The 141527-nt window shown below is 40.2% G+C and overlaps 10 protein-coding genes across 19 annotated transcripts in view; 4 read left to right on the forward strand and 6 right to left on the reverse strand.

Moving 5' to 3' along the window:
* The first annotated feature begins 4872 nt into the window (after nucleotides 1–4872).
* On the forward strand, nucleotides 4873–27324 carry fn1b (fibronectin 1b). 3 transcript variants are annotated; one of them, XM_069697841.1, is made up of 46 exons: nucleotides 4873–5193; nucleotides 5435–5560; nucleotides 5774–5911; nucleotides 6228–6359; nucleotides 6747–6884; nucleotides 7077–7223; nucleotides 7372–7554; nucleotides 7698–7880; nucleotides 8079–8255; nucleotides 9117–9272; nucleotides 9379–9507; nucleotides 9640–9783; nucleotides 11250–11371; nucleotides 12052–12220; nucleotides 12309–12485; nucleotides 12898–13026; nucleotides 13129–13218; nucleotides 13407–13601; nucleotides 14630–14908; nucleotides 14994–15257; nucleotides 15352–15446; nucleotides 15787–15955; nucleotides 16103–16189; nucleotides 16396–16587; nucleotides 17700–17978; nucleotides 18206–18397; nucleotides 18525–18614; nucleotides 19037–19303; nucleotides 19451–19567; nucleotides 19661–19822; nucleotides 19924–20079; nucleotides 20195–20311; nucleotides 20712–20981; nucleotides 21073–21260; nucleotides 21367–21454; nucleotides 21547–21726; nucleotides 21826–21915; nucleotides 22526–22714; nucleotides 22903–22992; nucleotides 23423–23886; nucleotides 23986–24124; nucleotides 24866–25027; nucleotides 25113–25238; nucleotides 25335–25441; nucleotides 25575–25667; nucleotides 26583–27324. In XM_069697841.1, the coding sequence occupies exons 1-46, from the start codon at nucleotides 5052–5054 to the stop codon at nucleotides 26658–26660; spliced, it is 7407 nt and encodes a 2468-aa protein (XP_069553942.1). In that variant the 5' UTR covers nucleotides 4873–5051; the 3' UTR covers nucleotides 26661–27324. The 3 variants fall into 3 exon arrangements, with proteins under 3 accessions (XP_069553942.1, XP_069553944.1, XP_069553943.1); XM_069697843.1 differs by lacking the exon at nucleotides 17700–17978; XM_069697842.1 differs by lacking the exon at nucleotides 5435–5560.
* Nucleotides 27325–27951: 627 nt separating this feature from the next.
* On the reverse strand, nucleotides 27952–35691 carry atic (5-aminoimidazole-4-carboxamide ribonucleotide formyltransferase/IMP cyclohydrolase). Its single transcript, XM_069697823.1, has 15 exons — nucleotides 35523–35691; nucleotides 35196–35322; nucleotides 34970–35113; nucleotides 33537–33625; nucleotides 33197–33348; nucleotides 31866–32022; nucleotides 30808–30933; nucleotides 30579–30686; nucleotides 30405–30490; nucleotides 30230–30319; nucleotides 29645–29770; nucleotides 29434–29526; nucleotides 29167–29349; nucleotides 28508–28663; nucleotides 27952–28336 (listed from the first exon to the last, which is right to left on the reverse strand). The coding sequence occupies exons 1-15, from the start codon at nucleotides 35539–35541 to the stop codon at nucleotides 28217–28219; spliced, it is 1776 nt and encodes a 591-aa protein (XP_069553924.1). The 5' UTR covers nucleotides 35542–35691; the 3' UTR covers nucleotides 27952–28216.
* A 6738-nt stretch (nucleotides 35692–42429) lies between these two features.
* LOC138620411 (motor neuron and pancreas homeobox protein 1-like) lies at nucleotides 42430–45867 on the reverse strand. Of its 2 annotated transcripts, none has more exons than XM_069697585.1 (3): nucleotides 45435–45867; nucleotides 43951–44111; nucleotides 42430–42864 (listed from the first exon to the last, which is right to left on the reverse strand). In XM_069697585.1, the coding sequence occupies exons 1-3, from the start codon at nucleotides 45865–45867 to the stop codon at nucleotides 42430–42432; spliced, it is 1029 nt and encodes a 342-aa protein (XP_069553686.1). The 2 variants fall into 2 exon arrangements, with proteins under 2 accessions (XP_069553686.1, XP_069553685.1); XM_069697584.1 differs by having other exon boundaries at nucleotides 45393–45867.
* Nucleotides 45868–69333: 23466 nt separating this feature from the next.
* On the reverse strand, nucleotides 69334–75266 carry stk16 (serine/threonine kinase 16). Of its 2 annotated transcripts, none has more exons than XM_069697825.1 (8): nucleotides 75195–75266; nucleotides 74688–74800; nucleotides 73879–74098; nucleotides 73661–73794; nucleotides 72903–72990; nucleotides 71092–71220; nucleotides 70844–70965; nucleotides 69334–70041 (listed from the first exon to the last, which is right to left on the reverse strand). In XM_069697825.1, exons 2-8 carry the CDS (start codon nucleotides 74771–74773, stop codon nucleotides 69903–69905), a joined length of 918 nt encoding a protein of 305 aa, XP_069553926.1. In that variant the 5' UTR covers nucleotides 74774–74800; nucleotides 75195–75266; the 3' UTR covers nucleotides 69334–69902. The 2 variants fall into 2 exon arrangements, with proteins under 2 accessions (XP_069553926.1, XP_069553925.1); XM_069697824.1 differs by having other exon boundaries at nucleotides 75148–75246.
* Nucleotides 75267–75887: 621 nt separating this feature from the next.
* On the forward strand, nucleotides 75888–79004 carry LOC138620559 (PEST proteolytic signal-containing nuclear protein-like). The gene is made up of 5 exons (XM_069697880.1): nucleotides 75888–75969; nucleotides 76551–76777; nucleotides 77143–77217; nucleotides 77302–77357; nucleotides 77530–79004. The coding sequence occupies exons 1-5, from the start codon at nucleotides 75924–75926 to the stop codon at nucleotides 77639–77641; spliced, it is 516 nt and encodes a 171-aa protein (XP_069553981.1). The 5' UTR covers nucleotides 75888–75923; the 3' UTR covers nucleotides 77642–79004.
* Nucleotides 78152–87060, reverse strand: LOC138620553 (interleukin-18 receptor accessory protein-like). Of its 4 annotated transcripts, none has more exons than XM_069697867.1 (12): nucleotides 86951–87060; nucleotides 86598–86796; nucleotides 85825–85981; nucleotides 85578–85743; nucleotides 84200–84268; nucleotides 83538–83667; nucleotides 82859–83013; nucleotides 81498–81635; nucleotides 81036–81152; nucleotides 80806–80949; nucleotides 80610–80725; nucleotides 78152–79634 (listed from the first exon to the last, which is right to left on the reverse strand). In XM_069697867.1, exons 1-12 carry the CDS (start codon nucleotides 87030–87032, stop codon nucleotides 79389–79391), a joined length of 1719 nt encoding a protein of 572 aa, XP_069553968.1. In that variant the 5' UTR covers nucleotides 87033–87060; the 3' UTR covers nucleotides 78152–79388. The 4 variants fall into 4 exon arrangements, with proteins under 4 accessions (XP_069553968.1, XP_069553969.1, XP_069553970.1 ...); XM_069697868.1 differs by having other exon boundaries at nucleotides 86598–86814; nucleotides 86951–87000; XM_069697869.1 differs by having other exon boundaries at nucleotides 79516–79634; nucleotides 80610–80693.
* Nucleotides 87061–88443: 1383 nt separating this feature from the next.
* LOC138620540 (interleukin-1 receptor-like 1) lies at nucleotides 88444–98573 on the reverse strand. Its single transcript, XM_069697826.1, has 16 exons — nucleotides 98516–98573; nucleotides 97102–97348; nucleotides 96804–96978; nucleotides 96520–96661; nucleotides 96365–96430; nucleotides 96154–96277; nucleotides 95873–96012; nucleotides 91916–92162; nucleotides 91618–91792; nucleotides 91334–91475; nucleotides 91179–91244; nucleotides 90968–91091; nucleotides 90687–90826; nucleotides 89478–89621; nucleotides 89204–89356; nucleotides 88444–89116 (listed from the first exon to the last, which is right to left on the reverse strand). Exons 1-16 carry the CDS (start codon nucleotides 98562–98564, stop codon nucleotides 88806–88808), a joined length of 2445 nt encoding a protein of 814 aa, XP_069553927.1. The 5' UTR covers nucleotides 98565–98573; the 3' UTR covers nucleotides 88444–88805.
* A 3729-nt stretch (nucleotides 98574–102302) lies between these two features.
* On the reverse strand, nucleotides 102303–106373 carry LOC138620394 (interleukin-18 receptor 1-like). The gene is made up of 9 exons (XM_069697566.1): nucleotides 106141–106373; nucleotides 104396–104582; nucleotides 104147–104291; nucleotides 103995–104057; nucleotides 103780–103903; nucleotides 103360–103505; nucleotides 103121–103255; nucleotides 102816–102968; nucleotides 102303–102725 (listed from the first exon to the last, which is right to left on the reverse strand). Exons 1-9 carry the CDS (start codon nucleotides 106371–106373, stop codon nucleotides 102367–102369), a joined length of 1545 nt encoding a protein of 514 aa, XP_069553667.1. The 3' UTR covers nucleotides 102303–102366.
* Nucleotides 106374–110469: 4096 nt separating this feature from the next.
* LOC138620541 (coiled-coil domain-containing protein 81-like) lies at nucleotides 110470–119757 on the forward strand. 3 transcript variants are annotated; one of them, XM_069697827.1, is made up of 16 exons: nucleotides 110470–110692; nucleotides 110853–110914; nucleotides 111016–111169; nucleotides 111590–111774; nucleotides 111868–111942; nucleotides 112034–112205; nucleotides 113200–113314; nucleotides 114283–114376; nucleotides 114826–114972; nucleotides 116377–116475; nucleotides 116624–116793; nucleotides 116878–116956; nucleotides 117863–117973; nucleotides 118156–118265; nucleotides 118368–118493; nucleotides 118803–119757. In XM_069697827.1, the coding sequence occupies exons 1-16, from the start codon at nucleotides 110617–110619 to the stop codon at nucleotides 118939–118941; spliced, it is 1914 nt and encodes a 637-aa protein (XP_069553928.1). In that variant the 5' UTR covers nucleotides 110470–110616; the 3' UTR covers nucleotides 118942–119757. The 3 variants fall into 3 exon arrangements, with proteins under 3 accessions (XP_069553928.1, XP_069553929.1, XP_069553931.1); XM_069697828.1 differs by having other exon boundaries at nucleotides 113203–113314; XM_069697830.1 differs by lacking the exons at nucleotides 118368–118493; nucleotides 118803–119757 and having other exon boundaries at nucleotides 117863–118064; nucleotides 118156–118258.
* A 19103-nt stretch (nucleotides 119758–138860) lies between these two features.
* LOC138620543 (serine protease 23-like) overlaps nucleotides 138861–141527 on the forward strand; it is a 3082-nt gene continuing 415 nt past the window's right edge. The window contains exons 1-2 of the mRNA XM_069697832.1: nucleotides 138861–139009; nucleotides 139918–141527. The exon at nucleotides 139918–141527 is cut by the window's right edge and continues 415 nt beyond it. Of these exons, the coding sequence (XP_069553933.1) occupies nucleotides 138984–139009; nucleotides 139918–141103 (1212 nt within the window). The 5' untranslated portion in view covers nucleotides 138861–138983 and the 3' untranslated portion in view covers nucleotides 141104–141527. The remainder of the gene's footprint in view (nucleotides 139010–139917) is intronic.

The raw sequence follows: 141527 nt of genomic DNA on the forward strand, positions 1-141527 counted from the left end.
AAAGTGGGTGCAGAGCAAAGCTCATCCTTGAGGTGTTGTACTCACACGATGCCGCAAAGTCCTAAGAAAGGACACAAAGCCCACACTGAACTTTTCATTCTTTTTCTTTCTTTCTTTCTTTCTTATTTTTTTTTTTCATTTTTTGTTTGTGGATTGTTCTATTGTAGAAGTGAAAGGCAATTTTTGTATAGGGAATTTTGAAAATGTTACAGCAACACTGCGACCTTGAGGGGATACTATCTACATCCAGAAAAGTAGCTTTTACATTACATTACATTTCAGCTTATATCAAAAGCCAGTAGAGTCAAGTAGAGTAGAGTACCATCAGAGGAGGTGCAGCTTTAAAAGCTAAAGACAGACATTTCTGTCAGTAAATGACAAGGACAGAAATGGAGCTAAAAGTTGAGTGAATAATTGCCTTCAAATCAGTCAGATGTATAATTAGGCAACTGTTTGCTCATTATTCACAAAGTCAGTCACAAATTTAAGACTTGACCAGAGACTTGAAAGCAAAAACATTCAAAATCCTTTATGTTTTCATCTTGAACAGTACAAACAATGTAGTAAAAAAAACAAAAAACAGATGCAGATGTTCATTCACAAAAATACCACTGCCAGAAGAAAAGATGTACAAATATTATTTTAGCATTCACTTTTGCTAATGACCGGACTTGTGACTTGACCTGTAAAATATCTCGTCTGGTTTGTTTGCTCCTCTGGACGCCCGGCGCTGAGCTTAGCTCATCTCAGGGGTGTGTGAGTGTCTTGTGTGACTCAACATATAATTTCAGTCGATGAAGCACCGCCATTAGAACCCCTCGGTTTGTCAAGTCAAACATTCGTTGTCGCTCTATAAGTGGCCCCACCCAATCTGGTTTCCACGGTAACTTTGTATTGTAGCACTGTGTTGTGGAATATTTGGCAAGTGCTTTGTCAGAGTGTCCGTCTTCGCGAGGGCCGCCCACCCTTAGCGACCTCTAACACTTGTCGCCAGCAGATGCTCTTCACATCCTGCGAAGAAAATTCAGACTGATTCAGACTTGAGCAATGACGAGGACCAGTGAGAATACTGACAACCTCAAGTCATGTTGCTCAACTGTTTCAATAGTCACCCAGTGGCTGTCTGGCGCATTAGCTTCTGCATAACTATATTTTTTTTATCTTCTGCGTAAACGGTGCATTTTACTGTCCCTACTGCATAGCAACAGATTCACAAAGAGCCGGAGGCGAACAGCCCGGAGAACAGCCGTAGATGGGTGTGACGGACAGCCACGGTTGCTTGGCTGTGCTCATCTCTCCCTCCACCCTTCTAGTACACAAACCAGTCACCTTACCCTCCAACTTTCTACCCCTCTCCAAATCCCTCTCAACTCCCTTTCCAACGTCATTTCACACATCCCTGTATCCCTCCCCCAATGATTCCATGCAGCTGTGGCCATCTGGGTCTCGTTCTCCCAACTGCTAATCCACAGTTTGGTAAAGCACATTAAAAACAAGCGCTTCTGAGGCTCTGCATCTGTTAAAGCTTGGCAAGCATTACAAAAGGTTATTAAGAATATTAAATGATCGTATTCCATAAAAACAGCTCACAAACTGAACAGATTATGATAATGAGAAACCCTGGAGAGGATAGCAGTGTTTTGTCAAATCTTTACTCTTTACTTCGCTTATTTGTTTTCTTGCTGGAAATTTATACCACTCTTGTCTGTTCAACATAAAGCCGGCAGCTGGTTAGATTAGCAACAAATATTCCTGAGTAACCTCCCACGAAACCACAACTTGTTGTTTCTGTGGTTTTCGTACGTAAAGTATTAAAGAATACAGACCTTGACTGTCTGTAAACACTGGTGCAGGAGTTACAGCTCACTTTACACAACTAAATCTCTGACCTACCTGTCAACGGCCGTATTGCATTGTGGATACTGTAAGCGGCACACTTTGACAAGGAAAAACAAATGCATGTAATGAAAATAATGCATACTGTAGTTTTTTTTTTTTTTTTTACAGTGCAGAGAGTAAATCAATGCAGAAATGTGCAGGTAATCTCAATCTGCAGACTTTTATTTGTGTCAAAGATACAGGTAGGGTGCACATACATTCCTATGCAAATGTAATACAACTTTGGTAACATTAAACACAGATGTTACTAAGGAACTATAGAAATTTCCAATGTTGTTTTCATATTAATGCAAAAATACTGCCTGCCTGAAAAGTAATAAAACCTAAGACACTCCATCATGCTGTAGAATACTCTCTGCCAGTTTCAGTTCTCAGAGAATATAAAATCAGCTACCCACTCCACTAAACCAAAAAACAAATCACCCGGGGTCAACAAAAAAAAAACTCACTGCGAAAACAACCAGAGGAGAGATACATCTTTGTTGAAACATGGACGTTATGTATGGAAAACAGAAACAGGGAGAGAAGAAGAGATGACGTGAATCACCTTGATATAAACCAGGCTGCCTTCCAGAGGCTTTGACAGAGACAGCCCATAAATCTGATAGGGAGACCTAACAGACCAGGAAATTAAGTCATACCCAAAATACACCATCTTCATAGGAACTCAGTGTTTCTTTTGTTCAAATATTCATATGATCTTTTACACCATTTCCCCCTCCCTATACTGCATGATTGCACATTCAGGAACCTGTTGTACAACATCAGTAAAAAATATGGAAGTTACAGTTAATACTTGAGGAGTTGAGCCTTGAAACTGCTTAGTGTTCTGATCCTCCACACTTTGGCGCTGTTTCACAAGTGGAAAGTATGTGGAGGCTTTTTCCACACAGGAGAGGCTGGTGACTCAGTTGAGCTCACTTTTTAAAAAAAGAAGTGTTTTTGCTGTTTTCTTCCTCTGTTTCCCCAAAACCGCCTTCTCACTGTTTCATACTTCAACCTTCAGGCACAACCTGTTCCATAAGCCCTATGACAGGAATTGTTAGTCCACAGTCTCACGCACAGTAGCTTCTCCAAACCAGACCCATGAGTAAGTTTACCGGAACCAGGCGCTTCGGCTGCCCAAGACATCATGCTGTGGCCGGATTTACTAGTTTTTCCTCCTTCTGCACATGATTTTTGAAAGTATTAATTTCTTGGCAGACATATAAACTTACCACAAATCAACCCCTCAGACCCTTAGTGGTCACATCATTATGTAATCGGGTTGAGTAAAAGAATAAACTACAGATTTAAAAAACAACCTTAGCCAAAGTTGAAAAAAAAAACAACCAATATGTTGGATTTAAGTAGCAAAAAAGCTAAAGTTAATGAAAAGGTGCATTTAATGTGAAGTTGCAGCTATAAAAATACATCTTGAATGTGCATATTTCATTTATCAAAAGTGTTGAAACACTGGAACAATTTATTATTCATGTTATCAGTGTTTGCAAATTACTAGCTTTGAGGTCACATAAGATTTGGGACAAAGTTGGAAAAATTTGGGTTCAAGTGTTTCATTAGATCCCCAAATGTGTTTTCTTTTTCCATTATGAAACCTAATGTGCATTTACAGTGATGATGAAAGAATACCTGCTACTTCACATTTAGGAGAACTTCATCCAAAACACATTTATTGTGATTGTTTATGCTAATTAATTAAAAGTAACAGCGTATTTCTTTTTTTCAATTTATGGCCGTTTTTAAATGAAAGTGTCCAACAGAAGATTTCGTTTTTGTCTTTATTCTTTTACACTCTGGGCTAATCCAGACAGGTGGTAAACAAAGAGAAAAAACAGGATGATGAATGTGGGGCAGGTTGAGATGAAGGAGGCAGTTGCAGAGAAACTGTGTCTGTGCGTGTGCTGTATTGGAGATGTAGAGGCGAAATGAGATGAGATTGAACGAGGTGTGAAGGCACGCGTTCACTTCAACTTTTGCAGAGGACCTTGTCAACATAGTATCAAAACACTTGTCTTTAAATAAATGTTTAACTGCTGATAAGCAAAGACTCAACAGACATACTGAAGGAAAAAAAAAATGCTGATTGTGTTTGATTTCTCAACATGGATAGAAATATATATTGGTGAACTGCTGGCTTGACAGAACAGAGAGTCTGAGGAAGTTGGAAAGTTTGACTCTTTCTTATTCATCATTAAGGTGTTGCATTGAGCTTTTGGAAGCTTTTTTTTTTTTCTGAATAAGAATGTAGAAAAATACAAATACTGCAATAACAAGAGCACATAAAGCTGAAAACTGTTCATTTGTTACATTTTTAACATTATTTACTGTCAATATGTATATGATCCCTGATCCTAACTTCCCAAATAGTATCATGAATCCCAATCCCAGACCTGAAAAATTAAGCCATGAATTATTTTTTTTTATCTGGGATCATTAAAACATTTTTTTTGAGGTGCTTTATCACATTTTTCTATATGCTTTTTATTCTTTTAATATTTTCATATTCAATGGGAATAACAAACAAAAACCAGGCTTTAAATTCATCAGTAATCATCAGTTATTGGGGATTTAGTTTGACCGGTCCTTAACTTTTTATGATGTACTGTATTATATTATGTTTGCAGTGACATCCTGTAAGATATGTATTGATTTATTACAGGTTTATAGTCATTCCCTGACCCTCTGCATGGCCCCTGTTCATGTATGATTTTGAGTCGGGTTTTTTTTAACATCTCTAGGATGAACAGATTTCAGAAACTCATCTTTCCAACTTGATGTTGTTGTTGTTTTTTTTCGTCTGCGGCTTCTTTTGTTTCTTGAAAGTGAAGTGAGGAGTGCAAGTATTGCACACACTCGGGCGGGTCATCCAAGCTCCAGTAAAATCCCTCCCCTCCATCAGACTGCAGCGGTGTGTCCCGGTATAAAACAGTGCGCTCCCCTCGCCTCAGTCTGATGCACGAGCTGCGAGGCGGGAGACTGAACCGCCTGGAAGAGCAGCGGCGCATAGCTGAGAATAAGGGACAGGAACCAGAACTCTCCAAGCTTTAGTTCAGCACTCAGTTCGTCTTCTTTCTTTTTTTTTTTTTTTTTTAACTTTGCTTTGTTAACCTGCTGTTTCTTTTTTATTGAAATCCTTAGTCTTCCACAAAATGACTAGTAGCCCACTTACAGGGTTGCTGGTTGCGCTGTGCGTAAGCAGCGCAGTCCACGCTTTGCCAAAGAAGAGCAAAAGACAAACTGGTCAGTATCAGATTTATCCTGAGCTCCATGACGCAGCGGCTGCTTCTCCAGGTTGGTACACGGGCTTCCAAACCTACTTTAAAACGCCCCTTAATGTGAGACTTTATGCAGAAGGTGGTGTTTTGTTCAAATAAATGAGTTCACAGTATCTTGTTTCTTACCTAATGATTCAATTTTGCAGTCATTTGGAGTTTAATTTCTTTAGAGATGAGCCAAATCAGGCAAAACTTTTTGGACAATTTTCCTGTCAAATGTCGAATGGTCTTGATGTGACTATTTATATGATTTGTAGTGGGCTGTGAGGAACACGGTCGGTCATACAGACTGAGGGAGCAGTGGGAGAAGCCCTACCTTGGTAGCACACTGGTGTGTACCTGCAATGGAGCAGCAGGCATCAAGTGTAAAACTAAGCCTGAAGGTCAGTGAGAGACCGACCGGTGCCTCTCCTCACTGCAGTATCACTTGTTTCAGAACTGTTGTGTGACTAACAAGTGAAGTTAAAAGCAGTAAATCACGCCATGAGTTTAACAACAGTCCTGAGCCACTCTAAACAAACAGATTGTTCAGCAGGGAGAAGTCTCCACAATAACAGCCTTTTAACCTTTTGGTGTTCCCTCTGTTTTTCTTTCAGTGGAGGAGTCTTGTTATGATAAGTACAATGACCGGACATACCGGGTCGGTGAAACCTATGAGAGACCAAAAGACGGGATGATGTGGGACTGCACCTGTATTGGTTCCAGTCGAGGCAAGATCAGCTGTACCATCGCAAGTAAGTTACCAGAACACTGAACTGCCTGCAGCATTAAACATTTGATAAAACGGACCTAAAATGAACCATATTGAGCCATTCATAATTTTCCACATTGTTATTTCAGTGTATTATTTATTTGTGTTGTTATTTTTGGCTTTACATTTTAGTTGAGTCCTCTGCACTTTTAATGCTCTGGAAACAAATAGGATAGCCATTGTGTGTGTGTTTTGTTTGATCAGTAAACTTAGGTTATTGAATATAAAACTTGAATGCATATGTGTCTGAGTGTATATTAAGGGCACGTTTTTAAACCAATGCAATTCTCATTTCCCAGATCGTTGCCATGAAGGTGGGATGTCTTACAAAATTGGGGACACCTGGCAGAGGCCTCATGACACTGCTGACTACATGCTGGAGTGTGTGTGTCTTGGAAATGGCAAAGGAGAGTGGACGTGCAAACCCGTGGGTGAGTGGTTTTACAGCATGAATTTAAACCTGCAGGGTAGCCAGGATGTCAAAACTTTCCATATGAACTCTGGAATGCAGATAAATGTGGAATCTCAACCTAAACATTCGAGCTTGCAGGCACACACTTATAGACAGGGTGATATTTTAGAACCATGACTGTTTGATACCACTGTAAATATTTAACATCGGTCTAGACAAACAAGACAAGTGAGCAAAAGAGCATGTCTCTTTGATTTGCCCATCTTACAACACAGCTATGGATTTTCAACTTTTTTTTTTTTTTTTTTTCCTGTGAACGTTCAATGTCAGTTCTGTGTTTTTAGGTAAAATTTTGTCACAAACCGCAGTTATAATATTTTAAGATTCTACTTTATTTTCTCTGCAGCTGAGCGTTGCTACGACAACACCGCTGCATTATCGTATGTCGTGGGGGAGACCTGGGAGAAACCATACCAAGGCTGGATGATGCTGGACTGTACCTGTCTGGGGGAGGGAAATGGACGCATCACGTGCACCTCAAGGAGTGAGCAGATTATATACTCTCACACACACACACACACACACACACACACACACACACACACACACACACACACACACACACACACACACACACACACACACACACACACACACACACACACACACACACACACACACACACACTTTGAAATACTTCCAGAGCAGCTGCTGACTACGTTTGTTCTCCAACCAGACCGCTGTAATGACCAGGACACCAAGAGGTCCTACCGTATTGGAGACACATGGACGAAGACTGACACAAGTGGACACAACGTGCAGTGTCTGTGCTTAGGAAACGGCCGTGGAGAATGGAAGTGTGAAAGACACAACACAGGCCGAAGTGAGACTCAAAATCTAAACCGATGCTTAGATGTAGTTTCGCTACAAATGTTCACCAAATATCAAAAACGTATTTTCTCTGCTCTTCTTAGTGTTTACAGCCCTCACATTCATTAATCTTTCAATCTAATTGGTGTTATACGCCGCAGGTGCCGCCGCCTCGACCCCCACACGCACAGAGCTTCGGCAGCAGCCCGAGCTTCCTGCAGAGGGAACCTGCCGCACAGACTCTGGAGCCTCCTACTACGATGGGCAGCGCTGGATCAGAAGTCAGGGCAGCAAGCAGATGCTCTGTACCTGTCTGGGCAATGGAGTCAGCTGTCAGGAGGGGGGTAAGTAGGAGGGAGAGAAGAAAAGAGTTATTGAATTATTTTAGAGAACATTTTTGGTGTGTTTCTAATTTGGTTTCCTTCACATTGTATAAGTCTGAGAGTCCCCGAGTCATGTCTCAAAACTCAAATAATCATTCGTGCAGAGACCAGGAACCAGGTGTATGGTGGTAACTCCAACGGCCAGCCGTGTGCGTTCCCCTTCGTCTTCATGGGGAAGACCTTCTACTCTTGCACCTCAGATGGACGCACAGACGGGCAGCTGTGGTGCTCCACCACCTCAGACTATGAGAGCGATCAGCAGTACTCTTTCTGTACTGAAAAGAACGGTGAGACACAGGAAAGGGATGTAAACTGTGGCTTGATCATTTTATTGTTTTTTTATGTAATAAGCCACAATAACTATTGCCCAGTCATAACTGTCTTTGATATAATAAGGATTATAATTAAGGACATGGCATGGCAGTAGTCTATTGTAAGTAATCAGAGCTGTGCAGTAATTACGGTCTGTCTCATCTTAATTCCAGTTATTGTGGCGACACGAGGTGGAAACTCCAACGGCGCTCTCTGCCACTTCCCCTTCCTCTACAGTGGCCGTAACTACACCGACTGCACCTCTGACGGACGCCGTGATGCCATGAGGTGGTGTGGCACCACCCACGACTACGACGGAGAGCAGCGCTTTGGATTTTGCCCCATGGCTGGTGAGTGTGTGCGTAACTGCTTTGTTGGTCATGTCAAATCAGAGGTTCCCAAACATTTCAGACCAAAAAGCGCCACAGCTCAATTGCCAACTCCATCTCCTCCTCACCATTGAACAGTCTGACCTGTCAGGTGTTGTCACCTGTCTCTCAACTGTTTTTTTTGTTGTTTTTTTTAGCCTGGTAGCCATTTAAAAATGCTACTTATTCTGTTTGCTAAATAACTGTGGAGTCCAAATCTGACTGAATCAAGCTTGTGAGTACGCTTGCGTACCACCAGGTGGAGCTTCAAGTCCCACCAGTTTGGGAATCACTTAGTATTTTTTTCTCCTAGATAAAGTTTACATCAATGAATTTGAAATTGTTCCAAATAGTTATGTACACAACATAAAATATAAAGTCATATTTTTATTAAAATATTAATGAATGCTTACAAGAAAAGTTTGACATTTTAAGAAATGTTTATTTTCTTGGTAAAACTACTCATGTACACTGAATATGAAGCCACAGGTGAGAAATGGTAAACTTAGCCATTTGAAGGGTATAAAGTTAAACTAAATGTTCTTATCTTTATCTCATCTTGTTCTCACAGATTATAATGGGTAGTTGGTTCCAGGAGTCACTTGTAGACAATTGGAGAGTAAATAATTGGAGCTTAGAGTGGCCATGGGAGAGTACGAGGCTGTTACATAACAGTTATATTACATACACATTCGTAATTCTGGGTTGAACTGGACGAAGGAAAATTCTTTGTCTGAACACACACCTCAGCATGAGAATAGAGATGTATCAAAAAACACACACTGCAAGCATGCAGAGCACTGACTGTTTTTTTTATTGTTTTTTTTTATCTCCTATGATTAGCCCATGAAGAAGTATGCACCACCAATGATGGAGTGATGCACCGTATAGGCGACAAGTGGGACAAACGCCATGATGTCATGGGTCACATGATGCAGTGCACATGCCTGGGCAGTGGCCGTGGGGAGTGGAGCTGCGTTGCTCACTCGCAGCTGCGAGGTCAGAGAGCTAACTCAGACTTGAAACAAAACCTTTTAGAAGTCATGCCCTGTAATGTGATATTAGAAAATACAATGTGTGTTTTTTATTGCCTGTACACGTGCAGATCAGTGTATTGTTGATAGCCAGACCTATGAAGTGGGCCAGGAATTCTCCAAGCGCCACAATGAAGGCTACATGATGAACTGCACCTGCTACGGACAGGGACGTGGACGCTGGAAGTGTGACGCTATCGGTGCGTTTATGTGTTATTAGCTCGGGTGTCGGAGGATTTGATAGTCTGAACTGTTGCAGCTGAGAATTGCAACCCCACCCTTCTCTGTCCCACCTTCTTTACTCTGTTGGTTGCTCATGTTTCTCACAACAGATCAGTGTCAGGAGCCACAAACCAGGACGTTCTATCAGATTGGAGAGACATGGGATAAAGCCATCCATAGCATTCAATACCGCTGTTATTGCTATGGCAACGGGAATGGAGAAATGAGATGTGAACCCCAGCAGACCTACCAAGGTAAAAAACAAACTTCCCAACACAGTTTTTAGCACTCCACTTGAGTTGGGTTACAGCTCTGTTTCTGCAGAGACCACATCGTCTGTGTTTCAATATTGATGATATAATGACACATGGACGACTTAAGCACGGTTGACTGGTTGTTCAAGTGTTTTTTAGACATTAGCGAACAACAAAAGTAATGCAGAAATGAAACAAAAAACTTCAGTTGGAGCCCTCAATTTGTGTCAAAAGTCACACTGATTCTCTGACAAATCTGTAGACACAACATGATACTTATATTTTTAGTTCAGCATGACTGACACCTATAAATCATCGTCACTTCTTCATAATCTTCACACTTTGATTGTTTTTTTCAGAATTATACTAAGTCACTGATTTCCATTGTACAAATGTACCAAAGTTAAACAAATAAAGGCAAAATGTTTGGCCTGAGCTTAAACTTCAAGATCCTTCAGTTGTAAGAATCTATCTGAGGCTCAATGACAGTGTGAGACATTCAAAATTCAAGACCTCAGCACAAGATAACATGTGCTGTCTGTCTGTGGTGAGCCATTCGTACAATTATGAAAATCATGGCTAAATAAGAAGTATTAATCAATTGGTAAGTGTATTCTAGACTGTTTGTTAATTTTTCTGTAATACTTCTTATTCCTTTCCTTTGATTTATACACTGCTAGTGTTTAATTCATGTTAGCTTTACTTATTGACCTCTTTTTTTCTCATCACCTAACCTCCCATCACACATTTCTGAAGAGAAAGTTCACTTGCCAGGTCGACGGAGGAAACAAGGGGTTCAGGTTTTTTCTCAACTTTGAAGTCTGACAAATGGAGAAGTGTCGGCCAATCAAATCACACCTGTCCTTCCTTTGGTCTTTGTCGTTTTTTTTTTTATTTTTTTTTTTTTACATCCCCCGCCCGGGGTTGAATGATGTTTTGCTGACATGCTGAGGGGAAAACGATGCATTGGGTGAGAGTGGGGGGGCATTGGAATCCGCCACTCTGTTTGGGTAAAAGTTGCTTCATGTGACACTTTGTACTGCATCGCTTTGTGAGTCCTGAATGGAACATTTGACCTAAAAAGTTACAGTTGCAACATCGATCTCACCCTCATCAGTGGGAGAGGGAAGTGTGTCTGTGCAGAGTGTGTGAAGCTGTAGGAGTATGTGTTCTTGATGGAACAGAGGCTCGATAAACTGTGATGAATATAGGACTCCGGTGTTATGTCGGACTGTAAGATGTCGGTGGGTGTTTGAGCTGGTTTAGCACCGTCTGGTTGTTTGGTTCTGTCCCAAAACGATGAATCCTTTTGACAGAGCTCACCAGAACGTAGCCAACTCTCACCCACACTCCTTACAGGTAACACTGTTATATTATGTGCAAGTCTTATAGCAGCTTTTCTTTCCTGCTCTCTCCTGGTGTCTCCTAAATCTTTTCGAACACCTGCTGTTGCTCTGATTCCTCAGACGGCCACAGACCTGTCCAGGTGATCATCACAGAGGCAGGAAAACAGCCAGACTCACACCCCATTCAGTGGAACCCGCCTTCATCTGTTCACATTACCCAGTACGTCCTCAAGTGGAGAATTGTGAGTTACACTTTTGGTTCTTAACACATCTTGACAAGTGCCTTTGGTGCCAAGGTGATGAAAGGGTGTATGAACTGCCCTTTACAGTCTGTACACACAAACACAATTTTTAATAGACTCCAAGATAAATATCCTCCTCCATGTGATTATTTTCTCACACGTCTTTTTCACTTTGAAGACTTCAAAGACTGTCAAACTGGTAGAGTTGTTGAATTGAAGTCAAACAGATTTCCTGTGAAGCTGGTTTTACTGTATATTTTGGACGGCAAAGTCATTCAAAGCCGTCATCTGGCCAACCTGCTCAGAAAGTTTGTAGTTTTCCGACCAGTCTAGATACTTCTAATGCAGGATGTGGCAGTAAATAGTTGTAAGCCAGTGTCCAGACCATAATATACAGGTAACCATATGATTCCTGTAAATGTTCTCTTTCATTAATAAGATAATAAAATAATCCAATGCCAAATAAGATTATCCAGTTTAGGAAACTATGTCACCATAAGGTCCATTCAGTGGCTCAAATCAGTTCAATCTAATAATAATGTATTTATAGATGTTTAAATTTACATTTTTTTCCCCGAAAACTTTAAAGCATTCTTTTTGGAAAATGTCTTGGTCATGTTAACTCAAAAAAATGTGGCTTAAAACCCATTCATCTTTTATCCTTTTACCCCTTCTTGTAGAAAAACACTCGCTCTCCCTGGAGGGAGGTCAACATCCCCGGCCACCTGAACTCCTACACCATCAGTGGGCTGCGTCCAGGCATCACCTACGAGGGTCAGCTGATCAGCATTCTGCGCTACGGACGCCGTGAGGTCACACGCTTCGATTTCACGACCACCCGCGGCTCTTGTGAGTAAACTAGAGCAGCAACAGTCTGTTAATGCCACAAATCGAATGAAAATATTCACTAGAACATCACATCCCTTTTTGTCTGAAGTGGAAACATCGGAGGGAGAGACGAGCCAGCTTCCTGCAGTGGTGGACACTTCTGAGTCAGTGACAGAAATCACCTCTAACAGCTTTGTCGTGTCCTGGACATCGGCTTCTTCTACCATCTCTGGCTTCAGGGTGGAGTATGAGCTCAGCGAGGAGGGGGCCAAGACACAAGTCCTGGGTAAGAGCCTCTGACCATCACCGAAACCTCCATATCGCCTTCATAATGTCTAGTGAATAGTTTCTATGTTAAGTTTCTTACTGATGTATTTCAGGTTAAATGTGATAGAAATTCTTCACCATAGTGTATATAGTTTTATATTGGGTTATTGATGAATATAAGCCAATTAAATACCTGTCAAATCACAGTAATCCATTCAATTGATGCAAGTATTCTATTGAAGTCCAATACTGCCATGAAGCAGCCCTCCTCATCGATTTGCAACTAAATGGCCTGAGTCTCTGAGAAATATTAAGACATAGTTGCGGTGGTACCATGGTGTAAACTAAACAGCAAATTAGCACCAAAAATACTGTATGAAATATAAATACCATTTTATGTGTATTCACTAACTTTTTGTTTGCTTCTCCAGATGTTCCCCACACAGCCACCTCCCTCACCATCAATGATCTCCTGCCAGGACGCAGATACAACATCAGTGTCTACGAGCTCCCACATCAGGGACAGCCCAACCTCATCCTCACTACCTCCCAGACTACGGGTAGGAGAAGCACTCTCCTCCTCTTTGTCGAGACATTAAAGTCAAGGTGTGCATTTTTCACACATTTTCTCATGAAGGATCTCCACTCTTTTCCTTCTTAAGCTCCTGACACACCTTCTCAGCACACTGTCGACGAGGTGGGAGAGACCTCGATCCGAGTCAGCTGGTCCAGACCTCAGGCTCCTATTACTGGTAAGAAAATACCTCCGCTGTATGTGTTAATTTAAAAAATTTCCCCCCCAGGATTAATAAAGTAAATACCTACCTACCTACCTACCTACCTTAATCTCTTCCTCTTCTGTAATTTTTGCCAGTCGGCATTCAGCTTTGTTGTGCTCATAAATCCATTTTAATCTGAATTTGTCTGCTTGTGCCGGCAGGTTACCGTGTTGTGTACACGCCATCAGAGGAAGGCAGCAGCACCGAGCTGAACCTGCGTGACACCGAGACCTCGGTGACCCTGGTCGACCTTCTCCCCGGTCTGCTCTACAACATCAGCATCTACGCTGTGGAGGAGGACCAGGAGAGCGAGCCTGTTTTTGTACAGGTCAACACTGCTGGATCACCTCAACAGGGTACACATTTTTAAACAAATACTTTATCTTTCAGGTAATACAGCTAGAGTCAATGAAAGCAGCTGCATAAATTATATAATTTAGTCCATGTCAGGTCTTTTGTTTCATTAAAACGTTCACAGTATATTATTTCTTCTTTAGATGGTACATTATTCTTGTTGGCTCATTCTTTGCCTTTTTCTGTCAGTGACCAGATTGAGTCTATACTTGCAGCTGAAGATTCCTTATAGGGCCACAAAGTTTCACAAAGGGCTTTTCAGTGCTCAGTGAAGACTGAGCTTGTCAAAACATTGCTTTGTCAAAATAAGCTTCTATATAGCTACAGCTATACCATCTTGATATTTTTTCCTTCTTGTCTCCATCTTCATATACTGTGACCCCTGAATGACCTCTTTAGATCCAAAGTGTGCTGAGAAACAGACACCTTTTCAGATGTAGTTAAAACACTTTGGAAGACAAGTATGCATGTGCAGCCAACACCCTCAACACCCACACTTTGTAAATCCTCAGTATATGTTAAATTGGGTTTCTATTTATGATTTTACTCCTTCATTTCATTACACTCGAAAAACAAAACCAGATGCTGCAGTGGAGGACTTTTTCCTTTTTTAACTTTTATATGGGATTTCTTTTATATTTTTTGTTTTATGAGCCAAGATGTGTAAATATCTCAATCTGGAAATTATTAAAGCTTTTTATTGAACTATTTTTTAAGTAAACATTTGTAAAAAGCTGCCACTATAAAGACAAGCAGATTTTTATGTAGTTTAGCTTTAGTTTGCATATTAAATTTGGCCTTGTATTTTTTTTTACACATCTCAGTTAACGGAGTTCTTGTGCACACGGTTCTGTTTAGTTTTAGTTCTTCTCCCCAAACCGCATTGTGAGCATCTTTTAGGCCTAAAAAAACATGTTATATGCATGTTGATACTCATTTAACAGCTATATTTTGTAGCATTTCCAGTGGTCAAAAACTCTTAAGTGTGATTCTGACCCTTGTCAATCAATCTTCCACTTCCTGTCCACAGAGGAGGTCCTCGCCCCCACAGACCTGCAGTTCTACGAGGTTTCAGATGTGAAGATCTCCATCACCTGGACCGGTCCACCCAGTGAAGTGACTGGCTACAGGGTGACCTTCTCCCCTGTTGGCTCTGACGGCTCTGACCTGAGGCTCCTGCAGCTGCCCATCTCACCCAACGCATACGCTGACATCACCCACCTGCAGCCCGGCACGCTCTACCGCTTCAACATCTACGCCATCAGTGGTGGAGTGGAGAGTAAGCCGCTTGTGGGAGAGAAATCTACCAGTAAGTCTATGCACATTTAAAGAGAGATTACAGCAAAATATAAAACATTTTCTGCATTACATGTGTTATATTTTCTCACCTCCAGAACCTGATTCACCCACAAACGTGCACTTCACTGACATCGGACACGACAACGCACTGGTCACCTGGGAGGCCCCCCGCGCCATCGTTACCGGCTTCCGTCTCTTCCTGAGCATCGAGGGCTCAAGCCCCATCGAGAAGAGGATCCCCGGCGGGGTCACCCAGTACCCGCTGAGGAATTTACGTCCAGACACGCAGTATATCGCCACCCTGCACTCTGAGCTGGACAACGTGCTCAGCGAGGGCGTCACTACACCTTTCACCACCGGTCGGTATTAAGGGACACAAAACATCTACAAAGCCTAGAATAATTAGTTGTAGTGAATTTGGTAATATTAATCCCCATTCTGTTTTCCTCGCAGCTCCCCAGATGGGAAATGCTCCTGCTTTTAGCACCGAGGTCGCTGATACCTCTATTGTGGTCACCTGGATACCCGTCCGCAGGTTCAGCTACAAGGTAGACACCTGCATCCTCTCATCACTTAAAATAATCAGTTCAACACATAGAGAAACAACTAGTCAAACAAAAATATATGCTTCTGTAATTGATATTCATTCAACTATCAATGAGTAAAATCACTATTTTTAATATAAGAAGGGTCCCTCGTTATGACAGAGAAATTTTGTCCACAAGATGTGTAAATAGGTAACTGCTAAAATGTCAGCGTGGTGTTCACAGCTTGTTGTACTGCCCCCAGCTGTAAAATAATAAAGGAGATTTTAGTTTTTTTCTGCTGTATATTTTAAGTGTATTTTCTAAGTTTCTTAATCTCCGCACGTCTGCTCTTTCTCCCCAGCTGTCTGTGCTCCCCAGCCAGGAAGGCGAGTCTCCCAAAGAAGAGACCTCAGACTCTGGACGCATTTATATCACCGATCTAATTCCTGGAACTCAGTACACTTACAGCGTTCAGCCCATTTTCAATGGACGCCACCGTGGAAACCCCATCATCCGCAACGTCGTTACTAGTGTGTATCTATTTTCACTTTTACAAAAAAAAAAACAACTTTAAAAGAAAGCCACTATAAAATCAGTTGTATAACTCATGACCAGATTAACACAGCACTGTTCAAACCATTTTTCATGAGTCATGGTCTGCTTCTCTCTCCCTGCAGCCTTGTCTCCTCCCACTGACCTCAGTGTGGAGTCCAACCCCAACACAGGAGATCTCACAGTCCACTGGGTCGCCTCCAAAACAGCAGGTAAATATTGACTGTGCTCTCCATGCACTGCCAGCCCACTGGATCATGCCAAGTCTAGACCTTGGCCTTTGAATGGTGTTCTTTTCCACGCCTGTTCCCGGTATCTTCTTTTCATTCTCTAAGTGACGAATAAATAAAAAAAAACCCCTCTTGACATAATGTACTATCTCCTCCATATTTGTCTTTTTCTGCTCCACTCTCTGCAGGCATCACAGGCTACAAGGTGACAAGCACGCCAACCAACGGCCAGAGAGGAAATTCCGTGGAAGAGTCAGTCGATGCTGATCAGACCTCATGCCTGTTAGAGAACCTGAATCTGGGTGTGGAGTACAACGTCAGTGTGTTCACGAACAAGGGCAATATGGAAAGTGTGCCTGTGTCCACTATTGTCACACCAGGTAGGAGCCAGCAGAAAGGCATTTACACATGTTTACAGGCTGCAAACACACAGCTGTGTCTACAGAAAACACCTGTGTCTGGTTGGGAGGGCGCCATGAAAGAGATGAATTTGCCATTAAAGGCTGGGTTTGAGTCAAGCCGGAGCCAACTCTAATATTTTCACCTCCTTTCAATAACATTTTCATGATTCCCACCCTTACAATGCTTGGCATAGTTTCAAAAGAAACTAAAGCTGCATTAGTTGATTTTTGGCCAATAGGGAGAAGAATAAGTCCATATTGAACCAACGGACGCTGAAATATTGTCTTTATGAAGTTGTTATTGTTTGTAAGCTACCAGGAAATTGCCTTCTTGCTTTTTTAGCACGCTCAGAACAATATTATCATCCATCTGGAGTTGTGTTTCTACCAACCTGACTAAAATAAGTCTAATACTAAATGTCCTTTTAGCTCTGTCATGGTCTCCACCAACTCCTCAGATTCCTGAGCCTCTAGATTATCAACATTAAAAAATTATTAAAGCTAAAAGTTATCAAAAGGCTTTCAGCTACATTTGATCTATTTGCTATTTTCTACAGGGCAGGTAGTGTCTGGAAGGTTTATCAAAGCTTGTTTGTTCAAAATGATGATAATAAGAGCAACAAGATCTAACTAAGCAGTAAAAGAGGGTAATAAGTTAGTACAATGCACAATTCTCTGTGGTGTTATCACTGTAGGTCACTTTTACATATTGGGTAAATATAAAATACAAAAAAATTCTAATGCAGCATCTATTATTTATAAACCACTAAAATATTATCATGGGCTAACTGATCATTTGCATGAAGTTTATGTTTATTACTGGGGAAGGTGTTTTTAATTTTTTTTTATTTAGCATGGCCAACAGTAGTACTAATCATTGCTTGGGATTTACCTTTAATTAAAGGGCTTATTCTGAATATCTCTCAACCCAGTACTGTGTAATTATCTAACATGGCTGTGGTTAATTTGAGGTTTTCTGAATGCTTTACGGGAAATGAAATTAATGTTCTTGATATGACCAATGTTAATTATTATGGCTTTTCTGTCTTTCTAATTCTGCCTGCGCTTTGCAACTGGCCTAACCCTTTCAGAAATCCCCACACCAAGTCATATTGACTTTGTCGACATTACTGACACCACCATTGGCCTGCGCTGGATCCCTCAGACCTATACTACCATTACTGGTTACCGGATAACGGTAGTAACGTCAGGCGAGAGCTTGCCAATTATTCAAGATATGGTGGAGACATCTGCTGGTTATTACACCATTCATGGTTTGGAGCCGGGCGTGGACTATGACATCAGTATCTTCACTGTTACTGAGGATGGGGAGAGCGAGCCGACCACATACACAAAGCAAACGCACGCTGGTGATTTAATTCTTTCACTCCATCAGTGGGGAGGGCTTGGGTTTTGATCTGAGAAAATGAATGAAGGCACATTTACAGTCCTTTTATTAATGTATCACATACTACAGTAAATTTCTGAATTTGATCACATCAATGATATTTATTTTGTGCTGCTATAAATCTAGTTTTATTTGATTAACCGCTTTTCCTGTCCTGGTTATATAAATTATGACCCCTCCTTCTTTTAGCCATTCCGGTTCCCACCAACCTGCAGTTTGGTGGGGTGGGTCCTGACCACATTAGGGTGACATGGACTGTCCCCAATGTTGCCACTCCAAGCGAAATTTCTCGGTTTGTCATCCGTTACCACCCTGTAGCCACAGATGATGACATCAAGGAGGTTAATGTTGGCGGAGCCACAAACACCTTCCTGCTGCAAAGTAAGAAAACATAAACACAGTGTCTGTTTAAAAGTGTCTCACGGTGCTTTAAAAGTCAAAAGTATTTGTTTTGCTTTGCTCCACGTCAAACCATTCTAACCGTACATATCTCACCCTGTCCATGAAGACCTGCTTCCCAACACCGACTACCGCATCAGTGTTGTGTGTGTGTATGGAGAACGAGAAAGTGAACCAGCCACAGGCACTCAGAAGACAAGTGAGTATGACAGTGGTCTCCATAGTGGGTGCCTGAAGGACTTATTCTTGCAAGACTTTTTTTTACTCTAGATTTTTTATGTTTTACATTAAAATAACATAAAAAAACCAACAACACTTTAATCAAACACAGCAAAACAAAAGACAGAGGCAATAAACATCAAAATCAGCAAATCACCATAGCAATCAAAAAGTCAGAGGCTGCTCCTGTTGCAGCCCTTGTTGTTGTCCCTCGAATATTATGCCACATTCAACTTATTTGTTTTGTTGAATAGAAAAAAATATTATTCTCATGGTGTTCATGTTTTGTGGGTTGGAGAGAGTGTTGCTTTTTTGGGGTTACTTGCAATTTTTTCTTTGTTCTTTTACATTATCTCTGCATATAACTTCATTTGCTTCTATCTCCAAAACCTTCTCTTTCAGCTCTGGACTCCCCGACTGGCTTGGACTTCTCAGACATTCACACCAACTCCTTCACCGTTCATTGGCTGGCTCCAACTGCCGTCATCACCGGATACCGAATCCACTATCAGAAGACAAGTGGTGGGCGGGCCAAGGAAGAGAGGCTTCCCCCAACCAGGAACCACTACACTTTGACCGGACTGACGCCCGAGACAGAGTACCTGATATATGTGTATGCTGTCAGCCAGAACCAGGAGAGTCAGCCTCTGACTGGCACACAGGCCACCAGTGAGTTTTTATACTGTTTTCAATTATCACCTCTTCTTCTCTTCTTTTAGTGACATTCTTCAGATCATGATCATAGTTATTTGTCTTTATTGTATTTTTACTATAATTAACCTCCTTTCTTTCTTCTTCTGTCCTCTCTGTCCTCAGTTTCTGATGCACCCACTGACCTCGCGGTAACATCATCCACCCCCACCAGCATCACCATTCGCTGGGACGCCCCCTCTGTCACAGTGAGGAACTACAGGATCACCTATGAAGACACCAGTATGTTTACCTATCTTAATTCATAGTTTCCTCTAAACCTCAGCCATGTCCAGAGTAACACTCGACCCGTCTTTACTCTCTCTTCTTTACTAGATGGTGAGACTCCTCAAGAGTTTACAATCCCAGGCACTCAGACCACCGCCACCATCACCAACCTGAAGCCCGGTACTGACTACACCATCACGGTTTATGCTGTTTCCGGACGAGGAGACAGCCCCGCCTCCAACACCAATGTCCAGTTAACACACAGAACTGGTACAGCAATGAGAAAAACAAATATCCCTGGAAAAAATTATTGTAATTGCTGAAGGGTTTCAGTAAATCTCATACTTGTCATGCACCCATTTCTCCTTTAGATACTGAGCAGCCCACTGACATGAGGCTGACTGATGTGAGTGACAATGCAATCACTGTGCGCTGGTCTCCTGCTCAGGGACCAGTCAGAGGCTACAGAATCACAAGTGTCCCCAAGAATGGCTTGGGGCCCTCCTACTCTGAGGTGGTGGCCCCTGGTAAGAAACAAAACAGCTGTTCAGAATCAGATCTTTATTTTATATACATAAAGTACACAAAAAATTAATACACTATCTTCCTCTCACTGGCTCCTGTTCTGCTCATCTATTACAGATAAGACAGAGATGACGTTCACGGGTCTGATGCCCACCGTTGAGTATGTTGTGAGTGTTTATGCGCTGGGCAATGATGGACAACCGTCTTCCCCCGTGATGGAGAATGCAATCACTGGTTAGTTTGACACACTTCAGTTAAAACTTATCTAAGAAAGGTTCAACTAGGGAACACAATTATGGATTACATGCACTTAAATCATTTGGTTACAGCCGTTTTACAGCCTTAACCATATTTCTTTTGTTTTTTGTGATCAGAGCATGTTAGCAAACATCTGACAAAATGAACAGATCAGCTAACAAATATATTTCAAGCCACAACAAACATGTTTTCTGCTGTTCATAAAACAAACTGGCTGCTAACTGGCAGGTCTCTAACCATCAGTCCTGCCATCGAAGTTTATCCTTCAATGTGGCTACCAGAGTGACAATAAAATAAATATTAGGTGTTGCTTTAAATCTCTCTTTAGCCTTTTTGAATTAGAGCTGAAATCAGTATTCCTCCTCCTCCCCTGCAGCCATGGACCGTCCCAAAGAGCTGACCTTCTCTGAGATCGACTCCACCTTCATGCGCATCACTTGGGACAGTCCAGAGGGCACGGTCACATCCTACCGTGTCTTATACTCCAGCCCAGAGGAGGGTGAGCAAGAGCTGCGTCCCGCTCCCAGAAGGGACCAGGACAGTGTGGTGTTGAGAGGCCTTCGCCCCGGGACCGAATACACTGTCAAAGTCATCGCCCTCAACGGACGCACACCCAGCACACCGTTAGTGGGAACCCAGGCCACAGGTAGAAATAGACAGAAAATATCACATTCACGACTCGCTTTAATGACAATGTATTCAATCTTTCTGCTCACACTTGTGTCTCTCTGTCTCAGTAATCCCCGCTCCGACCAACCTGGTGATCTCAGAGGTTGGTCCTTCCGTCTTCACCGTGTCATGGCGATCTCCGAGTGCACGCCTGACAGGATATCGTGTGGTTGTCAACCCCAAGAACATCAACAGCCCCCGCAAGGAAATGAATGTAGCTCCGGACACCACACGTGTTGTCGTACCAGGGCTCATGGTAAACAGAGTTTTTGTCTCATTATTTATATGAATTCATAATCAGCCAGTTAGTAAATATCAGCTGTATGTGTGTGTGTGTGTGTGTGTGTGTGTGTGTACTGTAGGTAGCAACCACATACCAGATACAAGTGTACGCTCTGAAGAACTCAGTCACCAGCAGACCACTGGAAGGAGAGGCAACCACACTGGAAGGTAACTGGCTGCTTCATAAATGGACTCATCTCCAGCCATCAACAGTTATCTTCTGTTCTGTTTAATGTCTGTTTCTTTCCTCCTCGTTTCAGATGTCAGTCCTCCTCGCCGTGTCCGTATCTCTGATGTGAAGGATACTTCTTTCACCCTGACCTGGCGCTCCAAGGTGGAGACTATCACCGGTTTCCTCATCGAAGCCACGCCCCTCAGCGGCTCTTATCCCACCATCAGCAGGACCATCCCAGGAGACGCCCTCACCTACACTCTCCCAGGTATGCCACGGCTTCCTGCTAAACACAGCGTTACATTTTTTTTCTTCATATTTTGGTTTGTCAGTCTTGCTTCACAGTGTGTGTGTGTTCTTCTTGAAGGTCTGCAGCCTGGCATCATGTACTCTGTTAAGCTGTACACACTGAACGGCAACATGAAGAGCGCCCCGGTTACTCTCACGATTCAAACAGGTACGACGCAAACCTGCATCTGATCCGTCTGTTTCATGGTGAACGAGAACTCAAGTTCAAATGTCATTATTCCATATTGAGAAATATTGATTTATATGTAGTTACAGGTGTTTTATCTCTATCATTACAAACATTACACAACATACATACAGTGCAATGTGAAGGGAAACAGATGAAAGAAGTAAGGCACACATTGGTTCAAGTAAATGCGCCTTTTGTCCAAATATAGACAGTGTAGAGCAGTATTTTTCCATCCAAAAGGGGATTCTATACATCACAGTTCACTTACAAGTTATGTTTACATGTTTGAAAAGTTATGAAAAGTGGGCTTATATGACATCTGTAGCTCGCCTCTCATCTCTGTTTGAGGCTGACAGCTTGAGGTTTCCTCAGCTGCAGCGAGAATCTCTGAACTTTCACTTGTTGATTTGCATTGTGGGTAATGTAGGCACCAGGTTTTATAAGGAATAATAAAAAAAGATGGTATCTCTGGTTCTGTTGCATTGAGTTGGATTTTTTTTTTAAAATTCTGATGTTAATGTCAATGCCTTTCAGTGCACTCAGACAAAACAAGCAATTGAATGATCTGACACAATATTTTTCTTTCCAGCTGCACCAGTGGTCCAGGCTCCCACCAACTTCCAGTTCACATCTCTGACCCCCACCTCCATCTCCTTCACCTGGCAGCCGCCTGCCACACAAATCACAGGATACTACGTTACCTACGAGGAGTCAGGAAGAGCCCCACAGGACCTCATCCCACGACCCCACGGCGGACAAAACTACGCCACCATATCTGGTATGCACTTGGCAATCTCACTATCAACAATATTTCCACTGAAGATATTGAACTTGGCATTTATCACTGAAATAATACTTGTACATGTTTTACTTATAGTTTCATTTAGATTGAAAAATTAGTTCAATCTAGACCAGGATCCCCCCCGGTATATCATTTTCATATATGATAATTCCTTCTCTGCTCAGGCCTGAGACCATCCACAGAGTACATCATCAAGATCATCGCCATCCAGAACACAGAGAGGAGCACACCTCTGGTGGGCCGGATCAGGACTCGTGAGTATTTTGAGACTTCTGCTCTGTACTGTGACAATTGTGATGATAAATGAGACAGTAAATTCATGTGAGGTAGAGGTAAATGTCACGTAAAATGTGTAGGTTTGAATGGCAGCTTTTATCTGCTCAGCTGCATTACATGTTTTGCTGTAACAGCTCAGCAGCATTGAGATAAACTGTGTGGTTAATCAGTATTTTAGGCTCCTAAAACTATAATACCCCTTTTTATTTTGAATGCTCTCACAAATGTCATTCAAAATATCTCGTGTGTTTGTAATTTTGCATTATGGCACACTTTGCCATGAGGTAGCGGCCTACCAATGCTCCATATCTGTTGCCTCCTGTTGGCTGTGATATGTTGTTGCAGCTCTTGCTTCACCTCCCCCTCGTCTAACCTGCTTGCTTCCCTAACCCCGTCTCTCCTGCCCAGAACCAGACTCCCTGCTTCCCCTGCCTCTGCCTCAGCCCCACCGCCCTGGAGGCAACCTGGATGTGCCTGAAACTGACCTGGACAACAGAGTCCAGGTAGTGGGCACCAATAACCAGGATGGGTTTGGTGATCAGAGCCAGCATGTGGAGTACACAGAGTACAACAACAACAACAACGGAGACGACGACGACAACAACAGATATAGTGGGAACGGTGGCAACCCGCAGTCTCCCTATGGGCAAGTTCATGAGCCCTTGGTCTTTGTGTCCCTTCCTGATGCAGAGGGCCGCAGAAAGCCCGTTGTGAGGCTGAACCTGCCCATTGGATTCACATTCGATAATGAGACCAGAGGGCCCCAGGAGGCCCAGACCAAGACCACCGTCTCCTGGAAGCCTTACGGGCAGAGCAACGCCTACCTGGTGTCCTGCAATCCTCTCACAGACGTAAATGAGAAGATGTTCCAGGTAAGAGAAGATGGTCATTGTTTTTAGATCAGTTCATCATGCTGCCTGAACCTTATTTATCAGAAAAAAGACAACTCTTTCCTCTCTCTACTGCTTTAGGTCCGCCTGCCAGGCTCAGCCACCACTGCTACCCTGATAGGACTCACCCCCGGAGCAAACTACAACGTGATAGTGGAGGCGCTGCTGGGGGCGCTCAAACACAAGATTCTGGAGCAGGTCGTCACCACTGGAAACACAAGTAAGCATCCTGCAGCAGCTGTTGTGTCTGAACTAAGTAGAAAAAGGTCAAAATTCAGTGCAAGCAGCTCCTACCGATGGCACATCTGAAGCAGACGTGAACCCTCACAGTTTTTAGGCACTCCTATTCTTTTTTTTATTCAGCTGGTGACTCTTATGACTGTCTAAAACCGGACCATACGGTTCGGTTTAATTACCTGAAAAGCCTCAATTATTAATTATTTTTATCCAAATCTAAAGGTTTCTTTTACACCTCTTCGAGCAACCTCAATGTTCTCCACATTTACATGTAGTATTAACTAGTTCAGTATAAAGTACATTTATAAACACAAATTTTAGAAGTTCAACAAGACTCATGTCACCATACTGCACTGACTTTCTCTTGTCTAACAGAAATATTGTTTTTATTCACTAAATATTTCTAGTTGTGCCGATCAAGCCCCTGAACAATATTTGAAATTCTACCATTACTTTTAAATGCATCTGTCTTTGTTATAGAACCTCAGTGAAAAGGATCCAGAGAAGCACAAGATGTACCATGATTGCATCATCGTCACCACACTTTTGTTCTTCAATTAAAATTTAAATGTTAATTTATCCTCTTAAATATACAGTATGATACCAATGAAAAACATAATTTTTACAGAAATTAAAACCAATATGTCAAAAAAGAAGTTTATTTTAAAGTACTAGTGGCTTACGCAAATTCTTTTCCCATATTTCCCCCTCCGTCTTCCTTCAGTCCCAGAGGGCACTGCCTCCTCTAAGGACTCGTGTTATGATGCCTTCACTGCGACCTACCATGACGTCGGTGGTGAATGGGAGCGGATGTCTGAGACAGGCTTCAAGCTGTGGTGCCGGTGTCTGGGTCTGGGCAGCGGCCACTTCAGATGTGATTCATCCAGTAAGTGTTTGGGATATTTTTTCTTGAGGATATAAACATGGGAATTTGAGTGTGTTTGACTTTTTCTCTTATTTATTTTCCTTAGAGTGGTGCCACGACAACGGCAACAACTATCGCATTGGAGAGAAGTGGGACCGTCGCGGAGAGAATGGACACCTATTGAGCTGCACTTGCTTGGGAAATGGCAAAGGAGAGTTCAAGTGTGAACCACGTAAGGCCTCTTTAATACCCGAAGAAACGTGCTATGACTGTCTCGCACAGTTGGGGAGCTGCATGTGAATCTTAACGTGTACGTCTGCCCACACAGACGACTCAACGTGCTACGATGATGGCAAAACCTACCAGGTGGGCAACCAGTGGCAGAAGGAGTACCTGGGTGCAATCTGCACCTGCACATGCTTTGGAGGACAACAGGTAAGACACGCCAGCCTCCCTGCATTCAAATCTCATGTTCAGTGTGTTTCAGTTCAGCTTAGTTTAGTTTGTGGTCACTCAGAGTCAAAAGAAGATGATTAAACGTATGTTTGTGTACGTGTTGTCTCATCAGGGCTGGCGATGCGAGAACTGCCGCAAACCAGGCGCCGACATCGACGCCGGTCTGCTGCAGCCTCTTAGATACGGAGACAACATACTCCGTAAAGTAAGTGATGTTTTTTACATCTCGTATTTTAAACAAGATGCATTTGAGTGAATCTTATTCGCACCAAATGAATTAACAGATCTGTTATTTGAATGTATATTTAAATTTAATCAAACATTAATCCAATCAAAAAGTTCGGTGACTGTTGCTGTTGAATGCAGATGGAGCGCAGCACCGTGATCTACACGGAGCAGGGCAAAGCTGTAACGTTTGTGAACGGGTATCCCAAGTTACATTGCTTGATCAACATCATTACCTGAGTTACACACGTCTCTGTGAGCACTGGTACGTGCGCATCTGGGATTTCACCACGAACCTGAAACTTGAGCAGAGAGTGCACTTAAAAATGTACGTCAAATTTTTGGGGGAAGGAAAGTAGTCGCGGTGAGCCAAATCCAGTAAGTAGGGGTGTTGTAGAGCTATGATTGTGTTGTTTTTAAATGCACTGTGAGCGGGCATATTGTCGAGGCTTGTACTACGATGCAGGATTTGCAGTTATCGAGGTAACTTCAGGTTTACCGCCGGGTTTTCAGTCATTTCCATCATTCAGCCGCTGCACCGTTGCTGCTTTCAGGCTGGATTATGAGTTTCACTTATTTATATTTGACCTAATATTTGATGCGTGCTCGATGCTCAAGTCCATGGGGGAAATCGCAAGTGCACATGTACCAGTGGTCACAAAAGCAAGTGTAACACAGGTGCTGATGTTGATCAAGCGACATAACTTGGAATACTTCATTATAAAAGATGTTGCTTCCCTCTTTTCCGTGCACATCACGCTCCTGCGCAACAGCAGTTTTCTCAACTTAATTTTATTTTTTATTTTTTTTAAATCACCTGTCAAACTAATTATTGTAATCTATTGCAGCATTGTGAGCACATCTTAACCTCATTTTATCACTACTCTTCCTACAGAATATTCATTGCCCCATTGAGTGCCTCCGACCTGAACTGCTGGCAGACGTACCCGCTCCTCAAAACCCAGCGGAATAAATGATCGCAGCTCATCTGACATCTGCTTTGCTCGCCCACCGTCCAGTTGCTGCACTGTCTCACCTTGTAGAAGCCACGCTGTCTGTGACTCAAATGAACTGACGGCCTTATCACTTTTCTGACATGTTTAGATGTTACACTGCCCTGCTGCCTGATCAACCACGATCATTTTCTTAAGCCCGTCTTTTCACTGTTGACTGCTAAATTTGTGACCCATTTGAAAACTTGTGCCAAACATTTTCTTCCACATACGGACGTGTGAGCGTCAGTGGAAGTTTCTATACATGTCAAATCAGTTTCCATTTAAATATTTACAAGTATTTCTTAATCAGAAAGCAGAAACCGTCAGAGAATAAGTGCTGCGTTAAAGAATGTCAATGTAGTTATTAACAATGTTGTTTCAACTGTCCATGAAAATGTGCTTTTCTTTTCTGTAGCCCTTCTTTTATTACCGAGGGGTCGCACTGTGTGTGATTGACACAATCTGAACTCTGTTTTATTACTAATTTAATCCCTTCAATTTCAACGTGTGAATGTGTGAACTAGGATGCGAGAATGTGAACTGTTCTATTTTTGTACTTTGTTGTCGGTGTCAAAGTTGTTTCTACCTTTGACAAGAAAAAGTCCCTTATTTTAATAAAGCTGGAGAGATCCTGAAACCTAACCGCAGTATTGTGTCCATTTTTTCTTAAACAATCCGATTGAGGTTGGGCTCCAATTTGGCTGCATGCACGCTGGGGGTTGAGGGACCAACCGTGAACTGCAACATCTGACTCGTCTGATTGACCTTCGTTTCCTGTCGCACTACATTTTTCTGCTCTGTCCTCTAAAATAAAAGCACAACTTAAAACCTACATAACCCCAAAAAACAACAAATGGTTTAAAAATGTTTTTTTTTTAAATATTTAGTAAATGCAATGAATAAATGTTTGCAGTCAAAGCTGAAGCCATTTGAAGTTATAAAATCCTTTGTTTAAAAGTAAAATTTATACCATTTAAAAAGGGAGAAATTACTGGTTTTCAACTGATGTAAATTTTACATTAAATTGCCTTATTTCACTTTTTTTGCCACCAACCTGTCTGACTTGTGCTGCATTGATGATGCTGGAGGCTCCACTGTGCTGCCAGCTAGCTAATGTCTACCAACAGCCTGTATCTGAGATGTTGAGGGACCTTTAATATATTCTAGCAACAGAAAAAGATTTGTGTTGTAATGAACTTTTGTTTTGCTTTTCCGAAATGGATTTGAAAAAAATTGATATATATATATATATATAAAACAACAACGCACTCCAGGACTCAAGAACAGTTTATTTCACACTAATGAGTTGCTGAACTAGAAGGAACATTAACAGTTACTGTATCATCTCTCTAAATGTTAGAATCACAAGTTGGGAATGTAATTAATGTCACAAACATTTGTAATATCTACACTTGATGAGGGAAGTTCACGTTTGAGTGTCAGCTATGTTAGAAAACAAATTTTTTTTTGACTTCGTAATAATGCAAATCCGTGAATGGAAAGTGTTTAAAGAAAACACCTGGGAAAGTGTTGCTCAGTGGTGGAAGAGTCGCAGGTTGGTGTGCACCAGAGTGATGCCCTGCTCATTACAGGCATTGATCACAACCTCGTCCGCAGCGGAGCCCGCTGGAGCTGCGACGTACTCAACACCACTCTGCAGACAGACACACAGAGGGAAGAAACGAGAGGAAAGAGGGTTAGAAAGCTGTAGTGACACTCCAGCATGCAGAAGATTACAACACGGGTTAGCTGGCCATTCGCACGTAGTTTCTTGACGACGTACATGCAAGCGTATTCGCCGTGTGTGGACGTGTGCGAGATTTACCCGTTTGGCACGATCTATGTTATCTCTGAAGGGGAAGAAGGCGTCAGAGCTGACCGCCACGGCCTGCATGGAGCTGATCCAGTTCTTCTTTTCAGTGTTGGACAGAAGCTCCGGCACCTCCTCATACATCGACTTCCAAACTGCCAAGTCTGGGCCCTGGCAACACAAAACACACACAATACAGGGCTCATTTATTTTCAGTGTCTCAAACGTGGCACGTTTTGGTGATAAGACGTGACACCGAACATCAGAGATGTTGAACAGACTGATGTGGACCGTGGACACATACGGTCAAAGTAAGGAACAAAAGGAAACCGACACGTAGCTTTAGCCAACTAATGGTAGCAATAACCAGCCACAGACATGCATAACATTACACTACTTGATTACTTCTTTAAATAAAATACTCCACAAATCTGTTTGTCTAATAACTCAAATCTGCAGCGTTTCCTGCACTGTGCCGACATGGTATTGTGTTCGTGTCCTATTTGTACATTTTGATCAAAGAAAAAGATTTTTCTGCTCAAAATCTACAAAACAAAGCCTAAATGGCCATTCTTTAAAAATGTCGGCGAGTAAAAATACAACGAGATATTTTCATCATGAAAAGGATGCAGCTACAGCAACCAAGTCCACGTTGGTCGCCGTCACCCACTCACCTCTCCAATGGTGTCGCTGACATACTGGTCGATGGCGTTGGCCATCTCTGCTCGCTTCACACCGCTGCGAAACTTCATGTTCAGGACACGAGGGTGGTGTCTCAGCTGCCAGTTATCAGCTTTGTCACCCGCCAGCCGCATGCAGTGAATACGAGATTGCTGACCCGCTCCAATACCGATAACCTGTCAAACAGAGACGAGAGAACGCATTAGAGAAAACTTGTGGCTCATTCGGATTGTTTCCTCCTTACATCTGCCTGTTCATACCTGTCCGTCTTTAGCATAGCACACAGAGTTGGACTGGGTGTATTTGACAGCGATGGTGGCCACAGTGAGGTCACGCACAGCTTCCTCAGAGAGCTTGGAGGTCACAAACAAACACACAAAAAATAAAAAAATAAATAAAAGAAGGGGTGAACACCTGTCATTTAGGTTGAATTGTGTCAGTAATGGCAGTAAATACACAACAGAGACTCACGGAGCCTTTGGACACGACGTTGCTGAAGAATTTCTTATCAATGAGCCCTCCGTTCCTCTTTTGTTTGAGATGGAGCCCAAACAGCACTCTCACTTCAGCGTCATCCGGCTCATAGTCTGGATCCATCTGGAGCAAACACACACGAGGCCAACAACAGTAAATCAAACTGTTTTTTTTTCCTATTCAATTATTTCAATATAAAAATTACCAGATTTAGCTGCAACTTTTTAGGGGTTAATTTCTCTTTATTTGGGCAGGTACATTTTTTTTTTTTTCCCAGGTTATTATAATTTTAGCTAGTTTTTGTTCTGTTAGGATGGCTTCCAGTTATGAAAAGCAATACCCCAGATGTTTACAGGGAAGGAATGGAGGGAGATTATTTACAGAACAGTGTGTAGGATTTTAACGACATCTGGTGGTGAGGTGGCAGATTGCAACCAACCAAATACCTCTCTCCTGACCCCTGAAGAAGAATCTATAGTGGTGTTCAGGGAACTAAAAAACCAAAAGGTCCTCTCTGGAGTGAGTTTTTGGTTTCTCCTCTCTGGTCACTGATTCAGTCAAACCTGGCGAAGCCACTCTCACCTGAAGCACACAGTAGTTGCCATTCTTCTTTTTGGAGAGGATTTTCAGCGCCTCTTCATCATAACCAGGAGCAATGATACCATCAGACACCTGAGAACAAATGGATTCACGGTTATGTAAAACAATTTCACTTAAAAGAACCCCTCATTTGTTTTCATCTTTATTTGTTCCTTACCTCTCTTGATATTATCTTGGCGGTGGGAACGTCACACACGTCTGAAACGGCAATGAAATCTCCAAAAGAAGACATTCTGTCTGAACCTGGAGATGTAGAAAGAGGTGATATATCGATAAAGTTCAAAACACAGAATCCTTCAGATTATCTGCAGCACGTTTCTGTGTTTCTCACCTCTTGCCCTGGCGTAGGCCGTGGCCAGCGGGGTGAGATCCTTCAGCATGTCATGCACCATGCACACTTTGGCTTCCTCCTCAGTCAGAGGAACTCCGACAGCAGCTCCTTTAGGAGAAAGAGAGAAGGAAAAAAAAAGGCATTTTCCGATTATAAATATAGATCACACTTACACTGTAAGAGGTACCTGAGAGGTAAGACTGTGTGTCTGAAAGTCTCTTTGTCTTACCAGCAGGGCTGACATGTTTGAAGGAAGTGGCAGCAGCCATGCCGAGGGCACTCTTAAGCTCTCTGACTAGCTGCCAAGCGTTCAGAGCGTCACACAGGTTGATAAAGCCGGGGGAACCGTTGACCACTAAGAGGGGCGGTGGAAGGAAGACAAGTAACAATCAAGTTTCAGGGTTTCCCTACAATTATAACACCACAATCACGTGTTGTTTTTTTCAAATCACCCTTAAAATCATATGAACATAAAAATATATTTAAAAATTAATATTACCAAAGGTGCTGCCCATGGAAGGATGAGGAAATTGTAGTTTAAATTCACTATTAGCCCCGTCTTACCAATGTTTTGTGATTATTGTTATTTTTAATGGAAGTGTGTTTGCAAAATGTTTTTAATAAGCCCCCTGACAAACACTGAGCACCCAAGCCCTCCAGTAACCTAGGAAAAACCCTGAGGAGGGATGTAATGAATATTTAATAATAATCTATGCAAAATATCTACCTCCTGTCTGATTTATCTTCCACTCGCTTCACAAATTTCTTTCAAAAGAACCCTTTTTCTTAAATGATATATATATACACACACACACACACACACATACTACAAATAAAATAACATAGAATTACATATAATTGTATTACTTCATTACTATAGCTGTTATAGTAGCTGTTCTAACATGTTCATTTTAGGAACAAAAAGATACTGAATGAGCACTACTGCCGAAACCCCCGCTGTTTTATTTGTCGCCTAAACTTTGGTAACGTTTTCTTTTGTTGCACTCATTGCTAGTTGGTCTGGATGAGATCATCATTAAAATCATAAAAGTAGACCATATGTTTGTACCTAAATAGATGTTCAAGCAAAACTGAGCCATTTTGGCAAAATGCCCGGAAACAAGAGGAAATAATGAGATGTAATGTCTCCAAAGGCAACAAAATCTGCCCACCTGCCCCTCAAACTTTCCCAAAACTATTGTTTTGAAGACAAATTCCTCAAGAATTGCTAACATGGAAAACACTGTAACCTCGAGGACAGTAGAGGCAGCTGTGATGAGCGTGTACCTTTGAGTGGGAGGGCAGGCCGCACGGTGTAGATTTGGGCGGGTGCTTGGTGGGGGTTCATGCCATAACGCAGAGGCAGCTGGGACACACCGCGGCTGTACTGTCCACGAAAGTAGTCTGATATGGCTTCATCATACTGTGCTGTGTGTGTGAAGGCCTGAACAGGAAATGAAATAAACAATAGACAATACAAAACCTGCTAACGTGTGCTTAAAAACATCAGAGCATTCGCAACTTACCACTCCAGATTTAATCGTTTAACACAAGCATGACTATTTTATGATGGCGACATCTGCACTTTGTATGCAGCTATCATCCCCAAAGCAGGGAGACACAATTTATGGCTTAAAATGCACGTATTTAACAACGATCCATTCTGTCTGACTACGAGGTCAGAGTTCACCAGATCTCAAAAGTTGAACTCTAACATAAACACACATTTCACCACTTGTGATAAAAAGCCGACACTGGACTTTGTCTAGCATTGACCCTCACAAAGCAAACACAACCAAACCAGAAGAAGAGTGCAGAGCAGCTAAACTTCCTAATGGTGTTGGAATTAGTACTTGGACACAATGGTGGTTAAAGAGGGGAATTATCTAAACGAAGTAATTAAATAGAATAGCAATAAAATAGTAAAAGTATATATTAACTTTTGCCTAATAAACCTCCTGGCCCCGCTTATGTTTGGTGACAGCATGTGGTTACCATTTCCTCAACTGTCCTTTTAAGACAAACGCCTGCTCATTTCTTATAAACAGCCAAAGGCATGAGTTCCCCTCTTACTCCACACTTGTAAGTCTTTTCTCACATTGTGATTAGAGTGGAACAAGTCTGAACAGTGACAGTTTAACACTTTAAACCATATACAAACATACAACAGTTCATTTAAAATGAGGTGAATTGATTATCTTAAATGTTAACATTGTATTTTATTTGGCTGTTTTGTTTATCGATCATCAAAATTGTTGCAGAATTCTTTGAGCTCAGTTGCAATGCATTCTGGTTCTTTATTCAAGACCAAATAAATAAATAAAACTGGCTCCAGGACAAGCCCACTTAAAACTGAAGTGTAATAACGGGCCTAAAATGAATTAAAAAAAAAACCTCCCCAATTCTAGTTTATTTTTTTTACCATCTTAAAAAAAGAAAGAAAGAAAATATTATGAGTGAAGTTACATTTGGGAAGGTAAACATTCCTCCCACATGAATGTACTATCGAGTACTTGAGCACTCCAGAGTTAACAAATCCGAGAAGTTACCCCGAGTGTGCTTCTGCAAATTCAAGTCACATACTTGCAAATTAAAATGGGTCAAGAAAACAAACTTACTTTGAGGGCCAGAGTCTTGCGTGTTTCCAGGGTCGTATCTTTGTCTCCTGAACTCTCCATCTCCTTGGCAACCAGCGGATAGTCAGCAGGATCACAAACAATGGTGACCCGAGCATGGTTCTTGGCTGCTGCTCTCAGCAAAGTTACACCTCCTGGAAGGAAAGAAAAGAAAAGAAGAAAAAAAACAAAAAACTTTTTCATAAATAATCAGAGATTTCAATGTTAATGAGGCTGAGGATGAATCATTTTTATTTTTACTGCAGTTGGAAGCTTCAACCTTTGAGCATTTTAAAGCATTATTTTTTGTAATGCGCATGCAAGCCACATCAGCTGGACTTACCGATATCAATCTGCTCTACAGCATCCTCCACGGTAACATCCGGGTTCGAGATGGTCTTAACAAACGGGTAGAGGTTGCAAACCACCACCCTTGAAAAGAACAAACAATTGTTTAAAATCCAGATCATCTTCTGAAAACAAAGTTTTCATCTCCAAAGTAACGGCTACAAAAGGGATATTATTGAATAAGACATAATGTAAAAACATTTCTGGGTCTGCAGAAAGCCCCATTAACGGTATAAACTTTGGCCAAAATTCAAGCAGCCCCACATTTTAAATGCCAGTGTCCATGATAACAGTGCAGCAATGACTCAAACACTCATGTGACTTCTAATTCTAGCTTTGGAAGTATGTTAATGCTCAGTAACACACAAAAAATAATAATGGTAGTAATTAATCTCAGTGAATTATGGACATTTCCTTTCATTTTTGACCTTCATGCAGGTCAAACAAGTTTAGGTATAAGTAAATTTGTTGGGAAATTATATAAACAAAAACATGGGTGTCATGAGGATCTCTGTGCTCAATTTCACGAGCTGTTCAGTTAATGTTGTTAAGGGAAACAAGGTTCCTCGGTTGACAGTCGGGAAAAGTTCTCCCTGAGTGACACGATTTTTAGTTTGGATTCAGCTAATGCGAGTCTTACAAAAAAAAAAAATAAAAAAAAAAAAAATCCCTTTTCTTCTGACTTCAGTAGAAGATCTTTGCTGCAGTTTGTGCCTCTAATTGTATGCATTTTTTGATACATATAAAAAAATAAACACCGCTGGTATCAATGTAACCGTGTGAATAAAAATCTCTAGAAGTACATATCCTGCTTTTTTTTTTTTTTTTAAGTCAGTAAATTAATCAGCTGGGACACTGCCAGTTTCATGTTGTGAATATTCATCAGATGATACACTCAAACTCTTTTCAAATTCACACAAAACTTTAAAAAAATGAAACACGATAAAACCCAGAAACAATAGCTTTTTCTATCAAATGTCTGTGTTAAGCAATCAACAGCCAATCAGTGCGGTTGTATCTCCATCAGACTGGTATTTAAATGATTGGTGAAAATACGGTGAAATCTGAGATTTAATCATGTTCATTTAGTCCTAAAGAAATGAGAGTCACAAGAGGAGCCAGAGAGAGAGAGAGAGAGAGCAGCAGTTTTCCAATTATCCTGCTGCTAAATCAACTGCACGTGCTTTGACTAAAATTAAGTTTGCAATCCAACCACATCGGTTTGTAATCTGCTTCTCTGCCACGGCTCAACGAATGCTCTTTCAACCACTTGGGCCTGATAGTAATTACTTCTGATTCCTATTTTCTCACTCTGTTGTATATAAATATCCATCACGGGTTGTTTTTGTTGTGTGTTTTTTGTTTTTATACAGCCAAAGACTGCTTAAAACTATGACTTTCTGAGTGTTTGGATTGTCTTTTTCTCACCTGACCAGGCTGTAGCCCAGCTTCTCCATGTCTGCTGTGTCAGTGGGGGTTTTTCTGGCCAGGATGCCTCCATGGACCGCAGGATGGAGGGTCTTCACTCTGCCTCCCAGCATCTCCGGGTGTCCGGTCAGCTCAGACACGTCCCTGAAGCACAGCGGAGACTCCGACGGGTTAGAGAAGCTGCACTGGCTTTCACTTTTCCTGCAAGGACCACTTGAGCACCCACCTGACAGCCAGTCCAGCATCACGCAGGGCTTTGGCCGTGCCACCTGAGGCAACCAGAGACAGTCCAGCACCCACCAGCCTTTTGGCAAAGTCCACCAGTCCGGTTTTGTCTGACACACTCAGAAGTGCTGCGAGGACACATGGAGGAGATGACTTTACCTCTTCGGCCATTTCACAGACACAAAACGAAGAGTGTAACGCGATGTGTTGCAGGGAACTAAAGCTGGCCACGTTGGCTCATGTTAGCCAGTGAGCTAACCCGCATGCAGCGGAACAAAACTTTACAGCGACGAGAAAGAGTTCATTAAACGTGCAGAAAACTTCTTACCAAAATCGGAGGACGCCATGTTCTCCGTCTCAGCGTCAGCGCGCAGTTTGTCTTGGATGTCAGCTGGGTTTCTGCTCGGGCTTCACCCAATTCTACTGTTCGCAGAGGAAGTTAGGGGAGGCTGAGGTAAATCTGCAAGACTGTTATCAAAGCTTCATCATGTGCTTCAAAACTAGAAAGACCCGCCCTTCTCAAGTTGGCCTGCTTCCGACGCACAAGTGCACCCAGAAGAGCCACATTGCGCAGAAAAAGCGCATTTTCGTGCGCAAAAACCATCAATGACGATCCATAAAGTAAGGTAAGGTTATAATGATAATAACAGTATAAGTAATAGCGTACTACTAATAATAATAATTAAAAAAAAAATTACGAGAAGAAAAGGAAGAAGAATAAGAAGAAATTAAAGTTGAAGATGGATGTTTAAAACAGTGAATCCTCTCAAATGTATAGTGTTCCTGTATGACTGACAGGGACCCACCTGCCCTTTTGTAGCAGCTATAATTATTATTATTTTTTTATCCATCTAACAACAAATTATGTTTTTGATCATTTATATTTGAGGAGGATTTATTGATCAAATTAATACAATACATCAGCTTTACAGCACAAATACCCATTTGTGTGTCTTTTTTTTTCTGGTGCATCCAATGTCCTGTTGTTCTGCTGCTAAAAAACAACAGGTGACGTGTCTTCTTTTATTTTGCCACAAGAGGGCAGACGTGGACCTGAAATTAGATGTCTCTTTTATCCGGGATGTTTGTGGTGCAATTTGTGCAAAATAACAGGTTAGTATTTTATATCGAGTCTATATTATCTTCAAACATAATCCAAAGCTCAACATGACAAACTCATGATATAATGAGTGAAATTCAGTGCAAAGCTGTGACTGAACTTTGGGGTCGTGTCTGTAAAAACACTGCTGGTTGGCTCCTTCTGGTTCAAAAGGGTCTTAAATGGTTCATTCACAGCTGGACAGCAGTTTTCCACTGAGCAGTTTATGGTTCATTTTCCCGCTCAGCATCCAAATGGTCAAAAGGACCAAGTAGTAGTGGGGCAGGATTTTATGGTAAGTTAACGTGACTATTTTAACTATATTTTAAATGAGTTGTTGTAAAATAATGACGCTCAGCTCATTTCAATGTGATAAATACAGTTTGGAATCATTGTGGGCTGATTTTTAGATTTCTATTCAGCAATGTTCATTAGCTACCTAGCAATTGATGCTAGTTCATTATTGAGCAATCAATATAACTTGCTGATAATTACATTATATCCACAGCCTTTTTGAATTTTCCATGTAAATGTTTGGCTTTAGTTTTCACTTGTCTTTACCTCCTTCTGCACATGTTTTCTTAACGTCAGCTTACTGCTGCGCTTAAATAGCGGTTAGTTAATGTTAAGATATTGTGGTTCATGGAGTTTTTCCACAATACATTGATTATGGTGTGTTTATTCCATTCAAACTCAAACAGGGAATTTGGCACAAACAAGCACAGACCTGCTGCAGGTTTCCTGAGCAGAGCTTCAGGAACGTCATGAGTCTGTCCCATCTCCCATTTTATATATCACGTAAGGAGGATTTACTCAGAGAATTGTTCTCAGACTTAAACCTGAACCATTTTGTTCATTTTTTTTTTTTTTTTTTGCCCAGTTGTTATTGTTTATGTCCTCATGTTGAAGCAGTTAGAGAAGGTTGGACGATGACTGCCCCGCACAGTTGGTAATGAAAGGTTTTTAAGATGTTTAAATACAAGGTGTAACAACAACAAAAAACAGACGCACTTAGTCAACATTTGACGGCCTCTTTTTGTAGTGGAAGCACTGTGTTCGTAAGGGAACTTATTACAGTACACAACAATACTAACTATTGCAAACATTATTATCTTCATTATTAACTACAGAAGGAGCAAGGCAATGTGATAGGAGTGGGAAATATTTAACTCAGGAATTTGGTCCAAACCAACCCTGTGTGTGAGGTTGGTTGGTTTATTTAAAAAAAAATTTTTTTTTAACTCTGACCTATTTTCAAAACAAATGCAGAAAAGCTGATAAATGAAAAATGTTTCTCGTTGGTCCTGCAGCTATTTGTTTTTCATGCATTCTTTTATTTTCAGATAAAACAAGACTTCACTAACATTAAAATAACCCAGAATGTGTTGTGTTGTTTTGAGGCAGGTCAAATCTTTTTGCTGACCGGTATGAATTGAAGGTTACTTTGACACCAAGAAGAAGGGCCTCTATTCCTACTATAATTGGTAAAACACCTGTAACATACATTTCCTGCAACAATAAATGGCGCTCATGAATACATTCAGCCCGAACACGCCTTTTCAATAAACTTTACTGCCAAAAACTGTGCCTTTTTCATGCTTTAGAACAGCGTTTTAAATCGGACAGATGTGAATTTATTGGGCTCCGTCGCTCACTTGTCCATTAGTTAAGTGACAGGACAGGGCACTGGGAAACCTGCAGCAATACGTGTGATTACGTTAAAAGATCGCACAATCTGTTCATATTTACGTAATGAGGCCGACATTTTGCTGATTGATTAAACTACAGGGTGTAAATATTTTAAGGGCTCCCTGATTTATCATCCAACAAAGCAAAAAGAGGCCGATTTATTTGTCTAACTATGAAAATGGGGGTTTCTGGTAACCACTCTGTGTCTGAGGGCCCCTCTGACATCTCAGGGTTGACTTGAGTGATTCAATAGACAGTGAAGCATTTTTATAGAAAGACACAGCCTCACTATGCATTATTGGTTAAAAAAAGAAAGAGGCAGAAGGGCCGTCAGCACTTTTGTCCGGGCAGCTGTTGGGAAAACTGACAGCATTATCAGCAATAATTTACGCAGGGAATTTTTAATCAACATGACTGGTGTATTCAGATTAAATTAGAAGAGAAACGGAATCAATGACCTCCATATATTGCTCCGCTGCCTTATCAATTAGCTGTGATTTTTGTACTGTGTCAGAAGGGCCTTTGTCATAAAACGGGCCAAATGGCATTTGTCATACAGCTGACAAGTCACACAACTAAATGAGCTCCTATCGATTCGCATGATTTTTCATCAGCCAAATTAAAAGCCTCGGTTTGATCGAGGTTCAGTCTCCAAGCTTGTTATGAATTCTATTCGCTTCTATTAAATCAAGTCTAAAAAGTTTAATGAAAACTCCCTTGGAGTCCTTTAAGATAACTGATGGGCTTCATTTGGGGAACTGAGCCGATTATTTAATGCCGCTTTAGACTGTCGTTTACAGGTTAAAGCTTTGCTGTCAGAGTTCAGATTTATTTTGCCATCAGTTGTTCTACATCAGATTTCTTCCTTTTTTTTTTTTTTTTTTTTAAAGAAGAGATTAAAAAGGACGTTGAAGTGTCTCACCATATTCTGTAACCAGAATGGAGATTTTGACTGCGTTGCTACAGAAAATGTGTTGTCATGCTTAGTTTTGACAGTTGTATAGAAAACGGCAACACTGAGTTTAAGCGGAGTCAAACAAAGAAACTAAAAAAGTCTTTGTAACGTTCTAACCCAATATATTCAGATCTGAAAATGTATTACTGTGCTGCATGTGTAGTGGTGTGTCTGTATAATATTTGGAGGGCATTTTTTTCATATAGTTCATCCAGAATAAAAAAAATTATAAAATCTGTGATGGCTATAAAAGTTAATTAACTTATCTAAATAAATGCAATTTTGGCACCTTGTTTGGTAACAGCTGTGAAAATAAAGCACACAATAAAACCATGATATATAGCTGAAATTACTTTGTTTGGATTTTGGGGTAAAATAAATTGTTTGATTTTTTTTCACATTTAATTGATACTGTACTATATTGATTTCATGGGGAATACAGACATACAAACTAAAATGAGTTATAAGTAATAGGCCTAGGGAATGCACAATAATCTATTCAGCAACAAGCTTTTCTGAACAATCATAAAGCCACAAATCTTGGGGATCATCTGAGACTGTTCAATTTAAATGATAACCCATTCAGATGTAATCTATCAAAAAATCAGGTCTCTTCATGATTTATAGTGAAATGTAAACATGTCATTCTCATTCTTTGTATCTGCTGTCTCACTTAATTGCTTTATGCTTAAGTCAACAGTAAACAACTCGTATAAAATTTGGACATAACATTTATGGAATACTTTCTTTCTAGTCCGTGAACATTTGATTAAATTTTACCTGATAATAATTACCTAATAAAAAATAAAAAAAATCTTGGCTTTTTTCTTTTTGTAACCTTGAAACTCAACCTCCGTTTCCAAATATACAAGATGCAGCTTTTGCATTAAGTCACAACAAAATCAGTTTACTGATCAGGTACTTCAAATACCTGCTCAGCACAAGGAAGCTGGAATCTGTGCAGCCAGCGAAGAATGCATTTAATCACTATATAAATATCTGAACGTGGTCTGAGGAGAGGCTAAGTGACACCACACCGCATGTCCTCCAGGCTGCTCCTTAATCACAGCCCTTACACGGGGGCCCAATAAAACGCCCTGCTGCAGTTGCACACACTCATCATGCTGTTGCTCTTGGAAATTAAAATGGGCCTGTGTGACCACTCACCATAAGGCTTTTGATTGCTTTACTTCCTATTCATTAACTTAATTATTTGGCTATCAGTAAACCCCACCGAGTAATTAATATCTAAGAGCCTTTGTAATAAATTAAAACTGTGAACTGAGAATTACTTTATTTATAGAGTAAAAATAACCTTTTCGTGTTCACATCTCCTTCAACTCCTCCCTATTTGTTCACAGCCACCGTGCTGCCGCTGTAAAATAAAATAGAGAATGTTAATTGAGCTATTGATCATTTTTCTATGAGTGGAAAAATACCTGTGTGGCATTTCTTTGTTATGATCACAAATTCAGACTGAAATATCTCAACAGCTGCTGGACAGATCGCCATCAAATTTTGGTTCATGTCCATTTCAAGATCAAATGTAATCTCGTTAGTGATTCCCTAACAGCTCCATTAGGCCAAAAAAATATGATTTGCTATATGATCAAATTGCTAAAGAACAAGTTACATCCCTTTCACCCTCAGCTGTATTTTCTATTCAGTATACTAAATAGCAAATGTTAGCATGTCAACACACTAAATTAGAACAGAGAATGAGGTAAACATTACACCTGCTAAATGTCAGCATGTTAGCAATGTTATTGTGAGCATGTCATCATGCTGACATTAGCATTTAGCTCGAAGCAGCGTAAGAACAACCTCACCGAGCCAGCATCGCTGAGCTTAAAACTTAAAACCCTGCTGTGAGTCCTTACCAACCCCTCCTTTGGCAGATACCACCGCTTGCAAACACTTATTGCAGATATGAGTCGCTCTGTTCTTGATTTCAGATTCTCCTCCTTCCAGATCATTTCAAGTTCTCACATATTTTTTGGTTGTCCTGCTCGCACAACATGTTTAACATCTACCTGAGGATCCTGTTTTTACTGTTTTGTATTTTTTTTGGATCATCATCATCCTCTTTTCAATTTCAAATGTTTCTCTGTTTGTCTTTGGTGATTGTGGCCCAAAAGTTGACTTTGTATTTGATCTGTCCACAGCACTTGTGTCCAGAATGACTCGAACTTGTGCAGATGTTGCTGTACAGACTTGAGGCGTTAACATTTGTAATGAGTTGGCAGGTACAGTTTCCCTCTGATGACTCTTCTGTAGAGCCTGTTTATGCTCAGAGTGGAACGGGGCATCACCACTCCTGTGTCAGCTTAACCTTCATGCAGCTCCTTTTGCAGACCTATTGCTCCTTTGCTTTTCATTCTGCAGCAGAAATGCTGCTTCATCTGTAAGTTTTCTTCATCTTCCAGATAAAAAAAAGAAAGAAAAGAAAATCCACCATTTCCTTAAACTTCCGTCTCCTAACAATATTTCAGACAGGAGAAATTGTCAGCCGCAGCGAATACATTTTCTAACTGCCTTGTAAGTCAATCAAGGCCAAAACAGTTATTTGAATTTTTAGTTAAAATTTTATCTAATTTTATCTATTTATATATTTATGTATATATAAAATGAAAAAAGTAAAAGTGCATTATCATTTGAAGAAAGGCTAATTTGAATGTCTCTGATGTGGCACTAATCGGGAACATTGATTAAAAATGAATTCAGTTTTCAGTTATTTTCTTCGCTGTAATGTTTTTTAATTTCACAGTTACACCACAAACAAGTTTGAGATAAATACACGTGTGATTCATCTTTGCATTCATTCAAATAAATAAGGGTTCATTCATTTACATGTAAGTGACAAGACCAAATTCATAAACATTATCAAGAAAAAAAAAAATACATCGATATTCACATAAAATGGACCAAAGTAAATGCAAAACATATTTTGATGTTCTGCAAAGTATTGGACCAAAAACATCCTAAACAGCAGACATCTCTCACTTCATGATGCAGTAGAGGCTTCACCTGCTGTCTGAATGCACGACAGTTCACTTGTCTTACTTCGCATCCTTCATTGGTGGAAACGTGTGTGTTCACTGGGTGGAGCTCCACCTGTCAGCGGATGGAGCAAACATAAGGTTACCAGGAGGTGACGGGCAGACACTCACGACAAGAGCTAAATTTAGGGAGGAAATGAGCGCCTTTTTTTTTTTTCTTTCTGCATGCTACAAAATGTATACAGTACTTAGAGATGGTTTTATTCACAGATAGTTTACACAGTATATATGTGTCGTAGTCCGGGATGTGTCCGTGTCTGGCGGCTGTGTGAATGATTATTGATTCGAACAAATATCCTACATAGAAAAACATTGACAGAGCCAACCAGACAGAGATCTTTAGTTTTGGAACTTTTCTTCTCCAGCGACCACAAACAGATATTCTCCCGGAGCAACATCGCTGTAACGCTCAGGAAACCAGCGTGGTGTGTTTTCACAGTCCTGCCCCGATCTTTCTGTCCCCTCCACCGACTTGCACCCCCTCCAGCTCATCATCAGAGAAAGGGCTGTGGGGATTGTAGCCAACGTCGCTGCTGCGCTGCAAGAAGTCTGTGGATCGTGGCATCCCAACTCTGTTGCCCATAGCAACTGGAAAACCATGCTCTGCTTCCTCCTCTTCTTCTTCCTCCTCTTCTTCTTCCTCCTCCTCCTCGTCTTCCTCTTCTTCCTCTTCTGCATCCTCCAGTCCAAGATCTATCCCTCTGTCCTCTGGATTCACAGCTCTTCTGCTCTGCTCCGATTTGTCGGTGGCTGTTTTCCCCCCCTTGCGTAGTCGCTCGCTGTCGGACTGGGTGGAGGCGGTGGCCTGCTCCTTCGCCTTCCTGCTGCGCTTCCACTTCATCCTCCGATTCTGGAACCAAATCTTGACCTGCCAAGAGATGGCAGAGCAAAGAAAATGTGTTTGAAATGAGTTTGTCGAAATATATACATATTTTTGTTATTACATATTAAATCATTTGCAGCTGCAGAAAAAAATGTCTCTCTTAAACCTGACGAGAACTTTTGCTAATTTCTCTATGCTTGCCGGTCCTGGTCTCTCTTTCCTCCTTTTTTCAGTTTAGTCAAGTAAAAGTGAAAGCCCTCCAGTACAGCTAAAAAAAAAATATCCATCATACATAAAAAGTAATTATTATTCTCCTTTTAACTTTTCTATCTTTCAGTATGAATGCTTATACATTGTGTCTACTTGGGGCATCGAGTGAGAAAAGCACAAACCCTACTTTAATGCAACACAATATACAAACTCTTTGGTTTGTGCGGTGGACTTGGTAAAATATCCTCATCTATAATCAAATATACAAACATTAGTCATTAACACTATCAAAATCATAAATGAAAAGACAATTAATTTGAGTCTTACACATTTGCCCCAAGTATAAGGAGATAAACAGCACACACATTTAAAACAGTCATAGATCATCACAATAATGAAAAACATACTGCATAAAGTGGAAACACTTTTGTGACTCTTTTTTGCTCTGCAAATCAACATTTTTGCATGTCAGTCACAATCTGTTGAGCAAATAGGTTTTCAACCACAGTTTCCAAAAATAAAGCTACATTATTTTTTATTTAACATTTAATGGTTCTTTAACAGATTGGTTGCTTTTTAGACAGCTTTTGGTGTGTCTTGTTTTCAGGGTTGAATCTTTGATCTGGTTGTGTTAGAAATCTTTGTGATTGTATAATCACATCTCTTCTTCATTGTGATTTTCTGGAATATTGTGTGGTTTGTTTGATGTTTGTCTTTCTTGACCAGGTCACTCATAAAAAGGAGACTTTTAATCACCATCAGGGAAGTCCTGTTATTCCACACAAATACACTGTGATGTTAAAGAAGTGCTGTGGCTGCCTCGTGGTTTTCACTTTAAAAGATGACAGCTGAGAAAATTGTCAGTTCAGTAAACGTATATATTACGATGAGCACCCGAGTCTCTGGACTGGTCCGTCTTACCTGTGTTTCGGTCAGCATGAGTGAGGTGGCCACCTCAAAGCGTTTGGGTCTGGACAGGTATTTGTTAAGTTTGAACTGGTTCTCCAGCTCCAGGAGCTGCTGGCTGGTGAAGGCGGTGCGGGGCCTCCTGCATTTCCCCAACAGGCCGGACTGAGGACCCGCTGCAAGAACAAGAGCACAGTGATCAGATTTGATGTCTCCATGCAATTTAGATTTATTTCATTGTGATTTATTTCTTACTTGATGTATAACAATAATTCTCTTCTTGTTTTATAGAAGAGTTTTATGTTTAACACACAATGCCTGAATATTTTAGTTTTGATAATTCATTTTATTTCATTTAAATCAGCACATTTGAAGTTGCAGGTCTTAAATACCTCTAAAACATTTGGCCAGAGGCTGCCATTAGTCTTATTTATATAATACCAAGGACAGAAGAAGTTCAATGCAATGTTGTGGGTGGGAACAGGCACACATATGCCAGCACTCTCTGGCCATCATTAACTATAATAGCTTTACTCCAGTTTATTGTTGACGGGGGGGACACGGCAGAAGCGGGCGCAGAGGCCATAAAAACACAGGCATGCCATTAACTTAATGAAAATTCAATGAAGGCTTTTGGGATTTTATTGATGAACTACAGAACGTTTTAGGTGTTTGTTTATAGTTTCATCGCCACACAAAGACAATTTTCATCGGGCTGGCGTTTATAGAGAAATAAATGAGCCAAAATGAAAATATGACACACAGATAAGCAGTAAAACCGAGGCCACTGTGCTCTGTACAGGACGATGTGTGACTGTTATCAACGCAACATATATGAAGATCTCCATTACCTTAAACAGAATATTATACAAAGCATGGCTCCAAACGAATAGGTTTTAAATGATGTCTGTGATTTTTTTTGGGGGGGAAAGAAAATATAATAAAAATTAAAATAAATCAAAACGATGGCTGCTACTGTGTCTGACATCTAACCTAATTTTTTTTTTTTTTTTTTTAAATGAGAATAAGTCATCTTTATCAGACATGCTAATAAGGGATAATATGTCGTTTTAAATCGAAATCAGAGAGAGGCAACAGTTTTGATTATTCTGAAAACGAAACAAGACAAACAATAAATATGCAAAAAGAATAAAATAAGGAACGAGCCCAATATTATCCTTAATAATTGCACATATAATAATACCAATGCTAATAATAATACAAATAATATCAATAATAATTAGAAACAGAGAAGAAGTGGAGTTGAGTCAAATGTTAAATCTGTTTCTCATTTCACAGTTTACAGCTCAGCGGTGCAGACCTTCAGAAGTCAAACCATCTGATTAAAATGATCTCTCCTGTGTTGCCACTGACAACGAGTGACACAGTTTCTGGTTTGTCTTTGAATAGTTTAAAAATTCTCTCAGTTTACTTGCCATTTCAGTTTTAATGTTGACATATTTTGGACCTGTAAAATAATCTTATGTAATCATACTTACAGCTGTAATCTGGCAGTCGTGGCATCATGATCCCGGCGCGGATCCAGTGCTCCAGGGGCAGAGATCCAGCCATGGCAGCCGCCTTCAGGTGCTCTGGGTAGGTGTGTGTCAGCTGAGTAAAACCGGTGTAAGCGAACGCGGGGTGCTGTCCACCCAGGGCTGACAACGGGTACATGGGTGCAGGATACATGGTGGGGATGGCTCCTTGGGGCAGAGAAGCGAGTCCATGATGCGTGAGATTTAGGAGACTTGGTTTGGGGATTAATCCGGTCTGAAGTTGCATGGCACGCGGAGAGGGGGTGTCCGCACGGCGGCAGGAGACTGGGCTGCCCGCGGGGCTGTCGCTGCTCAGACCGGGGGAGAGGTCTCGGCCGCCCCGGTTGGTCTCGTTGGCGAGCAGTGCGTCGATTCTAAAGTTTTTCGATTTCTCCATGACTGCTTCACCTCGCAAGAGTGAACTGCAGATCTTAAATAAATAAAGGCGTGAAGCTTGGCGGGTGCGCACCTGTGCCGTGCGTCAGCGCGCAGACAGCGGACCCTCTTCACTCACAAACTCATATGTTCTCCCGATCTTTTCATAAAAATAAACCTGTAACTGTTATTTGCTGCTCCGAAACAAACACTAATACATTATCAACCTGTATCAACAACTAATATCCATAAACACGTAGGCTACTTTTTGGCTAAATTACTGACGCTTGCATGCGCATCCCTCCGTAGGTTTCCTTAAATTGCATCTACACATGGAACTCTGCATCATAAAGTCAGTCTCTCACAAACATACAGAGGTATGTGTCTCTCCATCAGCCGTCCCTCTTCACCCCTGTAGGCCGGTGTGGGCTGGGATTGGCTGGAGGCTGAGCTGCTCTGACGGGCCTCTAATCAGCTAATTACTCGCTCGTTTCTCCCCCCAGAAGGCATTCAGAGTGAGGTAATGTCCAACCCTTGTCCCGCCTGCAAACACCTTCAACTGCATCAAAGCGCGGAGGTACATTAGAAGATTGGGCAATTGTATTTTCAGTATCTATCTTACTGCCAGCTCATCGTATACTCGCCACAGACTGCAACTACCTGCCATAAACAAAGCGTTGATTGTCCAAACTAATCATTAGTGCTGCAAACATCCACCACACCCTAGCACCAAATACTGGCTGTTTTTCAACACTAATGTTATTGGGTACCTCTGATTGGGTGATGTTAATAAAAACATTGTGTCCGGTATTTAAATCATTAATATTAATGGGGGGGCTTCATTCTCATACTCAGGCCATACTAATGCCATTAAAGTTTACGACCAAGAATTGCACACAAACCGTATAAAAGCGTAATGACTTGGCAGAAGAGGCTATAAGGTAATTGGCCTTCTGCATAATGTGAACTAATGCCATTTTAAGACCTGAAAAGCAGAGGTGCGCCACAGAGTCTCACTTAAACTTTTTTCAACATGGCATCTCAACACTAAGGTAAAAACCTGTACAAATGGGGGGTAGCCTAAAATATAACAAAACCTAGAAGATCAATTTGTAAAATATGAACCAAGACAATGCAGCTTATAATACAATCATTGTTTTATTGACTATTTGCATCTGTGTGCTAAAACTAAGCAGCTAAATATGGTGTTTATAACTAAACTTTAAAGGCAGACCCGGTCAGAAGTTTTGTTTTTTATCGATGATTCTTTGACTGAAACGAAACGTCGTCCCCCCTCCCCCCCCAAACACTGCTGAAAAACAAAAATCCACATACTTTCAAAATAAAAGCCTATGGCAATCTTAATTACCGATTTTTTTTTTTTAATGTTGTCTGTTAAATGCAGAATACAATCCTGAAACAGGGTACTGAATCTTTTATCTCCACTCAAATTTCAATAAGCTATCTTTTATTTATGTATTCATTTTTTGTTTATTTATTTATTACCCGCGTTTGTAAACAAATAAACGATGATTTGAGATCTTCATCAGTTTATAAGTTTTGTGGCCAAACACCGTCAAAGGCCAGTTGCTTAGATGTCACAGCTGCAGCCGCAAACCACCTCTGTTATCTCAGGAAATTGAAATCCATTCTACTGATATGAATAAACAGCACATCTTTTCAAGCCCCGACTTGATTTGTAATTGGCCGGTGCATGTGCAGAGTTTGCGCGTGCAAGACGCGCGCGTGCAGTTGACCTCTGGAAAATTGGAGCGGAGTTGCAGGTCCGCCCACCTCGCTCTCTCTCTCTCTTTCTCCTTCCCCAGTACGTCTGTACGTCTCTCACCCTCGGCTCTCTATCAGGCAGATTACCGCCTGTCTCCGGCGCTGATATAGAGGTAATTTGCTCCAGGGAAATCAGTGCCGCTTTCTGCCTGTTTCTCTCAACCTCTTCTCCCTCCGAAGCCTCGTTTCCTTGCTTTTATGATTTGAAAGTAATTTAAATAGCCAGGCCACGGGTAAATCCGTCACCCGGGCCTGTTGACAGAGGCGCACAAATTAAATTGAATGGGTGCCTGAACTGTGTCAGCCTTCTTCTTGAGCAAGCGCGCCTATCCTTCTCCTTGAAAGGTTCAAATGTTTTGAGACCACGCTCGTGCAAAATGAGTCATTTTTATAATTAAAATCGAATAATGCTACAAAATGCCATCGATTTTTAAAGTATGTTTGAAAAGATTTTATATCCAGCAGACAAGGAACAAAATATTTCTGGAGGATGGTGTTGAATAAATCAAACGAATTAAAAAAAAAAAAAAAAAAAACAAACACGTGCAAGTAAACAAGTTAGGAAGTAAATAAACTGATTTTTGGAAATGTTTGTTCCAAATCAGCTTATTTGTGGCTATTGGACACCAAGGATGATTAAAACCAAGGTCAAAATTCAGAATAATTCATTTAAAAAAAATTTCCCCTTGGGGATTAATAAAGTAACTACCTAACCTAAACAGAGCTCCCCTGCAAGAAGTGCCAACAGCTTGATGCAAAACCTGCATCGGCTTTAAACTTTAAGGTTGATCATTTTCAATTCATCAACAACTCCCCTAACAGTTCTCTGCTTTATCTAATAATCTGGCATTGCAGTGCCCCTGAAACATATTTGACAACTTGCAGCCCGACACAAGCGTCTGTCTTTTATAGGCTACCTTCTCGTGTGGTAAAATTGTCCTTTCACCAACACCCCATGTAATTCTATGTAGTTGTTGCAAGTTGCCTAACAAACTCAAGAGTCCAATTTTTTTAAAGAAATTTGTTGTTTGACATGAAGATACCAAGTAAAAATCAAGCACTTTGTGACTCCCTTTGCAGCATCAGTCAGTCCAGCAGTTTGGTTTAAACTGAATTTAACAAGTACTGGATGGATTTTCACGACTTTTCACTTTCATTTATCATCAGGTTTGGTTTATGACCAAATAAACCTACTGATATTCCCACCAGTATATTATGATCATTGTTGGCATGCACATGTTTAGTTGAAAGCACCACTTTACAGACATGCGATCATTCTGTGCACCGTCTTGTATTCATCATTGTTCACAGCTAAAAATAGAAGAGATAGTACTTTGTTCCTATATTGATCAATTAGGGAACACCTTTCAGAGGTCAGGGTGAGGCACAATGCAGCACGATGGGACTAGTATGACTTACTTCACAGCAAACAGCAACAGGAATGTCAGGCTGTGGTTTGATGAATTATCTGAGCCTTACAGGTGGAACTCCAGCTGATTCTTTTCTTTTTTTTTTAATGTCAGTGGAGGATTTCTTCATAAAGTCCTAATAACACAAACTCTCCTTTCCCTCGCTCTGTCACACGTCCTCACATGCACATGCCCTCTTGAACCTTCTGCAAAGCTCTCACACCGTGAGAGGACAATTGGTTCAAAGAAGCCGCCGGCCCTCGACTACAAAGCCAGAGTTTATCGACGAGTTATGCGTCAGTACACTGAGCGGCCAACGGGAGTTTACTGAAACATTAAAGAGCTTATCAGCAATTACAGGCATATTTTTCAATCATTACCACAGCTCTGAGACAGCTCGCCCTGTCCTTAAACTAATCCATGTGTCAGCCCAGTCGGTACATTACTGACTCCCAGTAAGTCACTGATTCTCCCCGGCGTGTTTAACCAGTTGATAAGCTCTTTCATGCAGCTGATAGACAAGACTAACGAAAGTTCAGGAGCTGAAAATACAAACGATTTCTAGAGCTCCTACAGATCATGATAACATGGATCATATACAAACATCAAAACCAGACCATGAAAGACACAGACTCTTTGATTCACTGTCACTGTGTTCAACTTGCTTTGATGATGTGTTTTTTTTTTTTTTTTTTACACATTCCTGTATCTGCTCTTCCTGAAGGCACGTTGTGACCCACGAAGCTTTCAGGGAAGCTGTTGACCAGCACCACCGTTCCCATCAGGCCTGCAGTGCAACATCCGGATTGCGGCTGTGATAAATGGCTCAGGTGTACAATGGGCTTTCTGTGAAGTGAAAATCAGCTCTCCATACTCCTGGTAATTAGACTAATTCCCACAGCGTTAAAGGCAGATGATAAATCAGCTCGCTTTCTGCCAGACCTTGAGACCAAAATTAATGTTGTCTCATTAAGGAGATAAAGATAATTTATTAGAGTTTTACTTCTCTTCTTAGTCTCTGTACCTTGTCCCCATCATGTATTAACCAATATTGAGCTTTGCCATATGACTTCTAGCCCACTGGATGTGAATCTCCTTTTGTCTGTCTTTGCTTCTTTGGCCCCTTCCCACTCCTCTCTCTTCCGGTGTGTATCAGCACTTTCATGAGGTGCTGGTGGAGAGTTAATGCACCTGTTTACTGACCCTGGAAATCATATCATTTAGATTTTTTTTTTTTAATTGCTGTTTTACTTCCAAGTTGTCCAGGATGAGCCGCAAGGGAAGCAATGCAAATTTGTTCGTTTTAACAATACTTAAACATCTTGAATTAATAAGAAAGCAAATATTGAGGCAACAGTATTTTTCAGTGCCTTAAGTTGTATTTATGACAAAATATTTCAATAAAATCCAAGTAGCTGAAAACTAAAGTAACTGGCCCAACAGCAACCAGATTCACGCTGCTTTTACATCATATAATTCAGATTGAAGTGTGAACAGCTAAATGAGAAAACATGTTCTTGTTCACTGCAGGAAACATGTCTGAAAAACCACCATCACTGTAGTTAAATCCAAATAAAATCCAATATTAACATAAAGAGAACACAAACTCATTTTAAAGGAGTTTCTGTTTGTGTCAGATTTCAATCATTAAAGGTCCCTATTGTATAAATTCAAATTTCCATTTGTTTTCTTGATTATAAAGCAGGTCAGGTGCACATAAATACCATGAAATAGGAAAATGCTCAGTCCATGGGTAAATGCTCACAGCCTGTATTCAGCCGCTGCGCCATTCAGACATCCATTAGTTTGTGATGTCACAAACTCAACCTCAACATGGCCCACTGTCCAAATCCTTCTGTGGAAGAAAACTACATTTTTTTCCCTCATGGAGTTGGCAATCTACAAGACCCACATGTAATTGGCCTGTGCCTGTCACTCAGAAAGGAGTCAGCCAATCAGAGGCAAGTTATTGATATCAATGCCTCTTAAAGTCGCAGACACAAAACAGGTTGTTTTTCATAGAGCTCGAGAGGGAAGCTTCAGAGAAGACATGTAAAACTATATTGAGATGGATTTTGGTACTTAAAACCACAAAAATACCTTCTTATGGCTGACAGAAACAACAACAAAAAAGTGTAACAATCTACTCCAAAACACAACAAAAGCAGGTAATTAAGCTTGTTTATCTGGTGTTACGATAAAACTAACAGCGGGGGTAACGATGTTGGAGTGTGAACACTCCCCACCGGGAATATTCCATGAACGCTGACCTAAAGTAGGCTGTAATTGGAACTGAGACGTTCCTCCCAAGATAAACTACTGTATCACTCATTTCAGGAAGTTCCCCAAATTGCTTATAATGAAGGGACACAGTTAGAACACAGTCCGAAAGGCATCAACACAACTGCACAGCAATCACAGCAAGAACCAAGTGTGAATGTTGGATTGGTCGGAATCCCGTTTAATCCAACGTTGGAGGCGTTCTGACCATCCAACAAGCACTTTGCATGGAGTATACTGGCCCTCACCTTAAACACAGCGTTGTCAGATCATTAAAACAAATGTATTTTTATAACAGTGATTTGTAATGGCTTTGGGAGGCACAGATAAACTATGTTGTCCTGTATGTGTGGTGTTTTTAACGCGCAATTCAAAACCACATCATGAATTCCAAATTTGTCTAAATCCATTGTTGTTTTAAAACAAAGATGAACTGATACATTTTCTGATTATTAGATGGAAGAGTTCATTTAAAAGGTCCTGATAATCTGTCTTCAAAAAGCTTTAAATAAACAAGCAATGTAGGAAGTGCAGTTAATAAGGATGAAGTAGATATTGCATGGGTTTTAGTATGTGGTAGTTCTAATACTTTGTACACCACCTGGCTTTTAAACACCTGTTTCAGTACCACTCTTGATCAAATTTGATGTGTTCTGCATATCAAGATGTCTAAATAAATATACAGTGCTGGAATTAAATGTTATTCTGGTGCTTTAATGTAAATCACCTGCTCTTTCAGGTTTTGATCTTGGCTAATTAATATAATCTTATAAAGTGGACACATCTTATACAAAAACAATAGAACAAATAAAACAGCCCGGGTTCATAGTCTGCCTTAAATCTAAATTGGGGAATTCCAGCCCTATGACTCTCCAATCATGTCCCAGCTCACCTGTGTGTTTTTTCCACACTGGAAACAAAAGCTTCCTTTCAACATTATTCAGTTCATTGTGACTTTTATGACCATTTAATGGGTCCTTCCATCCAACAGCCCCATGTTTTACTGTCACCCATACAAGGGCCCCATTGTGCACAGATATGGGAAATAGGAGATAAAGACACCTTATCAGCCACAACAAGACATCATTACTTTCACCCTGCTATCTCACCATCCCTCTCCACCATGCATTATCTGCCCACTTATGAGGATATTCAAAGTCATCAAGTGCTTTGAAGATATCCGTCAGTTGGCTGTTTGCTCTCTCTGCTTCTCCCTCAGTTTCAACTGTGCAGCATGTTGTTCATTTAGTATCTCTCCCATCACTGCGAGCCATACTTTGTGGTTTAAAATGACATTTAAATCTACATCTAATTGCTACTTTGGGGATAGGGCTTATTGCTCATGATAGCAGGTGTTGTCCAATGCTTTCCGCTGTGAGGAAATTGCCTGCTGCCATTAGCAGGCGGGTAATATCTTCTTATGGCCCAATGTACCTGTTAACACTAACCAAAGGTTACCGACGGGAGAGGAACAGACAAGCAGCGAAGGACAGTGAGAGCAACACACAGGCAGATCATTTCTTTTGAATAAAAAAATATTTCATTTGCAGAACATTTATCCACAAAATACATTTACACAGATTTGTATGTTGCATGGTACTTTTAATTCATTTGTTTAAACAGATTCCTTCTGTTTTCTTGTGTGCACAGAGCAGCAACTACACTGTACACTCCAAACTTTTGGATAAAGGGAAGTGAAAGTACTGACAGGAGTTGATTCTGATAACAGACAGAAGACACAAACAGGATTGTTATCTGCAGTACATTAAACAGTCATCCTGCAGTTTCCATCCACAGTGAAAAGATCATAAATGCAGGAGTGCCAGTTCCATTGGCAGCCATAACAAAGCCACCAGCATGTTTGACAGATGAATTGTTGCTTTGGCTCATGACTCTCCACCATTTTCATCGAGACTAATGTTTGTTTCATCCATCCACAGAAGTTCGTTCCACAACTGGTTTGGTTTTGTATGTTTCTGTGAACTGCAGCCTCTTCATTTTTTGAAGCTTGCCAGAGAGCAGTACACTAATAAAAGAAAAAAGGTTGTTTGCTATTTTCTAGCTTACCTGTATGTGCCTGATTTTTCAGTACAAACCTCCTGGCTTTGGCAAACCAATGGCATCTCTGTTTTTGCCACATTATTTCTCATCTTTATTTGTGTGCCCTCCTCTTTACTCCTCATTCTGACAGACAACTCAATCTACAGTAAATGTCAACTCTAAATCAACACTGAAACACGTGTGAGCTCTTTGGTGCACAAACACCACTAAAATGAAACACATCAGCTACCTGAGAAAATGTCAGTGTTCAGATACTTTTGGACCTAGTTTGGGCGCTATGTGTTGAAAGGGCTATGCTACGCCTCATACACAGTTTTTTTTTTTTTTTTAATATTGGCATACACCTATATCATACCTATACACCTAAGTAGATTACATTTGAATGTAGTATTCACAGAACATGAATAAAAATAAATGTGTAACTGTACAGACCAACACAAACACTCCACATACTCATTTAGTAAGAAGATAAGAATGTTTTTTTCATTTCCCCCAAGAACTTGTGTTCTTGTGAACATTGGAAACTGGGTCATGCAAATTAAAGGCAAGCAAATTAATATATTTTAATGCTAGTTAAGTTTAATATATATAGTTTAATCCAGTCATACAAGGTTTTATTCAAACCAAACACTTAGTTTTAATTTGATGTTTTAATTAACTGTACCACTGACTTTGAGAGAACAATTGAAGTTTTCCACTTCAAGTGGTTCAAATACAAATATCTCTGCCTCTTTCACTCATCTTTTCTTCACTCCGTTCATTAAATTTGTTGTATTTATGGCTACAAGGGTAGAGAGGTCAGGGAACTCATCCCTCTCTGTCAGCGTGCTAATTGGTTTGAATAGGCAGCCCCTCCTCTCAATAAACCACACATGCTCAATCTTTAAAGTGGCCTGAATCATTTTTAGTCAGCCTGTCACAAATAACTGAAGGACAAATTCTCCACCTTGCTAAAATTTTAAAATGTACTTTGAAAATGTCAAACGATCAAACTTTGAGTCTATCTGTGTTTATTTGGTCTTAGTGATTGAAAAAAAAGCTCTGCATGTAGTGTTTTTAGACGTTACTATAGCATATCTAATCTTAAAACATTTATCATAGATAAAATCTCAACAAGTCTCTTCACTGTAATATTACAAATTGACATCAGCAGCAATATGAACTGAACCATTTCCTCCTCCACAGGTCCCCATGAGGCTCAATATTAGTCTCACTGGTCAGCTGTATGTTTTAGAACAGATTTCAAAGATTTTACTTTAATATTTAAAACATATGTACACAAATTCTAATATATTTTGATCTCCCCATGAGTGGGATCATGCTTAATTGTCAAGCTGTCTAAAGTGTCTACTACCTTAAGTCTTTGATATTGTGTTTTTCTGTCTTTTTTTTTTTTTTTTTTTTTTTTTTAGTCATAAAACACTTTGTGACTTTTGTTGAAATGTGCTTTATGAATTCAGTTGTTTATAAAGGTGGACATTCTTTATCTCTGAAAATGACTCTTGGAAACTAAATCTACACCTACCATATTTACAGAGCTATAGCCATTTTCTGTTCAAATATCCTTATGGGATAAGCACTATTTGTGATCTCCTGTTTGCTATTGGTGGACTGACGTGTTGAGTTTCGGGAAATGCTCCACATGTGCCAAGCTGGGGCTCAGCGTAAACTAACTGAGGAATTAGCAATTCCATAATTGGACATTCTGTCAGAGGTTCTGACAAGCTGAGATGATGAAGTGGTCACTAAGTGATTTGTCTTCTGTTCTGTCTCACATCCCGTCCGACACAAAACTTCAGTCTCCATAAAGAAGATTCACTGTGTCCTGTTTTGTTCTACGGCTCAAGCTTTACTCTTCCTACACTCCATTTACATTTTGTTTTCCGGAAAGGAACAGAGTGTAAATAAATCACAAAAACACAGCGCTCCCACTGCTACGCCATGAGAATGTGACAGTGAGAAAGCATGCTCAAAACCAGGACCCTGAAACTGAAGCAGCTAAACAGAGAATTCTGTTATTAACAATTTTGTTATTTACAGTTGATTTTCTTACTGTGGCATGTCCAAATTTTCTCTGGGATAAAAGCCTATTGTACAGAAAGGTGCCAGCAAAGCAAGGGACAGTGTATCAGTCTATCAGTGTGAAATAAACAATCTAAATTAGGCTAGAAAATGACATCCAGTCTACAGTCTCTGTGTTCAGCTGGTTATTACAGATCTTATTTAAAGAAATTGGTCTACAGTTGGAATATAAATTCATTGTTTTTTTTTCAGAGAGTGTGATGAGCAGATCAAGTCTAAAATGTGTAAACTGAGTGTTTAGCTGGAGCCAGGAGGAAATCCACTTTGCATAAAGACTGAAAGCAGTGGAAAGACTTTGCCTGGTTAACTTCCCTTTAAACATAAACATATCAGTACCCCAACAGCTCAGTTGTTGTTTATTTAATGGGAATACCATACTTTCAACAAATACAATAGTTGGTGCCCAACTTTGCCTTGTTAAGAAAAAGAGTACAAACCTCCATTTGAAATGCAAAATGTTTCTATTTCTGTTTTGTATGAATAAAAAAACAATTTTCTAGCTGATCTGTATGCGCCCGATTTTTAAAAGTGAAAATGTTCACTTTTAAAATTTCACATCTTCTTGCTGGCTCCATACACAATTTACACACAAGAGTGGATCTTCTCATCTAACTCTCTGTAAAAAAGCAACTGAGAATTTTTCTTAGAATGTTAGTTTAAAAGAATTTTAGGACAGATCGTGAGCAGTGACCATTAGATTTAACAAGTGTGTTGACCATTTAATCTGTAAAAACTCTTGCTTCATTAAAGCAGAACCGATTTTCAAAAGGGTCTCAAAGTATGGCCACTATTGCCATTCAGGTTTGTGCTCTGGGAAAGTCTGCCACTTAGAGGCCAGCGCTGATTGGATTTGAGGCCACATTCACTCTCCCACCATTAAAAAACAATATCAAAACACCCACTAATGTTCTCAAAATTCAATTTACCTTTAATGTCCTTCATCACTGTCCTTTCTGTTTTAACGCAATGTCTCCCTCTACCGCGCTCTCTTCTCTTCCGCCCTCCCCGCTGCTTGTTCGCTTACTCTGACAATACAGCATTATGGAAATAAATTGTTCCATTAGTGCATTGTGTTCTGCCATCAGGCCAACCACACGGAGTTATTAATGGACACAGCCTCCGTTTTGATTAAGACTAAAGATTTATGAAAAAAACATGCTCTGGTGGCGTTTCACTCAACACAATCACGTCCCTTCACTGAGATGTGTTCACAAAGAAACACTCCCACAAGAAGTGACCTCATGAATGTCACCAAACTGGAAAACACCCAGTCTCTAATTTAGTGGATACACCACAGCTTTCTAATATCTTTTTTTTTGTCTTGTTGTTTTTCACGCAGGAGAAGGCATGTTGTAAACACACTACAAACTTTGAATCACTGTCAGAACTTGTCCAATTTGTACAGAAACGTTATTTACATCACTGTGGTCTATGTTGCACTCCAGAATGATCGACATCCAGAATTCTATTTAAACACGACTTGACGTCTGCAGTCATCCTGGCAGCTATGTGAGGCTTTAGCTACTTACAGTAGGTGCAGCGGTGCTCCGAGATAAACGATAATGTTAGCGTGCTATATTTTCACAATGATAAAGCTAATATGATGATGTTAAGAGGGTGTAACGTTTGTTTGTCATTTTAATTCAAAACACTAACATTTTCTAAACAGCACAAAACTCAATGCCTATAGACCGGGGACGTCATTAGATCTGCACATATTTCAAACCAAAAGTCTTGTGGTTAAAATAGAACCTGATGGTGGCGGTAAAAGTCGCCAAAATGATTACAATTACACCTGAGGAAGATAGGTCTATCTGTCCAAAAAGTTCCTGACAATCCTTTCAATAGCCGTTGAACAATATCACGCCTGGTCACACCTGGTATTAAGATGCATCGAGGGAAATTCAATCACAAATGGACATGTCTAAGTACAGGTGTGAAGGCATCCATGACATACTGAGATCCAATCCCTCAAACATTTTAATGTCGTTTCAGCGTCTGACCACTTAACAAGCTATTGTTTAGGTACACACAAGAATGACTTTATGTTGCTGCTAAAACATGTTTCTCTGAGTGAAGTGTATCAGAAGAGTCTATATGCTATTTCAGGGTCTGTATTTTTACAAATTTTGTAAACAGGCCTTAGTCATTCCCTCTGTACAGCACAGGTGTGTGAGAGTGTGTTGTGTGTGTGTGTGCATATACAAGTGCGACTGATCCCATTTATCAGGCCAGTTAACCCTTGGCAGCACGTAGTAATTCGGAGCAGGACACCCGAGGGGGATGCAGGCACTCGCTCTAATTAAATCCCCCCCTCAGCCTGCCCACCCACACCTACAGCCTGCTGCCTCCCCTCCTTCAGCAGCAGAGACACTGACCTTCCAACCCTGCCTTCCCCCCTGCCGCCTGCATCTCCTCAGCTCTGCACACCGCAAAGTGACACATGGAAACAGTTTTCTGTTCTAATGACAGTTTACAGTCTTCATTGTCAACCCCTTAGGCTAAAGACAGATTAGATCATAAAGTACAGATTCAAATTAAATGACTAACTTGTCATATCATGCTATGCTTAATGAGAGACAGTTCTTGTCATTGAAAGTGTTGATAAAAGTCATCAGGCCTCATACAAATACATAAATGCATTAAAATCCCTACAGATTAGCAGTTATGACTGAATAATCACTGTTGGGGTGTTTTATGTTTACGTTCACAATGATGAATGACAACATACTGAGAATGCTTGTGTGTTTTCAGGAACACTAGTGGCACGGCATGCATCTGTCCTCCATTTTGTTTCAGTCTGAAACATCTCAATAACAATCCGATATCACATGTAGTAAACTACAGGCACCAAAACTGCTTGGATAAGTTTAGGAAAAGATCACAATTTGGGTTTGAAAAAAGTAATCAAAACAATAATCTTGCCTTCTTCATGTAAGTTACTTAAGTCACGGAAGCTCAATATGTCATGTATGTAACTTAAAAGAAATCCATGTTGACTTTTGTTTCCTAATGAACTCGAACACCAGTTGTGCGATGAAAGTCCAGTATTTGTCCCGTCCATCCACCCACAACGTTCCTAATAACTGGAATTTTATCACATGACCTCCTTCTTTGACCCTGGTCATAGAGTGTACTTTTCAGGCCTGGGTGAAGCAACACGTCACACTGCCACGGTGTCCTCTGGTGGGCTGACAGGTGTATTACATGCTTTGGCATTGATACCTGGCAGCAACAAATATTGGATTTACTGCCATTAAATTTTGTACAGACATTTATGGTCCCCAGCAGATGAAACCAGTCATCCCCTGACTTTTTATTTAGCACCACAACAGTAACAAAGGATGACTACGGCCTAAAGAGTCTGCTACTCTCTTTCACTTTGACAAATGGACAAGCAAAAACAAAAAACAAAACAAATGGTGGCCACAAAACAGCAAAAGAATCCATAACAGGGACATTATTATTAATAACTGTGTAACACTTTTCCCACATTGATTTATTACAGACAGTTTTTTGTTGTAATAAGTATATTTGCTTTCCCAGGACAGTTCTGCTAATCGACATGATAATGTTGCTTTTCCCCTTTTCAACTGCGTATGCCTTCACTGAGCTGTTGACCTTCTCTAATCCATCTTGTTTTCAGTGTGAGTCACATAATCTTAATCATGACTCAAAATAAATGTATCCTTCCTCCACTTTTGAAGTAACGGCAGTGAATAAAGTGGCATTAATGTGAATAAGTGTTTGCACTGGTATGATGGTGTGCAGCTGGCTTTTGTGTGGCACACTGGGTTCAAAAGCAGGTTAAGAGCAGAGGTAATCTGTCTGGCTGACAGCATCAAAGAGGCTGGCATCATTAACACTGACAGTCCCGGGCTGAGGCGTAGCCACAAAGGCTCCATCCACTGTTTGTGAAGGTTACACATGAACTTATGTGTCCACATGGAGGTGCAGGTACCTGTGTGGAAAGAAATAGGCAAAGATTTGAAGAAGAAATGAAGCCTTTACGGTCTCACAATATATTTTAGAGCTGATGGTGATGTTGAATTTATGGGCCCATTTGAGTTTGGTAACATTTGAAGCACAGCTCCTGTTTTATTAACAAAAAGTGCAAAGTTTAGCAGCACTCTTGTTCTATATCTTGTTCTTTCTATTACTGATGTTCTCCAAAGATAGTCCATCATAAAACGGCAGAATATAATTGTATTTATCATTTTTATGTTTTGAAAGTTAACAGGTTTTGAGAAAAATATTTTCTGTTGAGTATCTGCATGCATGACAGGTGTATCTGTAGGGGACTGAGAGGAGATACTGCACGTCCTCTGGCCCAAACCCAGACTAATAAGAACAGATGAAAACTATTACTGAATAAATGGCTGCTCTGGATTTAACAGGACATTACACTTGTTAAATGACACTCTTGTTAATACGATTATTCTTGACAGCTGTACTAACTGAAATTGGCACTCTGTTTCATTGTGTGAGGGAATTTCAGAAGCTCCAGGTGTTCTGAAAAGAAGTTGTTTAATTGATTTCCAAATATATTTAATGAGTTTGAAAGTATTCTATGAACATTAAATTAAGGATATGTGAAGAAAATTAGGAAGATGTCTTACAGTTTAGCACTTAAAAAACAAACTCATGAAGGTAAGGATTATTATATAATTATATTTACTTATAATTATATTTACTTATAATAATGATAAACATTTGTGGTGCTGCTGTCACTTGTATTGGTTCTGGTTGTGTTTCTGAAACATACATTAAGCTTATTTATCATTTTAAAAATACATTATAAATGCATTTGTTAATTTTTTTACACTGTAATCAATTATTTATTCTTATTATGATGCTTATAATTGCAGCTGACTGTCTAACAATAAAGCAATACGTTGCAAAATCAAGCACAGGACAACACTGATGACACACACACACACACACACACACACACACACACACACACACACACACACACACACACACACACACACACACACACACACACACACACACACACACACACACAGTTCTGAGACTCTGTTTACCCTTTTTTTTTTTTTCCCACATCAAAACGCTGCACAACCGATTCCACCAAAACATTGATTGTTTCCATGTAAGAGTGCCAGGAAAAGGAAAGAGGCACACAAGACACAAAAGGATCTAAAAGTCACCCTACTCTTTAATCATCAAAAGCCAATGGAAGGGAACCAGGTGAGTGCAACTACCTCGAACCACAAAGCACACACCTATAATGACACACCTATCACCCACATGCCAATGCACATTGAAGCCAAGCACCTGAATATGCAAAAACATACAGATGTGGCTGCTACACTTGTTAAATTCCTCACTTTACAGATTTGTACTGGCATTGCAGCCACTGCTCACCCTGGAAGAACTCTCTTGATATGACAAACACTCACCCTACAAGGTCCAGGCACTCCTTTAGCTCATGACCGTACGGAATATTTTGTCAAAGATGTCCGATACAGGATGAGCCTGCAAAGAAAATGCATTTTCAGGTCTAACAGGGAGGTATTACCTTCTATCTTCATAAGCTGATGATCAAACAACAGCAGGTAGAGCGGCAGAGTGAACTGTAACTATGTGTACTAGAAAAAATACTTGGGACCAATTTAAAGACCTACTTTAATCTATATGCAGCTATCAGGTCCCAATTTTAAATATGCAATTACTGGTTTCTGTGTTCACTTGAGAGCAGCGGAAACATTTAGTGAACACAAAATTGTCATATCATCACCTTTTAAGTTGATGTGGCAACCTTGCCAGCATCTAGCAGATATGGTGCAACACTAACATACATTTGGAGTTGTGTTTGTGTCCGCCTGATGACTTCAAACGAAACATTAACTCTCTTTTATCTCCGCTTTTTGTAGCTACCAACTCGTGAGGGAAATATCTGGCTGTTTGGTTCTTCTTTCGTCAGCTAGTTGCTGACTGTGTCCTGTGCGGTGCTGAGCAGGTAACCTAGTGTGTAGTGAGTTTCTAAAGCTTTTCACTGAAAACAGCTGACATTACAAGAGCTGAAATGCCACCAGTTTGGATATGTTGCTTTTCAAAAAAAAATGCAGACGTTTCCTGTAACCACTGACGAAAGAGGTCAGGTTATTTCTTAGATTTGTATTCTATTTAGACAAAACTAAAGAGATACCAGAGCGTATATGTCTGCAACCATGCATAAAGAGGGTCACGTCAACATCTCATTTATGTAATGGCTCCACATTTATCGCACCCTGACATGACTGACGGGTGGAAATGACATCGCTAACATTTAAATTGTTGTCCTTCTCTCTGCAAAGTAATACATGCTAAGTGATGCATATTCCACCAACAGGCTATTTTCTACACTCATCTACTATGTCTTACTCAACCTTTGTCACACACACACACACACACACACACACACACACGCTTTAATCCGCCTTTCACTTTCTGTGTTTCATTTTACTGTCCCCACAACCTCACGGTGTCACTGTGATATCCAATTGGCATAATTGAGCCGGGTCAGATGATAAAGAGACCTATAACAATCAATGCAGGTGAAATAAAAAACAGCTCCCAGTTATTACTTTTGTCCTTTTCCTGCGTCAATCACTCCACCTCCAAAACACACACACACACACACACACACACACACACACACACACACACACACACACACACACACACACACACACACACACACACACACACACACACACACACACACACACACCAGTTTAACAGACTGGTACTGCAGCGTTTATTTGAGGGAAAAGTATGACTTCTCAGAAGGAGGAGTGAGGAGACATGGGGAAGAAGAAGAGAAGAAGCAGAACAAGAAGAAGAAGAAGAAGAAGAAGAAGAGGAGTAGGAGGAGGAGGAGGAGGAAGAGGCGGTGGTTCAGCATTATCAGGGCTGAGATAGATGAGTTGTGACAGGCTGACACTCTTCTCAGCACCTTCTCATCAGCATGACACAGCTGTCACAGCCCTATTTTAGGAAAATTAAACAGCCTTACGGTAAACTGGCCTGCCTGGGAGGAGGGGCTGGAGGAGAGGGAGAGAGAGAGAGTGTGTGTGTGTGTGTGTGTGTGTGTGTGTGTGTGTGTGTGTGTGTGTGTGTGTGTGTGTGTGTGTGTGTGTGTGTGTGTGTGTGTGTGTGTGTGTGTGCAAATGAATAAACTTGTAGTATGCAGATGGCCTTTCTGCTTCTCTCCTCCCCCAACCTGTTCTCCTCCTTCAAGCACCATCCTCTCCTTTTGACATGATAATGGCTCCAAATTGATGAAGACACTTCACTCATTCAGTGACAACTCGACCGGCGAGCGACATAAACGCTTCCTCCACGCCTCCTCATCCATCACTGATGAAGGCCCTCCTTTCCGCCTGCTGAACATTGGCTGGGCGGGAAGTTGTTTAATCAGCTAATTTACTCTTCTCTGGCCACCTTTAATGACCATGCCACCTCTGGATTATCTTGTCATCCCATCCTCTTAATCAGCACTGATGAACTGCTCATCAAACTATTAGCCTCTTTTTACCTTTGCCATACTTAGCAAAGGTTACAGGCCTGTAATTAAAACTAATCTGTTGGGGCACATTTCTCTCTTTAATTGGCAGACTATAAGCCATTTCAGTAGCGTTTCTATAATGACCAAGAGACCTCAACTCTCAACAGACTACAAGTTCACAAAACACAGGCCAAAGAAGATGTCTTCACAACTGTGACAACACATACAGTATGTGCTACAAATACCAAAGTAGAGATAATTTCCTGGTTTTCTTCATTTGTATTTTTTGCATTTTCCCCAAAATGCTGCCTGTGTGGTCAAAATGATGAAACTATGTTTTTATCAGTATGTCCATGTGTATCTCTCTGAACACTGAGTAAGCACAGCGCCTTATAAACATACTTGAGTACACGAGAAACTGGAGTCTGATACTTGTAAGCATACTTGACCAATAAAAGTAATTCATTTGCTTGTGTTATCTGAAATTGTACTGTGTTGAACTCGGTCGAGCATCATATAATTTAAACGGAAATGCAAATGGTTGGACTGAAACAAATTTGCCATGACTGAATTACACCAGATAATAGATAGGAGCGAAAAATGACTAAAAGTGTCATTTTAACAGCACAATAAAATTAAGTTTCTCGAGACAACGCCATGAAGTCAAATTTTAATTTTAAAATAAAGGTAAAATGATGATGACTATATTATCACTATAAGGGTTGAACCATACGTCACTGCTTATCGCTAAAGGTTTGCTGCAAAGTTTGAAGTGCCCAGAAATAATTAACACAAAACAAATGTGTGCGTTAGTCAAGATAAAAGTACTATAGAGGCACCAATCAGATACGATGGACTGATATCAGCTACAGTACTTTTAATAAATTGCATTACCAATCCACAATAAACATAATTTCTTTGCTATAACATTTAGTGTTTTCACAAGTGATCACATCTCTTCAGTCATGACAAGATGTTAACTCAAGCTTTTTGTGCCACGGGAATCGTTGCTGTCATGTTACCTTACATAAGAATGACACCAATGAGTTCTGCACTGTGAGGTACGGAGAGCCAGTAGCAGTTGTTACTAAATATTGTCAGGCACCCTAACTTTAGTTATTGGCATTAGTTGAGAAAAAGTTGGACTGATGCACATATCATGTGGTCACGGTACGCTATAAGCTCATCGAGTCGGCATGGTGGCCGCATGGAATTTATTTAAACCTACAACTTTGCTCTTTCATGTACCAAATAATGTTGTAGAAGGTCAATCTTTAATTTCAACTAATATTTGTTTCCATGGAGGGTGGAATAGCTCAACCTATGTTTTTCTAGTACTAACTATCAATTGCATTTACTTTGATTGACCTTTGATGGGCATTTAAGTAAAAAAAAAAAAAAAAAAATCCACAAAGCTTCAAGTTCACAGCACCAGAACTGAAAATCCCCAACTTTACAATCTGCTGAGCTGCCAAGACCCCAATTAATTTCACTACTGTTGTTTTTTGTTGAGAATTTACATACAAGGTGTTTCACAGACATTTTCTCCTACAAGAAAAGGCCAACGATGAATATTTTTCTCTCTCTTGAGATTGAAAACATTTTGTTTGAGAGGCTGAGAGTAGAACAATGAAAAAAGGTAACCAATGCAGGCATCTTTCGAGTGTGTATCCGTAATGGTGGAGGACACTTGCAGTATCATTCCAGTATAGTGAAATATGTGCAAATGAAGGCATCTATCTTTAACATGCCGGTTTAGGTGACTCGGGTAAAGTAGACGTGTCTAGTCTGCCTGTTTTATAAGCTGAAGATCTTTCCTCTGTATAATTTAAGCCCTTTTCCTGCCATTTCAGCACAACTATGAAGCTACACTGTAGGTGAAAGAGTTGTGATGCCTTTAAAAGAATTCATAACAGCCAACCTGTTCTGACCTTATCCGGCAAATAAAAACTATCGATCCTTCTTTTCCAACTCGCACTTTAAAAGACTTATTGTGGAGCTCCATTTCATCTAATCACTTGGCAAAAGAGTCCAGCGTCTAAATAAAGAAAGAATAAATAAAAAAGTCCCTGGACCAACGTGTTGCTCTCACCTTTGCAGATGAAATTACCCGAAAAGCTGTTACAAATCAATATAATCAATGCAATCAGCTAACTGACACAGGCAATCTCCTGCCAGTAAGTAAAATACCCCCGGCGGAGATCTTTCAATCTCCAGTGCCATAATTGCCCCCAAGGGCGACGTTACGGTGTTGCATTTTGTACACTTAATTAAATTAGTGAGCTCTGTGGACAGGGTGGGTTGCCGATCTCAGAGAACGGATAGGTCTGGCCCCGTGCCAGTAATTAAGGCAATACCTTTCTTGATTACGCCAATCCCCCTTAATGAACTCATTATGCATTTTAACCCAAACACTCCCATGAATTAATGAGCACACAGAAAGCTCCTGGATGGAAAGAACGCCCTGATCACAAGCACAAGTCATAACTCATCCACTCAACGGTGTAGACGTAATGTCCATATTTCTTCCTCTTTCAGCTGCAGCCAAGACTAATTTGGACTTGAGTGACAGAAAAAGTTCTGAGTCTGTACACATAAAGCTTTAAAGAAATAGGATCCCTCGTCTGGAAAGCAACAACAGAAACTTAGTGGGCCACTTAACAAGGTCTCACAGGAATCAACTCACTGTGTTTAGAAAACTTTTGGATGGTTGTTTTGAACAGCGAAGATGAGGTACACACATCCGCACATGGCTTCCAAACATATGTGCAAAATGATTTAAAGAGACCTAGGAACACTGCGGGGTGGGAGCAGCTCTGCACTGACCCATAATGCTTTGCTAATTAAATAATTCACTAATTGATTCATTGCCAAATCAATAAAGCCCACGGATGGTTTATGGCGTGAGAGCTTAAGTGTGTTTGTGTTTCGAGACAGGGGCTGGGTTACAAATGAAACACACACACATACACACACTAACAGGATCCAAACCAAACCACCAGTGTATCCTCTAACTGAATGACAAGCAAAACACATGAAATTGGTGCTAAAACATAGGCGAACATTGAGTTGACCTTGCGCTTGTGTTGCATGACATCATGCAGCCCCTCACAGGCAGATGATAGTGAATATAAAAGGTGGGGGCAGAGTGTGAGCGTGTGTTTGTGTGCGGGTCCTCACTGAACCCATAAACTCGGCGCCGTCCTGAACCCAGTCTCAGGGGAGTCTGGGGTTTGTAGGTGGGCCTGAGGAAGAAATCAGACTGGATTATATAAATTCAAGCGTAATGACTTCTAAGGGTGTTTGTGTATAAAAGGGAACATTCGTTGTAAATATGCGGCATGTTGTGCATACTTTATGACTGGTCATATTTGTGTGTTTGTGCCCGGCAAGATAGGAATTACCTTTAAAAGTAATTGGAGGAGCAGTGAAGTGTGGCATCTCTCTGATCTGAGTGGATGTAAGGGTTGTAAATCCAGCTACACGAGCAGTTTCATATTCGTTTCCAAGCATGTGTGCACACAAATACACAAACACAGAAAGAGGTAAAGAACGGCCGTCAGAGCTCAGTACGGCCAGATGAAGGTTGTGCATGTCTGCCATGGAGGACAATCCATCCAAGACTGAGACAACTTCATTAAAAAAAAGTACAAGATTTTACATTTAATTTGTTAATAGTACAAATCCCAAATTTTCTTGGTTTCTAAAGGACTGAATGTCAGATTTCAGAGTCTGGCTACAGAGATTTGCTCCCTTCAGCCAATAGGACATGATGATAAAGTGATATGATAAAGATGAGTGATAAGGCCTGACATCAAATTTGGAAAACAATTTCTTTATGAACCTTTCTTTATGCAGAGAGCCTAACCACAAAGTTGGAAGCATGCTGAAGTCTAAAATATCACCATACACTGTAGAATAAAGATTTAGCGTAAGCCCATTGTTCCTCGTCCACCAAACTTTACAGTTAGCTCTATGAATTCAGAGAGGTAGCATTCTCCTGCCAACCAGCAAACCCGATTCATCCACTGCCAGACTGTGAAATGTTATTCATCACTTGAAGGCAACAACTAATTTCCACTGATCCAGGGTCCAGGGGCGGTGTGCTCTATGTCATTCAATCAAATGGCCGAGGAACATCTAGCCAGCAGCACTGGATTTACTCCAGCACTGTACTTAAAAAACTCAAGCATTTACATTTCATGATACTTTATAACTGAACTCGACTAGATTTTTGAGAAAATTATCGACAGACCGAAGGAGGAAGGGATCCTTCTGCGAGTACTTTCGACATATGTACATATTATCTTGCCAGTTTCATGTGACTTGAAGTTTTAGTTTCAGATCTGATGTTCAGCACCACTGTAGGTAAGATGTAACTTCAAATGCAGAAGTCATAAAGGTTAATACACATTTTAAAGGATACAAAATATTATTATACATGATGCTCTGTTAGAGACCAACACTTTCATCAATGAATACAAGTTCAAATTACTTCCACCTTTACCAACTACAACAGTGAAATGCTTACATATTCATGTATTTGTAATAGCAAGCCAGTTATACTATAAGTAGTAACACTTGTTTTTCTGAACTATTAGTAGTTTAACATTTAGCTAATATTATTTACATGCTTTCATTCAGGTGACATTTTAGTTGCAGGACTTTTACACGTAAGAGCATTTATAAAGCAGTTACCCAAGTAAAGGGTCTGACTACTTCCTGCATCACTGATAGCAGGTCAGGAACCAGTTTAAACAGACTCACTGGAAACGTTGCATTATATGACAGCGCCACATTAAAGCCACCGAGTTCTTTAGTATGAAACCATTTTACTGCAAATGTTTGTCAATGAGGATTTCATAGCTTGATTTGATCCATTTTGCCATATTGTGAACACCAGACTGACTAAGTAGTGGAGATAATATTTGAGTACTGACACATACTTTTCTTGACAGACTACTTTTTAAATGTAGGATACCGTTTTATTTCACAATTGTATTAAAAAGTGTACAGAGTGCTACATGTTTAATATTTATTAATCCATTACTGTGCAATGATAGTGTCAATAGAGTTTTCCATAATTGAATAACACACTCTTATCTAGGACCTTTACCAATACACCTAAAAATGTTCTTACCAGCACCATCAAACCAGTATTAGTTTGCCACGAAATACTACACACAGGTTCAGTCATTTGAAATATCCAAACTTTGCATTAAAAGATAATATATTTAAACAGTGTGTCAATCCCAATACATTCCAACAATTAACCGAACAAGTTAGCAATTAAGGACAATTTTTAGTTTTAATATGGTCCTATATCACCGCATTACACTCACAAATGCATTAGACTTAACCTATATGCCCAAAATATTCCCAATAGTCTGATAAACAGTTTAAAAGGTACCATTCAGGTCTATAAGAAAGACCCTTCGAGAGGTGGTCGTATCCCGAGAGAACAAAAGTGCGAGATGACATTCACACGACAGGAAACCCAGAATAAACACAAACATATCTGGAATGGAAAATGCATAATTGTTTAAAAGTAAAAAGGTTAACCAGCAAAACAAATGTGATAAAAACTTTTACTTACAGTTAATATAATCAAATTTTTAAGTGATTCCTTAAACCGCTTAAAATGGATTTGTTATTGTTTAGGTCTGTACCGGTAATGCCTGATCCCTTCTCCTTTAAGATTTATTTATTATTTTTGTGTAGGCAGATAGTCATTTCTGTGTTGTACGAAAAGTGAATTTATACACACACACACACAAACAAACATAGTCGATCACCATGAGAATATGTTGAGAAGGGGACTGTGATGATGGAGCACCTTTGTGTGTTCAAATGCAGTACTGCAGGTGAGCAGCACTCGGCCTCTTCACTTTTCAGGCAAAGATACTGTGAATGAAGGTGTGGAAGAAAATCTAAAGGTGTACACTGATGATGACAGCATTTACGTGTAACCTACACGATGTTACACGCACTAGAGTGAGGAATCAAGATGAGAAATAAAAGGGAACGGGAAGTTATTCCTTCTTGGTAGGGAATGTAATTGATATGTATTAAACTCGGGTAGCTTTCATGCACTGGAAAGTTTGGCAAAGCTTTAATGTTATCCCTTTTATCAGAAAAAAATGTAACTACATTTTAGGATGAAAACAGTTTCTTGTCTTAAAGAATACACTAGAAATAACCTTATTTGCTAAAACTACAGCCTTTGGCTGGTTATCTTAAATAACATATAGACTGCAAAAAGGGGGGCAGCTAGCTTGTCTCTGTTCAAAGGAAAAATCCACTGGCCCAGCATCTCTACAGTTCACTAATTAACAGGTTATATCTTATTGGTTTAACAAATAAAGAAACAACATGATAAATAGTCAACTTTAGGATGATTCCGTTACCTTCGGACAGACCCAGCAAGCCGTTTTCCCTCCTCTCTCCGGTCCTAACGCTAAACTAAGCTAACAGGCTGCAGGCTCCAGTTTCACACTGAACTGACATATGAGAGCAGTGGTAGCCATCTTCTCATGTAACTCAAGACATTCAGGAATCACTATATTTTTCAAAATGTAGAACCGTCCATTCATGGTAAAGCCACATTAATATTAGACACAACATTTGATCCTTGGCAAAAGCATCCTACAGCAGGGTCAAATAACACTTAAGGCATTTCAGATTCTTCGGATCATTTGGTAAATCTGTGACAAAGAGTGTTCGGTGATACGCAGGCTGGCCTGGATCGTTCGAAATAAAAGCTGATTACTGTTGCCAAGCTCCCCAAGATGAGTGAAAATCCATACCTAGGCTTTTACACTGAACTCAATAAATAAAAGAAGTAATTTCAAGTTGGAAATAAGAGATGTTCATTTACGCGTGCAAAGGTCTCCGTGACCCGACATCAAGTGCAGCGTGCAAAAGTCAGACCATGTTGGTTTGGGTGTTGGGGCTGCGACTCTGAAGGTCCTGTACCTGGTCAAGAACCCAGTTGATGTTTGGTCTCTCCTGCGGATTTGACACCATTATGGAGCTCAGCAACACCTGCAGGCCCTCAGAGTAACTGGGCACAAGACAAACAGACACGACATCAAAACTCATCTTTTCACATCAGCCTATAACCTCCCTTAGTCAGCACAAAATACTGAACTGTGGTCAACCAATGTGCACAAGGTTAGGTATATGCGTGTATATGTGTTCTTGTATGTGTTGTCAGACCTCGATGCTATTATCACAACTTGTATATTTTGCTGTCTATTGAATGTATTTAATTGTGTCAACGGTTCCACGTAATAATACTTTGAATGTAGTTTTTTTTTTTATACATTTAGTGTATTTTGCTGATTCTACTTCATTGTTGTTTTTATTGTATGTACTGTACATACAATAAAAACAACAACGAAGTAGAATCAGCATGTTTTGCAATACTGAGCTACTGTATAATCAACTTTAACTTGACTCAATATAAGTTTAGCCCATATTTAATTACATAAACCTAAACAACTGACTTTTAAACTTAAGGGCACGCATGCGTCCCTAACACCAACCACAGAATCTTTATCAATAGACTTGTCTTTATATACATGAAAACGGATCCAACTCGTGTTTTCACATAGCACTTCTGTTCAATCAAAAAGAGAAACAAACTGCATTCAGTGAGCTTGGGCTGCATTTAAGAAGTTGGACTGCTGTTAACTTAGATGCACACTTACAATGGAAAGTAAATGCAAAAGAAATTTGGAAAAAGAATCTCAGGTAAAAATGTGTGTTGTTATTTTTCTACCACTATCACGGGCAGTAACAGTGACTGATACATCAACGGGAGACTTTCAGGTTACACAGTGAGATAAAGTCTGAACACTGACCTGCAGGACTGTGGGATGGCCACTGGGTTCTGGACAGCCAGAGCAACACTGTCCCCCTTCTGAAATACCAGATCGTATGGCCCCTCCAACATCATCATGCAGTAAAGCACACAGCCAAGTGACTGGAGGATTATGGGAAGACCACAAACCAAAGATAAGAAGAAGGAGTCAGTGAATGATCCACAGTCATTTTCACCTGAAGTCTCAGAGAACATGCACAGCAAGCAAAGAAGGCTACAAGATTTTACCCAGATATCAGTGCGCTCATCTATAATGCAGTGGCTCTCCACATTGAAGAGCTCAGGAGCCCTGTAGGAAATGGTACACCGCTGGGCTGCCCAGTCCTGTATGGTCATGGCATCTCTGGATCCTTTAACCTGTAATAAACTCCGTTTTTTTTATTAAAGTTGTCACAGTGTAGTAATCATTTAGAGGTTGTAATGTTTAGAAGATAAACAACATAGACAGGTGAAAACAAAAAAAAACGACACACTTTTGGTCTATAAGTGATCCTCAGCTGGTTTGTTGCATATAACTCTTGAAATGTTATGCAAAATAATGTATTTAACAAGACTGAAAAGGCCAAGTATAGAAAATGGGTATTTGAAGTGGCACGATCAGTGTTGGAAACAAAACAACTTTGATGGAATAAACTTGCAGCACCATCGAGCATAACAAAAGGCCAAAGTTGTACAAGTTTGACGCATCCAGACGAAAAGTGAAATAAACATGGTTGAAAGAATTCAAGAAACATCAGAGACTCTATTGTCTAAATCTATTGTTCGTGAAGACAAATTTACTTTAAATCTAATCATAGTTACAATCCGCATCATGCAGCTTTCTTGTTCAAATTACTGATGAACTCGTCACTGCATGAATATGGAAAACGAGTCACAAGAAAGAGCAGCGCTGGAGCTTTGTAACGAGACTCACATATTTGTACACCAAAGAATCATGTCACGAAGAAAGGACAAACGTCTGCAAAGAAATATCTTTACCGATTTTCAAATTCCTGCTTCTTGGATGAATAATTCACAAAGTCCCGATCGCTTCACAACGTTTCACACGACAAAATGAACAGCAGTATTTTTCCTTTCTGGTGATACCAGTTGTTCTTTGTGCAACAACGCGATGTCGAGTGATTTGCTTTTTGTAAATCACAGCAAATTTCTGCATCGTCTCCAACATTACAGCCCACTTCGTATTAAAAATAAATAAATAAAAGAATGAAATTTACTTTTGTTTGGCACTATGCACATACTTTCTCAAAAGGCTTAGTCTGAGTGTCTCACCATCATGGCTCTAACATGGCCAGATATCACATTGCCAGCATAAATTAAAATATTTCTCTACATTTTATAGTGAAATACATGTAAAAACAGGTCAGGTGCAATTTTTTCTATCCTTGATATAAAGACTAATATAAAAATATGTTCTGTTCTGAAACTATTGTGACACGGCATGAATGCCGTGACCTTATCACGACCCAAAGAAGAGCTTAAAAGTATAGGTAGTGAGATTACTCTGAGGGTAGAGTTAAGGACTTAAAGCATGATACTTTGAATATGAGGTTCACTGGCAAGAAAAATGTTACTCTGCCATGTAGAGGTGGAAATCTAGTAGAAAACTATTCAATCTCATAAGATGATCTGAACAACGACTTGATGGGTCGCCACTAAATATTATGTTGTAGTATTGGTAATCATTTCAGATTATTTGTTTTCAGATTTCTTTATCTTCATTTTTCTGTCGTTAAAATAGATTTTGCCATATAACTGCAATTATTTCTTTAATTGCATACAACCACTGTGCAACACTTAAATAACTTAAAAATGACTTTTTAATATTAACAGACAAAATAACAGAAGTGCGGGTGGAACTCAAACCACACAGCATCTTGCTGTTGATGCCACATAAATAATTGACACGGAAGATGTGACTGATTTCAGGCGTCAGTTAAACTAATTGGGGCTTTATTGTTTTACCAACAGTTATAAATGCCTTTAAACTAAGTAATCCATCAAATCGGACAAACTCTTCACCAACCCTTTGTACTTACCTCAATCCTGGCCCGGTTCATTGAGCCCAAATCCATCAGAACCGGCCTGTCATCCTCATCCAGAAGCACATTGGTAGGCTTCAGGTCTCTGTCAAACATAGCACACAGCATGTGTTCAGATGTAGGCAATTTTGTTAAGCTTTAGATTTTAGACTTTATTAATCCCACAGTGGGGAAATTTGGTCGTCGCAGCATAGAAACACAAAAAAGGTGCACACAATATGACAAAATTTACAAATACGTATACATAAAATAAGATAGATAAAAATAATTATTTTAGAAAAAAACAAGAGCAATAAAGAAATGCACACACACATGCAGACTATATACACACAAAAACAAATAAAATGACAAAAATAAATAAATACAGCTTAGATATCTTGATGAATGGAATAATGAATGGAATTAATATGAAACACACACACGCACACACAAAATAAATGATCAATCACATTACACCTCAAAATAAACTGTAACACCATATCCTTAGCTAATAATATGTAGGTAGGTATACACTAAGTATTGACTGACACAGTTACAGATTTTTCCAGAGGCTTCTGGAAAAGTGCATCTACTGGTACTATGCATGCAAATGTTTGCTCTGTCTGTGTGTGTGTGTGTGTGTGTGTGTGTGTGTGTGTGTGTGTGTGTGTGTGTGTGTGTGTGTGTGTGTGTGTGTGTGTGTGTGTGTGTGTGTGTGTGTGTGTGTGTGTGTGTGTGTGTGTGTGTGTGTGTGTGTGAAGGGGTTTGGGGGTTACCTGTGTGCATAGCCTTTTTCATGAATGGCCTTGAGTCCAGAGCAGATACCGCGCAAGATTTGCAAGATCTGTTTTTCAGGCATCGAGCTTCTCTTGTCTCTCAACTTCTCCAGAACAGACCACAGGCTGCCTTTCTGCTCACACAAACACGATTTTTTCAGAATTGTATCATTTCCTGCGAGGATATTCTCATCATGCTCCATACTGCAGCAACTTACTCTAATATAAGGCAGAAGTAACCAGGCTTCAGTCTTCCCTCCATGATCAACAAAGGTGTGAGCAACCAGGCTCAAGATGTTGGGGTGATTAAACACCTGATGCATCTCCACCTCCGTCTGAGCCTCCTGGCGGCCTTCACGGTCATGACACAGGATTCTCTTCAGGGCGTAGAAGCGCCTGTCCTTTACTCCCTCTACCAGGTCAACATAACTGAAGCCGCTGAAGAGAGGTCACAGAGAAATATTGTTCAAAAGAAGCACATGAATCCAAATTGGACTTCAACCTATAAGGGTGGTCATATTGTTTTACGGTGAATCTCATAAAGACCAAAATCAAGAATGTATTTGTTCACCTCTCACCAGCCTTCTGACATTATCAGCCCCAAACTAAATTGTTCCTGTTGATTCAATCTTCAAAACCAGTTTAGATGTTGTTGTTTTTTCTCATTTTAACAGCAGGGTCTTACATTTTTCCAAAATATTTCTCAAAGCATAAATTGCATGCTTTTAGAGACTATTTTAAAGCATGACCTCTAATCACTGCATCAGACAGATGAATATTTCATTAGAAATAGCATTCATTGTAAAGACAGATGAGAGATGTGACCCAGTGCAGCAGTGAAGCTCAGTGATGTGATTTTAAAAGTTTCTGAACAAACAGTGTAGGTCAAAGCAATAAAATACATCAGACTCTTCTTCAGTTGTGGGTATTTTTTTTTAAAGGGTTTGTTGAGAAACAAAAATACAATATGACCACAGTTGACCTTAATGATAAGAGTTCAGAGGAGTTAAAAACACAGTAAACTTACCCTTCGTCTAGTTTCTGGACAAAGTAGTATTTTTTGTTATCAATGGTCATGGAGCTACGGGAACATATACACAGGGTCTGCCCCATCTTGACTGGCACATTGCTTTAAAGGGCCTGGAAGAGATATTTAATTTAAAAAAAAAAAAAATTAAAGAAAAGAAAAAGAGTACAAGTTATTTGTGAGCAACAGCCAAAAATATGGACATTTAATTTTCTAAATACAAAAAAACAAAACAAAACAAAAAAAAACCATTAAATTATTAGGATGTTAGAAAAAGACATGAAGCATTTGAGGAAACAGCTGACAAAGACTCGGACAACAAACGTGAATAAATGCTAACAGAACAACACCAACATCTAACGCAGCAACATCCAGGCTACAACACACACAATCCCGAGATTAGACTCGATTTTTTTACGGCCCGAGAGTTTTGTAATTTTGATATAACGAGCAGCCTTACCGAAGTAACCGAAGCTAAAATTGGCGGCGTTACGTTTTCACTCTTACCAGCTTTCTATTTACTAAGTTAGCCTGCTGTCATTTTGCTCCCCCTTCTTCTTCTTCTTCTTTGATTTTTTTTATTTATTGGCGGTGTGCCAAACAGCCTCTGGGTGCAACAGCGCCATCCACTGATCTGGAGTGTGGACGATACACGTACTGTATACTTCTCTGTATTATTACTGCTACGAGAGAATAAAATCGAAAACAGCCAAAATTACAGAAATTAAAGGGGATCCAAACGAATACGAAATCAAGTAGAACATAATATTTCTCCAATTCTGTTCATTAGTCTTGTTGATTAGGGACCATACACTGGATATTAAAGATAGGGACCCACGCACAAATAACAGACAAATACATTTTTTAATTAAAAAAAAAATAACTTAATTAATTAATATTAATATATGAATCAATATTAATACATTTAATTTAGTAATTAATAATAAATTAATTTAAAAAAAAAATAATAATATATAATTATTATTAACAATAAATAAATAAAAATTAAAAAGTGAATTTTAATAGTGGCTGTGAGTATTTTATACAATAGATTTTCCCCGACTACTGCAACTTTATACTTTCACTCCACCAGATCTCAGAGGCTAAAATACTGTACTTCCTACTTTGATACGCGGGGTGGCGCTGTTCCCTCGTCTTCTTCTGCGCTAAATAAACGGCTCGTTTGGCGCCACAGCGCCTGAAGAAGACCGGCGGCGAGTTTGAAGCAGAGAAACCATGGCGGATTACGAGCACACCAGGAGGGGTCGCATCGACGACGGAGGTGATATTTGTGCTGTTTTGACGTGTAAAAATAAAGTCGAACAAATAATCAGTGTTTAGCATTAACTTGATTTACTGCCTATTCTGTAAAAAACAACAAAAACAAACAAACCCGGCCTGAACGTAGAGGACACGGACTTCATTGAGCTGCTTCATGCTGCCCGCGTAGCGCTAAGCTAAGCAAAAAAAAAAAAAACGCGAAGCAGCAGTTGACGTTTAATGAACTTAAAAGCTGCGTGTCAGTGGGATGAAGTTACTGCTGACGTTACGCGGGCTGTAAAGGAAAAGCTTTGCTTTAACGCGGGTCTTTAACACCGTCTGTGATCGCTTGTTAAACCCGCTAACCTGGCGTTAGCTTAGCAACTTGCTAAGCCTAATGATATAGGTCATTTTTTGTTGTTGTTGTTGTTGTTGTTGCATGCACAAAGTGGATTTAAAAACACAGCAAAAGTTAATATTTGTTTTATTGATGGCTAACTACACAGGTAAAGATGATAGCTTTTTAATTTTTAATTTTATTTTTTTTTAAATTATTGCCAACAAACTGTTGTTCACCTTGGTGAGTTGTCTTGCCTCAAGCAGGGCCGCAGGAGGAGGGAGGCAGAGTGAAAACTAAGCCTGTCTCTTGTAGCACTGTGGGAGGAGAAGGGGCTGCAGTCAAACGCACGTCCCAGCATCTCACCGAGGAGGACGACGACGAGTCCTCGGCAGACCCACCAGCGCCTTGCAAAGTCTCCAAGATAGGCTTTAGCATGAGCAGCCCGATGGCGAAGAAAACAAACCCCATATCTATCAAACTCGGAGCAACAGTGAGTGTGGAGAGGTGCACATTTAACCTCATGCAAAGGACAGTTTTTTTTTTTTTTTTTTTTTTTTAATTTGATATAAATGGTGGCGTAGGTTTCATCAGGCTGTTGTACAGTTGCTCTAATGCTTGATAGTGAAAATGATCATTGGTCTGACAGTTCCCCCCCCCCCCCCCAAAAAAAAGGATGCAGGCAAAGGTCCTTTAGAGATATGAACATGTACTGTTTGAAAGTCGCTGTCGTTGAGCTCTCACGGTAGAGAGGTGTGAATCTATTTTTTTTTATACACTTTATTAGGTTTATTTATCAGGTTGTGGTGGTTTTTTTTGTGGGTTTTTTTTTTTGCTAAATCTTGTGTCCTGTTCTAGAAACCTAAAGAGACTCCACCTTCACTTCCTCCAAAAAAGGCAGGGCTGGCGTCTGTTTTCAACGAAGAGGATGATGTAAGTGAACCCAGCAGTGTTATGGTCGTACAGATGCATCGACAGATGTGCGGAGGCTGACTTTGACTTCCTCTTGTCATGTAGAGTGAACCTGAGGAGATGCCTCCAGAGGCAAAGATGAGAATGAAGAACATTGGGAGGTATAATGTGAAATATGTTTGATGTGCTTTATAATTGTTTCTGCTTCTGCTTCTGTGGAAAAAGTATTTAAAAAAAAAAATTATCGTGTACACTTTATGTTGATTTGTTTGGCTGATGTACTTGTCTAACATGTCTCTAATTTAGTTTGAAGTAATCTGTCATTTTTTTCAGGGAGACACCAACATCTGCAGGACCGAATTCCTTCAACAAGGGCAAGCAGGGTTTCTCTGATCATCAAAAACTTTGGGAGAGGAAGCTGAAGGCCCAAGCAGACAAATTGTAAATGACTTCCACAGATTTTGTCACTAATGGATAATTTTATACAGGTTAATCATGTCCGATTTTTAATGAAGGCTCAAATGATTCCTCACTGTAGCCTTGGCTTTGTCTGAGTTATGTGGACATTAATTGGAGAATACTTTAAGCCTTCTAAGATCGTGACTGAACCTGCGTTTACGTTTCTAACCACTACTGGCTGATCCCAACTGAGAGGAGAGTTCCCAGACTGTCACGCTGTCAATTAGGAGAGAGATCAGACAAACAAATTAGTCCGAATGTTGTTTGAACTACAGCAGCGTTCTGCTGGTGAATGAGAAACAGCCAACATCTTACAGCCCTCATGCCCCCTTTTGTGACATCCTTGTGTGAAGCTGGTTTGGTGTGGTCCTGAGGAAGTGTGTCGCTTGTCTAATATTTGTGTAAAAATGTACATAGAAGTGTGACAGTGTTTTATTTTTAAATCCACAAATTGGAGTGCGAGTTTGAGTGTTATGTTAACGTGAGTGTGTTGCAAGCAGGCCAGACGTGCATATGAATTGTTTTGTTTCCTTTAGTTTCTCCGCCTTGATGTACAACCCTTTGCTTTCACCAGCTGTGCCACCTCAGAGGCTGTCTTCTCTTTGATTTTTATGTTGTGTATTTGGTTTGTTTTAGCTTTGTGCCAGCATTTCTGGTGTCTCTTACTCTACACGGTTTCTTTCTGCTTCCCTGAATATAACAAACATAAAGTAGAAATAAGGTTGTGTTCATTTTTTGGTTCTCAACTGATTATGTATTTTTATTTGACAGCTGCGTGAAAAGAATCATACAGCCATGACATATTAAATATATTCTGTTGAATATAGGTTAGCAATGATGAGGGAGTTTTACAAACTTTTCTTTGCCACTTTAACATCAGAGATATAGCGTTCATTATTTTATTTCAGATATCATACCTCAGTGACCTTTCCTGTGCCTGAAACTGTAGTTGGAAATCTTCCTTGATTGCAAATATTTTCAAATTCCTCTGTGGGTTACCCAACTCCTGTACAGACATCCCCAAATGAATTACAGCTACTATCTACTATGAATCCACAGCTACCATCAGTTTTTTTTTTTTTCTTAATCACAAAATACATATTTAAAATCCTGTCAAGGGGTGACTTGACGGCAGAGGATGCGTACTACATGGCCGCAACCGCTGTTAAGTGTTAAGTTCGACTTTGCTGCATGTCATTCTTCTACTCTCCTTCCCTGTATTCCCTGTCTCTCTACTGCTCCCAATCAATAAAGGCTAAAAATCCAAAAAGTAATTGTTTAAAAAATAAAAAGAAACAGTCAAAAATTTTAATGTTTCATGTAAAAAAAAAATTAAATGCTGACCTATCCACCGTATCAGAATCCATGATGAACTACACCTCCACTGAAAAAACAGGTAGACATAAATGCTAAGTTTGTTAATTGCCTCCATCATGTTTCAGTGTACTAGTTCAAAACCTTTTTTATAGTCACTTTTTTTTTTAACTGCAGAAACGGATGTTTTTGCACTGTTTAACTGACATGGAAATGTACTGAACTCATAGCACAGCAGGTGACTTGCTCCCCCCCCGCCTTCCCCCGACGTGTGAAAATTATGCGTTGTGGTTTTGGTTTTGCATCACTACCATCATGGAAATTTCCTTCACACATTTGTGCATTCAGGTCCTGCAAACAGTTTCAGTGAATGACAAGTAAAAACAACATACCGCTAGAAAAATGTTACTAGGAACAATCTAATCTCTGGCGCTGAATGACTGAGACCAGCCACACTCTCTAGCAGTGGGCATGGCCTTCTTTAAAGATCTCCAGAAGTTGCTGTTGGGTCTGGCAGGTTTGTCTGAGCTCCAGTCCAGACTGGGTAGCACCCTCAAGGCCCTTCGGACGAGTGTGGGCAGCGGGGGGTCCGGCTGAGAGATAGATGCTGAGGCTCCATTGGTCCATATTAACAGGAGTTTGAGTTCAGACTTTTGCAGCAAGGCCTAAAAAATGTGGTAAAGGTAGCAAATCATTAACACAAAAATGTCAGTCAGGAGACCGTGTTGAGTTTAACCATCTATTAAAGACGTGCATACATTTTTGTTTGGTGGTGACTGCACAAGTGATGCTCTAGAAAGGTCTGAGCAAGCATGACAGCAATTCTGAGATCACAACCTCCCCCAGCAGAGCCTGAAATTCACAACTTTGAATGAATGGACACAATAATCAGAAACATTTGTGAGTGAGCGAGGAGGCTGGGGAGGTGGAGGAGATTTAAGGCGGTTCCATAGTTATTGGAGAGCCATGTGTAGAGCGCGGAGCAGGCGGAATGAATGAACGGTGCACGGATTTAAAGCGCACTAATTGGGATGACCGGAAGGGGACGAGACCCGTGACAGCTGCCTGAACTACCGCAAAGCTCCATTGAATACAAAGGATAAATATGGGTTAAAATAGTATCCATTTTAAAATGATTTGCCCTCAAAGATAAATTTAACAACAGAATTTTGCAGCTGTATCATTGCTGATGGATTATACTATCCTAAATTGAATAAAAACAATAACTTCCTGCCAAAAGAATTAATATCACTGGTATGTTTCTGTATGCTGATTGCAAACTGTCAGGAGTGTTTTTATCCAAACACTGAATGTGTGAAATATACTCTATACTGCTGGGAAGTACTGCAAAAATGTGACATCATAGCTCATATCGACACTCCTGGTTTTCTATCACACTTTCATACATTGACCAGTTTGACTGTGATACATATAAAGTTGCAATGATATTAACAGAGTCTTTAAAAACTTAAATTGACTTTGATCAGCAGCGGATAATAATAAGCTTTTCACTTTTATGGACTACACAGAAATTTGAGTTGTTTTCCACATCCAGTACAGCTGCTGTTGCTGCACTGCATGCAAAAGGAAAAAAAAAAACATCCATTCCTCATGTACCTTCTGAGAAATGCATGCCTTACCTGGACTCCTGATTCCAGTACAAACACAGTGTTGCTGTTGGCGAGGTAGTCGGCTGACAGGACACAGATTAGCATTCGGCTTCTCTGTATTGCAAGGACCACATCATTTGTATATGCTGCAAAGAAAAACCAACATGAATCTTTGTGGACAATCCCCCCCCCCCCACACACACACACACACACTTGTTGCTCTGACCTCCTCCAGGAAGCACGTCCCTCTCCAGCAGACACAGCCGATAACCCCACTGGTCCTCTAACACCTGGGGAAGCAGCACTTCCAGTGGTCTCTGGGTGGCTTTACCTTCCCTGCTGGTCAGCAGGTCCAAGCTACATAAACATGCTGCCATTAAAAGAATGGGTGAATTTTCGTTCGCAGTACCTTTACATGAAGATGTAATACAGGTATGATGAAACATGTAGGTGTACCTTCCTCATCATTAAAAGTTCCTGATCTGGAGGAAAATGTCAAACAATCCGTCACCTTTGCTGCTGTTGTTGGAGGGCTCCACACGTATGACAGAAACACATCAAACTCCTTCTCCTCTGGGAGGTGAGGAAGTTTGTAAAAAACAGTTTAGACACCAAAACATTAGAGATTCAAACTCTACTTTGTACTTTTCTTTCTTAATGCCAGTGTGCTACCTACATTCTTCAAGTTCATACAACAGAGTTTAGACTGCAGACAGACTATTTCAAGGTATTTTAATAACCGTTGTAACTTACTTAATGTAACGCTGTGTAGGGTTAAATGAATTAAAAACTAATTTGTGCAGTGGTAGACCATCTTGAGATGAGGCCATATTGTTTGAAGAGGAGCAGCAGATGGCAGAGATGCATGCAGGCTAAATTTACCTTTAAATTTCTATGTGTGTGTACCTGCATTCTGACCTCCATCATGTTTTCCATACTGGAAGTGGGATCTGTAGATAAGCTGTAGTTCCAGCCATTTCACATGCAAGATGATTCCCATCCCAGCTACCAGAAGGAAAGATGCAATGGTATACCCAACCAGTGGAGGCCATCTTTCTGCAAGCAGGTCCACAATATACTTTTAGATTTTAATGTATCTTTACTGCAGGGATGATTGACTATAGGGTGCAAGTAAAGGTAGAAGCTGTAAACACAAAACTGACAAGTTGAAAAGGCAAATTTGTCAGATGATGTGCACATCAAACAGACACAGAGCAACATTACCGTGCATTTAAAGTGGTAAAGTGTTATTTGAGGGCAACTGGACTTGCGTGAGGTTCTTAAGGATGTTCTAAAGAAGCCTTTTGGATGAAATGTGAAACACCCTCAAGAACATAAACCAAGTCTAGTTGCTTCCAGATAACACAACGATAGACCAGGACCCAGATGACTGAGAGTCTTCACAGACATAAAGTTCAATAGTCGCCCTCCTTTTAGCTCTGTTTGGACACTTTGAGTTTCTTAGCTGAACATAAACACAAATGAGAGCAGGGAGAATGAAGCAAACTAAATAATGGGGGGCCATAAAACCAAAAAAAATGTAGCTTAAAGAAATACAAATGTTGAGTGAGGATAGCTGCAGAGTCGAGCAATAAATCTTTGGGTTCACTTAGAAGAGTTTTCCCTTAAACATTTAATCAGTTGTAAATATAAAACTATTGATTAGTGCAGATTTAAGTACCGAGTATAAGTCGGTGAACATACTGTAAGTACACGAACATGTGTGCTTTGAAAATCACTATAGAAAAAGGTTCTCTTGCAGATTGTGTCACCAGTAAATTCACTGGATTGATAACATCATTGCTTTTATCTGATTAGATGCAGCTTTTTTATTTTGAGTAATAACATGAAAATAGGTCAAATGCTGGCCTCTTTTCAGCCACAGGATTATAAATAGGGGCTCTGACCTCCTGCAGGTTAACAGCAAACAGCTCTGGGCTTTGTTGCATGGTTGCACATCCAGCTGCTTCAGTCACTGGGTTGAAGCAGCTTATCTCCAGTGGCCCACTGGGTGCAGAGGCTGTAGGTGACAGCTCACCTTCCTCTTGTGCTCATTTGGTGCAATATATAACATACAGTATCTGCCTGTTCAGCTATCTGACACTGTGCAGAGACTCTCCTTTAGATTTTTAATAGATTTTATCATAGTTATTTCGCTGTACCATTTCTTTTTTTACATTTCATACAGAAATATTTTAAGAGCAATGTAACAATAGTATCGGACAATATAGTATGAATAAAACATGAAAACATGAGGGTGACAACAGAAGAGGTGGTACCTTTAAGTTTCCTTATGAGCTTGATTGTGACGCTGTTGCTTCCAACAGTATTACTGGTGATGCAGGTGTATGTGTGGTCCAAGTGCTGCGGCGTCACCTCTGTTATGATGGCTTTCTGTCTGACCCCATACTCTCCATGCGGCATTTTCTCCGGTCTGGAACACAGAACACATTTTTAACCGCTTCCAATTCTACAGCAACCGATCAAACAAGTGAAACCACATCATGGTGTTTACATCCACGAGCGCACACTGGCACGGTCAGCTCGGTCTCATTCCCAGAGCGTCAAATACTGTCAGTTTGTCAAAGCCGTCGGCATCAGAGAGATATACACAAGGTGCACTTTGGCATTGCCACCGTGACCGTATATACAGTGATTGGTGACATACTTAATTTTAACCCAAACTATGATCTTCTCCGCAACCTTACCAAGTAGTTTTGTTGCCTAAACCTAACTAAATTGCCCTCTATCACATTTAACCCAAACATAACCTGTTCCTAAACTTAACCACAGGATTTTTGATGCCTCATCCTAAGATAACTTTATTTTCAACACCAGTGGGCAGTGACAAAACAACAGCAGGCTTTTTGATGCCCTGCCATATGAACATGCTGCTACTACATGGGGAAGTTAATAGATGGAAAAAGCAAAACTGACTAAGACACAGCGGTGACTTACTGAGACTCCACCATTTGTTGTGGAGTCATCTTCTCCATGCTGTCGCCATAACTCATGTACCACTGCACCTTTGATGAACGCTGTATTTCGAAGGGAAAATAAACCTCACATGTCAGATTGTGAGGGCGACCTAGAATGAGCAAAGGAAAAACATTATTAGCGGCTCCTTTAGAAGTGATAAACGAGAGTGATAATATATTCTGTATGTTGTTCTTTGTGTCAGTTTTGGAAGATGCTCAAACAAGTCATTCAAAGTTCAGACTATTGTGTGATTGTTCAGAACTATTTCAGATATGTAAGAATAAACAGTAGTGACATGTTGTGCATTGAAAGTCAAGTACAACAAGTCATCATTGGAACATGTTAGAAATGCTTGAAAGTCAAAGAGCCAAATCAGTTCTGAGACAAAACAATTATAACCAAATACTGACCATTGATTACACAGCTTTTCAACAGGTGATTGTCAACAAAGAATCAGAACTCTTTGGCCCTCATCTGGTAGAGCCAACATGAGCTGGAGACCTATCAAGCTGATTGTAATCTGTAACTAAGTGTTGACTTTTGTGTGGCAACTTGAAATTCACAAACACCCTTTTTTTTGTATTTACATGATAATTCTGCTAGCTGTATGGTTATGTCATAGTACATTTTAATAAACTTACCAAGCTCCACTTCTGTCATATTGTCATTGGGATACGTAATCCTGGGAGGCCTAGGCACTGTGTGATACGCTGTGTGGGAATGAGAAACAAGGTCACATATTCATTCTCTAATTTAGAGTGTGTCTGAAAAATGTACAAACAAATCAGATCTGTGCTCTGCTCTGACATATGGTCACATCCGCATGTAAGAAAAAAACATTTTATGAGATGGGATGAAATAAGACAAGTCCACGGGGTCGGGGTGGTTGGATGGATCAAGCAAAGGATATCAAGGAAACTGTTGTTTGCGACCGTTAGAGGGCAAAAGTCAAGGTTGATTTTGTGCAATGTATTTACTTATTTGATGTATGTAACGTTACTTAATGACTTAATTACTGTATCTTCTATCTTCTAGTGGACAGACAGGTGTATTACACGCTTTGGTGTGAGACCAGGTTGTTCAAGTCAATCAACTTAAAAAATTAAATTATCAATACTACAGTAAGCACATACAAATATTTTGGTCAATGTTTTTAAGATATCTGAAATGTTTACATATCAAACAGATGTCCTATTTATCTCTGTCAAAACAGCCATACTTACACAGAATTGTGTATTTGACAGGCATATATTTGTAATATTTGTTAGATCTGTAGACTTTCTCAGATAAATATGTCATTGTTCCACTTCAACATTTTAAACATCATTTACATTATTTCCTCGGTATTCAAGGCAAACCTGTTTTCATACTTCTAAGCTATGAATGCAGGATTTATGTAAACACAATGAGGGATCTATGTTCCACTTTCCTCTAATTAAACTGATGGTTAGATCAGTTTAACAAATAATTTTGTTATCAGGTCTGCGAGAGCTTCAAAAACTTCCTTTAGGTACTAAAAACGAACACTACATCATGTCCCTCAGAGATTTGTTTTACACTCACTACAGGTTTTAGCCTGGAATTTGGAGTGTGCACCATACTTTTATAAGCTGAGAACTTTCCATCTTGCTTTGAACCCCAAAAACACCAGATTTCCTCCACAGGAAGTGGTTAGCTCTTTGGGTGGTTTCATGTGCATTCATCGCTCCAATCTGCAAGAATTCATGTTTCAGACTGATAAGAAGCCAATTTTTGAAGTTAGATATGTTAAGATAACTGAAGGACTACTGAATCACACTGCTGTGATCTAAAACTTCAAATATGTTGTTTCCCCGATAACAAAGCAAACATCAAGAAGTTATTTGTCGTGTTCAGGTTTTTTCCCGGAGTAGACATTTTCAGAAATTAATTTCTGTTATTTGTGTTTGTTCTGACTTGGTGGAGAAAAGACAGAAAACCATTTATTTTTGTGTGTTATTTGTATGTTTTTTCTATCACATATAAAAAGACAGCACTTACGAATCACTCTGACGTTAACAGCTGTCCTGAAGATCCACGTGACTCCTTGCTCAATTATTTTGCTATCACAGAAATACACACCAAAATCCAACTCTCGGACTTGGCAGAAATGTAACCACCCTCCCTTTTTACAGACGGATATTCGCTTCTCCAACATAGATTCATGCTGTAAGAAAACACATGTTTGAGTTTCTGAGATGATGTTAGATGCTTATATTGTGAAGTTCTGTTCTTCTATGTACTTTACCTTGTACCAAATAACATCTGTGTTGTTGCTGCAGGTGAGGCCCGGGCAGGAAATTTTCCCAAAGATATTCACACGCAGGTTTACTTTGCTCTCCTCACCATGAAAACATCCCAGATTGACTCTCTCCACCACCTGTAGATGGAATGCCAGCTGGCCACTGGACAGCAGAGACCTGAACACTTAACAGATAGTCATTCAGTAACAGACATTTACACACCGCACAAAAGAATATAAACTTAAGTTTTTAACATTGTGACCATCAATAATATCTCATCTGAAAAGTTAACTTAAAGTCTCTAAACTCAAAACATCACTCACATGCCCATATGTACTGCTGTAGTTATTCCTCCTCTCCATAGATGGAGACAAAATCCAGACAAAATTTGTGTGATGCTTCAGCAGATTAAGTGGGCATATTAACCAAAATCAGTCTTTTGATACATACCTGTGTTTCCACAGACTGTTTCCTGGTAACATAAAAAGATTTTGTACAAAAAGTGTAAATTTGGAAGATGGGGGGAAGCTGGGATCTCTTTGTGCCCAGCATGTACAAGATAAACAAATACAGAAACCAGAAACTGTTCTATTAAGCATAGTCTATGGGCATGGGAGTGTTGTTTAAGGAAGTGAAACTGTCATTTAAAACCCCTTAATAAATCACATTGTGTTCCCCCCCAAAAAAATCATCATCGCACCATGTTGTTATGCAAACATCTAAGTTAAACCTGATTTTATGAATATCAATCAAAAGCGTTAAATGGAGCATTATTTACCCCGTGAGGCTTGTGTACTTTCCAGAATGTTTGGCTTCAGCTTGAAACGCTTCCCCACAGTCAAAGCATTGTGCGCCTTTATTTCCTTCTCCAGCCTTGGAACACATTTGCTCGTTCAAAGATTTATTAACGCATGGCATCATAAAGATTTCTCCCTCCACAGCTCTGTAGTGCAGATATGCAGCATCCGGCTGAGGAGCTAAACACAGTCACATTTCTGCTATATTTTATTTCTGTGGTCAAAATAGCCTACTACACCATTAATAAGTAGTTCTTCATTTGAAAAATTAAACCCTGTACAAAGCCCTGTTTTCCAGCTGTTATGTTCAAACATTTGTGCTGAAATTATATACCTGTTCGTTGCTGACTTCTCTCACAACATCCGTCCAAGAAAATGGGAAAAATACAAAGACACAGAACGTATGCAGAGTCCATGCTGCCTCTTTGAATCTGTGAAGATTGGTCGCTGGTGTCAGTCGTGGTGATGAACCAGCCCTCTTACATTTCAGTTTCTTTTCCCCTTTATTTACTGAAGTGTAACGAGATCTGGAGTTCCTGGTATTTTGACAGAGATGTTGTTGGTGGTACCGTACAGTTTCCTGTTTGGTTGTTTCTCTGTAAGGTGCTTTAATATTTGTGTTCCTTGTACTTGTTAGCCACTTCCTGCGTATTTCTTAGTAATGTTGTGTTGTTAAAGGAAACATTAGCCTGTATAGTTGTGATTTCAAGCACAGAATCTACCAAATAAAAAAAGTACACTCCACTGACAGGGGCCACAGAAGATATGTATTAATTTAAAGAACAAACAGATTTGATAGATTTTAAAGACTGTGAGGTGTTTTTCTAGCAACACACAAACAGATTCCTATGGGTAAATTTAGAGACTGAAAGCATGCTGTATATGCTTGAATTGTGGTAAATATGCATGTACTGGTGGATACACCACTTCCCTGGGTCCCACCAGCATTTTTTTCTGTCCTACCTCTTCTCTGTTTCTTTTGTTTCCTGATGTCTACAAAAGATTATGTGGGCTTGAAAAGGCTTTTTTCTATTCACTACTTTGCATTATTGTGACTATTTGCCACATACTGTAACTGGAGTTTGAACGTAACTGGGCAGGTAGCTGGCTACAACTGATCAAATTTGTCAGCAAGTTACTTCAGTCAGGGAAATCCATTGTTACTGTCCAGAAATTTAAAACCTGCCTTTATCCACCCCTCTCTAAAATCAAAGACCGATAGTTACATGATTGAAATATTCAGATTGAAGAGCTTGGGTTAACCATTTACATGGTATGTGATGTACGGTCTGGTGTTTACATGCGTGGATGGGAACAGTTGTGTCACTGTAGACTGTACATTAACGTGGAGGTAGCTTCTGGGTCGGAAAAATGCTCTGGCTTCAAAGACTTCCATTCAACTTCTGTCATGAAATACAACATCAATAAATGATTTGCACAAATCATAGTTATTTGCTAATTTCACTCCTCCATATTTGTTTTCCGTAGATTCATTAAAAAAATAATCATGTCATTAATGAGATATTAGGCCTCAAAAAGTGGTATGTTTTTGGGGTCAGTTTGATGACAGGCATGTGGTGCAGTCAGGTTTTCGCTATCAGATTTACCACTCGCTCCTCTCCAGCTCGTCCAAACACGGTCATATCTGGCTCCAAAATAGCAAGATGGCTGGTAACTTCATCTTCTGGACTTGAATAGTAAAGTTTTGGTTGTGAAAGCACAAAATCAAAACAATAAGCTAAAATGGGTTAAAATATTTGTATGGCTTTTTTTCTGGTCATACAGCATCAGTGTTTTAGTGTAAAGAACATGAACACAGATATAACAAAACAATTTATTTTGAAGTACAATTAAAAACATATTTTGCCCTGAGGCATCACATAGTATTGTATTTGATGGTGCAGTTGAAGATAGAGGCAATGGATGATGAGGCTAGAAATAGGATGAAAAGCACCATGACATAAAATGTGTAAAATCAAAATGGAAAAGTCCTGGCGTACCACTAAAGTATAGAACAGAAATGTTATTTCACATGCTGCTAATCGTTTTAGCTGTATTGAGAATACACTGGTTGGACCATTATGGATATATGTCAGTTTAAGCGTAAGGGCTTATATAATGCTGTATATTCTGACTTGGTTAAACATTTTACCACGAGGTAACCTCCTGGACTGTCTGTGGTAAAAGCTCTATTTCTGTGGGGCAGGTAGGTAATAGCGTAGCTGCTTCCAGAAGGAGGATGAGGGCGACATTGAGCTACTGCCCTTCCAGGTGACACAGTCTCCAACCTCGCTAAGAATTTGTAAGGCCTCTGGTAATGAACCCGATCTTGATACTTGTGTCATCTCAGTGTTGATGAAAACCAAGCGAGTCTGCCGCTCCACCAGGGCTGCGTGGATGGCACTCAGCAGGCCAGATCCAGGAGCAGGATCTGCAGAGGTGGGAACCAAAACCACCGTCCGGCTCTGCTCTATGCAGTCCAACACTGCCTCTGCTGCAGCTGCAGGCAACCAAAAAACAGATTCAACTTTATTTTATTAATGTTATTTTAGGTTGATATTCTTCAAAGGATTTCTTAAACAATTACCTTTCCCTGGTAGGACATCACGCTCATAAAGACAGAGATGGTAACCAAATCTCTCTTCCAAAACATTCTCCAGCCATCTTCTGTCACAAACATTTAGTCCTCCGTCTGTGACGCTCTCGTAGCACATCAAATAGGCGTCATAGCTTTTTTCATCTAAGTAAACAACAACAAGCTCTGTCACTTCCTTCACGTCCTCTGCAGCCCACAGAAAAGCAACTTTTTACCTCTTAAACACACATTTTTAGGTCAAATGAAACAAAAACGTTCGTCTTACCTGCTGCGCTCCAACGGCAGTTGAGAGTGTCTCTTAGGTAAAGAAAGATGTCAACTTTAAATTTCACATATATAGCTATTGTCACAACCACCATCACCACCATGCTGATGAAGCATGAAGCCAGGGAAACATACGAAGGACGAGCTGCAGCGAAACCATGGAGAGAGTAAAATGATTAAACAGTAACTTAAACAGTCATTAATAGTAACAGATGTCAGTCACTTGATTCTGGCTCAAATACGAGCTGTGGTCAAAAAGTTTGAAGACCGTTCCTGTTGCCCTCGAACATCGACGGAGTAAGTAAGCTTTAAGTATCCCAAGTTACATTACTTGATCAACATCAGCACCTGTGTTACACACATTTGTGCGACCACTGTACAAGCGCAGTTGGCGCTCACCATAGAGTTGAGCAGGGAGCACTCAATAAATTATGTGTCAAAACTCCCTTTAGACCCTTTAGAAAACCTGTTGCAATGAAGTAATGAGCCTGGTAAGGTGTTTTAAGTGGCATTCAGGTTTACAAAGGGGCAGAACGTCAATGTCCAAAACCAAAGACAGCGCGTTGGGTCAGGAGCATAACCAAGTGTTTTTTTTTTTTAACATTCGCAGGGTTGTGGACCGTGAATTTGTCTCTCAGGGTCAAACACTCAATGTCGAGTTCTACTGTGACCGTCTGAGGCGTCTGAGGGAAAACATTCAGTGCGAACGACCTGAATGGTGGCACGATAGCAATTTGGTTCTCCAACATGGCAATGCACCCACTTAACGTGAGTTTTTTCACCTGCACAATGGATGCTATCTCTTTCTGCCAGATTTGGCTTCCTATGACTTCTTTCTGTTAACCCCAAATTGTTTAACAAAATTTGATGTGCTATCCCTATTTTCAGCTCCATTGTCCAAAACCCACACACACACCAGTGGTCAACAAAACGTGTGCAACACAGGTGCTGATATCAATCAAGCAACACAACTTAGAATACTTACTAAAGTTATCTCTCCCCCTGCTTCGTGCACATGACTATGTGGCGCTCTTGGTCATTCACAACATGAACAGTCTCTGAACTTTTTGATTGCACCTCCTACAATGCTAAAATGATGAAAAGTCATTTAAATATTTGATTGACAACAACAAAAAATATTTGCTTATATTTTATTGACTAAAAATTTAAGCAATAATGAAAATCATTCAAAAAGCAAAACTCGGCATACCTTTCTGGGTCAGAGTGATGTTGACAGACTTTGGGTAATGACTGTCATGTTGCAGTCCACACGTATATTGTTTCGACAGATCTTCCTCTAACACTTCTTTGAAGACTAGAGAAGCTGTCATCCTTTTAGAATCATCGTTGCTGTGTAGGACAGGATTTAAAGGAGGGTAACAAGCTATTTTATAGGTGTGATGAGTGTTTATGTGACACTTTCACCACTTTCACACATTTTCACTACTAAACTTGCATAACTAAAGCGTGTACATGTGAGTCCAGTCTTACCATGTTTCTTTGTAGAAAACCCTTGAGCTTTCTGTTGTGGTCACAAATGACCTTTCAATCAACCAGAAGAGCGAATGCTGGCATGAAAACGTTTCAGCTACACAATCAATCACCTTTGTTGAACCTAGATGTAGAAATTTATACAAAAATTAAAGTAAGAGTGCAGACAGGCGGTAAATGTTTGTATCCATGCTGCATATATGAAACTCACCCAGCTCTACATCAAATACTTCACCCTCACGTGGTGAAGCGATAACTGCATGTTTCTGTTCTTTTTCTGCGCATGAATGAAGAACATACTTTACCAATTCTGTTGCATTTGAACTTCTGTAAAAAATAAAGGTACTAAAGAAGTGTTTTTCTTACTATTTGGTTGGACATCGAGTACCACATTAAGGGTCTCATTATATATTTGACCATGATACAGATAATGCTTGATGCAGGTGTAATTGCCGCTGTCATTCTTGTTCACAATCCCGAAGTAATGGTCACTTGGTGATGACTTGTTCTCATAACATAGAAAATGAAATTGGAAATTTAAGCAAAAATTTGCTAATGCATATGCTAAAATTTGGTAAAACATTCCAACCCTGCAACAATATTATACAATCCGATCTCATTCACACTAAAAATCTGCTGTGTTTTAATACCTTGTACCATGTGGTGCCATTCCTGGTAATATTAGGGGTATGTACACAAAGCACATCGGGGCATTTCAGTGTGCATGACTCGTTTGTGTAACACGTTTGGAGGTGCTGGGTAGTCTCGTCATACTCTCTGGACTGTGTTCTGTACACTGTCAGCCTGAACCAGGACTGGCGGCTCCTGCCATGTCATTAAAGAGGGTTAATGCGTGTAAGATATGCTAAGGTCAAATTATTTTCACATCAGTTTCATTAGGACCAGCTGACTTTGCCATTTATTAGTTGAGGAATGTTTGGATCTTACCTGAGAAAACATGAGTAATTCCCCTGATGGTTCACAGACGCACTGAGAATCACAAGGCTGTTCCCATGAACCACCACACCCATCTGCCTCTGCTCAGCGGCTGAGATGTTGTTGTAAAGATACATCTCCTGGCTGGAGTCACTTTTCCAGAGCACTTGGGCATCATAATGATTTTTCCCTCCGCAGTGCAGCGCCACCATGTCACCTGCTTTGACATAATACTCTTTGGGTGTCATGGGACACACACCTGCAGAAGAGAGTAAGAAATGCTCTTCAGTGTGTCGCTGTGTAAAAGCATAATTTGCTTGTGGACTGCTGGAACAAAATGTCAACAAATATAATCATCGCATTGAATCATTTAGAAATGTGGCTGCAGTACGGCAGGAAACGTACAGACAACCTCGCTGTCAATCAACATATCATCAGCATTATGAGCAACATGAGTTAGATGCTTGGTTGTAAACCTTCATATGTTGTTATGAAGATCCAAGTTCTGCAACATTCAAAGTTTGGTTGTGTCTCAATCTTTGTGATGGGGAAAGAGGCTGAAAATAGTTAATTTTAGCCTCAGTTATTGATTGGTTAATATGCTTTCCTGAACTATTAACATTCTGGTTGTTGACCCTTAACCCCTGCAAATTTGAAAAGATTAATTAACAGTTTAATTTGAACAAAAGTTTTGTGTTGGTGCTTTATTTGTTTTTGGCTCTTTTTTTGTTGGTCATGTGTCTGTTATTAGTCAATTTCTGTAAGTTTGATCAAACTCCCACATATTACATTGATTAGTTTGAGTAATGAGCTATCATATTTATCTCCCAAAGAATTCAACATGTATATAATCCATCATAAATCCTAAATAAAACTATTGACATCAAAACATCTGGGCATTATATATGTATATATATAAATCCTGTGATTCAAATGGCTTTTAATAAAGAATTTATAACTGTCAACCAGTAGAAATGCTACACACTACACATCACTGTTTATGATGTGTTAGTAAATGCACTTAATGTAAGTCGCTTTGGATAAAAGCGTCAGCTAAATGAAATGTAATGTAATGTAACATCAATAATAGAAGATCTAATAAATAATGTTATATTATAGGTTAAGATGCTCCACAAAGGGAATTAGCAAACTATTCCAGAAGATGATTTAATGGAGTTCCAACGGCAGTTGAGAATGTCTTTTAGGTAAAGAAAGATGTCAACTTTAAATTTCACATATACAGTTGAAACCAGAAGTTTATATACACTGTGCAAAAAGACACATAACACTTTTTTTTTCTCACTGTCTGAAGTTAAATCAGACTAAACCTCTCCTGTTTTAGGTCTGTTAGGATTACCAAAATTATTTAACTTTTGCTAAATGTCACAATAATGAGAAAGAGAATATTTTAGAGAATTTTTCATTACTTTCTTCAAGGTCAAAAGTTTACATACAGTTCCTTAGTATTTAGTAGCATTGCCTTTGAACTGCATGACTTGGGTCAAACGTTTTGGGTATCCTTCCACAAGCTTCTTACAGTACTCTGCTGGAATTCTGGCCCATTCCTCCTGACAGAACTGGTGTAACTGAGTCAGGTTTGTTGGCCGCCTCGCTCGCACACGCCTTTTCAGATCTGCCCACAAATTTTCGATGGGATTCAGGTCAGGGCTTTGTGATGGCCACTCCAAGACATTGACTTTGTTGTCCTCAAGCCACTTTTTAACTATTTTGGCAGTATGCTTAGGGTCATTGTCCATTTGGAAGACCCATTTGCGCCCACGTTTTAGCTTCCTGGCTGATGTCCTGAGATGTTGCCTTAATATTTCCAGGTAATGTTCTTTCTTCATGATGCCGTCTATTTTATGAAGAGCTCCAGTTCCTGCTGCAGCAAAACAGCCCCACAACATGATGCTGCCACCTCCATGCTTCACAGTTGGGATGGTGTTTTCAGGTCTACAAGCTTCCCCCTTTTTCCTCCAAATGTAACGGTGGTCATTATGGCCAAACAGCTCCACTTTAGTTTCATCAGACCACAGGACATGTCTCCAGAAGTTAAGGTCTTTGTCTTGGTGTCTTTTTGAAAACTGTAATCTGGCTTTTTTATGTTTCTTTAGGAGTAATGGCTTCCTTCTTGCTGAGTAGCCTTTCAGCCCATGTCGGTGCAGGACTCGTTTTACTGTGGATAATGACACTTTCTTACCAGCTTCAGCCATCATCTTCACAAGGTCTTTAGCTTTTGTTCTGGGGTTGATTTGCACATGTCGGACCAAAACACGTTCATCTCTGGGACACAGAGCCCGTCTCCTTCCTGAGCGGTGTGATGGCTGGACATTCCCATGTTTATACTTGCGTATAATTGTTTGCACAGATGAACGTGGCACCTTCAAGCATCTGGAAATTGCACCCAAGGATGAACCAGACTTGTGGAGCTCCACGATTCTCTCCCTGATTTCTTGGCTGATTTCTTTTGACTTTCCCATGATTTCAAACAAGGAAGCAGAGTGTTTGAGGTGTGGCCTTCAATTAACTCACATGTTGTCAGTTAACCTATCAGGAGCTTCAAAAGCCATGACATCATCATCTGGGCTTGCCCACATTGTTTAGACATAGTACTTTTGGTGTATGTAAACTTTTGACCTCAAAGAAAGTAAAATAAAATTCTCTAAGAAATTCTCTTTCTCATTATTGTGACATGTAGCAAAAGTTAAATAATTTTGGTAATCCTAACGGACCTGAAACAGGAGAGGTTTAGTCTGATTTAACTTCAGACAGTGAGAAAAAAAGTGTTATGTGTCTTTTTGCACAGTGTATGTAAACTTCTGGTTTCAACTGTAGCTACTGTCACAACCATCACCACCACCATACTGATGAAGCATGAAGCCAGGGAAACATACAAAGGACGAGCTGCAGGGAAACCATGGAGAGAGTAAAATGATTAAACAGTAACTTAAACAGTCATTAATAGTAACAGATGTCAGTCACTTGATTCTGGCTCAAATACGAGGTGTGGTCAAAACGTTTGAAGACCGTTCCTGTTGCCCTCGAACATCGACGGAGTAAGTAAGCTTTAAGTATCTCAAGTTACATTACTTGATCAACATCAGCACCTGTGTTACACACATTTGTGCGACCACTGTACAAGCGCAGTTGGCGCTCACCATAGAGTTGAGCAGGGAGCACTCAATAAATTATGTGTCAAAACTCCCTTTAGACCCTTTAGAAAACCTGTTGCAATGAAGTAATGAGCCTGGTAAGGTGTTTTAAGTGGCATTCAGGTTTACAAAGGGGCAGAACGTCAATGTCCAAAACCAAAGACAGCGCGTTGGGTCAGGAGCATAACCAAGTGGGTTTTTTTTTTAACATTCGCAGGGTTGTGGACCGTGAATTTGTCTCTCAGGGTCAAACACTCAATGTCGAGTTCTACTGTGACCGTCTGAGGCGTCTGAGGGAAAACATTCAGTGCGAACGACCTGAATGGTGGCACGATAGCAATTTGGTTCTCCAACATGGCAATGCACCCACTTAACGTGAGTTTTTTCACCTGCACAATGGATGCTATCTCTTTCTGCCAGATTTGGCTTCCTATGACTTCTTTCTGTTAACCCCAAATTGTTTAACAAAATTTGATGTGCTATCCCTATTTTCAGCTCCATTGTCCAAAACCCACACACACACCAGTGGTCAACAAAACGTGTGCAACACAGGTGCTGATATCGATCAAGCAACACAACTTAGAATACTTACTAAAGTTATCTCTCCCCCTGCTTCGTGCACATGACTATGTGGCGCTCTTGGTCATTCACAACAGGAACAGTCTCTGAACTTTTTGATTGCACCTCCTACAATGCTAAAATGATGAAAAGTCATTTAAATATTTGATTGACAACAACAAAAAATATTTGCTTATATTTTATTGACTAAAAATTTAAGCAATAATGAAAATCATTCAAAAAGCAAAACTCGGCATACCTTTCTGGGTCAGAGTGATGTTGACAGACTTTGGGTAATGACTGTCATGTTGCAGTCCACACGTATATTGTTTCGACAGATCTTCCTCTAACACTTCTTTGAAGACTAGAGAAGCTGTCATCCTTTTAGAATCATCGTTGCTGTGTAGGACAGGATTTAAAGGAGGGTAACAAGCTATTTTATAGGTGTGATGAGTGTTTATGTGACACTTTCACCACTTTCACACATTTTCACTACTAAACTTGCATAACTAAAGCGTGTACATGTGAGTCCAGTCTTACCATGTTTCTTTGTAGAAAACCCTTGAGCTTTCTGTTGTGGTCACAAATGACCCTTCAATCAACCAGAAGAGCGAATGCTGGCATGAAAACGTTTCAGCTACACAATCAATCACCTTTGTTGAACCTAGATGTAGAAATTTATACAAAAATTAAAGTAAGAGTGCAGACAGGCGGTAAATGTTTGTATCCATGCTGCATATATGAAACTCACCCAGCTCTACATCAAATACTTCACCCTCACGTGGTGAAGCGATAACTGCATGTTTCTGTTCTTTTTCTGCGCATGAATGAAGAACATACTTTACCAATTCTGTTGCATTTGAACTTCTGTAAAAAATAAAGGTACTAAAGAAGTGTTTTTCTTACTATTTGGTTGGACATCGAGTACCACATTAAGGGTCTCATTATATATTTGACCATGATACAGATAATGCTTGATGCAGGTGTAATTGCCGCTGTCATTCTTGTTCACAATCTCGAAGCAATGGTCACTTGGTGATGACTCGTTCTCGTGACATAGAAAATGAAATTGGAAATTTAAGCAAAAATTTGCTAATGCATATGCTAAAATTTGGTAAAACATTCCAACCCTGCAACAATATTATACAATCCGATCTCATTCACACTAAAAATCTGCTGTGTTTTAATACCTTGTACCATGTGGTGCCATTCCTGGTAATATTAGGGGTATGTACACAAAGCACATCGGGGCATTTCAGTGTGCATGACTCGTTTGTGTAACACGTTTGGAGGTGCGGGGTAGTCTCGTCATACTCTCTGGACTGTGTTCTGTACACTGTCAGCCTGAACCAGGACTGGCGGCTCCTGCCATGTCATTAAAGACGGTTAATGCGTGTAAGATATGCTAAGGTCAAATTATTTTCACATCAGTTTCATTAGGACCAGCTGACTTTGCCATTTATTAGTTGAGGAATGTTTGGATCTTACCTGAGAAAACATGAGTAATTCCCCTGATGGTTCACAGACGCACTGAGAATCACAAGGCTGTTCCCATGAACCACCACACCCATCTGCCTCTGCTCAGCGGCTGAGATGTTGTTGTAAAGATACATCTCCTGGCTGGAGTCACTTTTCCAGAGCACTTGGGCATCATAATGATTTTTCCCTCCGCAGTGCAGCGCCACCATGTCACCTGCTTTGACATAATACTCTTTGGGTGTCATGGGACACACACCTGCAGAAGAGAGTAAGAAATGCTCTTCAGTGTGTCGCTGTGTAAAAGCATAATTTGCTTGTGGACTGCTGGAACAAAATGTCAACAAATATAATCATCGCATTGAATCATTTAGAAATGTGGCTGCAGTACGGCAGGAAACGTACAGACAACCTCGCTGTCAATCAACATATCATCAGCATTATGAGCAACATGAGTTAGATGCTTGGTTGTAAACCTTCATATGTTGTTATGAAGATCCAAGTTCTGCAACATTCAAAGATTGGTTGTGTCTCAATCTTTGTGATGGGGAAAGAGGCTGAAAATAGTTAATTTTAGCCTCAGTTATTGATTGGTTAATATGCTTTCCTGAACTATTAACATTCTGGTTGTTGACCCTTAACCCCTGCAAATTTGAAAAGATTAATTAACAGTTTAATTTGAACAAAAGTTATGTGTTTGTGCTTTATTTGTTTTTGGCTCTTTTTTTGTTGGTCATGTGTCTGTTATTAGTCAATTCCTATAAGTTTTATCAAACTCCCACATATTACATTGATTAGTTTGAGTAATGAGCTATCATATTTATCTCCCAAAGAATTCAACATGTATATAATCCATCATAAATCCTAAATAAAACTATTGACATCAAAACATCTGGGTATTATATATGTGTAAATATAAATCCTGTGATTCAAATGGCTTTTAATAAAGAATTTATAACTGTCAACCAGTAGAAATGCTACACACTACACATCACTGTTTATGATGTGTTAGTAAATGCATTTATTGTAAGTCGCTTTGGATAAAAGCGTCAGCTAAATGAAATGTAATGTAATGTAACATCAATAATAGAAGATCTAATAAATAATGTTGTATTATAGGTTAAGATGCTCCACAAAGGGAAATTAGCAAACTATTCCAGAAGTAGCCTGCTTTTTAAACTAATTACAATTAGCTCCATATAAATTATCAGCTGTGAAATTAGTCAAGCATGAATGCATTAATAATTGTAATATTATAATATAACATTCAAAAATTTGTCATTGAGCATTATGAGAACTCAAACTTTTTTAACTTTATAATTTGATGCGAACTGTACTTAATTTATTGTCCAGAACTTGTCTTTAACTGATGATACTGCTGTAATTGAAACACCTGATAGTTTTAGAGAATAGTTTGATCTCTTACCTGATAAAAGTGTGAGGAGGAAGAGCAGAGGGACCGTTATGATAACCATCTTTCCCAAACTCTCGGCAGCGTCGACAAAAACTATCAAACTGCCCGAAGATACCTTCTGCTAAAAGTTTCCTAATCTGTTCACGTCAGACTGTGATGATGAAAAATAAAACTTGTGGAAGAGCACCACGTGGTGGCACCAGAACATTCCGGATTCCCCCTAAAATGTTTCTTTTCTAGATAGTATTAGTCTGTCATGATATTGTTTTTAATAGGCTACAACACGTCATTAGAATAATCTGTTTACTCCATGAAGATAAAAAAAGAAACTGTAACTTTAAAATATCCTTTGTTGTAGCTTCGTTTCATCCGCAATAACTGAGGCAAGAACGACGCAGCAGGGCGCTCAGAGAAACCCACCTTGATGCGCGCTCTGCAGGTGTAGACCAGCTTTACACAACCATTGACAACAGAATGACGTTGACTCATTTAGTCGGAGTGGTAGGAGCTCCAACCACCAACCTTTGTATACCACATGTCAACAACAAGGCAATCCAAAGTTATAACTGCAAAGTCTCTCTTTATACATGTCACAGTGAGCCTGGAGATTTGTTTTTCGCCACCTGCGCTCAGCTTTTCGACACTCTCTTTTCTCTATTCTGAGTAACGTGGCATTTCTCCAAGGAGACCTTTGCTTACCAGCGACAACCTTCACTTCAGTGGGTGCAATGGCATCAATAACATTTTTAACTTTAGAATTGAAGCTATCTACACGCTTATTGACTGGGATGCCAGAGAGGGCTGGTGTGGAGGAGAACCTCTGAATAAATAGTTCACTGGTGTTTTCAGAGTAACGCTTTGTCACGGTCAAAGATAAAGAGAAAAGGAAATGGAACAAATGCAGTAGAGGAGGAGGAAGATAGCTGCACTAATTAAAATATACATTTGATTAGGATCTGAATCTTAAAGCAGGGTGGATCAGAAAGTTGGCTTTAGTATTTATGTATTAGGCAAAATAATAATTTGTAAAATGTGGATTGTGTGTTTGCTATTACGATTGTTTCATGTTCTCAGGTCTCTTGGTAAAGATATCACAATCTTAAAGAGACTTGGCTATATACATAAATAAAGTTTATGATTGTATTTTCTAGTAGTGGGTTAAGTCTACAAAAGTTACTTTGTCTTATGTCCTCAATCAGACTCATAATTTTACGGTATTAGGTCTATTTTCCCAACTTCCCACAGGTGGAGCTGACAGTGATCAGCTGATCACAAATCAATCCACTCAATGATTTGTCTCAACAAAGCTCCGGCAGAGACAGAAATACCACATCACCCTTCTGACTCTCAAATAGACATGTGGTTCCCCTAAATCTCCCCAATACAGAGGAACAACTAACTCAAAGTGGTCACAGATGACTGGTGAGAGTGACATCAGCATCATGTGAGTTAATCTATCATTTATTTTTTAAATGTCAATTTTGAACACCACATTCTTGTTTTTAAACATTGTTTAGGCCCAAAATAATTTCCAGAAGTCTTTTTCCCAAAACGTAAATACTGAATTAAACCGGGATTTGCCGGCTATCCTATCTGAATGAATCCTTGATTTGTTTTCACGAAAGCAGTGGTACATACATTACCATGGAGGTTTATTCTGTACATTTAGTCTGCTACAGATCAGGCCAGAGCCAGCCTTGAGCATCTGGGGCCCCACTTCCCATTAAATCCAATCCAATAGTGATTTAATTTACTTATATTCTTCAATTACTTCTTAATACTTTAGTTTTATTGTTAGTTCCTGAGCTGGTTTCAAATTGCCTTCACGTGCACATATTTTAGCGGCCAGTAGTGGGCAGTGCTGCATTGCAAAATAATCCTGCAATAATGAGTGAATAGTGTGAAGCATTTTGGATTACTGCATCTAGAAGGACTATTTCTGTTCACATTAACTTATGTTAGGTCTTAATCAGAAACTTATATATGTGCTCATGTGTGCTTTTAAGATGCATTTTGAGCTTGTGGACCTGAGGAAGACATTCAACCACTGCAGTGGACGCTAACAGGAATCAAAATAAACAAACAAATAAGAAACTGTTTTTTGTTTGGTGCTGAGCAGGCAGTGTTTCATGGGAAGTGAACAGTGAACCATTGAGTTGATGGGACAGATATATAAAAAACATACAGATTAAAAATGTTAACCCTTCCACATATTCATTTTTACTGCTTTAAAAGTACTGGTACAACAAAAACTAGAGGAAAGTGCATTTTTAACATTTCTTTCAAATTAGAGCAGCGGATCTGGAGACTTTCCCTGCAGTTCCTACACCTGGCAGCACTTTCTCACAAAAGACATTTTAACATGGCACAGAATGAAAAACAGATGTGTGAATAATAAAACCGATATTGGCTAATTTTCATTCAGCTGCATCATTTCTCAGGGTCCCAGTATATTTTGCATGCTGGATCATTTTTACACCGCCGTGCCTGACTGGGTTTCAAAAGTAAAACACAAACACCTGTGTTTTTGTTTGTTTGTTTTGTTTACCAATAATGGCAACTCAAAGTGGTGAAAAACACCTATTTGCTCTATGATTTACTCAACCAACTGCTATCACCACCTTAAGAAAGAACATTTTATATGGAAATGTAGGAAAAATATGTTATAGGGATAAAGAAGGGGGCTGAGGATCTTCAAATACTGTTGAGTTCTCTACACGACTGCCTTGATGACGTGAAAAGCTGTATGTCACAATATTTTCTACAACTCAACTCAAGCAAATCAGAGATTCTTGTAATTGGTCCACCACACGTAACCAAACAAATCCACCCATCTGCTGGCCCGCTTGTAGAATTCATTACACCTGTTGCAAAAAAATCTTGGGGTTTGGTTTGATAGCAATTTGAGTTTGGAACACCATATTACAAAGCTTGTGCAGTCCTGTTTCTATCACCTTTGAAATATCTCAAAAATCCATCCTATCTTAACATTTCCTGATGCTGAGACCATGATACATGCCTTCATCTACTCACGCCTAGACTACTGCAACAGCCTCTTCACCTGCCTCAATCAAAAATCCATCAGTCGACTTCAAACTGTACAGAACTCAGCTGCCAGACTTTTAACCAAAACCAGGAAAAGGGACCAAATCTCGCCTATTTTAGCCTCCTCGCACCGGCTCCCAGTATGTTTTAGAATTGATTTTAAGATTTTACTGTTGACTTTTAATGCTCTTCATGGTCTCTCTCCCTCCTATTTAGCTGACCTGATTGTTTCATACAACCCTGCCCGAAGTCTGAGATCCTCAGACAAAAAAACGTTTATCTGTTCCGGAGACACGTCTTAAAACTAAAGGTGACAAAACATTTTCAGTCACAGCCTCCAAGTTATGGAACGAGCTGCCTGAGGAAATAAGGTCTGCAGAGTCAGTGACATCTTTGAAGTCTCTTCTTAAAACACACTTTTATCGGAAAGCCTTTGCTGATTTTAGTTGATTTCAGTGATCGATTGTTATTTCTTTTATACCCTGTTTTAATTTGGTTTTCATTTGTTTTTATGATTGTTTTATATGATCAATGTGCTGTTAAGACTTCTTAGAATTCAATTGTTGTTTTATTTTAATGGCTTATTTTATGTGAAGCACTTTCTAACTGAAGTTTACAAAAGTGCTATCCAAATAAAAAAATATTATTATTATTATTGGAGGCAAACTGTGAGTCCAACACAAGCTTTAAAATATTGAACATATGTAGAAAAATTCTAACTTTTTAATGAATTTTGTTAAACTGCTATAAGTTGAATATGAATAGATTAGATGGTATGAAAGCAAACTACCTTTCATAGTTGCTAGAGTACAAAATAGTCATTCTGACTGCCCAATATTGTACTGGTTATAATCCTGCGTAGGTATATGAGGTAAAAGTCTTGGGGCAGGAAGGTAATAGCGTAGCTGCTTCCAGAAGGAGGAGGAGGGCGACATGGAGCTCCTGCCCTTCCAGGTGACACAGTGTCCAGCCTCACTAAGACGTTGTAAAGCCTCTGGTAATGAACCTGTGCTCGAAACTTGTGCTGTGTTGATGAGAACCAAGCGAGTCTTCCGCTCCACCAGCGCTGCATGGATGTCCTTCAGCAGGTCAGATCCTGGACCAGAACCAGGGGAGGTGGGAACCAAAACCACCATCCGGCTTAGCTCTATGCAGTCCAACACTGCCACTGCTGCTGCTGCAGGCAACCAAAGTTCAGAACAAATTTGACTTGATTAATACTCGAAGATTAAATTATATTCAAACATATGTAAACATAATACCATACCCTCCCCTGATGAGACATCACGATCAAAAATACAGAGATTGTAACCAAATCTCTCCTCCAAAACCCTCTCCAGCCATCTTCTGTCATCTTCATTCAGTCCTGTGTCTGTGATGCTCTCGTAATACATCAAATAGGCATCGTAGCTTTTTCCATCTTCCCAAAAACAACAAACACAGCAGCACTATGTTAGGAGTGTATACTGGTGAAGGTAGACAAAAACATGGATGTTGACACAAACAGGCAGTTAAAGAAAAAATATCAACCTGTAACACAAAAGGACAAAAAGACAAAATTATAATTCCTACCTGAGGTTCTGCGATAGCAGCCAAGAGTGTCTCGCAGGAAAAGAGTGATGTTGATTTTAAACTTCACACAAACAACTATAGTTACAACAATCAGCACCACAGTGATGCAGAATACCAGGGGGAGGGATGAGGCACCTGGTGTAGGGAAATATTAGTTTGATATTGATGGTAGTGTAAAGAACAAAACCCCTGAAACACAACTAAATACAATAGTGAATCTGTGTGTCTATGTAACATACCTTTCTGGGTCAGGGTGATGGTGACAAAGCTTGGAAGTTGGTGGTCAGATTCCAGTTTACAGGTATATTGTTTTGACAGATCCTCATATGACACTTTTTGGAAAACTAAAGATGCTATCACCTTTTGTTCCCGACTATTATTTTCACTGGAAAGGAAAGGAAAGGAAAGGAAAGGAAAGGAAAGGAAAGGAAAGGAAAGGAAAAGAAAAGAAAAGAAAAGAAAAGAAAAGAAAAGAAAAGAAAAGAAAAGAAAAGAAAAGAAAAGAAAAGAAAAGAAAAGAAAAGAAAAGAAAAGAAAGGATGTAGGAAGTTCCAGAAGCACATCTGTTATAATGTGTTGAGTGCTGATTGGAGCTACATACATTTGTGAATATCCCTCAAACGTAACTGTGGGAGTGTTTAATGTGTGTGAAATATTACCTTGTAAGAGTGTAGAATACTGGTAGGCTGTTGTTTGTCTCCACAAATGATTTTCCACTTAACCAGAAAACCAAATCAAAGTCTGAATACAGAACAGCTTCACAATCAATCACCACTGTTGAGTCTAGAAAAAAAAGACACATTTTATATTTGATTAATTCTAAAGTTATAGCTGAATGTGTGTGTGTGCTTATGAAATCTAGACAATAACTCACCTAAAACTACATGAAATACACTGCTTTCTTGTGGTGACAGTATTTTTGATTTTCCATATTTTTCTGTCAAAGAAAGAGAGCAAACGTGTTAATATTTGTAAAAAGTATATGAAACACTGATCATAAACATATCCAAAAAGTGTTTTTCTTACTGCTTGGTTGGACATCAAGTATGACTGTAAAGGTCTTATTATATGTTTGACCATGATACAGGTAAGACCTGGTGCAGGTGTAGCTTCCCCTGTCGTTTTTGTCCACACTCGAGAAGCTATTGCCTCTTGGTGATGACTCGCCCTCCTGACAGAGAAAATTAAGTTGACAATTTATTTCCAACACAACAACGATATTGTACAATCAAAACTCACTCACACTAAAAAAAAAAATCTGCTGTGTTTTAATACCTTGTGCCATATGATGCCATTGCTGGTTATATTAGGAGTATGTACACAAGGGACATTCGCACTGGGGCAATACAATGTGCATGACTCTTGTGTGTAACACGTTGAGGAGTACTGGGTATTCTCGTCATACTCTCTGGACTGTGTTGCGTACACTGTCAACGTGAACCAGGACCAGCTGTGGGCAGTCCTGCACAATAAATGTGAAAGTGAAGAAAGATTTAAAGGTGCAATATATAAGATTTAGGTTCTGTCTTGTAATACCAGTTTGTATGTTAGGAGGCAACAGTGAGTCCAGGCAGTCTGTCAACAGTCTGGTTGGACTCCTTGTCTTGTTGCACGAATCACATTTAGGAGATATCTTGTTTTTTGATGATGATTGTAAAGTTAGATTGTAGTGACCGAGATGAGGATAATTGATATTAAAAATGGTGATTGATTCAGCCTGCTTGCTTACCTCTACTTTTAGCAAGACCACAGAAGCAAGACAACAGCCACAACAACACCATCTATCTGCACCACTTGGGCTTGTTTTTTTGGCACAGTTTGTGTTTTGCAGCACCAAAGATTAGTGCAGTACAGTACTTTGCCAATAAAAAGTAACCCTAATATGAACTCTTGTTTGCTGCTATTTTGCCAAGAGTTTCAGCCATCAGTGTGTTTCTGTTCCTCTTAATCAAACTTGAGGTTAGAATACATTATTTATTCTTTCTCCCATGTTGGACGGAATTCAGACGACGCCGCAGTGACTCACTATTATTGCTTGTTGAGGTGGTCCAGGGCTAGGTGGTTGGCATGCTAACTTCTACGGACATCTTTGCCCCATAATACATAAAGCTCTTCCACATAACTCTAAAAACTGATATTTCTTTACATTATGTTGATCATTTTTGCTACGGAGAACTCTTGCATGCGGCACCGTTGAGGTTCAGTTTACGAAACACCAGTTTTCCTCAGAGCCAAAGTGCCATTGCTACATGGTACAACTCAGAATTACGCTCTGCTAGGCAGGCGACTAGAAAGCTGGAAAGGAAATGGAGTTCCACTAATTTAGAAGAATTTCACCCGGACTGGAAGGATAGTCTAATATTATATAAGAAAGCTCTTCGTAAGGCCAGGACTTTATATTATTCATCATTAATAGAGGACAAGAAGAACAACCCCAGGTTTCTTTTCAGCACTGTAGCAGGCTGACAAAGAGTCACAGCCCAGTTGAGCCCTCTATTCCTTCAGCTGTCAGCAGTAATGACTTCATTAACTTCTTTACTAATCAAAATCTTACTATTGGGGAGAGAATCGGGCCGACCTTTCCTGCCACCGTCACTGATGTGATGTTAAGCACAGCAGCCCTGGAAGCAACTGTAGGACCAGATGTAAACTTGGAAAATGTCTCTTCTGTTGAGCTCTCTGAGTTAACTAGAATTATTTCTTCATCTGGATCCTCTAGCTGTCTGTTAGATCCCATCCCAACTAAACTTTTTAAGGAAGTCTTTCCTTTAATTAATACTTCAATATTAGATCAGATCAACTTATCTATTGTAACCGGCTATGTACCGCAGTGTCATGAAAGAGCAGTTGCATGACTTTTGTTTATCTTTCACATCACCATAATGTCAAATAATTAGCACAATGGTGCAGTGCAATTTTAAAAGCTGTTGCAGAATGATGTTCGATAAGACAACAATCTTTAAAAGCAATCAAAAGACCAAACTTAACTTTGGATTAGTTTAGGAGTGTTTAGATCTTACCCAGGAGAGCATGAGTAATTCCCCTGATGTTTTACAGAGGCTCTGAGAATAACAAGACTCCTCCCGTGGACCAGCAGATCCATCTGTCTCGGCTCATCTGATGTTGACATGTCAGTCAGATTCATGTGCTCGGTGGTGTGACTGGTCCAGAAGACGTCTGCCTCGTTATCATTGTGCAAACCGCATTGAGGACAATGGAGCACCACCATCTCACCTGCTTTGGCATGTAACATCTGCGTTTTCAGTGGATACACACCTACAAATGAATGTCAACATTTTGTGTTTATTTTCCTGTGTAAAACTCCAGCAGCTATGCATGTTCTGCATTTCTATCATTATTTTATATCGAGCATAAATAGTACTCGATTTATTTGTCATTATTTCCCTTCCCCCTTGTTCTTTCCACTTGCAGACATGCAGTATACAAACTCACACAACTCCATATATATACAGTGGGTACGGAAAGTATTCAGACCCCTTTAAATGTTTCACTCTTTGTTTCATTGCAGCCATTTGCTAAAATCAAAAAAGTTCATTTTATTTCTCATTAATGTACACTCAGCACCCCATCTTGACAGAAAAAAACAGAAATGTAGAAATTTGTGCAAATTTATTAAAAAAGAAAAACTGAAATATCACATGGTCATAAATATTCAGACCCTTTGCTCAGTATTGAGTAGAAGCACCCTTTTGAGCTCGTACAGCCATGAGTCTTCTTGGGAATGATGCAACAAGCTTTTCACACCTGGATTTGGAGATCCTCTGCCATTCTTCCTTGCAGATCTTCTCCAGTTCCGTCAGGTTGGATGGTGAACGTTGGTGGACAGCCATTTTCAGGTCTCTCCAGAGATGCTCAATTGGGTTTAGGTCAGGGCTCTGGCTGGGCCAGTCAAGAATGGTCACAGAGTTGTTCCGAAGCCACTCCTTTGTTATTTTAGCTGTGTGCTTAGGGTCATTGTCTTGTTGGAAGGTGAACCTTCGGCCCAGTCTGAGGTCCAGAGCACTCTGGAAGAGGTTTTCTTCCAGGATATCTCTGTACTTGGCCGCATTCATCTTTCCTTCAATTGCAACCGGTCGTCCTGTCCCTGCAGCTGAAAAACACCCCCATAGCATGATGCTGCCACCACCATGTTTCACTGTTGGGATTGTATTGGGCAGGTGATGAGCAGTGCCTGGTTTTCTCCACACATACCGCTTAGAATTAACGCCAAAAAGTTCAATCTTGGTCTCATCAGACCAGAGAATCTTATTTCTCATAGTCTGGGAGTCCTTCATGTGTATTTTGGCAAACTCTATGCGGGCTTTCATATGTCTTGCACTGAGGAGAGGCTTCCGTCGGGCCACTCGGCCATAAAGCCCCGACTGGTGGAGGGCTGCAGTGATAGTTGACTTTGTGGAACTTTCTCCCATCTCCCTACTGCATCTCTGGAGCTCAGCCACAGTGATCTTTGGGTTCTTCTTTACCTCTCTCACCAAGGCTCTTCTCCCACGATTGCTCAGTTTGGCTGGACGGCCAGGTCTAGGAAGAGTTCTGGTCGTCCCAAACTTCTTCCATTTAAGGATTATGGAGGCCACTGTGCTCTTAGGAACCTTGAGTGCTGCAGAAATTATGTTGTAACCTTGGCCAGATCTGTGCCTTGCCACAATTCTGTCTCTGAGCTCCTGGACAGTTCCTTCAACCTCATGATTCTCATTTGCTCTGACATGCACTGTGAGCTGTAAGGTCTTATATAGACAGGTGTGTGCCTTTCCTAATCAAGTCCAATCAGTTTAATTAAACACAGCTGGACTCCAATGAAGGAGTAGAACCATCTCAAGGAGGATCAGAAGAAATGGACAGCATGTGAGTTCAATATGAGTGTCACAGCAAAGGGTCTGAATACTTATGACCATGTGATATTTCAGTTTTTCTTTTTTAATAAATTTGCACAAATTTCTACATTTCTGTTTTTTTCTGTCAACATGGGGTGCTGAGTGTACATTAATGAGAAATAAAATGAACTTTTTTGATTTTAGCAAATGGCTGCAATGAAACAAAGAGTGAAAAATTTAAAGGGGTCTGAATACTTTCCGTACCCACTGTATATCCACATTATTCAGTGTCTGTTTTACGGTCTTTGTGTTCTTTTTTGTCTCATGCTCTTTTTGCATTCATTTTGTTATATTTCACCAACAAAGGAGAAAGAAAAAGGAACTAAATAAAAGGGAATTTCCCAGAATTACTTTTACTTTTCCTTTCAAAGTTGTGTTGTGATAACACATATCTGCTTCTAACTACCCTTTATTTACATTTCAGCAACATGTTTTCTCAGCGATGAGGAAGCCTTTGAGTAGCTTTGATCCAGGGTCTTAATTAAGTTCTGGCCAGATAGTTTTATCCCTGAAAGTCCCTTTGTGAAAGAGTTTAGGAGATATTACGAAAGATTTTGAGAAATCTGACCACTTCCAGTTTTCTTGGTCTTATGTTTTCCCTCTAAAAGGAATTTACTTAAACTCTGTGGAAAAGCTCAATACTTATGAATGCTTGTTCATGCTCTCTGGCAAGTCACGACACAAATATCTCACAATCCTAAAACTGTGCAGTTTAAATTTGAAATACCTTCTGCAGAATGTTAAAAGTAACACAGAAACTTGGCTGACATCAAGGTATACAAGCATGAGGTCGAAGAGCAAATCTTTGGTTTAGTGGTTCCCTACTGTAAAATAATCAGACACCCTTTGCAGGGTCACAGAATAAATCTGATGGGTTGTGAGATGAAGGGCGATCTACCTGTATTAATCTTATGGATTTGTATTGTCTTTATGGCAAAATATTGAATAATTTAATTATTTTGGCCTATTAATTTAAACCATTAGGTAAGAACTGTCTCTTTAGTGGAACTGCTAACAACTCAAAAACCTCTGAAAAGTGACAAGGGACCCTGAGTAAAGAAGTCTGAAACCACTGTTTTATTTGAACAGTTTACATTTTTTTTATGTAAAATATTAATCAGAAAAGCACACATCAAATACGAGTATAAGTTTAAAATGAAAAGTGCAATTTATCAAGCTATTCGATGGTTTATGTTTTATTTAATGGTCCGGCTCTGAACTACATAGTCGATACATATTCAAAATGTCTATAAAATATGCTATGGCCTATAAATAAAGTTGCCTTGCCTCTGAGAAAAAGTTGAACTTGAAGAATGTGAAGTATAGTACCTCAAGTTCAACACTGGAGAAAATATACACTTAGTACTGGTAAATAAACAATGAACTCCACATCTAATGTAATAATTTGTGAATATTTTACACCATACAGAATCTGGGTTGATCTATAAATTTACCAACTTTAAAAAAAAATATTGTTCAACCTGTATAATTATTTATTAAAATAGAAGTGTTATAATGAAGTCTCACTTACCTGTCAATAATGTGAAGAGGGCAAGCAGAAGGGCCACAATTATTTTCACCGTCATCATTGTCGGCTAACACCTCACATCTAGAGTGAACAGTCGGACAAACACATGAATACGATCAGCATCTGCAGGATGAGCATCTCTAGCTGGGTTGACCTCCTGCTATTCGAAACTGAAAGCACAGTTGCAACATATACTGAAAACCCCCTTAGTTGTGACATACTTCAGTAACCTTAAAGTAAACAGTCTGGATACATATTTCCTTTTCATATTTACATTAGACTTTTAAGATTTGTAAGCCGATCAGAAATGAAAGTTAAAAATGAATAAATAGCCTATGTCAATTAGGCTGCGTATGGCGATATTTGTGTTTCGTTTAATAAACGGAAACAGGTGCATGTATGAGTCAGATATATGTTATTCGCCTTCTTTTACAGCATATGTGGATGAGGAGAGGCTGCTTCTAGATAAGTACGACCAGTGTGTGGCAGCTGCAGTCATCCAGTTCGTGGAATTCCTCGACGCGCTACGTCCTGACGTATTTCGCAAGATGTGGTTCCTGAGCTCTTCTACATTTTGCTGACTGGGCTACCTTTTTACTTAAGTAAAATTTTGGATACAGGACGTCTACTTGTAAAGTATTTTTTTCATTATGGTAGGCTATCAAGTCAACGAGTACCTCTTCCACCACTGATTATTACCATTATTATAAGCAACTGAGATAAATGTAATTTGGAATAATAATAGCTTATACCAAATAACATTAAGGTTATTAAAAACGTTTACTCATGCTAAATCAAATAAATACCAATGTGCACCCTCCTGAAAACACCTTTTCTGTCTATACTCGTCATTATGATGACAGTTACCGGATTCAACCTGCTTTATTCTAGTTGAGGACGCATTGTGCTCTGGAAACCAGGCCGGCTGGTGCGCGCCCTGCGGGGGTTCATTGCTAAGGGCAACCGGCTCTCAAGTCTTAAGCTCCGGGAGTTGCAGACAAGCAGGGAGAAGAAAGGATTTCGAGAAACGTTTTAAAGCTTCATCCAGTGCGGATCTTTGCTGCGGATTAACAGAGATGACGGACATACTGCGGCTGGTGTCAGAGGAGGACAGAAGGACTTTAACTGTTCTCTCTCAGCTCTCTAAAAACGGTCGGAATAATATTTTCTTTTTATGAGTGACACTGTGGTAAACTGTTTATCCAGCCGCTGGGACTTTATGTTGAAGCCTGTACAGAGCTAATAAAGTGAGCATGAGTCATTCAAGACGTCTCCATGTCGTCATAAACAATCTTATTGTTTGTTTTTCCAGATATTGAGTGTATTTGGGCAGAAGTATCAGGCTACATTGAACGTCAGATGGTTTTACAGAAGGTAGGTCTTTCTGCCTGTCAGAAATTAATTGATTGATTGATTGATTGATTGATTGATTGATTGATTGATTGATTGATTGATTGATTGATTGATTGATCTAGGGGGTCCATGTGGCAGGACTGGGAACGTTCACCTTCTCTCAGCAGAAGTTGGACATAGGAAACAAGTTCTCAGTGATCCAACGACCCATCTTTGTCCCTGCTGGGAAACTAGTCCAGTCTCTGGGTTTAAAGCAGACCAGGCCACTGGCTGCAGGTGACAAACTTTAATATTTGTAAAGAATGAATTGGTATCACTTTCAGATGATGCTCAATCTATAAAGGGTCTATAAATTGCAATTAATTGATTTATCATTGATTAATGCATAATTTCCAAATTTTTTGCAGCTCAAGCTATTTGTTTGACTGTTATCGCAGCACAATGCTAAATACTCTGTAAAAAGAAAATATTGACATTTTAGAAAATATGCTCAATTAACTTCTGTGCTAAGAGTAAAATGAGAAGATGCGCAACACTCTCAGATTGATATGTTAAATGTTATCTGAATAGTTCAGCACAGGTACTCAAACAAGGAAGAGACAGGGGGTAACAAAATAAAGGCACATCTAAAGCTCACAAAATTAATACATTGTATCTCATTTGTTTAATCCATGAATTTGTGTGTGTCCCTTGCAGCAACACACCTACCAGTGGTGCAACTAAACTTTACCGCTGTTTCACGAGAGTCACCTTTCAGTCGTGTTGTAGTGGAGGGCTGCGTTAGAGAAACTCTTCTGCTGCTCTTCAGAGCTTTGGCCTCAGACAAAAACGTATTCCTCACCTTTGAGGGAATTGGAGTTCTGTCCTTTAAGAACAACAAGGTGGATCAACTCCTCACAATCTGTTTCTTTTGCTGTGATTCGCTTCACTGTGGTTCATCATCAAATCTAACCTTAATTTAATTCATTTCAAAGGTCCAGATGAAATTCAACAGAGATTTCATTAATGCCATGGATGGAACTGGAAGGCTGCTGTTAGTCTTTAACAATGTGAGTAAAAAAGTGTGTTAGCATGTTACAGCATGTAATAAATGTAGCGTATGTTTATTCATTAAGATTTTGGGTATTTTTGCCCTTTCAGAGACCTGGGAGCAGTGTTTCCTTACTGTCTGGGGGACTGTCCGGGCTTCAAAGGCCACAGACTGCCAACCCCCTCGCGCTGCCAACTGTCTGCTCTCCTCTGTCAGACAACAAAGCTGGTAACAAAGATGGATGGTGCTCATCACCAGCTCCAGACCAGAGGAACCCAGGAGGTGAAAGAGCCTTTTGCACAATGCTGACAATTAGGGTTGCGGTTTGACAGCACTTTAATGAATCCAAATTAAGTACTGAGTGAAATCCAAATCCTTTCAAATCTCTGATCACCGTCCTGCAAAGAAATAGACATTTGTTCTTTACGGCGAGGACGAGCTGTTACAGTTGAAATTTGATTGTTCCTGAAATTTAAAATGGTAGCAATAATGTTAACTCTCATTTATATTAAAAGCAGAAAAATGCTTCAGCTGTTTGGAGGACTTGCTATCACTGCCATTTGCTTAGCATAGAAAACAGTTATCGGCTCTGTTTATTTACAGCTATTTGGCTCTGTCCAAAGATAAAAACATAACCCCTGCAACCTAAAATTAAAAAAAAAAAAAAAATACGAATTAACATATTGTATAAAAATGACTATTTGTGGTTTTAAAGCTATGTGCCAAACTATTACTTTGTAAAAAAACACTGACTTCCAGGAGTCTCCCAACTTTATGCTAAGCTAAGTAAACTGTTTCCTCGTTATAGCTTTGTATTTATCATACAGACTGAGAGTGGTATTAATTTTGTCATTCAAGTTACAGCAGGAAAGCCAATAAACGTATTTCCCAAAATGCCGAACTGTCCCTTTAAGCAGTGTTGTTGCACTTGAGGATTAACTGGTTGCACCAGCCATTTGAGGTAGAGCACATGTTCTCATGTTACACAAAAAGCTTCTCTTTCAGTTTACTGTAGCTACTATAGAATATGTTTAAGAACAGATTATGTGATTTGAGCTTTATGAGCACAGGCATTTTCTGAACTTCAAAGTGGCTGCAGAATCAAAACCAGAATGAATCGGGTATAACAGAGGTTGAGATACATCAGAGAAGAATAGCTATTGAGTGCAGTCTGACTCAGTAACAACCAATTTGGAGCTGCCATTATGAAGAGTGAGGTGGGTGCCGTTGTGTCCAACAGCAGTGAACCTACTCAGAGAGTTGTGTGTCTCTACAGAAGTTCCCCAACAGAGAGAATCTAAATTCCATCAGACTCTGCAGCCTGCCAAGATGAAATCTGTCAGCCTGTCTGAAGAACCGAATCCAAAACCCCCTATGGAGGCTACAGACAAGTACTCCACACACAAAGATACAACACTACACAGACAGACAAGCACACAGACTCAGTGGAGTGGTTCAGCTTGCACTGCATGGAGCTGTTGTTTGCAGGTAGATGAGTCAGTGAGAGCTGAGAGCTCAGTGGTGGTCCATATTGTTCCTGTGCCCCGAGGCAGCTTCCAGCTCCATCAATGATGCACAACCACCTGTGGGACAGATTCTTTCTCTGTCGTCAACCTCCATGCACTGTCAGCTCCCCCCCCCCCACACACACACACACACACGCACACGCGCACGCATGCATGCACACACCTGTAATCTGGGTAAACTGTAGATGTGAAAACTTCCTCATAATACAAGTTTACAAGTTTCTAATACAGGAAAGAGAATCGCAAAAGTAGTTTGTAGTTTAAAATGAGCCCCTTTTTATTTTGTTGTCCTCCCACTACGCACCAGTTACGTTCACCACATATGACAGTACTCCTATTTACGACCACTAATTTTCTTATAATATCCCCCCAAAAATAGGAGCCCTCTTCAAACACATGTTCAGAGTTCAAAACAAAGCCCTTTGTAGTACAGCAACTGTTCACAATGATTATTTTGTGGACGACCTACTGTGACGAAGGTAACTTTCCTTTCGTTAATGCAAAAGTCCCATAAATTCAATTGTGAATGATAACTTAATCTGTTTTTTGTTTCTCATTAATATACTGTATCTTTTTCTGGTTTAACAAGTTGCAAAGAGAGATTTATGAAGGATTTGCTAAACTATGTGTAAAATTGAATATCCATACAGACATGCAACACAACAATACAATAAAATATATACAATTTATCTTTTAATCATACTTTATTATGCGCAAGGAAATTATGATGGTTTGATCCACTTTACTGTAATATGACATCACCAAGTCACACATGTACAAAGAAGTCTTTGATGTGCATTATACAGTAGTAAAGACTCTGATTCCACTCTCAGGCCCACCACCTCCACCTCACCACCGGGGACACCTCCCAAACCTGAGGAACATCTCGCGAATGTGAGCTGCTCTGGCCATGCCCATGCTGGACAGGTGAGTGTGTGCATGTGTGCGTGTGTGTTGGTGCGTTTATGTATCTGTGTACTTAAGTTGTAAATGTGATCTGGCTTTTATAGTGGTCGCTAAAATTAAAGATGTAATTCTTACAGTTGCGTGGCGATAAAGTAAGAGGGAAATAAGGTGTTACTGATAAGAAATTGGGTTTTTATAACATTACATTTCATTTGGCAATTTGGCACAATTGGCAAATGGATATAGAGGAGTATCCTGTATTGCAGCGAAAGAGCCAGATGTTTCCCACAGTTGGTTAAGCTTGATTTAAAAGGAGAGGGACTTCACTGGTTTGTCAAACGTAACTTCAACTGAATGCTTATGTTGCTCGGTGTCTGCTGGATGTGTAAATGACCAACTGTTTACTGACATGCTTGTTGGATATTATGGCACACGAGTCAGGTCACTTTCCTGTGGCCTTGTCACGATAGGAGCTGTGCTACCAGTGTATGCAGCGGGCCTACCGAAATGTTCCAGTGTATCTGAGGGAGCAGCAGCAGGAACAAGAGAAAGCTCAGGGGAAACTCTTACTGCTTAAAGAACAACAGAGAGACAAGCAGCACATGGAGGAAGAACAGGTGTGTGTGTGTGTGTGTGTGTGTGTGTGTGTGTGTGTGTGTGTGTGTGTGTGTGTGTGTGTGTGTGTGTGTGTGTGTGTGTGTGTGTGTGTGTGTGTGTGTGTGTGTGTGTGTGTGTGTGTGTGTGTGTGTGTGTGTGTGTGTGTGTGTGTGTGTGTGTGTGTGTGTGTGTGAGAGAGAGAGTTCTTACAGCAGCAAGAGTGCTCCATAAAGACTGCTTTCTGTTTGAGGTTTGAGTGAGTACATGTGAATCACGGAAGATTACGAGTACCTCTGAATGTGGATTGTGATATGAACTCATTGTATTTCTTGAATTGCCTGGTTTGACACTATTGAACCCTGTACTGGATTTTAACATGTAAGGCATTTCGTGGGCCAAATGCCCTATCTTGCTATGTTATTGAAAGTAAAAAAATAATTAGTGATTCTGCCCCATTTTTCAGATCTGCTCCAAAATATATTTGGTCCTACTTTGACCAATGGTACACCCTTCCACCAAGTTTCATGAAAATCGGACTCCTAGTTTTTCTGCAATCCTTTTGACAAACAGACAAACCGTTTTGGAAACATAACCTCCTTAAGGAAGGTAATTTATTCTAAACACAAAGTACAGTTTAGGATGACTGGACTGTAACTTACCATTCAGCAGGTAAGTCAGGGACATGAATGTCTGAACCAAACAACAATCCATTCAAAACTGTTCAAAAACACTTCACTTAATACCAAAACTTATCAACCTGATAGTGGTGCTAAATTTATATTTGGAAGGAGCAAAGTCTTTGGGAATCATTCTCTGAAAAACATGAATACCTAAACCAACTTTCATGACAATCCATCCAACACTTGGGCAGATTCCCCAGACCAACGAACTACTGGACCAGCACTGTCATCACAGAGCCATGCTGCTAGGGAGGATAAAAACTGTGATTGTGTGGGTCAAATGCGCTTTAATGGCGTTAATACTGTACAAAGTCAATTAAAAAGTCTGTAAAATGCTTGAATAAATTAAAATACCTTTTTCGTATTTTGTTTTGAAACTTGAAATAGCATTCATGCTGTCTGCATTGGTTAATTAAAGGTGGTTTGAAAGTCATCTGGAGTTTTTTTTCCATTAAAGAAGTGGGTTCAGAAAACAATATCCCAGACAGACTGAGAATCAAGAAAAAAACAAGAACTTAAAAAGAAAACATTACAACAAGGGAAGGGTGGTCTTCATCCTCAGACAGCAGTGGGAAATAAATATGAGATGTGAGGTGGGATATTGCAATTCAAAGCAAAATAACTTTAAATGTGTTTTATGCTGTTTTTGCCAAAATTATTTCACGCCAACATGAAATGTCATGCTCTTGATGTTTTTTTTGTTTCAGTCAACATGACGAAATAAGTTGTGTGTTTTTCTGGCAGGCGAAGCTGAATGAACAACGTGAGCATGCAAAGCAGGTTGCTACATTCAACCTGCAAATGTCAGAGAAGAAGGAGAGGACTTCCTGCCCTGGTCACCCTGTGAGTAAAACTGAACATGAAATATCCAGAAAGGTGGGCAGACCACAAATGTTTATGAATATTGTAGGAATTATTACTTAAAACTCTCTGCACCTTTTTAGTTACAGTGGCTTGTTAAAATTCGATGTTTTCTCTGATTTGAGCTTAGAATTCATTCATCTTCCCGACTCGGCCACTCACACCTCCCAGGAAGTTTCAACAGCATCGTTACATGGACGATCTTCAGAGTCAGATAGGGAGTCGACGGAAACATAAGGCTCAAGACCAGCAGAACCGTCTCTTCATGGAGCGGCTGGACCATGTCCAGCTGATCCAGGAGTGAGTAACAGAGGCACTGATCAGGTAATAATCATATGTTGTGATTAAGTAGTGTGTCATCTGGTGTGTCTTTGTGTGTTTCAGGTTAGCTTTGCAGAAGGCTCAGCAGCTGCAGCAGAAACAGGAGAATACGAAGCATTACAAGAAGGCCCTGGACATTCAGGCAAGAAAATATTCACAATCTAACTTTCGGATTTGATATTTTAGGTTAGGTTGGGCTAGGTAGTTGTTTTGCAAAAGATTGCATTAAAAATAGCTTTGCAGTCTTTGTATGGCAATACGATATAAAGCAGCACAAGCAATAACGACCAGTGTCAACATGGGCATTGAAGTCATTTAAATGATGTATGGTATATTTAAAAAAATAGTTTTCAGGTTGACCATATAAGTAATCCAGTTTTTAAATAGTCTAAAAACAGCTGCAGTTACAGCTTATCGCCACACGTGCCTCCAAAGACAACAAAATGAAGCTCTTTGATATTGTAACTTTAACATAATTGTTTAACAGGCCTCATAAGGGCGTTACACTGTGAGTACGTATCTGTTTATAAATGTCTTGTAATTTCTGCAGGCTTTTCTAACATTGCAGTCAGTTACAGAGAATACAGAGTTGCTGTTTTTCAAGAATACTGTACAAGATGGCACTCAAAACTATCAGCACTCTTAATGAGAAAGAAGTGAGGAACAAACCATTAACGACCTGCAAATTAATAAATCGTAGGAGTAGTTTTTGAATAAATCAGAATGGAGGACCACATAATACTAATGCTGTAAAATAATGAGTCATTCATCATGAAATTATGAATGTTTGAAATTAATGTCGTTTTGTTCAGGTTGAGGAAGGTCATAGGTCAAAGGAAGGCAGCAGTATAACATTACCGCCCATCCTGCCAGTTATGAGCAGGATGGGCGGCAGTCTTGTGCTGATACACTGGTACCTTCTTAACCGGCTTAACTGCCTGCCCAGACAAACTTCTTGAAACCAGTTTTCACAAGTTTGGATCTCATAATCCAGAGCATACTCAATGGTATGCTTAGATCTGAATTTAGCCTGTTGATTTTCCCTCAGGTGGGGGATAAAAAGAGCACAGAAACTCCAGAGGGCACGCCCGACAACTCTGGGTTCAGCCGCTGTGAGACAGCAGCCAACAACGCACTGAGCCGAGAAAGGGCAGAGAAGGTCGCCTCTGTTGTTTATTGTTGCCACTCACCCATAAAGCTTCACATTTTTTCTCGTAGCCTCAGGCATACGGCAAAAACAACCAGTTACAGTTGGTCTATTAATATTCTCATGCCTCTCACTGTTTTGTGTTAAAACGGGACTATTATCAGAGTGATGTGATGTGTTTTTTATACAAACAGCTGTTCCAGGTCAATTTTAGTGCTGCCGCTCAGAGGAAGAAGGAAGAACTGCACAAGCGTCAGCTACAGGTGGAGAAAGAAAGGGAAATGCTCAGACACAACAAAATGGAGTGAGTAAACAAAGAGGGAAATGAAAGAAACAGACAACAACGAAGATGAAAGGAAAAAAAGGTGGCAGCCTGCATCGGAAACTTGGCATGTTTTCTGTTCAGGCTGATATTGGACCGCATTAATCGCTTTGAGAGGAATCAGGACATCAGTAGGTCACTAGAGGACGAGTGGAGTCGCAGTGCGAAGCTGAAACACGAGCGAGAGGAAGAGGAGAGGCGCTTCCTCAGGTGTGTAGATGAAGGATCACTTGGAGTCTCTATCAGCATTCACCCATGCTTATGTATTTGTAAATTCAAGCTGGCAATAGGTTGCTGATAAACTGGTTGATCAACCATACACACTATATGGTCAACATTGCTGTGATCACTGACAGTGACCATCAACTCCTCAGTTGTGTGTCTGTCCCCCTGGTGAATGGAAGTCCAATGTTCACGCTCTTCACTCCAGAGGGAAATGTTTGGCTCTTTAGCCTTTAAATGATCCACAGTGTTAACTGTGTGTCTGCTGTTTAGTCACTTCTGTCTCCCTGTGGTCAGGTCTGCTGGTCAGCTGCTGATAGATAAGCTGGCAGAGTACAGGCGCTGCTGCCAGTGTCAGAGGAAGACCACCAACTGTGGAGAGACCAACATCTGGAAAGACTCCCATTACCTGTCCGGATCACAGTTCATGATCTGATGACCAGTGAAGCCTGCGGCAGCACTTGGACATCTGTGCCTCACAGTCCAAACAAGACCTCAACCTTTTAACTGATCTTGTGACGGCCACTAAAGGTCCAGGTTTAGTTTAGCATATGTGACGCATCCTTTGGTGTTATGGTGTGCAGTCTGTGATAGTTTCTGTTTTACAGGTTCTTTCCAAAATTAGTCTTTGGAATTCATGTTGATTGTATTTTGAGTTTCCCTAGAATATTGTTAATTTTCCTATTTATCCAGCTGAAGACCTGTGATACATGTTGTTCCCCTCTATTTCCTGTCTACCCCTTAACTTCCTATCTAATGAAGGAAAAAAAAAAAAATTTGTGTTAGAGTTTGATGATGATTAAAACTGTTTTGTCATTTCAAAGATTTGTAGTCAGACCATATAATTAGCACCGTGTACAAAGTTTAACACGTCAGCAGACAGACAGAGATATCACGTACTCTTTGTTTCTGTGGCTTTTGGTTTTGCTTTCTTAAAAACATGACAATCACAGCTGAGCTGATAAATGTTTCGTTAATGGATATCCAGACTGAGAACAGCCCCGCAGTAAAAAAGAAAAAAAAGAAAAAAGGGTGTGTGATGTTTAAGGTGCCGGTGAGACTCTGAAATACAATCCAGGAAATTCAGTAACAGATTCATGTGTTTAAAGGCTTATCACAGGTGCCAAAAACACTGTACAAAGGTTTCTCATATCCATAGACAGGATTTTACGACTCTGGAAGCTTATGTTAGTAGACGATTTTATCTTTTATTACGACACTCACAATGTAAACATCAGAACAATGGTGTTCACAAACCACATTGTTTCACCAGAGCCCTTAGGCTCCTCACTATTTCATTGGACTGGCTCCCCTCAAGTGAATAAAAGGGCTGCGTTTTTTTACACAGGGCTCAAGTCAGTGTAAATGCAGCCTTCTTCACTGGTGATGGCAGTTAAGAGAGTTGCTAAGAGCTACGTGACAATGCTGATTTGGTACGGGCAGTTAAGTTGAAGACTCAGTGTTATAGATTTGTTTGTACATGTACAATCACCTCTAGTTTATATATGCAAAACGCAAGTTTTTAACGTTAGAATTTAGAGACCATCTAATCTTGCTACCTAGAACAACTTAGCAACCACCTTGTAACAACTTAGCAAGCACCAAGTAACACTCTTAGAACTATCTTAAAGCATCACATAAAAACCTCCTGGAACTGCCCATCAACTACCTCAAACATCCTAGCAATCGCCTATTAAACCCCATAGCAACCACCTAGCAGCAATCTATTGAAATTCAATTTACCAACAACTTATTGAGCACTTAAAAACTTACCAAAAACTCGAGAACAAATAGCAGCAACTAGCCAACAACTAGGAGTGCCATGTCTGTTAATTAGCAACAACCCGAGCATACACCCTTTTCACTGCACATACTGTAAAATCCCACTAATTTGGGATTTGGGATCAGCAATTTTTTTTTTAGTAAAATTGACTTGAATCTAGGAAAAATCTAGCTGAAACAGTGTCTGTCCAAAGCAAAGCACAATAAATGTCCTTCAAAACATTTTGTCCTTAATCTTAATCCTCAAAGGGAGCTAAATGATAAGCCTCTGGTCATTTTTGGTCTTATCTGCAATCCTCTTGCAGATAAAAGTAGAAGTAATTTGTTCACACGGTTCAGAAGAAATAATAACACTTATCTTTATAATGCACAGTGTATAAAACATTATTTGTTGACTAAAAAGATAAATTGGGTCAAGTAAGAAACAAAAATATGTCCGTTAATGCGATACGCTTTTATTTGTTTTTGCCTTTTGCGTGGATATTAAGTACATTGGAGGGTAGCTGTCCCGTATCTGACCCCGACAAGTTATGAGGAACGTTCCCTGTGCCACAATAGTACAGAGATGTACAAGTCTTACAAAGAGATGAAAAGCAAGAGGGCCCCATCAGGGCCCCTAGTTTGCAAGGACTGTGAGGATAGAAAACACAAACCATTCAAATGTGTTCTTCATAAATCATTGTACGTTGAAAACAAACTGGAGCAAAGATAAAAGTGAGGAAAACAAAACAAGATAAGGATGAAAGAATATATGTGTGTTTAGTATGGGAGGATGGGTTCATGTAGTGGTGACTTTCTACAGATGATAAATGTTGTGTTGCAGGATCATGACAATATTCTTCTGGCTGCAGTCCCAGTCCTCTGTGAAGCCAGAACTCCCTTAACGAGCTCATGGAGGCAGTTTGAAGGTCTTTGTACTGAAACAGATGCACAATAACCTACACAATCTGGCTGATTAATTAACTAACTGACAAACTGTGCCAATGGACAAAGAGACACTGTATGTACAGTATATGTTTTTTTCTGTATGTGCTATGGCGGTGAAGAAACGTATCCGCCACATACTATATCACAGGAATGAGATACGTGATCCAGAAGAGCATTTGCCCGGAAAACAGGTCTGTAAACATTAAGTTCTCAAACAATTTTTGTAAACACTCAGATTTCCTTTTAAACTTTGCAACAAATCTATAGATTATTGCTGCAGGTCACAGGAGTACTTTGAAAACATTGCTTTGGCTTGCGGTGTGCATTCTTTCTAAGCTCAAAATTACCTGATGCAGTGGAAATCCATACAAAGGTCAGAAAAATTGTCATATCGGTTTCGATTGTTGTCTTGAACCGAAGCTATTCTTTAGACTCTCTTCTGCCTCAGGAATGGTATTGTTGGCCGTATATGGCAGGTATGATGTTGTGGCTTTGAGCAAAGATAACATTGCCAAAGTGTGTAGACGCAAGTCAGACTAGTTTAGATGTAAAACAGGTAGAGCAGGGATGGTGGGTGTGAGTGTTGAGGGGAGAATCTGGGACACCAGGACTGCTGTTGAGTCTTCCCGAGATGTCGCGGGCCTGACTTGACGAAACACCGGTGAAGGGAGGTGCCCACTTGATAACCCCAGTGAGTTACTGCACACTCTCAGTTTATTGATAAGGCTTTGCACTAGGTAGTGCCGTACGTGAATTAGTGAGGCGTTTTGCAGGTAAAGAAAAGCTAAGTAATATTGAGTCAGTTGACCCTTGTGGTGTTATTCCACATGAACATGGCACTTTGTGTGTTCTTTAAAACGTTTCTGTGTAGGTTTAATCATCATGGCACTAATGTCGGCCTCTGTTGGCCGAGCAGTCTGCCACTTTAATTATGACTGAAATAGACCAAAAAATATCAAATGGATTGTCATCAAATTTTGTACAGTAGTTCACGGCCCCCTGAGGATGAACCCAGTGACTATGGTGAGAACCGGCCATTTTCTACAGGGCTTTTGTTTGCTTGTTTTTGGTGAACTGTTGGATGGATTACCGTGAAATGTGGTACAGCTATCCATGCAGGGAATTAATCTGAATGCATTTGGTTTATCATCAATCAGTATTTAAGTGACAAACTAAAGCTTGTAACTGCAGTTGAGGTCTGGATCAAAGACGGGCCGGTGATCTCAGAGTTTTGTTTTATAGTTAAAAGTCTCCTTTGTTGTGAAACGCTCAACAAATTCCTGAACTCTTAGTTAAAATTTAACAAACAGTCTTTGTACTCCTTTTCCAATCCTAGATTAGCTCTCTGGGGTGTTTCTTGGAAGTGAATGTTGGATAAAATATTGAAGATTTGGGACTTGGAATCGAGGTGTGGTGACTAAACAGCCAAATTAGTTGTGTGGACTCACGATGTCTTTGTTGTGTATTGTTGAGTTTAAGGGATGGAGGTCACTGCCTCAGTGGGCATCTATGATACCCTGTAAGAAGAGACCAATGACAACATGCTTAACATTGTTTGTCCTGCACATGATGACTGATTATCAGTGGAGGGGATTACATGAGGTTGAGCAATTTTGCTCAGCAACAGCACAAATGTGTCCTTAAATATAAGCATAGTTCCTCTGGAGAAAATCTGTGAAATTAAAGAAACTTGTAAAATATAGTTAACACCCTTTACTTCCCTCTCTTTCTATTCCCTGAGCCTTTTGTGTTGTGTTTACAGCTTCCTAGGCGAGTACATCTCATGGATATTCATCCTAGTTTTACTGGCAGGCAGATGGTGGTTGGCTTTTTGACAGTCAGTGTCCGAGCCTTATTTCAGAGCCAGATGTTCCCACCCTGCCCACACGCCATCCCACAATGACCATACTACAATCCCCATAAACCAAACACATCATGAGAGCGGGCCGGCTGGGTCACTGAATGACAGCCAGCACATAATCAGTTGTTTATGCCGTGAAAAACTAAAGGGGAACATCACTGTTCGTACCCGATGTAGGAAAATCTATTGGAATATGGTCAGAATAAATAAAGATAAGAATACTTAATGCTAAAAATTAAGATTAAAACTGGACGAATTGATGCAATATATTAACATTTTATCAAAGGGGGCATTTGTAGCAATAAACCCACCGAGAAACACCACCCGAATGTGCAGTTCCCCTCGGCTGTATGGAGTGGTTTGGCATCTTTAAACTCATTGTTTTGGTTTTATAGCTTGTTACTTCACTCCTCTGGGGCCCATTTCACCAAGAAATAGTTTCCTCCCATTTTAATCTTAACATATTTCATTAATCAAAACTAACTCCATACTTGCTCTTCTTGCAGCCTTAACTTGCAAATATATCTGCAACTTGTGAGCAACAGTCTTTTAGTGCAACATGACATTGCCACCACTTGTGATCTACTGAGCACACAAAATGTATTTTATGGTTCAGTCTCACTGCTCTCATCAGCATCATCATCATCATCATCATAAAAAAGATGAGATTATTTCCACTGAGATTATTTCCACCTGTCGAGCAAAATATTGCAGACAAACAAAGTTATAGGAAATAGCTGGTGAGGTAGCATTTAGTGGTTCATTCCATTAGTTTTCTCAGGACTTGGTGGAGGCTAAAACAGAGCTAAAAGAAGGAGGAATATTGGCCAGAAGCACAGCTGAATAAATTCTGCTGCATGTTTGCTGGGTGTGTGAATAACCAACTATTTGATAAGATGTGCAACGTTCATTAAAATGTAGTTATGTCATGTACAGTATAAATGAATACGCAGCATTGCAGCCGTTACTGAAGAAACTGCTGGGGGTATAATGTATGATTCATCTCAGATAGTTAGTCTTGTATATTAGGTGATGCATCTTATCTTTGGAGGCATTGTCTTTTAACACTTACACATTCATATAATTGTAAATGCATGATGTTCGTTGGCTGTGCGTCAATCCTAACTGTCTGCTGCTTTGATGTTAAATAAAAGCTGTAAGTGGAGGTTTGTGATCCGATTTCCTCAAACAAATCATCTGAAGATATTTGATCTAAGATATGATCATATATGATGATGATGATGATGATGATTAGGCAAGAAAATTATATTTATTTTCAAACATGAGATCTGGTATTGATTATAGTTATGCTCAGCACATCTGAGAACCAAAAGCTGTCAGGCCAGAGCCCAGAAACAACCACGCCTGCTCCCTCAGCACCTCAGCAGTGTGTCGTACATATGAGCACAGGAGCGCGCACACACACACACACACACACACACACACACACACACACACACACACACACACACACACACACACACACACACACACACACACACACACACACACACACACACACACACACACACACACACACACTCACATACACACACATGCACACAGCATCCAGCTCTGTTTCACTCAAACACACACATCCAGAGGGTATCTCATGTCACACGCTCTCCATGTCAATTTTTTTTTATTTCCTGACATAAATATACTTGTACTGTTCTACTGAAACCTCCTCCTTTCCTGTTCCTCTTCTGATCATAAGGTACTCAACACATACAGCATACACAGATAAATTATGGGCATTGTTGAGAGGGCAGCTGTGATTTAGATTTGGAAAAACAAATTCATATAGTCTTGACTTTTAGCTCCTATTTCCTCATTTCCCTCTCCCTCACTTCCCTTCGACCCTCGATCGCTTCCTCTTTCATCATTGCTTCTGCTTTCCTTTCCAATTAATTCCCCTTTTCCACCATCTCCTTCTCCTTTTCCACCATCTTCTTCTCCTTTTCCACCATCTCCTCCTGTTTTACTTTTTTACTTTGATTGATGTCATTCTCACTGACTTCCTTTCATCCTCCACCACTTCTCTATATAATATTCCCATCTTCCATTAATTTATCCCTCGGTGTCCCCAGTGTATTATCTGGAGTTCCTGTTCACCTCAATTCAACACACATGTTCAGTTATAAGCATAAAGACACAGATGCTTCAGGGAGCCCATCTTAACAACCACACAGGGACATCAGTACGGATGTGCCAAAATGTGTGTGTGTTTTGTGGTTTTTGGTACAATAATGTTAAATTTCAGCATAATAAAGTTCATATTAAAACAAGCAAAATTTACCTCTAAACCTTTGAAGACAGAGTCTGAACTGCCACAGTAGAAAGATATGTGCATCATATTGTGTTACACTCTTATTTACAGGTGGATTTTTGCATTTTAAATTCTGGTGTGTGTTTTTAGGGGCGTGTTGTGTTTGTGAGTTGCTCAAACTTTTGCCCTCTCTCATGCCTGTTTATGGTCAAACTATGCTACCAGGGTGTGTCAGAGCACAGCAAGTGGGCATGGGAAGGAGAGGAAACGGCAGAGAATGTAGACAGACAGGAAAAAGAGAGAAAATCTAACCTAACAATATATTTGCTATACCTCAACTAATGAAAGTTCTACCAGATATACAATCTTTAACCAAAAATACAAGTTATTGTCAGCAATAAAATATAAAGCTCCCACTGTTACAATTTTTTTTTCACACTTGTTTTGTGTCCTGGCATAACCTCAGTTCAGTTCTTTACTATCCCACAAGAGAAATTTGATTTACAGACAACATTTCACAACACCAGTAAGATCAAACCACACAACAGCAGTTTAGTAAAAAGGCAATTAGTATCATTGCCCCTTTTATTGCAGCCCTTTTGCTATTCATTACAGTTCCTCCAAATATACCTTTAAACAACTCCAAGGCTGGACATCCACACATCATATCATCTCCAGGTAAGAATGTGGAAATAAAACGACAAGTTGTATTTAACAATAATTTTAGAAGCACTGACCATCACTGATGAAAGAAGTAATCAGACCCTTTACTTAAGATTTTTTTTATACTTTGGCATCAATGCACAAGTTTTACATTTTACTGTTGTAGCTGCAGTTTAAGGAGGTTTTAATTATAATATATCAGGTGGTTGTCAACCTTGTGATCAGCCCCCATCTAGCAGGTCGCCAGATGTCATAAAACTGTTAATGGAGTAGAGACAGAAGAATTTTTTTTTGGACTTATTTCTAATCAAATCTAACTCTGTGCCAAGCTTAAATGAGCCTTCACTAAACACATGCAGACAAGATTAACATCTACCAACCACCAAACTCCTGTTAAGACAGCGAAGAAGTTGATCCACAAAATGAAATGTCAAAGTGATGGAGCACTGCTCAGGGAACTGTAATATAATAACAGAATATGAAATAGTTATCCATTACAGTACTTGTTACCAAAAAAAGAAATCATTACTGTAAATTTATAAAATATTGTAATAAATATATATTACTACCCCACTACACACACACACACACACACACACACACACACACACACACACACACACACACACACACACACACTCTCTCTCTCTCTCTCTCTCTCTCTCTCTGTGTGAGTCACAGTACTGTACGCAGGCCACTCCCCATGTCATCGCCTGTTAATCAACCACAGTTCATGCGCTCCCATCCGTCTACACTTGTTCTGAGTCCTTTAATAACTGAGTGTGTCCTGATGTTATGAGGGAACTGCTCCCGGTGAGCTGCTGGATCAGGTCAAGTCTGACAGCACAAGGTGGAATTTTTTTTGTTTTTGTAATACAGGGAGGATCCCCCAGAGATTTCAGTATATTCCATCTGCAAGCAGATGATGGTGAAGGTGTTGCAGCAGCATGATTGATTATACTGCTGCTCTGCCTGAACACAAACTCTACATTCAACGTCAATGTGTGTATGAATAAGGATTCAGAACAATGTTTCCATTCCGGCCTTTTAATTGCCTGCTGCTAATGGTTGCAGAACTGATAGATGCAAACAGCTGGGAATGAAAGAAAAGACACAGATAGACGGATATAAGGTATACCCTGCCAAAATCAAGAAGTGTGTGTGTGGGAGCCTGGCTCTGTGTGTCTGTGTGTGTGCGTGTGTGCGTGCGTGCGTGTGTGCGTGCGTGTGTGCGTGTCAGTCTGTGGACTGCAGCTCAGGTCCAAGATCAGCACGTAACATAATTACTCGCTGACCTGAAGTCGAGCCAAACTGGATTCGAGCCATTTCCTGCCGCAGCCCTTGGTCCAGACTGTATGTGTTCAATATTACAACACTTTAAACTCAGCTTGATAGATTATATTGAAAAACACAAGTGAACTGCAATCAGTCATCTGTCAGAAACATTACAAGCATGGATCCCTGGTGGGAATTTGTGATTACATTTGCATCCTACTGAGAGACAAATTGTAAAACGTACATCCATCTTTGTCAAAAAATAGTTTTAAAATTCACATTTTTAAAGGGAATTATTTTGAAAGTGTAACTAGTGAAGCATAAAAAAACTAGAAGTGTAAAATACTTGAAATGTAGCAGGATAGGAAAGTTCACTTTCTGAATATATAACATTAAATAGTCTCAAATTAAGTGACATAGTTGAGAATTACATGAATAAGTGAAATTAGTAACAGGAAATTATGACGTAATGATCCCCATTTCCTATTTTCCTTGGGAAAATAGCACGTTAAGACACTTTGGTGTGTGGAAATATTTCACAGGCAATACAAACAATAGACGGAATAAACAATACAGTGACGTCAACAGGGAAAAAAGAAAATACCAGGAACGTAAATCGGTCCAGATGGAGTGACACTTTATGAAGTGGCAGAGTAACACTGGAACAATATTCCCACTGTCATAAAAAACCTGGAAAACCCCTTTGTCAGAATGACGCAGAGGTCTCCCCCCTGCTGGGAGCGCACCCCTTCCCACACGGAAGCTCTCATTAACCCGAAATGCACCGCACTTCCTCCTGGTCAGCGATTGTGCCCTGGTTAAGGCGTAACTATGGCAACAGTTGTTTGGTGGGAGCAAGGGAGAGATGTCAAATGACAGCTACAGAGAAACGCTTGTCTGGTGTGGACACAGGGGCAGACTGTGCAGTAAGATGTCTTGTGTTTGTTTGTCACTCGGCTTATGCGAACAAACAACGGATTTGATGAAGGCTGAAAACTTTGTGTGAAAGGTATCTAAATAAAGTGGAAAACAGCTTCATGCTCCTTTAATGATTTTTGGACTTAGCATTACTATACATTTGAGAAAGAACATTAGACACACTAAAAACAGAAGTTATGTTCCCTCACGTAATACACAGGAGAATAACAGGAAACAGTTACAGTACTGATGATGTTTTGGGTTCTCTGAGTCACAGATGTGAATTCAAGGGGATCAACGTATAGGGTCCCTGTAGCCCTGCGTAAATTAGAAGATATTCATAACATGTCATCTGTGGAGCAAACGTTCATGTACACCAAACTTCAGCCTCGTTTTTCTCTGCAGTTTGAGTCTGTCCGCCTCCCCTAAGCTGCGAGTTTTGGCACACTAAGCTCCATGAAGGTTTTCTCCTGCCAAACACCAGCTGAGTTAATTAGTTTCTCGTTGTGAAAACGGCCATCATCATGCTCTGACTCATGAGATAAACAGCTTAACCGTTCCAAGGACACAAAAATTCTGGAAGCACTACGGCGCTGATCTGCTCCTTCTTATAGCTACAAACACATCAAAATAACATTATCTTTGGCAGGACGGTTCAGAAAACTCCTAAAACAACTTCCACTGTCTGCTGCCAACTGTAGGAAAAGTTTGATGTGAGAATTTACACCCTGATGTTTATTCTGGGTGAGACAGTGGGTCAACTGCAGAACGTTTGTTTCCCCCAAACCAATTCAGGAAAAAGGTGCCAGTCCAGTGGAAATAAGTAAAACAATCACCTGGCAGTCTTGTTCGTTGCTTCGAAATGTATTCACTACTAACTGACAATACTGAGGCATTTCAGCGGGAAGCCTTCATCAGAGCATCGATGACAGCAGTGAGGTCGCTGACTGTCGCCATTTTAAACATATTTGCAGCCTGAATCCGGGGGTGACGAGGTTGGTTGTTGCACCACGTTAACGCAGAAGCGAATATCTCAACAACTATTCGATAGATTTTAGTTTGCTACAGACACGCTACCTTACAGAGACCTGACTTTTACACTAGCGCTACCAGCAGGTCAATTATTTAACGAACCCACTGAAAGATATACAACATCTATCGGCACAAAACGTTGAGGCATTCATCGTTCTGGTATGATGAGTCCCAATCATGCTAACTATGTTAGCATGCTTAGTAAACTAATTGCTGGCCAGACCCTGTAAAGATTACCGCTAACTTTTAGGCCTGAATTGGTCATTTTGACTGGTTGTAGAGACCATTTTTTTGCGAGTTTGGATTTTGTTTGGTGCTGTTTGAAGGGGTCACTATTTCTGATGAATCAGCAGAACAATCCCTGATCAATGATCTGGCTCTCAGACAATTGATTGGATCACTGGCATGTCAAAATTTTCAGATTTTCAACAAGACTGTTTTTACAAACTGGAGTTTTACTATACGGGCTAACTTGTAATTTACATTGTGTGATTAAAACTTTAGTCTTGAATGACACTGTGCCATGATAAAAAAAAAAAAAAAAAAAAACAGAACAACTGCTCTTCACAGCAGAACAGAATAAGATTGTGGAAGGAGACAACGAGGTCGACAACTCGCAGCCGTCTGTGGCCCCGCATCAGTCTCATTTTTTTTATTACTTTCCATTCATAGCAAATTGCACAATGTTGAGCTGCCTGATAGGATGCAATCATCCTGTTTGAAGAAACTGTATTGGAGCTTTTTCAATGTACAAAACCAATTGAAGTTCCCAGCCTTGCATTTTTTTTTGTGAGCACCTTTGTTGTGGCTGGTCAGTAGATCTATGTTATGATCAAAAAGTTCACAGCTTCTGACAAGCGAAGAGATGAAAATCTTAGAAATATTGTAAAGATTATATCTGTTGATACCTCTTGATTCTCAATCTAAACACCAGCATGTTAGGATCATCACTGTGAGCATGTTAGGATCATCACTGTGAGCATGTTAGCGTGGTCTGATTATTATCTTTTTACTACTGAGAGCTGCCTTCAGCCTGACTTTGCTCTCGGGGGACAAACAGCAGCCCTTTCTTTCTGAGGCAGAAAGCCAAACTAAAACAGCTAAAGAACATTTGTAACATCCAAAGTCTAAAAATCCCACACACACAAGAAACACTTATTAAGCTTAGAAAACCAAAAAGAAGCACCGTCTGATCCATTCGAAAGGAGGCCTGAGCTGAGCAGATCAAATAGCTCAAGGACCTGGAAGTGACTCACAGGTCCCAGATCCCAAACCCCATTATTAACATCCCCCGCACCTCCCACAGAAACACACACACACACACACACACACACACACACACACACACACACACACACACACACACACACACACACACACACACACACACACACACACACACACACACACACACACACACACGTGCACGCACAGAACTCCCTGTAGTACGGCGGAGATAATTGAGACTGGACCAGAGAAATTGAGATAATGTCTTCATCAGAAGTGTGGGCGTTTGTGGTCTGCTGGGTGTTTTTTTATGGTCAGAGGTGATTTTACTGGTGTGCTGACAGACTCCATGTTTAAGCCTGTGTCGTGCACAGTCTCTGCCTGGCTGGAAGAGTTTAACCTTTGACCTTTTAGCTGTCAATACAGAGAGGTGATCTCGGAGAAGGAGTGAGCATAACAGGAAGCCTGCAGCTGAATAACAATCATTGTCCTGATGGTGTTTTGGGTTATCTGAGTCACACAGAAAAGGCTATTGAGACTACCATCCACTGTGTATCTCTGGGGAGATTAATGGTGTCTCCTGCACAGCAGATGCTCATCTTTCTCCTCACATTGTACCACATACTGAGCCACTTGTTCCTCCCTTAAATATCCACATGCACACAGACTTGAGTTGCCATGGGACAAGATAAAAGACGTGCTCTGACTGTGAGACATTAGTCCCTCAATCACACACATAAACAGATGCAGACTAAAAGATGAAGAGAATGAGACAGTCTCTGGATAACAGCCCTGAAAAATCATCCACAAAGACTCACAGGGTTTAATGATGGATGGGATTCAGAGGCATTCCTGATATCTGGGGGCTATCTGTGGCTGACAGACTGTCACTTTCCCTCAGTGTGTGGCTGCTCTCTCAGGGATGGGTGGATGCTCGCAGTGACTCAACTTGGATCAGGCTGGGAACAAATAAGGTACGTGTGTGACTCACAGCCTCCTTTGGCAGGCTGTATGTTTGAATTATAAAAGCATGTTGCTAGTATGAACATTCATGTGAAAATATAAGATCTGTTTTTCACTAGATTTACTGTTGTGGTTTGTTGTGAAGCATTTCTGTCTTTAGCTTTGCGGTAAACAGAGTCTGTCTACTGTTTTCGGGACAGACAGATTGAGCACTTAGTTTTCTAACAATCATTTCACATTTTAGAAAATTCATGTGTTTATATCATTTTCAAGAGTTCATGAGAAGGTACATGTGAATTTCAGATGTGTTGTGTCTGTTTCTGTAACCAGGGCCAGATTAAGCTAGTTTATCTTAAAGACTTGGCAGCTGGGTCTTCAAAGTATAAAACAAATATTTATGGGCACTTCTAAAGTTTACTACTCCAGTTTGCCGAATCTATATAAACTTAAGTGTTTAAATGACATTTAGTGGTTTCAGGGGGAGTTACATGGATCTTCTTGAGCAATGCTTTTTCTATCCTTGCTCCACCCGCCAACTGCTCACAGCTTCAGTCGTTACAGTGACTATAGTCTGGAATCCCTGTTTGCATGTAGGTTTGTTAGGCCGCTCTGTGAGTTCGACTAATCAGTGACCAGCGACGGTTGCTGAGTGCAATGGCTTTTATGTCAAGTGTGCATTATACTGAGATTTTACATGCAAAACATATATACTTATAAAACGTGATGAATGATTATGGATTTAAGTGCCAGTGGGCCTAAACTCCAACAACTCCAACAGTATAAGTTATTCATCAATGCATCAGTCACAATAATCTAATAATAAAATATAACAGGGGCTTCAAGTTCATTTGGATTTTGATTTGTACATATTTGTATTGAGTGACATTTTATATGCAGGATATTTGCATGTAATTGAGTACTTTTTTTGGCACTACTGCTTTTATGTAAGTAAAACATCTAAATACTTCCCCCACTACTGATGACATCAATGTTCTGAGTGACTCACTGTATTAAAAGTAAACTGGACGTACTGAACCCTGATCTGAATGACTAATTGTCAAATCATCTGATCAAATGACATAAACCTGATATATAGTGGTCTCATTACTGTTTAGTGAGTGGAGCCAGGGAACCAAATGTCAAATTATGATGTGTAAATTTGAGGTACACACAATCCCTCCATGAGTTATTGAACTCAGCTGACTCTCCCAGACCATTAGCGCTGCTACAGACATTCTCCCCCTCAGACTGAATCATTTATTTATTCGTTGGAATCAAGTTTTTAAACTATTGTAACCCCTGGTATCCCATAAAACATGACAAGTTTGAAACACCCCAAACATATTTCACAAATTATGATGTTGGCCAGATAAAAGAAATACTACAGCCAGCTTTTTCATTTGCCACGTGCTGTAACTTCACTTTTGTATCACCCAGCTTCACATACAGCGACTCAGCAGACTTATCAGATGTTACCATCAAGCCAAAGCTGGTGAAGAGAAACCCCACAAAAACCTCAACAAACAAGGAAAAGCAAAGAAATCTCAGGAGAGATGAAGCCAGCGGGAGGACGACTTATGATTACAAAAATATGAGGAAAATGTTCAGACAGCTCCTTCTCATCATTCCCTCGGCATCTGTGCCATCAAATCACGAGTCTATAAAACACATCCATGACCAGTATTTCTATTACTGGCGGGTAAATACAACAGAAGTTTTGTATTACAAAAGACCCAATGTTTTGATTAAATTACCGTTTGATCAGATTACATGCACTGGCCTTGTGAAAAATGACTTCAGAGAAGAGGAGAGTCCAGATAATGGTTACCAACTAAATGAACCAAATTAAGTTTGTAAGGACATCAAATTACATCAAACTGAACACACACACACACACACACACACACCACACTAGCAACAGAAGACCACAACTCCTGCAGGGTGACATGAATGTTTTGCCATATCTTTCACAAGGATGAGTCATTTTCGAATAAGCTCAAGTATCACATGCCTTGCCAAGCCAATGGGTTTACCCATAGTCACGGTGCAGACCTCCTTTCCTGCAGGCGAAAACTCAAATAGCTCAGTCATCAAAAGCATCTGAGGACACTGAAGGAGAGGGGAAAAGCTGCGACTGGGAAAAAAAAAAAACTGAGTGAACTGTTAGCTAGCTGTTTCTCATTATGATTCCCACTTTCTTGTGCTTCATCTATTTGACTGGAATGTTGACATTATGGTGTGTGCATGCCTTGACGTAAAAATGACTAAGGGAAAACACACTGAAGATAATCCTACCAGGCTGATCACTGCCCTCTGGGTGTTAAGTCTGCAGCACTTCTTACCACAGAAAGCCTCGCTGGTTGGGTGTGTTCAGAAGTCTGCTTTGTTGCACTTATACATTTGATGTCCTAAAAGCTTTTCCCCTCAGGTGTGTCTGAGGAAAGAGATTATAAGCCCTTCCATAAACGGCTTCCATAGTTATACTTGATTGATATGATTGCTGTTTTTATATTTTATTCATCAGATTTTCAGTTGATTTTAAGTGACTTTAAAAAAAAAAAGTCTGCGTTAAAAACATTGCTGCAGTGGTGTACAGGTGGACTGCTTTTTAGCCTGGCGTTACGTTACTCTTTAAAGATTAACTACACCGACAAATCATGCTGAAATTCTCTCTGCCAGCATGTACATTGGCGGGACCACTGACTGGCATTCAGAACAACCCAACAAGCTACCGTCAGACTCTGTTTCTCCACTGGAAAGGGCAGCAAAAGAGGAATAAATCGTGTTCATGCATAACGTCGCCTCTATGCCAGCAATTACTAGGCTTGCTAACGCAACCCACAGCTATGTGTGAAAGGCACAAACTGGGACCATACCGTCAATGTACTGCTTTCTACACTCGGCACAGCGGCGGCTAATAAGCTTTGGCAGCATTCCTACTGAAAAGTTTACATTTTTGACAAATAGTTCCTCTTTGGAGACAGCTTTTTGATGAGACAACACCTGGCTTATTCATTTCTTGTGCTCTGAAACACAATTACTTCATGGAGCAACAGTTAGTGGCCATTATGCACCACGACACGATGGAAAAGCAGCTGCAAAAGGTAGGGAAAAAAAAACAAAACATCTGGATATATTGGGTCAACCTAATAGGCCTGAGGGACACATTCAAAGAAAACACTGGGTGCCTTTAAAATCTGTCTCCACAAAAAAAAAAAACTGTCCAAAAGCACTGCCATGATGTCACACTGGTGTTGGAGCCTAAAAGAAAAGTCAGCAATCCCATAACAGCTTCTCACAGTGTTGGTGCAGGTATACATGTCATATGATGAGAGAAAAGTCCACAATAGAAAAGGCAGGTTCACAGGTTTAATTTACAACTATTAAACTATTACCAGGAAGGACCCCATCAACGGAGCTGTCAATGCAGGGCTGATTGCATAATGTTGACATTCCAGTGTGTTTGACTGTGACGATCAGTTTACATACTGAATGTGTGGAAAGTTCACCATGAAAAGAGTTTTGCGGTAACCGGCTGCAACAAATTATTAAAAAGAAAAGAAAAGAAAAGAAAAGAAAAGAAAAGAAAAGAAAAGAAAAGAAAAGAAAAGAAAAGAAAAGAAAAGAAAAGAAAAGAAAAGAAAAGAAAAGAAAAAGTATAAAACTGCTTTGAAGAAAAGAAAAAGTATAAAACTGCTTTGTTACTGTTGCAAAGCATTCATCACTGTTACCGTGGGACCTCTAAAGGGCATCTTGGGTAACATAGGAATTCAGAAAAAACACAAGTGAACATGCAGGGGTGAGAAAAGTGAAGAGTTCAAACAGACAACTTAGAAAACTCATCACAAAATAAATCCTGGAATGCACTCAGCGTGAAAAGTGGAAACTTAGTGAACTGCAGCCGAGCAAGACAGTGTTTACATATTTTATACGAAGTATTAAAGGTTGTACATCAAATGCGCTTGCCAACAGCTCTGTTATCTTCCTTTTGGCTTTGCCTTGAGCTTTAAACTTGGCTTAAGTTCACCCCAAGATTTCACAGCAAATAATTTCTCAAAAAACCTCTGTGGTTATCTCGTTTTGCCAAACAGCTGTTTCGAGGACCCGAGGGACGAGCGAGAGAAGAGGTCCACGATGGGAGAGACTATTCGAACACGAGAGGCACAGAGACAGGAAAACACAAGGAGAGAACAGAGCAGACAGAAAGAGACAGAAGGACATAAAGGGAGAGGATTCAAACATGTGAGTCTGTCCACACTTGTTTGATTGTGTCTGCGGCCAGAAGCGAGAGGAGGAGAGTGGGAGGAATAAAACAATTAACATGAACTGTACTCCGGGGAATGTCGGTTTCCTTGACAACGGCGGGTATAGCCAAACAAACGAGCCCTTTCATAACAATTCAAAACAAACAGAAATTTCGCCCTTATTAGCACCCTGGCATTGGTAAAAAGGGGCATCCTTTCCTCTCATCAGAGAAAAAAATTATAATTTTTTTTCCCCCCCCAAATTTGTTAATTTAGCTTGTATTTTCCCAAACTGGAATTGCACAGATAAAAATAAAAAAAAAAAAAAGCAGAAAAAAAAACCCCACAATGTTGAATGAGAAACAGCAAAAATGGACCTGATAAAACTATTAAAATATTGACAGATCATACGATCACGTAAAAATGTGAGAAAGCAGAGGAACTGGTGGTGAGGGTGTGGAGCTGCTCAAAGGTGGGGATGAGAGGCGGGTGAGGTGCTGATCCTCCTGCCCCAGATACTGCTCCACAGAGAGCCAGAGGTATGTGTGGGAGTTCAAATTGTAAATTTGTGTTGTGGGACGGGTGGGGTTTTTGTTATTCAAAGGAGTGTGATGAGCCAGCAGGTCCACCCTGTGCCCTGGCAAAGGTGCCGATCTATAATCAGTTGCAGGAGACTCTGAACAATTGTTTAACATTTGATTTTCTTCATTGAAGTGAGTCAGGAACCCGGGATACCGTGTCGGTGTCACGTTTGCCTCGCCTTGACTCCGTTAAGCTTTAGGCATCAAAAAACAGGTGGTTAGGTTTAAGAAAAGATCATCGTTTGGGTTAAAGTAAGTCATTTTACTGAAGCAACATTAAGTACATTATAAAAGTTACTTGATGTTATTCCAAGGTGTCACAAGGAGATTGATACTACTTGTTAGTATGCAGCTGGCTAGCTTAATTTAGCATAAAGATTGGAACCAGAGGGAGATCATCTAGCTCTGCTTTGTCCAAAGGTAACGCGATCAGCCTACCAACGCCTCTGCAGTTCACTAATTAACATGTTATATCTTGTCTGTTTAATCTGTACAAAAACCAAAGAGTAAAAACAACAATTCACCATTTCAAATGTCCAAAAACCAAGTAGAGCGGGTAGAGATATAATAAGGTTTACATTCATCACAACAACAAGCTTGATTGGCTGGAAAGACGCCATGAGAGAAGATACAGGTGTAGGATCCACATTTTACCACCATGATTCTGACTGGAAATCAATTAAAAAGAAATAGTCGTTGTAAACAGTCAAGGCCAAGAGTCACAAAATGGTCAAATTATTGTGCGTACACTTTCAGCATTTGATTATAGCCTTCCTCATGCAATGAAATTAACATACAAAGACAATTATTATCGCACATCTGGCAACGATCATGTGACAGATGTGTGCTCTGTAGAACCCAACAGTGATGTCACCTGCATTTAACTGCAGCAAGTTAAACCACTGGAGGTCAGAAAAGACCAAAACGCTCAGAAGGGTTGAGTTACTCTTTAAGGACGTTTTCATTAGGAGCTTTTTGAGGTGCTGCCAGGTGATTTATTTGACCTGTGGACAGAGCCAGGCAGCTAATTCACTAAGCTCCAGCTACAAATTAACCATCGTTACATGAACTTCATCACCAAACTCGTCTCAGTGATGAAATGAGCTTCTTTTGCAAAATGACCATGTCTTTGTTTTCACAGTGAGCGATGTCCAATATCAATCTATGAGCACATTGCTGCAGAACAGGGAGGGATGGGTGGAGGTTGGCTGATTGTTCAGCATGCATGAGTCCCCCACTCACCACCCACACCTCTTTTGTTATTTATTTATTTCTCCCTGTCTTTCTGGTGGCAGTTGTTCCCAATGAAATCATTATGATCTACTAACAGCTTGCACATTTTCAACATGGGTGGTTCAAGTGGAAAACAAACTTCCAGCGCTGGCATCAGAACCATTCTCTGCCCACTGAACTGATTCCTCAGTCTCGGCAGCCACAATGGCAACGAGGCGGCTTTTGGCCGTAAATGTCCCATTTCGGAGTGTAAAATCACAGCTGCAGGATGTCAGACGAGTAACGCTTTTGTTGTGAAATAAACAGAGGATTAATGCCGAGAAGTCATGAGGTTGATCAATCCGGTTTGTCGACAAAGTGAAAGTTTGTTTGAGCAGAACATTGATGAACGTGTGCTACATATTTGCTTCATGATTAGTTTGAGAGCATCTGTGGGTGGTTTGTTTGTGACAAAGAGCGAGAAGGAGTGATGTGGATCAATGTTTGTGTGACGAGTCGGTCAAAGTCATGTGGACCATCTTTTTCTCTCAAAGACTAAAAAACATACACACCCTTCAATTTCCTTTTCTATCATCCTCTATGCACTCCAAACATTTCCTCTCTTCCTCTCTCTACGACATCAGTTTTGGACAGGCAGCACATGGTTCGGTCCAGCTGTTTGGCATGTCCTGTTGACAACAAAACGCCAAGTGTCTGTAAGCTGAGCAGCCCCTCAGAGTCCTCATCAGAAGACCAGTACTATTTAATAATAATAATAATAATAATAATAATAATTTAATTATTTGCTGCTTCCCTCTTTTCAAAATGTGAAAGTTTTTGTTGTTGTTGCATGCGTCATTGTGTTTGAAACCTTTGAGATGTTTGTTCTGACAAATAATTGTCATTTTGGTCTCTAGGGAACAGCATCGTCATTGTTGCCAGAAAATGTTATACAGAAAACTATGAACATGTTGAAATCGATTCCTTCGTGAAGGGAATAGAAGACACTACCACTAGTGCCACTAGAGGCAGTTCAATTTTAACATCGTCAAAGTAATAAAACTGCATTCCATGTGGATAATGATTATTGACCGTCATACTCGAAGCGATAAGAGCATGACGAGCAGTAGAAAGTTTCGGCAAAAGTAATGTGATGTCACATGACCGTGTTGGGGTCGAACACGCTCTCTTTCTGTGTATCCTCGTCGGCGGATGTGACACTTTGAGCTTAGACAGACAGGAGACGTCCTCCCCCAGCGGCGCACAATGATCCAACTCCTCCGCTGTCTACCCGGCTGCTTCTTCTGGACGACTGCAAACTGTCACGGATCTAATCAAGTCGGCAGCTCCTGAGAAACGAACCGAAGGGGCGACTTGTGTTTTGTTTTTTTTCCTGTTTTTTTTTTTTTTTCTTTGCAGCAGGAGGCTTGTCAGTTCAACGTCCATCGCATCGGCTCTGCGTGTTCCGCTTTGAGGGGTTTTCCCACAGTGTTCAGCCACCAGCTCACCTGCAGACGGCTGACCATGCGCTCCCGGGCTGCGCTCCCCAGGTAAGTCACCTCAATGTCGGGTTTGTCCGTGCGTAAAGGAGGAAGGGATTCGTTGTTACAGGAGTCTGTTTAACGGAATAAATTGCATAGAGTGAAGTAATAAAATGAAGAAATACGTGTTTTTCTACAACTCCATGACATTAGTGTACAGTAGCCTATACACACAGAGGGAGGTTTGAATGTGTCACCTCAATGTCGGGTTTGTCTGTGCGTAAAGGAGGAAGGGATACGCTGTTACAGGAGTCTGTTTAACGGAATAAATTGCATAGAGCGAAGTAATAAAATGAAGAAATACGTGTTAACTTTGGGTTACTTTTTGCATTGCAGTTACAAATGAAAACTATATGAAAAAAACTGTATAGGCTTTGAATTCTTGTGTTACAACAAACATATGCCAAGAGTTTGACTGACATTTTTTCTACAACTCCATGACATTAGTGTACATTAGCCTATATACAGAGAGGGAGGTTTGAATGTGTTTAAGATACTAAACTTTGTCTCCTATCACCACTGACTCATGTACAAACAAGTCTGTCCTCAGTGCAGCAAAATGTTATTCAGCCACTCTTGCAGGCTTAAGGCCGATCCCTCAGGCCACTTCAGGAATTTTCCATCAGAGCCTATAAGGCCTGATCTTTGTCCTGTTTGTCATTTGCAGCAATAAAAACAGTGGAAGATTGCAGCTGGCAAATTCCTTTGCAGATAAAAAAAATATTCAAGTTAAAATACTCCTCTTGGACTCCCATGCATGTCATTATAAATGCATGATTCTGGCTTTAGGGATGAGGATGTTTGATGAGGGGTCCAGACATTCGGTGATGTTTAACTACCTGGGTTCTGCAGAAATATTGGGTTTTTATTTCATGTTTGTAGCACAGTTCTCGATCTCTCCTTCTATCCATCCACAGGTTTAGCTTCCTCTTCTATCTCCTTTTCCTTCCACCTGTTCTCTCCTCGTCCTCCGCCCGACCTCAGTGGACTCTCCAGCGTGTCCCTGTGGTCCTCCCCCAGCAGACAGATGCTCGACCGGCCCCCCACTTCCTGTCACCGGCCCGCTTGGACGTCACCTCCACCTGTGACCCAGAATGCCACAAGAAGGCCCCTCGTCCGAGCTACTCGGACCTGCGGCGTCTCCTGGCCTATGAGACTCTCCACTCTGACGGTCGGCTCACTGAGACCGCCATCGGGATCTATGGCTACAACCCCAGCTCCAACACCAGTCCAGCCGACTCCTTGGGGTCGTCTGGTCAGGCCGAGCGGTCACATGTCAGAAGGAAGCGTCAAATCTTCGGCCATGATGGGCGTTTCAGCATAGCTGGGCAGAACTTCCTGCTTCAATATCCCTTCTCAGTGGCTGTCAAACTGTCCACTGGGTGTTCTGGTACGCTGGTGGGAGACCGTCACGTTCTCACAGCTGCTCATTGTGTCCACGATGGTAAAAACTATGTGAAAGGGGCCCAGAGGCTCCGGGTGGGCTTTTTAAAACCTAAGCAACGAGACACACAATATTCTTCCTTTTACCTTCCCTCAAACTTTACCAACCACGTTGAAGGAGGCCCAGCTCCGTACGCCCCACCCTCCAACGACAAGATGAAGTTCCAGTGGATCAGAGCCAAGCGCACCCACGTTCCCAAAGGATGGATTAAAGGGAATGCCAATGACATTGGGATGGACTACGACTACGCTTTGCTTGAACTCAAGAAACCCCACAAACGCCGCCACATGAAGTTAGGAGTCAGCCCCACGGCTCAGAGACTGCCTGGACGACGCGTCCACTTCTCAGGATTCGATAATGACCGTCCAGGACAGCTGGTGTATCGGTTCTGTCAGGCCGGCGAGGAAACACCAGACCTGCTGTACCAGCACTGTGATGCCCAACCCGGGGCCAGCGGCTCGGGAGTCTACGCCCGGATGTGGAATGGGCGGCGCCGGCGCTGGGAGCGGAAGGTGATAGGTGTGTTTTCTGGGCACCAGTGGGTGGAGCGACAAGGGGCGTCTCAGGAATTTAATGTCGCGGTGAGAATCACGCCTCTTAAATATGCTCAGATCTGCTACTGGATAAAAGGAAACTTCGTGGACTGCAGAGAGGGCTGAGGAAAGGTCGTGAGTGAGGGGTGTAGCGACAAAACCACCGACCCGCCACGTCCTCGTACATCGCTCTGGAATATTGGGGCGACAAAAATCCACTTTGCACCCCACTACGTGTAGCACTGACATAACATTAATATAAATATCTACATTTTGTTTGTTACTATTTTGTTATTCTCAGACTATAATAAATGAAAACAGACCAGACAGACACAAATCCATAAATGACACTAAATTAAATGAGGAATGTTCATTTTGTTTTATGCAGAGTTTTGCATCTTCAATCATTTCTCCAAAATATTAAAAATGCACCCACTCCTTCAAACATGTATCTGGATAATCCAGTTATCCTCACGCCCCTCCGATCCAGAACATGGACTGATGGGAGTCGGACTGAGAAAACTGCTCCTCTACACATTATCGTCTTTTT

The sequence above is a fragment of the Brachyistius frenatus genome, unplaced genomic scaffold (genome assembly GCF_029030835.1).
Source record: "Brachyistius frenatus isolate BFR_SWC_R1_liver_20210118 unplaced genomic scaffold, ASM2903083v1 Contig_24, whole genome shotgun sequence".
Lineage (NCBI taxonomy): Eukaryota > Metazoa > Chordata > Actinopteri > Embiotocidae > Brachyistius > Brachyistius frenatus.

Excerpts from the sequence above, each read along its gene's own strand:
- fn1b (XM_069697841.1), top strand. The coding sequence starts at position 5,052 with ATGACTAGTAGCCCACTTACAGGGTTGCTGGTTGCGCTGTGCGTAAGC. Across the intron at positions 7,881-8,078 it reads TTTCTGTACTGAAAAGAACG|TTATTGTGGCGACACGAGGT; the intron begins GTGAGACACAGG and ends TCTTAATTCCAG. Across the intron at positions 9,508-9,639 it reads CTGGAAGTGTGACGCTATCG|ATCAGTGTCAGGAGCCACAA; the intron begins GTGCGTTTATGT and ends TTCTCACAACAG.
- LOC138620553 (XM_069697867.1), bottom strand. The coding sequence starts at position 87,032 with ATGGACTCTGCATACGTTCTGTGTCTTTGTATTTTTCCCATTTTCTTG. Across the intron at positions 86,797-86,950 it reads GAGAAGTCAGCAACGAACAG|CTCCTCAGCCGGATGCTGCA; the intron begins GTATATAATTTC and ends GACTGTGTTTAG. Across the intron at positions 83,668-84,199 it reads TATGACAGAAGTGGAGCTTG|GTCGCCCTCACAATCTGACA; the intron begins GTAAGTTTATTA and ends TGCTCATTCTAG.
- LOC138620411 (XM_069697584.1), bottom strand. The coding sequence starts at position 45,867 with ATGGAGAAATCGAAAAACTTTAGAATCGACGCACTGCTCGCCAACGAG. Across the intron at positions 44,112-45,392 it reads ATTTTACAGGTCCAAAATAT|CGGGTCCTCAGTCCGGCCTG; the intron begins GTCAACATTAAA and ends TTGTTCTTGCAG. Across the intron at positions 42,865-43,950 it reads TCATGCTGACCGAAACACAG|GTCAAGATTTGGTTCCAGAA; the intron begins GTAAGACGGACC and ends ATCTCTTGGCAG.
- LOC138620394 (XM_069697566.1), bottom strand. The coding sequence starts at position 106,373 with ATGTTACATGCCAAAGCAGGTGAGATGGTGGTGCTCCATTGTCCTCAA. Across the intron at positions 103,904-103,994 it reads TGTATTTCATGTAGTTTTAG|ACTCAACAGTGGTGATTGAT; the intron begins GTGAGTTATTGT and ends TTTTTTTTCTAG. Across the intron at positions 103,256-103,359 it reads CATCACCCTGACCCAGAAAG|GTGCCTCATCCCTCCCCCTG; the intron begins GTATGTTACATA and ends TCCCTACACCAG.
- LOC138620541 (XM_069697827.1), top strand. The coding sequence starts at position 110,617 with ATGACGGACATACTGCGGCTGGTGTCAGAGGAGGACAGAAGGACTTTA. Across the intron at positions 111,943-112,033 it reads TGCTGTTAGTCTTTAACAAT|AGACCTGGGAGCAGTGTTTC; the intron begins GTGAGTAAAAAA and ends TTGCCCTTTCAG. Across the intron at positions 118,494-118,802 it reads GAGGAGAGGCGCTTCCTCAG|GTCTGCTGGTCAGCTGCTGA; the intron begins GTGTGTAGATGA and ends CCCTGTGGTCAG.
- atic (XM_069697823.1), bottom strand. Across the intron at positions 35,114-35,195 it reads GATGCTGGACTGGCTGTCAG|GGACGTGTCTGAGCTGACCG; the intron begins GTGGGTGCTCAA and ends GCTGTGCTTCAG. Across the intron at positions 30,320-30,404 it reads CCAAGATAATATCAAGAGAG|GTGTCTGATGGTATCATTGC; the intron begins GTAAGGAACAAA and ends ATTTGTTCTCAG.
- stk16 (XM_069697825.1), bottom strand. The coding sequence starts at position 74,773 with ATGGGGCAGACCCTGTGTATATGTTCCCGTAGCTCCATGACCATTGAT. Across the intron at positions 70,966-71,091 it reads ATGAGCGCACTGATATCTGG|TCACTTGGCTGTGTGCTTTA; the intron begins GTAAAATCTTGT and ends ATAATCCTCCAG. Across the intron at positions 70,042-70,843 it reads GCCATCCCACAGTCCTGCAG|TTACTCTGAGGGCCTGCAGG; the intron begins GTCAGTGTTCAG and ends TCTTGTGCCCAG.
- LOC138620540 (XM_069697826.1), bottom strand. The coding sequence starts at position 98,564 with ATGGTTATCATAACGGTCCCTCTGCTCTTCCTCCTCACACTTTTATCA. Across the intron at positions 92,163-95,872 it reads CATCACTCTGACCCAGAAAG|GTGTGTGTCCCATGACACCC; the intron begins GTATGCCGAGTT and ends TCTCTTCTGCAG. Across the intron at positions 90,827-90,967 it reads GTTTTCTACAAAGAAACATG|CAACGATGATTCTAAAAGGA; the intron begins GTAAGACTGGAC and ends TGTCCTACACAG.
- LOC138620559 (XM_069697880.1), top strand. The coding sequence starts at position 75,924 with ATGGCGGATTACGAGCACACCAGGAGGGGTCGCATCGACGACGGAG. Across the intron at positions 75,970-76,550 it reads GGGTCGCATCGACGACGGAG|GGCCGCAGGAGGAGGGAGGC; the intron begins GTGATATTTGTG and ends TGCCTCAAGCAG. Across the intron at positions 77,218-77,301 it reads TTTTCAACGAAGAGGATGAT|AGTGAACCTGAGGAGATGCC; the intron begins GTAAGTGAACCC and ends CTTGTCATGTAG.